Here is a 143,136-nt window from a genome sequence, read left to right as displayed (position 1 = left end):
AACAAGAAAGTGGCATTATTACCTAAAAAAGCCTTCTGAAGGTGTCTCAGTGATGGAAAGAAGACTTGAAGACTAACTGGGAGCAGCTTGCAGGAAATGTCACTCCGTACGAGCCGATGCAAAGCGCACTCAAACCATCGCTGTTTTCGTGGATGCGGCTTCCCTGATGGCTTAGCAGGAGGAGTTTTTCTTCGCTGACACCAGACTGATCATCAGCTTTTAGATTCTGGATGTGATTTTGTTAGGTGCATTGATCTTGATTCGGAGATACACTTCAAATGAGCCTTTCTAATGGAAGTTGAAGAGCTCAGAACGCTGCTGCCTTTTATTTATTTATTATTAGCGACATTATACACTTCTTGGCTCAGATGTAAATGCTTATTCCAGGCAAATAGGATAACCACTGAGAATCATGGTGATGATACCGTATATACTAACTCTGTGCACTGTGCAACTCTGGTTTACTTCAGATGTTTCTATATCATCTTTTCTGAGATTATCACAAAATGAATTGCCTTGGTCTCCCAGCCAAAGGTGAGTTAACGTTGCTCTCATTATCCAGCTGAAACTGGGCTGCAGGATTATAGAGGAAACAGCCTGGGTGCAGACCTTGGATCAGCTCTGAGAGCTCTCAGTTCCCCAGGAGATGGTGAGAGGTTCTGCCTCGCAGCACGGAGATAAATGAAAAATGAGCACCAAGATAGTGGGAAAGATAAAATTGCACAAAGCTTCTCCCTCATCCTCTCAACAAGCTTTAACAACCACTGACCTTGAACTAGTCAGGCATGCAAGCCTTTCACACATTCAGAAGGGAATTATAGACCACACGATCAGTTGTTTTGAGGAAGTTGTCCTAGATAAACTATTATTTCAGCTGTTTTCACGAGGAAGAGCTGTCACAGAAATTGCCGCTCTGGCAGGTAGCTAGACTGGACAATCCCTTCACGTTCATTGTCATTTGGCCCCAGTCTTAAATTACCATTGGTAATTTTCATAAAGGACAAGTCCAGTATTTTTTTAAGCACATCATTTTTAAAAGTAGATTTTCCTAACACAGAAAATATTCTAGATGTTCTGACTGTTGCCAGCACCGTAATGAAAGTATGTGTGTCCTCCCAGGCAAAGCATGACACAGGGAAAGCAAATTTGACTCTAAAACACTGCCAAGGCAGGGGATTGACTTGCCTTGCCACAAAAATGATCCAAGGGCTGGAACACCTCTCCTGTGAGGAAAGGCTGTGAGAGTTGGGGCTGTTCAGCCTGGAGAAGAGAAGTCTCCGGGATGACCTTAGCAGTACCCAAAGGGCCTAAAAGAAAGCTGGAGAGGGACTTTTGACAAGGGCATGGAGTGATAGGACAAGGGGGAATGGCTTCAAGCTGAAAGAGAGGAGATTTATATTCGATATAAGCAAGAAATTCTTCACCATGAGGGTGAAGGCCTAGGTTGTCCAGAGAAGCTGTGGCTGCCCCCCTCCATGGCAGTGTTCAAGGCCAGGCTGGATGGGGTTTTGAGCAGCCTGGTCTGGTGGAAGGGGTCCCTGCCCATGGCAGGGGAGTTAGACTAGATGATCTTTAAGGTCCCTTCCAACCCAAACCAGTCTATGATTCTGTGAAGCTTGTTCTCTCTCCCTGAGGCAACTCCAAACTGGAGCAAGTAACCCCTGATTACTGCAGGGGCATAGCATGAGCACCAGCAGCTCCTGAAGAGCAGCCAGGACATTGCTGTCATTGAGATAACCTGCCCTCACTCCTCTGAGACCAGAGAGAGCAGGTTCAAGGAAAATAATTTTCCCAACTTCTTTTTTTCTTTGCGTTTTCCTGAGAAGCAGATCAACCAAGCTTGGGGTGGGCTGGGGCTGGCAGGGACCCCTCCTCCACGCATCAGGCACAGAGCTCCCTGCCCCCTGCTCCCACGGCTGCGAAGCAGGAGCTGTGGTGAGCACCATGCTCCGTGAAAAAAGGCCTTCATATCCACGCACCTGAACAGCAGCAGCAGAACAGTGAACTCTTTGGCCATTTTAACATTTCTTACTTCGATATGAGATGAGATTTTTCAAGAAAATAACTGCTGAACAAGTATAGAGGCTGATGAGAAATCACAGAAATACCTTCAACAACATCTGAGAGCTGGACAATACACTTGGTAGAAGAAATGTTGTTGGTGGTACAGAAGCATCTCCAAAGGACCCTTTAAAGGTGTCAGTTCAGAAGAAGATAAAAGCCTAATTTTATCAAGGCAGATGAGAAAGGAGGAACTGTAGAGAAGGGATCACTTGTGGGGGTCACGAGGTGAGGGCAAAATCCAGCCCAACAGAGACGAATGAATTTGCAATGAATGGAAACGGGAAACCACTACGTTTTTGTCCTCTCTCACATACAAAACAGAAGAGGAAAGAAAGAAAGAAAAAAATAGTCCCAATCAGTTTTAAAAGACAATAATTTCATTTGAAACCTCAGTATAACATGAATTTAAATTAAGCTGCATCTGGTGGTGGGGGTGGGGGGGTTTCCCCAGTGGATTGAAGAAATAATTGTTGATTTGACAGACAGCAACAATGGTGACTTTCAGAAAATGAGAAAAACCTATACCACTCACCAACCTAGCACTTGCTAATGGGGAGGAGTAGGAAAAGTGTCTGTGAGAAAGCTGGTCTAAAGCCACCAGGAAAATGCATGCGATCCTATGAAATGGTTCTTAGCAACACCCCGGTTAACATGTTCCTGCCCGATAATCGAGTTCCTTATTGCCTCCTCATTCTGCGCAGAGCCAGCAAAGAGCTTCATGGTTCTTTGGGATGCATCCCTGATTTATCTGCCTTCTTCACAGAAAATGCACGTGTGTAACAAATATGAAATTTTAGCAACCTCATAATACAGAGGTGGATCTCTTTCGAACCTAGTGAGTAGAAGAGAGTGACATATCAGGTCACACCTGAAGAAGTGCCTCACTTGAATATTATCTGGGAATGCAAAAGACAGCTGAGAATGAAACTTTCCTTACCTAGCTCCTCCTAAAACAAGATGGGATGGTAGCAGAGGTAGGACGGGTCGTTTCATTTCACATGTTCACAGCACAAAGCCTCTGCCTCTGTTAACCGTGCCTCAGAATTAGAGTGTTTAAGCCATAGCATGGCGTTGGGTGGGAGAAGACAAGATAAGCAGGAGCCTTTCCTCCACTGGACGCATCCATCATGGATCTGGGAAAATGAAGAGTCTGTAGGATATAATTCAGTGTCCTTTTTGGCTCACTGTGATAATCCAAGGTGGATGGTGAACATCGGCTTTCCAGGGTTAGGAATTCAAGTTCTCTGCTTGCACCCTTATTTACCAAGTAATTCTGCAGAGACCCATGACTCAAACTTTGTGTTTACCCGGCAGAGATATAGACTTTTATCTTGGAAAGTGCAGAGGAAACAGGCTCTTCTCACATGGTTTTGCTCTGTCTTCAACCCCAGCCAGCGGCTGGTCCCAAAGCTCAAGTGCCACAGCACAACATGGAATGAACTTTATTCAGGGATTATTTTTTCTTTTTGTGTAGTTTCCTCATGTTCCCTAACCAATTTCCACAGGGACAATACTTCCCACTGAATAGGGAATTTATCTTCAAAAATACCTAATGGCGTGTCTGGCTCAGGGAGAACGCTCATGTGCCTGAAGTCTGACCAGCTACACTCTGCAGCTCATTAAATGAAGACCTTATGCCATCTTTTCTTCAGGGAACAATTTACTGACATAGCTGGCTGGCTCAATACACGCCACAGAGCTCAAAAATATCCCATATTTTTTGTTTCATGGCCACTAGGTGTCAAGGTACCAGAGCATGGCAATGTGGGGGTATCCCATGAGGACCACAGAACCCACCACAGCAGCTGAGGCTAAGCCAGACTTCTCAGCTCAGCACAGGGATGAGAAACATTAAGCTTTAGATAGTTCTACATGATGAATAACAAAAACAAACACACACAAAAAAAGAGGATAGTTAAAAAATAGGGCATAAGGAGAACTCCTGTCTCCTGCTCCACATGCTGGCTGCTGCCTCATGAGGCTTCATGGAGAGGGAGTTTGCCTGCCAGCATTTTTCAGCTTACTGCCTATGGTGGAAAACATACTCCCCACTCCAACATACAGTTTGGTGTCAAGTCCTTGTTCAGAAATGCCTGATTTTTTTCTACCCAGGTGTTTACACTGGCAACCATCAAGGCTGCTGTAAAGTGCCATTGGCTGCTTAACAATGCAGTTTCATCTCTGTGTCATACTCATTTTCGATTCAAAACTGGCAATGTATTCTCAAGAAAATGCTCCCATCTCCATTGGGATTTCTGCTCTTTTGCATTTTATGTAAACTGCACTTATGCCGGGATCTGATGATGGGAAGCGTACAGGATCCTTCTCTCTGAAAACAAGATTAATTTAAGTCCAGCAGGATGAGCTTAACTATGGAAGAATCTATATTTAGATATTTTCCTTTTGTGTACAGTCGAGTGTATTTCCAGATCCCTTGAGTATCTGTCATGCTGTGGACAAATACAAAACACATCCCACCTTGAAAGTCATTCCGAAGGCAGAAGGAAGGCAAGAAAAGAATAATTGCCTCCAACAATCACAAAACTTAGGCAGAAGTCTCTTCTTTCCTCCGAATGCAAATATACCTTTTTTGACAGCACAGCTGCTGATCTGCTTTCAATATTTTGTTGTGAGTGTTAAACTAGCCCACAGAAACACAGAAACATTGAATAATTTAAGTCAGAAGGGTCCTCCGGACATCATCTAGTCCCCCGCTCAAAGCAGGGTCAGGTCGGAGTTAGAACTAACACAAAGGTTAGATCAGGTTGCTCAGGGCCTTGTCTAGTCCAGTTTTTAATATCTTTGAGGACAGAGATTCCATGGCCTTTCTGGCCAACTTGTTCAAGTGCCTGGTTAGCCATGTAGTGAAAAGTTGGAAAGCTGCCTCAACTGAGTGTAACAAAGAAGGACTGATTTAGATATAAATAAACCATTTCGTGCCATATGAAAAATAAGAAGTTTTTACCTCCTCAGGAATGTCTCAATGCCAAAGGCCTCAGATGGGAAATTCAGCATTGTCAGCAGAGCTATAACTTTTATAATTAAGAAAAAAAAAAAGGTTAGTTCAGCACATACTCATGTTTCTGTTCTTCTTGACTGCTCTTTCTTTTGATCCAGTCAAATACTTGTAGAGAATGAAATTTACAGTCTCAGTGGTAATATTTGAAAGAGCAAAAGCACATTAACAAATCTTCCTCTCCTCTTTAACAGAAATGAGCTTTAGAATGTGATATTCCTTCTGGAACCAAACAGTTCAATTTTTGCTTAACTGAAACCAGTTCAATTTTAACTTCAAGTTCTTATTCTAGTCTTTGTGGTTATAGTTTCCCAGATGGATTTTCCCTGTATTTATTGTACATTATTTCTCAGTGCTCTGATGAATAAAAAAAACTGTACTTGCTTGTGCACCAAACAGTAAGACACAGCAGAATAAGTGCAGTCTTTAGACTTACTTATTTCAGACTTCTGTGAGCCCTTCAAAATCAGTCAATCGGTAAGACGGTTGAACAGCATCAAAGTTATGAACACATGAAATTTGGAAGTAAAAGCATAATCACACACTGATCTTTAGATGGGTCATAAATGGTCACACAGAATCACACAGAATCACAGAATGGTCGGGGTTGGAAGGGACCTCTGTGGGTCATGCAGTCCAACCCCCTGCCCAAGCAGGGTCACCCAGAGCAGGCTGCACAGCACCGCATCCAGGCGGGTCTTGAATATCTCCAGAGAAGGAGACTCCACAGCCTCCCTGGGTAGCCTGGGCCAGGGCTCCGTCACCCTCAGAGGGAAGAAGTTCTTCCTCGTGTTCAGCTGGAACTTCCTCTGCTTCAGTTTGTGCCCGTTGCCCCTTGTCCTGTCGCTGAGCACCACTGAAAAGAGTCTGGCCCCATCCTCTTGACACTCACCCTTGAGATATTTATAAACATTTATTAGGTCCCCTTTCAGCCTTCTCTTCTTCAGGCTGAGCGCTACCCTGTAGCACCACAAACCCCTCCAGCTAACACAAAGCCCCAGAGGTCCACCAAGCAGAGGATCTGCCTCGCAGCTTCGGCGTTTAGGCTGCGTCTGCGGGGAGACAATGCGGGGACGGTCGCGTTACAGAAGAACACCAAGTGTCACAAGGGGTCTGGAGAGTGGTTTTGACACTCCTCAGCTCGGCGACAAGCAAAAGGCCATTAGATGCACTCTAAAAGTTCCTCGCCGCTCTCTGCGGGTCCCTGCAGCGTGCCATCGACACGCGCCGAAGGCACGCCGCGCCGCGAAACCCTGCCGCTCTCCGAAGGTGGAATCAATTAGCGCGTAAGATGTGCGCTTGGGGAGGAAAAAAAGCCTCGCTGCGGACACCCGACAAGAGAGGTATCAGCTGGGCTGTTTGCTCACATGGAGCCCGTTAGTTACACAAACACAGGGAGAGAAGATAGTATTACAGGTGAAATCCTGCAGCTCTCCTAATGAAAGTGAATTTGTTTCCCTTCCTGTTTTTCCTGCTTGCCCCTACGATTTGACCGCTGTTCGACTGTGGCATGTACACTGGTTGAGTGCCAGTTTTATCCCTCCCATTCAGCATTTTCTGTCCTCTCTCTAACCGATTTTAACTTCAAAAAATCACAACAGGAATATTTTTACTTGTCTTGGGAACGACACCCGAGGAAAGCTGTCTTTGATGCAGATGGGGGCTGTTTCGAGAAACAGCTGGGGAAAAGAAACCCTGAGAAAAATGGCAATTTGGGAAGGAAAACCATGCTTTTTCAGTTTGTGTTTTCCTATGCTCTTTGACCTTCCCATTTACATTTATCTTCTTGAGTTTAAGAAAGAAGCGGTGTTACCAACACTGAAAAAGTAAAGCCCCAAGAGGACTGACCTCTGGGGAGAGAAGACTTGCTTCAGTCAGAAACCGCATAACCTGTACGGTGACCACTCACCCTAATGCAAAGCCCAGGAACGAAATTCTCTTCTCTACCAGAGCATTTTGTGATAAACAAATATTAAATCCCTCCATCTGATTTGGTGACACCCCTAAGCACTACTCAGTCTCTGTGTGTAGTGAGACATGAAGTCAGCGCTAAATCACAGAATCACAGAATGAATCACAGAATGGTCAGGGTTGGCAGGGACCTCTGTGGGTCATCTAGTCCAACCCTCCTGCCCAAGCAGGGTCACCTACAGCAGGCTGTAGAGGACCTTGTCCAGGCGGGTCTTGAATATCTCCAGAGAAGGAGACTCCACAACCCCCCTGGGCAGCCTGGGCCAGAGCTCCATCACCCTCAGAGGGAAGAAGTTCTTCCTCATGTTCAGCTGGAACTTCCTCTGCTTCAGTTTGTAAATTCCTTTTCTTTGTCGGAAGAATGGAGTCCATGGGCAAGGAGAGACAATCTTGGCCTTAACGAGGTTTGCCACTTCTTCAGACCTCTCTCTTGCTTTCTAAAACCCGGGAGCTGACCGTCAACATGCCGGGTGCAACCTCTGCCCTGGCATCCTGCTGTCCAGGGACACAGGTGCCGAGCCGAGGTGGCGTGTGGCAAGAGCCGGAACAGGGAGCGTGCAGCCAGGAGAGACTCCTCTGAGCTCTTGGCAGTAAATCCTAGATCGACTTTTCAGATCACGACTCCTCTTCAAAAAGATTTGTAATTTGAAAAAAAGGGTGCAGATTTATCAGGATCAACATGAACTGCAATTTTAATTATTTATTAAGTTTTCCAGACATAGAATCATAGAATAGAATCATAGAATGCTTTGGGTGGGAAGGGACCTTCAGAGGTCCTCTAACCCAGCCCCCTGCAGTGAGCAGGGACATCTCCACCCAGACCAGGTTGCTCAGAGCCCTGTCCAGCCTGGCCTTGAATGCTTCCAGGGATGGGGCATCTCCTACCTCTCTGGGAAACCTGTGCCAGTGCCTCACCACCCTCATGGTAAAAAATTTCTTCTCCATATCCAGTCTAAATCTCCCCTCCCTTAGTTTAAAGCCGTTACTCCTTGCCCTGTCACAACAAGCCTTGCTAAAAATATTTTCCCCATCTTTCCTATACGCCCCCTTTAGGTACTGAAAGGAAACAAAAGCCACCACTTTCAGACTGAAAAGCAGAACATTCTGATTTCGTAGCCTTGAAAACAACTAAACTGTCTCTAGCCGTGCCATTTTTTTAAAAGTACCCTGAAGCAGACAACCACCACGAGCAATATCAGTTCAAGGGGCTGACATCTGCACAAGGAACAGCGAGTAACTTCAGTAACAGCTTGTAGTACCAGGCAAAAAAAACTGCGTTGCTCTAACTTGTAAAAGTCTGGGAGCGAGTATGGTGGAGAATCCTGACATGCTTCCCTCACCGCAGAAACGCAAAGACTAGTAGGTTACTCGCCTTTTTTTCTGTAAAGCTACACAAAGCCTGCTGTCATTTGAAAACTCCACGGGACTTTTTTCTCTGACTTCTCAGCATAAGCGACATCGACCTTAATAGCAGCGCATTTAAGCTTCAGTCTTTCAGCAAGGGGGAAGAGCAGAATCTCTTGAACAGAAACCAAGAACTGAAAATTTCAATGCAAAAGATGAATACATTCAAGAATACATTAAACAGGGAATTTATAACACAAGCTCTGTTTATCCCTTCAGCTCCGTAATGCACAGATACGCCAAGACTTGGGAGAAATCAAACTGAAGAGAGAGGTGTAAGATCCACTCTCCTTCATGCAGGGTAAATGCACAAAATATTTAGGCTCATGAAGGAACAGGATGGGTAAAAATAGAAACTATCTCACAGAATCACACAATCACAACCACAGAATCACAGCATGGTAGGGGTTGGAAGTGACCTCTGTGGGTCACCCAGTCCAATCCCCTGCCCAAGCAGGGTCACCCAGAGCAGGCTGCACAGGACCTTGTCCAGATGGGATTCGGATATCTCCAGAGAAGGAGACTCCACAGCCTCCCTGGGCAGCCTGTTCCAGTGCTCTGTTACCCTCGGAGGGAAGAAGTTCTTCCTCGTGTTCAGCTGGAACTTCCTCTGCTTCAGTTTGTGCCCGTTGCCCCTTGTCCTGTCGCTGGGCACCACTGGAAAGAGTCTGGCCCCATCCTCCTGACACCCACCCTGCAGATATTTAGAGGTATTTCTAAGGTCCCCTCGCAGCCTTCTCTTCTCCAGGCTAAACAAGTCCAGCTCCCTCAGCCTTTCCTCGTAGGACAGATGCTCCAGTCTCATCATCCTCGTAACCCTCCTACAATATGAGATACCTGCAAGGACTGGGATTGAGCTGCACGGTTGCAGGGTCTGACTGAGAGCTGAAAATGGAGAAGAAAAACGCTGAGATTTTTTTTGCTCTGTTTTGGTTTGTTTGGGGCAGTGGGGATGGGCTGCTTGTGTCTAACTGGTTGTCCTGTCCTGATAGATGGGAGGGACCGACCAAAAGCCACCACGACATAGACAAAGAGTTTGGGTCAGAAGACGTATCGCTTATTGTACACATTGTTTTTCCCCAAAATGAGGAACATGCTCGGCCAATCTGAGAGCTCCTGTTGCTCCGCAGGCTGCGGACTTCAGGGTAGGAATTACCTGCAAGCAACCAAAGCACAAGTCTCTGCGGTAAACAAAATTTCAACTAATTACTCCACTATAAACATATTTGCTTTTACTGACAGATCATAGGTTTTGAAAAGTTTGGAAGAAAGACTTCCCCTTCCTCCCAGAGCTTTGAAGCTGTATGTATTGTCCACATGATGAAAATACGAAAATATGAGCCATGTTCTTCATACGACAATGCACGAGGGAAAAAAGGGAAATGAAAAAAATAATATCAACTCAGCATCATCATTTCAGAAAATTTTGGCATATTTTATTATTTCCTCTGAACCACCCCCCCCTTCTTATGTCATGTACGAGCTCATCCACAGTAATGTTTTAAATGAAAAGCTTTTCTGTGAGCCAACTGCACCTTTCTCTAGGGAGTTCCCACTGAAATTCCTGATAACACCAAACAATGGAATTTTTTTCAAAGAGTGACAAAGCGCAATGAAAATGACATAAATTATCACTTAGAAATTTCATCCCTTTGAATACATTCTTCCTTCACTACTCATAGCATTATTTCTAGAAAAACAAGTCATGACAGACCTTTCCACAGAGTAACATAATGAAGCCAAAATGTTAGCAGTAGAAGTGGGCTCCCTCAATTACTACCTTTCTGTATTTCTATTCTGAATTGTTTTTTATAAAACAAGCAGTCAGGCAGCTGAGTGACTCAGGAGCCAAAGCTTTCCACTTCTGTACAGCAACCAATTAAAACTGTAGCAGCGAGGACACGGATTAAGTCGGTGCAGGCCTGACTTGGTTGTCCATAAACTGCATTTAGTACCTCTGGAGATGCCCTGGGGTGTCTCACTAGTCTTCTCCAGGAAGAGCTGAGTCTTTTGAAGACCGTCTGTCATAGCTGTCCACCCATGGGGATGCCCTGGGTACCCCAGGGCATTTCAAGTGGCACCTTATACCCGAGCATAGGAAATTCAGTCAAGCCCTTAGCAGCCACTTTAGAAGCATTATATTAAGAAGGCAAAGCCATAGAAGAGGGATATGTTTTAATCTGAAGCCTGATTCTTAAGACCTGAAGAACATCTCTGCTACGAGGAGAGGCTGAAGGAGCTGGGCTTGTTCAGCCTGAAGAAGAGAAGGCTGAGAGGGGACCTAATAAATGCTTATAAATATCTGCAGGGTGGCTGTCAGGAGGATGAGGCCAAGCTCTTTTCAGTGGTGCCCAGTGACAGGACAAGGGGCAATGGGCACAAACTGAGGCACAGGAAGTTCCAGCTGAACATGAGGAAGAACTTCTTCCCTCTGAGGGTGACGGAGCCCTGGCCCAGGCTGCCCAGGGAGGCTGTGGAGTCTCCTTCTCTGGAGATATTCAAGACCCGCCTGGACGCGGTCCTGTGCAGCCTGCTCTGGGTGACCCTGCTTCAGCAGGAGGGTTGGACTAGATGACCCACAGAGGTCCCTTCCAACCCCTACCATTCTGTGATTCTGTGATTCTGTGAATACAGAAGATCAATCTGATGTGGAAACTGGTGCCAAAGTACAATGGTAATCTTCCTCCTACACATAAATGTGGATTTATGGATACTTGGAAACTCATGCCAATGACAAATTGACCTCCAAAAACATAAATCCTGAGCCCCATCCATGCAGGTAAATCAATGTGTGGAACAAACTCATGTTAAGTCTCTTTGTTTAGGTAGATGGGAGATGGAGGGGTGTAGTTGATCCAACCCGTTCCCAGTCTTCCCCCAAAGCCATGCCGTGTGTCGGGGATGGGAAGACCTACCGAGATCAAAGGACTCTGTGTGACACATCTTCACCTGGTGGAAAAGATGGAGTTGTTGCCATGTTTTAGCTTATTCATTGACTAATTTAGGCTAACTAACATTGACTAACTTAGCTACGCTGAGGTAAAATCCAGTTCTCCAAATGAGGCAGGCGGACGGATGGCTGCGCGTCCCAGTTGGACGCAGGCAGAGGGGGTCCTTCAGGCTGGGGCAGGCATGGCCCCCATTTTTGGAGGGCTTTCTAGCAATCTGGTTATTGCAGAAAGGGGAAACAGGCCTAAAAGCGTGAGTGTGGGTTGCTAACACTATGTTTATAATTTCTGGCTTCAGTAGAGAGATTATCCAGTCCGAGAAAGCAGGATCAGTGTACCAGTGTGGGATTTAGGCAAATCAAATCCTATCTCAGGTTTTATGTTATTTTGATTTCTTTAGTCTCCTGCCAGGCCAACACACAGATCTGCAGGAATCCCTCTTCTTCCAGCTTCACACACACTCACGAATGCCAAAATTAACAAATTGAGATTGCATTTAATTCCAGATGAGCACATCTGAATTGCTCCATCTTATGATAATATTTTGCATCTTATTCAGAAGAAATGCTTGCATACTTAAACAACTAAGCAAAACATTTCAAAATCAGTTTCTAGCTCCCATTTCTATTGCTGAATCCAAGACTAGGCATGAATCCTGCCCCTCTCTCCCCGGTCAGTGCTGCCTGGTGCAAGGGGGAATTAAGGAATTGGGTTCCAACAGTGTCAGGCAATGGAAGAAAGCTACTGCAGGTCACCCATGGGCGAGACGTGGGCATCATGGCGCTGCCTGGGCTGGGACCCTTCCAGCCACTCCCAGCCGTGAGCACCAGTGGAGGTGCAGTGGTGAAAGCTGGGGTGCCAGGGGATGGTGAGCACCACACTCCTGGGCGTTGGGGTGATGATCGCATCAAGCCAAGGCCAGGTTGGATGGGGCTTTGAGCAACCTGATCTAGTGGAAGGTGTCCTTGCCCATGGCGGGGGGTTGGAATGAGACAATCTGTAACGCCCCTTCCAACCCAGACCAGTCTGTGATTCCGTGATGAGCCGTAGGGTCCCCCGGCATTGACGGATTGCAGTCCCGGGGGCTCGGCTGCATCTGCACAGGAAGACTGCAGCAGAGAAGGTTACCGCACACGCGGAGCCTCTGCTCAAGGACAATTTCCTAACCACTGCACCCTCGTTTATTATTTTTAGTGCTCCTTCACAATGCAGATCTCCCATTTTTCAAAGGCAGGTGCAGCATGGCTGGGCCTCCCTAGGGGTGGCACAGTTTGGCTCTTGCTGGAGCTCGGACCTGACCTGCAGCAGCTCTAAGTCATTTCAGACGGATCTGAGAGGAAGACTTGGCAGTAACTCAAGAGGTGTGAGTTCCTGGTTGTGGAGCCCAGCGAGTCTGTAAAATCACCCTTGAACATTCTGTTTGAACGCCTTCCCTCTCCAACCATTGTAAAGGAACAGCAAAGCCGAAACTGCAGAGTTTCTTAAAAATAGTCCCCTTGTATAGGGGATGAGGAGAAATACCAGGCAAATCACCAAGCAATGAAGCCCTAAATCCCTAAGAGCTTATACATATGCATGAAAAAGAGTGGTTTGAATGTCAAAATAAATAAATATAAAGCTGATTTGACACTGCAGGATTATACTTGGGAGGGAAGGTTTCCCTCCTGTCTTACACAACCAAGCTTCAAAAGAAAACTCCCTGTGAAACGCTACTGGGTCTCTGCAGTCATGCGGACGACTCGGCTGGGCAGGACAAAGCTTTTTTCTGTTCCGAGGGAAAAGCTCCGTTTGGAAGCAATTTCTGCTCTCAGTTTGCAAAGTGCAAATCAGGACAGTTTGTAACAACACAGAGCTATTGAGATGCGAGGAACTATTTACATAAGTAAGGTAAGCAGGATCTGACCCGCCCGTGAGCCCTGCAGATAGCATTGTCCTGTCAATTTTCACTCCCCACAGCCATGAAGACAGATAAATGGCTTCCTGCCATATGGCATCACCTTTTTACAAGAGATCACGAGGACACTGCCACTGGCCTCTAGATGCTTTGGAGGGAAGATCCCACTTTGCATCGCAACGTAATGTCCAAGATGTTTTCCAAGCCTGCCATGTACCACGAGTTCTCTGCTGAAATACCTAAAGATGCTCTGTGTAAGGGTACCAGGAAAAAGAAGACTCGTGTGTGCTAGCTGTGAGGTTCGGTATCTTCAGCTCGGCAGGACGGAGCTCTGCATCTGAGCTGTGCGATTGCTCGGGTTCGTTATTGCCTCTTTTTGCTGGGCAAGGTTCTGGGCGTCGTATTTTGAACCATTTGTGATTACGGCAGCGAGAGCAGGTACCAGCCTGAGTCTGGAACAGCACCTTTCATCACAGGGCTTAGACCATGAAATGAACAAAGTTTAATAGCAGAGTTTAGCCCGTTTGTCAGAAAATACCTTCCTCGGCATTTCCCAGCCTCTGCTTTATCCGCAGATGCTTCCTCCCATCCTCTGCTGCCTCTCAACGACAGACTAGCTAGCTGTGATGTGTTTCACGATCACGCTACACCGAAGAAGGTCAGAGAAAATAAACGGTATTATTCAAACTTGACTCAAGAAAAAAGCAAATCTCTAAGGAAAGCACTCCTCCCCTTTTATTTATGGAATAAAACTCTAGAGCCTCACCCCTCAGGGAGGGATCGCTTTATGTTCTCACTGTATGTAAAATTTACCCTGCCAAGAAGCAGCTGATAAACTCAAATCCCTCCTCGCAGCGTGAGCTTCTTAATGCCTCCGCCTCGTTTCTTCATCAGCACTTTATGAGAAAATAAACAAAAAACACTGTCTGTTTGCCCGTTGTCATCGAGGGCATCCGAACGCTTCCTGCCGGGAGAGGTGGTTGTACCACCCTCGGAGCAGCGGCGATCGCATCTTTCTTCTGCCTCGGCGTTTACAATGGCCCGTCTACAAAGCCAGAATCCCAGGGAGCTTAATCAAAAGCCAGCAGACGCCCCGGGCTCCGTGTTATTGTCTAGTAAGGGTGAGCGGTGCACGTTGTTAGCACCAGCATCAGGCTAGCCTCGGCGTTTCTGCGTACTCGGGGCATCCCTCGGAGGAGTCCTGCTGCTCTGACGGGGCAGGAACTGCCGCAGATCTAAAAAGCAGGTTGTCGCAACCGTAAAATGATTTTTAACAAGGTAAAAATGAAAAATAGATCCTCGGTGTTCCCCTCTGGTAACTGTTTTCTGTCTCACATCAGATTGGAAAGAGCATTTCTGCTTTTTTCTGTTCAGCCTGTCAGCTGCTACAGTGAACCAGTGCAAAACTGCCCCAGAATATCCCCGGCGTGGAAGAGGAGGAGGATCACAGCGATATTTAGGTTAAAACCCACGGGTTTCATCACAAGTCCACTGGCCAACGTCTTTGTGTATTTTCAAAGCGCAGTTCTGTGGGAGGCTCAACGCAGCTCCTACCGTTCATCTCCCAAACTAGGCAGAAATCTCTGTACAATCCCTTTTCTTTCCTGCTTTTTTGGAGGTCTCTGGCAATTTTTTATTTGCCATTGGTCCCCTTCAAATCCCTATTTTTATCCTCCATGCTCAGCCCGTTCTAACAGTGCTGTTTTTTCCTTGTTTGTAGCTGCTTAAGTGGGTGGATGTGGGTTATTGGACCCCACTTCTGAGCCCACGTGTGCGAGCGCCTGAGAAGCACGGGGCAGCTCATCCAGCATCTCTCCGAAGAGACGGAGGGAACTGGTTTGTACGAAAGCTGGGTAACAGCACTCCCCTGCCTCCGTCCTTCGTGTGAGGGGCAGCGCTGGGGAGGGGATTCACAGCCCAAGGGGAGCTCCTGTGCCCAGAGACAGAGACGAAAGAAGGACCCGTGTCCACCCCTGCCCAGCGTAACCTCAAAGTGAGAAAGAGAACGTACACATGCAACTACAAGTGCTATAATGAGGTGAAATACTCAGCTAAATCTTATTTATATCATTCTTGGGCAAGAGGGAGACCTAAAGCTCTCTGCATCTCCCCTTTGCATCAATTAACTGGTTAACCAGGAGGAAGCAGAAGCGTCCTGGGCAGACCTATAACAACGTCCTTGTCCTCCTCCTTGGAGTGCCGAGACGTGCGGTCAGTAAACGCGTTGTCCAGTACGCTGACACCACAGGGAAGGACCATCTGAAGATGGTTCTGCAGCCCATGCATTGGCCTACCCCGTATAGAGCACCTATATAGCATATACACACGCAGCGAGCAGGCTAAGGTGCTGCAGCCTCTCTGCACTGGTGGGAAAGCTGATGTGGAGAGCACTCTTCCTGGCAGAAGCAGCTCCTCCAGAGAAGGTCTTTTTATTTGAAGCCATCTCTAAAATGATTTTTTTATAAGGATTTTACAGTCTGCTTCAGGGGGGAACTGGGACTCCTAGGCAGGTTTCAAATCTCCCTCTTTTAAAGTGTTGATAGGCCGGCACCAAGTGTATTTTGCACGAGATTTTTGCATTTTAACATTACAAAAAAGTCCTTGAACTTTAAAATCCCTCCTGCTATCACCTACTAGTAGCCAAATTTGCATAAATAAACCTAGAGACACAGATACACACAAACATACAGTTATAAAAAGAAAAGAGCACTAAGAAAACTAACGAAAGCCAGGCGCAGCTCAGCAGTTGACTTGGGTTTCTTGTACCGCCAGAGACCATTTTAAAAGGCGAATTCTCATCAGATATTGGGGAGGGAGGGAAGGGAAGGAAATTCATGACAGATTGTGCTGCGAATTCCTAAGCCTGGAGTTTTGTTTGTGATTTATCATTGCTAAGCCTTATCAACCACTGATTGAGTCTTTCCTCTCTCAGCCCTCGAGGGTGGCAGCCTCTGGTCTCCTGCGGTTCCCTCCCGGCCCACCAGCTTCTCTAAATGCTAATCAGATGATACGGACCCTTCTGTGATCTTGTGAAGGGCTCTATCAGCAGTTTGGTAGAAACACCGTCATGTAAAAATGATACTCCCTTGTCATCTCCGAGAGGTGTCTGCCAGGAAGCAGGGTAGGAACACAACATCAAATGGCTTGTATATCGTCAGCTCCTGCAGTTCTCCCTGTGATGTGTCGAAGCGTGGACAAATACTTACCTGACACGGCTTGTTACAGAACTGGGGCTTTTGCGAAGAAAAGAGATGTTTTATAACTCGTGAATTTTGTTGCCTTGTTTGCTAAACTGAACTAAATTCAGCCAAAACCTATGCTGTTTCCAGGTAGGATCAACTTGGGGCCAAGGTCCTAGCGACTTTATTTTTCTCATGGAAGACATCGTAAGCACATCGTAAGCTACAGACAACAGGGCCAGCAATTTCCCAACACATAAGCAAGCAAGGAAGCAGCGCTCCTACCAACGCAGCTATGCAGCCAAACAGCTGTTCCCAAGTGCAAACTGCCAAGCTGAGGGCAGAGGAGGAATTTTACTTCCTCCTCTGAGGGGCAAAGCTCCTTGAGATCGGGATCTGGCCGGTACAAGAGGTATAAGCATGATCCTTCCATCACCGGCTGCTGTCCTTGGAACAGAGGGTGGCCAGTGGCTGCCTCGGGAGCTCTGTGCCTGCCCAGTGCATCCGCCATGTTGTATCCGCCGAGGCTGCCCCTGTGCCTTGCTATGGGTAGACTTGTTCCACGCACTGCCTGGGACATGGGTTCTCCAAGGACTTCTTGGAGAGAGCTTGTGGGGCACTTTTCAAGCACTCCTCCAAGCTCAGAGGGTTGCAGCTCCCAGTCATGGGCAAGTGCTCTGAACGTACCAACATAGCTCCCACTGAACCAATATCCAAAACAGCAATAAATAAGACAACCCAAACGCTGGGTGCTGCCTGCCCTTCCCTTTCAGATGTTCTTCCCTGCTTCTCAGGGTGCCCAGCCTCAGCAGGAGAGTGAGTGGTCTGCTCCTCTCCAGCCTCAGAGGGGGTCTAGATTGCACTCTAGGGTTCCTGGGATAGTCCAGGGAGAGAGGAAGGCACCTTTTCAGGGCTGGATCTCCTTCCAGAAACCTGCAGAGGCCCCCGCTCACAATTCTCCCAAGGGGCTACAAGGCAAATGCCCCTCCAGCTGTGCGACGCCATTCTACTGTCCACATACAAAAATGATGTAAAATGTAATTAATTCCTTTTTGCTATTACCACTCAGGTTAAAGCTAACTTAGCCTATCTCATTGCATATGCCAAAAAGTTTCAACCTGGGATCAGCCGAAAATCATTTATTGATTTCAGTTTGTTCAGGTCGCAAAACAAAAAACATCCCACCCTGCACCCAAAAGCACCGTGACAGCTTTTGAGGAAGAAGCCACCCACCTGGGCGACAATATGCCAGCAACACCCACCAACCATGTGCGCTGATTTTAAACTACCCAGAGAGAGATTGTCTTCTAAAATGGCTAATAAAATAGGAACGCAGAGGCAGCCTCTAACCCCAGGCCGTGAGGAACCCATTCCCCACCCCAGGTATCGCTCGTGCAGCAATTTTGGGAGCTCTCAGCACGCCCTGAGCACCTACAGACCCCTTGCAGATTCACAGCTCGCTTCTCCTCCTTCAGCCGTCTGCCCCTGAAGCAGCTCACCGGCAGATTGACGGTAGCTGCAGTCTCCAGGGGAGAAAAACCTCCGGGGGCTTCAGGGGCAGTGCAGTGGCACCAAGCTACCCACGGTCACCACGCGTTACCGGTGTGGGGTGGTTTTAAACTCGCTGCAGGGCTGCCTCGACTCGTTAGCGGCAAAGCAGTTTCAGATATTAATTACCGCCGGCACCGCAGGGCCAAGTTCAGCTCCCCAAGCTTTATCCAGAAGTGGAGGAGACTACGGAGATACAACCTGATATGTTTATCTTCGCGAAGCACGCTCTCCGCCTCAGTCGTGTGCCAGATGTAGCCACAGCTGCAGGAAGTTGTTTATCTGCCCTCCTGACCTCGCAGAAGTGTCGGGCGATGGTAAAATCATGTTTTCATTGAGCATCTCCCCTCTTCAACTGGAAACTCTTCACCACCAGTTCAAATGCATTTTAAATTCTATAGGGAAGCCAAGCGCTGATATTGCAGAGCTCTGTAATCCAGTTACATCCTTTACTGTGTGCTCGCTGCAAGAATTTATTTTGGGGAGCTAGCTTGAAAATGTTCACCTCGGTGAAAAAACTTGACTGTTTGAACACCTGTGGTAGCTGCTGTTACTGGTGCCCTTTCTAAATCTCCTAAGTCTGTATATTTATTGCTCTTCCCACCTCCACATTTTATAGAAAATCATCTATCACGTTGGATGTACTGTGACATGGTTCTGGAGCAGAAGGGAGATCCTAACGAGCCTAATGAGGTTTTCCAAGACTCCTGGGGCACGCGGGCACAGGGTGCCCCTGGGATTTCACTAAGGAGTGGACACTGAATTCTCCTAGGTCTCTCTGAAAATGTTTGTCTTCACAGTTATCCAAAGGAAAAAGGATACTGGGTGTCAGATAATTCTGTCGAAATAAATTCACAGCTGTAAATGAGAGAGCAAGAGCGTTTGTCAGTAGAGCTAAATACTAATATGCACTGATTGATCAACACCACAGCGTAAGTGATAGTCCCGAGCATGGGAGAAAAAGGATTAAGCAAAATACAAGTGGTATGTATCCATCAACCTTATCACTCAGGAGAAAAAATAACAGTGTCATTAGCTAAGTTTCCAAAATAGCCCAGTTTCCTGCCTGAAAGTCAATCCCTCAGAAACAGGTTAAGCCTTCATTTTGTTATGACATGCTGGTAAAGTCACAAGGGTGCCTTTGGTCTTTTTCTGTCAACATTAACGTGCTAAGTGAAAATAATTGTTCCAATGGAAAATACCTGCTTGGCTCACAAAACCTTATAATTACCAATGTCTCTTTTTAGTTGAACAGCAGTTGTATCACAGACAGATCTTGTTTACCAAAAAAAAAGTGAGTAAAAGACTTTGGTAATGCTTTGTTTTCATTTCTTCCTTCTACTTTTAATCACTTCATTTGAGACGAATTAACATACAAATCTCAGTAATTGTTTGTGTTTTGCATTTTTAGAATAAGCTATGCAATTAATAGCAATCCAGTCACTGGAATATTAAATCTTCCACATAACATTAAAATCAATGCATATTTATGACGCCTGCTGGTGCTGTATTCAATTAGCTGCTTCTGTCTTGGCTGGCAACTTCCAGACAGTCACAGTAGCTGTGTTTAGACACATTTACTACGTGCTCACGACAAAACCACAGAGCCATGGATGCTTTAAAGCCTGGAGTAGATCCCCATAAAGATGAGGTTGCTCTTGAAGGTTTGCACTGACTGGAGGTCAAATTTGAGAATTACATAATTCTGCATGGCAAATCTCATTCATTAGGGCCCAGAGATCATCTGTGTACATTTGGGTACAGACTTGATTCTCTTTTAAGTTAATTTAGCATTCTTGAAAGGATCGGGAGCAAATATCCTGTTTAGCCCCAGAGGAAATGACAGCTTGGGTAGGAGCAGCAAAATTCCCCACCTGCTCCTACTGAGGTGCCTCATTTCTTTTTCCAAGAGGCAGCCTGGTGGGGCTGAATGGGTCGGTCTGTCTCTAAGGTCGTTTTGGCCTTGGAACATCTACCTAGCCTTCGGGAAAGGTGCTGGCTAAGAATAGCTGTGGTGGCAGTACCGTGCTGTGGCCACTTGTGGTTCTGAGACTCAAATATTCCTTTCACAGGGGACACCGTAGCCGTTAAAGGTCAGTAACTCCCCCTTACCAGTGACATGGGGACAGACTAAACCTGCAGTTAAGTTCCTCATCCAAGATGAAGAACTTTCCGTCTGAACACGAGGAAGAACTTCTTCCCTCTGAGGGTGACGGAGCACTGGAACAGGCTGCCCAGGGAGGTCGTGGAGTCTCCTTCTCTGGAGATATTCCAGACCCATCTGGACAAGGTCCTGTGCAGCCTGCTCTGGGTGACCCTGCTTCAGCAGGGGGTTGGGCTGGGTGATCCACAGAGGTCCCTGCCAACCCCGACCATTCTGTGATTCTGTGAAGATCTTCTAGTTCCCCAGTAGAAAGTAAATCCTTATTTATTTATCTGGGCAATTACATGACTGAATTACATAGACTTAGAGCACACATCTTTCAAAAAATATTAGGTTGAGCCTATGCCTTGTATGAATTTTTACTTCCTAAAATCCCCTTTTTCAAAGGCAAAATTGCTCCCCTCTAGGCAAAAACACCCTTGATAAAAATCTAAAAGTGGACCTAGGACATAATCTGAGTATTTGTGAACACAGTACAAACACGCTGACTTCACAAAATTATCCTCATATACTTTTAGTGCCATATGACAGTGACATGCAAAATTTTTGAGGTCTAAATTCAACTATCAGACAATTAGGTGGACCAAATGAGCACCCTGTGTTATGCAAACTCACCTGTATTCAGGTATTAATGGGGTACTGGTTGACAATCATTTAAACACGAATTCCTATTGCAATAGGATGGTTTGTGCAATTCTTGGTCATGTAATCTAAAGTGAGTAGGAAGGTTAGACTTCTTCTTTACCTGGCATGGATATAATTTCTCACAGAACGATGGGATTCATCCCAGTGCTTGCAATCAAAGAGTGAATCTGCTTGTCTGAAAGAGATTCAGCAACCACTGTACAGGCAGTATGCCTGGCATGGACGGATGGAAGTGGTGGTTCTCATCTAACTTAACAAATAAGTACAGGGAAGATTTGATCGCAGGTGCATGCACTTGTGTTGAGTCTACAAGCTGGATTTTTAAATCTGTAGGAGACCAAGATATAAATCTGTAGGAGACCAAGATATAGCATGTAAATAGAGTGACAAGCTGAAGCCACACAAATTCAGATCAGAAATAAAGGGCAAGCTCTTTGACTGATCACTGGAACAACTTAGCAAAGGCTGTGGGAATTCTCCATCACCGAAAATCTGTAAGTAAGTAAGTCAAGAATAAATATTTTTTTTTTTTCCTAAAAGATGTTCTAGGTCAAACTTTCACAGAAGTCTCACATCTTTGCTGGGGAAGCAGGGGGTCTCTATGCTCACAGCGTCTTCAGCGTCCATGGCACTGTCAAAACTGAAGTCACAAAGACTCATTTTGATTAGAAGTATTTAAAATGCCATATAAGGAGAAAGTAAAAGCAGAAATTACTCATTTATTCTTTTCTCAATTAAGTATCATGGAATTGTACACATTCTCACAAAACTTTCCACCTGAATTGAATCCCCAAAAGTGCTCCTAAATGCACCACTGGGAAACTTTGGGCAGCTCCAGTTTCAAAATGTAGCCTGAGCGCTCTGTGCTTGCTGTTCCTTTTTCTGGACAAACCTCCAGTTGAGAGCAACGCAAACTGTGATGCTACGAGAACCTCAGGACTGGTCTCGATTGGCAATTTCAACTCAGGCATAAAACAATAGGGGTGATATTTTCTACGCGGCATCACTAGTGTTCAACAGCTTCTTTAAACACAAACATTTTAAAAAATGAGTGTTCTGATCTTTTTTGTTATTCTGTTTCGTTAAGAAACAGTTTAAAAGTTGAGCCAACCCTTTTATGTCTCCTCTTGAGATTTATCTTTTTATGTCTCCATGGTCTATATTTCTTTTGTTCACGCCATAAATCTCGGTTCCAAGCCAGATATTTGTAATAAGTCTATAAAGAAAACAGAAAGAGGTGTGGTAAGTTTATCAGCTTGAGCCACACATTTAAGTTTCTGGTGTACATAAAAATTCCAGACTTAAGACTCTCGACTCTCCCTTCCAAAACATTTCCTGCATGGTTTAACAAATAAAAAAAAAAAAAAAGAGAGACAGGGAGAGAAAAAGAGAGAGAGGGAGATTGTTGCAGAGGAAAGACATGAAATATAGTTCAGTATTTTTTAAAAAAAAAAGCTATAATAGTATTATTTCTTGGCTCCTCAGCAGTGGCATGCTCAGACTAGCCCCACTGGCCTCCCATGCAGGCCAGGCTGGCTGCAGGACCCACCAACCATGGTTGATTTCCAAAGTGGAAAGAATAGAGGTAAGTAAGAAGCAGCGGTGTTTCTTGCTAAGATTTATCCCTGTTTTTTATTTCCAACAAGAAATGAAGAAAGAATCCCCTTCTGCTTCTCTGGGAGCATACAGGGGTTTTGGTACGGAGGGGACTGGAGCTCCGTAGAGTGATTTTAATTTCCTCCTAAGCAGCTTCTTCTAATTCATCAGCTCACTTCCCAAGCAGCTCTAGATGTAAGTGGAAGCAAATGCCGTGCGCAGACAAAAGGAAGGAACTGAGCAGAGAGAAACACCCACTGGCATTACATTTCTAGGTGTGACGAACACCGAAGCTGCCTCTCCAGCACGGACATCACTCCAGCACGGGTCGCTGGGAATTAAACTGCGCTTTTCCTGAAGTCCTCAAACAAGTTGGAAGATGTTGAATCCATTAGGAGGTGAATTAGGCAGGGCAGTGGGCTCAAACTGTCTGTGTCGGGGTGAAATGAAAAACTCAATGTCAGACGTGGGTTTCCTCAGCCAGAATGGATTTTCAGAGGAGCTCATTGAGCAGGTCAGGAGTTGAATTGAACCAAAAGGGTGGCCCTGGTAGGAAATGCCGAATCTAAAGGTTTCCACCAGACCCCCTGATCACTGGGAACCGGCAGGCAGAGGAGATGCTGTTAAAGCGGATTTTTGCAGGGAGGAATCAAGTGCTGGGTCAGGCAGGGACAAGCGGAGGGACTCGGCGCGAGCGGTGCATGGATGGTCCCAGCAGAACGCAGGAGCGCCGAGCAGCAGGCTGGCCATTCCGTGGGTCTTCACAGGTCTTACGGACACCGCTCCGGACAGCCAGACCTCCGACTATCGTGCTAATAAATATAAGGAGGGTCCTGAGCTTAACTCTATCCCCTTTCAGCAAAGCCACTTAAGCTTGGGTTTAATCCTTTGCTGAACAGGGAGAGGCTCCTGAAATAAGACCGAAGTGAGCCGCCAGATAACTGAACTTGAAGGATCGGGGCGAGTCGCTCTCGCCCAGTTAGAGCTGTGATGTGCCACGGTCTGTCCCCTCGGCCAGCAGCATCCGCGCACCTCGCCAGGGAGCCCACCAGGCACAGACCCACCACGCAGGATGCCCGTGCTTCCGTCCCCACGTCCCCGTCAGTGAGGGCAGGAGATGGGGCCGCTTACGCCCCTCCGAAATGGTGTAAACGCCTGCCAGTGCGTGAGAGGTCTTTATCACTTCTTGCTCTGTGCCTGCCTACTCCACGTGCTGGCTCAGACAAGCCAGCCTAGAAGGTTCAGTGATGCTACCTCAGCTGCGTTTCTTCTCGCACTTATTGTGGTTGGAAAGAGAAACCTAAATTGCTTGCACACTGGTCCAAATTGCTGCTGTTTTCATCTTCCTTTTTTTTCTTCCTTTAACTACTCCAGGACTGGGAGTGATTTCAGCAGGAGTAGTATTCTGGACATAGAGCACAGCAGAGCTATGTGTAGAGCATTGCTCTACGCTCCGGGCACGAAGGGCAGAGGCACGTGCAAGCAATGCACCCCTATCGCTCTGACAGTCATCTTGTTGCTCTCATTCCAGGGGGTCTGAAGCCCTTTGGGGTAAGATTTCACTAAAACAGCCCAGAAAGGAGCAGTCCGGAGAGCGCAGCTTGCGTCTCCTCCGAGGTAACAGTGCCAGCCCTGTGCGACCTCAGCTTTGCTTGGGGTCTGGATAAGGAGAATATTTATTAACGGCTGTCTCGATCGCTGAGCGGCACACGATGAATCTGGCAAGTCAGTCGTGACGTTCGCCCAGGCTGCCTGCGGTACCCGAGCACCAGGGCTGAGATTATTTATCGTCGGAGACCCCACACGCCTCAATCATATCCACCCGCTCATAACCGTTTATTTTTCTAGCCTCCGGTTCAGAGAGCAGCCTATGTCAGTGCAAATCCGTAGGTAAGGAACTACAAGTAATTAACTTGCGGGTGACCTTTTATTTGCTTTTACCAATTCCAGCCCTCTTTATTGTTTTTTTTTTTATTATTATTTTGCCCAACCTTGCGCACAGATGCAAACGAAGTGGGGACCGGCGTGCTTGCCTAGCTGTACCACAAAAACCCCTTCTGGCTTCTCATCCGTCTCTCAAACCAAGAAGACTATTTCCACCAAAAGAATGGTGGAAACAAACCGGTGTCAGCCCCCAGCTCTCCTGGTTTGGCTGCTGCCATTTGAAGAGATTTGCCTCTTAATTCCGTGCCCCCGACTCAGGAGCTAATCCTGCGCTATGACAGATCTGGCAGGTAAGGGAAGCTCAGCTCTCCTACCCCAAAATCACCGGGTATTTATCCCTGCTTAGCTGCTTGCAGCATGCAGCGCTCTTCAGGCACTGTTTCTCTCTCCGCTGTAGTCAATATTTATCACAGTTCTACTGGGGTTTGTAATGTTAAGCCTCTAATAAATATTTATTGAGAAAACTACTAATATAACACTTTCCTGATAAATATTTACTAGAGATTTTCTGTCACGAAGTGCACCGGGGAAAAAAATTTCCTTTAAAAAGCTGTTACTACAAAAAAAACAGTTAGAAAAGCAAGCCAAGAGAAAAATTAATCAAGCAACTGGCAAAAAGGAGTATACAAAATTAAACATATGCCAGCAAGGGAAGAAGTAGACAGCAAAGTAAGGGTTTGCCAGAATAAAAGGAGATGTGTGAGCTGAAGTGGAGCTGCCTCCCTTCCTACTCCTGGTTTCGTTCAGAACTAGACTGGGAATTGCAACCAAAAGCTACCGATAAAATTAATTTCCTTTGAATAAAATCCCTCTCCCTTGCACCTTCGTTTGGAAATACTGCAAAGCTTGTCTAATTTCCAACACCAGACTGAGAGCTTGAGCTCAGACGTATTCAGGATCAAGTCCTGCTAAGGTAACTTAGCAGTCTGAAGCACAAACCACGGAATATTATCACAGGCTTTACATGCTATCTGTGTTACCACCTTTTTCGTCCTTTACAGCAACGTGTGAATACTTGTATTAATAAGAAAACAAAGATGTTAAATTATCTTTCTGATACAGCACCGAGTTAACCAGGAAGAGTTAATTTGCCCGAATGATATTTATACAATACGGATAAATGGGAAAAAAAGTGACTAATCATAAACAGCTTTCATTCCCCCGGTGACATGTTTAAGTTTAGCAACACAAATGATTTTCTACAGCTGTTTTTACAGCTGTTAACTGTACTTAGTAGTTCAAAACCTGAATTTCTTTCTAGTCACAGGTCATGGACAGTGAGGGTTCACTGAGCCGCTGTATCTTTCCCAAGGCAGGATCGCTGGTAAGTACAAGTATGAATTAAGCCTATGTCTTCGTGTGACGGCACAGCTCAGCAGAACACTGATAACACACAGAAAAAAATACACGTCTGCGTTCTGGAACAGGGCAGTAGCCCGGTACTTTCAAACCTAGCGTTCGCCGTATTGAAGCGAGCAGGATCTCCAGAACGCAGGGGCTTTTCTTTAGCCTCCCACGCCGAGGGAGAGGTACCCGCTCTGGATGATGCCCAGTCAAGAAGGTGCTTCTGCTACTCACAGAATCACAGACTGGTCAGGGTTGGAAGGGACCTCTGTGGGTCACCCAGTCCAGCCCCCTCCCGAAGCAGGGTCACCCAGAGCAGGCTGCACAGGACCGCGTCCAGGCGGGTCTTGAATATCTCCAGAGAAGGAGACTCCACAGCCTCCCTGGGCAGCCTGGGCCAGGGCTCTGTCATCCTCAGAGGGAAGAAGTTCTTCCTCCTGTTCAGCTGGAACTTCCTGTGCTTCAGTTTGTGCCCGTTGCCCCTTGTCCTGTCGCTGGGCACCACTGAAAAGAGTCTGGCCCCGTCCTCCTGACACCCACCCTGCAGATATTTATAAGCATTTCTAAGGTCCCCTCTCAGCCTTCTCTTCTCCAGGCTGAACAAGCCCAGCTCCCTCAGCCTCTCCTCGTAGGAGAGATGCTCCAGTCCCTTCACCATCCTCGTAGCCCTCCGCTGGACTTTCTCCAGTAGCTCCTCATCTTTCTTCAACTGGGGAGCCCAGAACTGGACACAGCACTCCAGATGGGGCCTCACCAGGGCAGAGCAGAGGGGAAGGAAACCTCCCTCGACCTGCTGGCCACACTCTTCTTGATGCACTGCAGGATTCCATTGGCCTTCTTGGCAGCCAGGGCACACTGCTGGCTCATGGTTAACCTGTCGTCCACCAGCACACTCAGGTCCCTCTCCGCAGACCTGCTCTCCAGCAGGTCCGCCCCAACCTGTACTGGTGCATTGGGTTGTTCCTCCCCAGGAGCACGACCCTGCACTTGCCCTTGTTGAACCTCATCAGGTTCCTCTGTGTCCAACTTTCCAGCCTGTCCAGGTCATGCTGAATGGCAGCACAGCCTGCTGGTGTATCCTCGACTCTTCCCAGTTTGGTGTCATCAGCAAACTCACTGAGGGTACATTCTAACTCTTCATTCACAGTCATTCATCATCAAAAACAGCATTCTCATAGCCCACGATAAATGTGGGTGATGACACTCTTCAAATCCCCTGGTACAGATTTTCATGTATAGACTAGGTACCTAAAACGAATTTAGTTGCATTCACAATATTGCAGTACAAAATGGGGAGCCTCTTCATGCCAATGGGGCCATACGGATATTTCAGATGTGACCAGATCCACGGTCACATCTTGAACCTGTCTCTATCTAGCAACACCAAAGCATGAGGACACTTTTTTCGTTTTTTATCCTTGGCAGATGAAATCTCGGAGTTAGAACCAAGTTCTACATAATAAAGAGCAAATTCATAGCCAAGATTACTCCATAACACATTTTAGGAAAAAAACCACTAGTTTTCAGTCCTTGCTGCTTTGAATAACTCCCTGAACTAATGAGTGCTAGAAGAGCAACTGCCCAAACCGTGCTCTCCATGACCTCTGTGGACCATCTGTGGGCTCTTTATGACAGCCACTGCAGAGCTGCTCCAGGGTGCAACAGTCAAAAAAGCTGCTGGCTCTGCTCAAGCGCCTTACAGCTTGGCTGCTCTGGAGTTTGGCCACACGTAGGCCATGCTTTCAGGCTGTCCCTCTGAATGAAAAGCAACCTCAGAACCGAAAGGAGCCACGGAGTGGTCCACAAGATGCCGTGTCAATGCCATGTAGACAAAGCAATGCTCTTCAGACAGTTTTGAAGCAACTTCTGTCCTCCTGGAACAACTTCTGCAGCCCCAGAGAACAGCAGTTATGTCCCAGACTGCCTCCTGTTTCCCAGCTGATTCCTATGAAACAGGCACCAGCATTAAAATACTTTCCATTCACCGTCCCACAGGGCGTAGGAAAGGGCCACTAATGCCACCCACTTCCATGGTGTGCATAAAGCAGCGTACAAAGGGGCTTTGTTTCCTCGAGGAAATTTTGACCCTTCCCAATTGTGAGCTGTAAATGTTGCTATTACCTTTCTCATTGCCTGCCAACTTTACTTAGAGCTTTCCCCCTTCAGCTGATAGCCCTGTTCAAACTAACTGCCCTCCGTGGTGGCTCTTATCAGCACTGCTCTTTCCCCTCCGGCAGGCAGCGAGTGCCCCTGAACTCTCAGCTCTTGTATTTGAGTCTGAAAGTTTCAGCGGGAATCTCAGGGAGAAACCTTGACTTCTGAACCCGTGCCTGACTGCAGTCTGTCTATTCCAGGAAAACCCCGATAATTTTTTAAGCAAATGTATTCCGGCGTATTTCTAAAATAACATAAAACACTACACAGAAGACAGAGACAGGTGAGTATGTCCTCTGAGGATTCTGATACAGAATCAGACAATTATTTGCTACTATTAAGGGTCTGAATTCTGCTCCTGCCAAGCCCTGGGGTTGTATCACGGAACGGTGCCCTTTGACAAAGAAAGTATTAACAATTCATCCCTGAGAACTTTGGGTCATCTTCCCTGCTCTCATTTTAACCATCACTTACCTACAATCTCAAGTAAAGGCCTGTTTATTTTTCATTAAGCTATTCTGCAAATCAAAATGATTCCAGCGATAATTATGAGCTTTAGGTAGTTTTCTCTCTTACAAACTTCTTTAGATAATGATAGCTTTTTAAAAATTCAAGTGCAGGTTCATATAGCAAACAACAGCTTGCGCAGACTTCGCCTCCAGAGCACGCGCCCGGCCCACGATCGATACCGTACCACACAAGCTGGAATAAAGCTGCTTTTATCCCCAGGGTGAAACTCCAAACTGTCTCAGGTTCCAAGTCGACTATGTCGGCAAGATGCTTGCCAGCTGTGAGCAGTCAAAACTTAGCAAATAATACAGGTGAATAGTGAATAAATCGTGTATCTTAGTATCGCGGCTCTAAGAGATGTAGAAGTCACACCTCGAAGTCTATGGATTCATGAGTATGAATTATGTATTAAGAGCTACACAAACATCACAGCGCTTATCCCAGGAGCACAGCCCCAATCCTACACGGGAGCTCTCGTCTTATCAGAGAGTAATTCCTGCTTTCCGTCAGCTGGTGGAAACACATTTTCTAATTTGAAAGCCAAGGGCATGGAGTAATCCTTGAATGGTGGGAAGTGCATTTCAGTGCGAGTTTTTCACGTCCCTAAGCGCTCTCTTTTTGTGCTCTGTGATTTATGCTTTCTTGGCCCCAGTATCTCAGCATTATCTTCCAATGATTAAAGCCAGTAGAGCACAGGCTAGTACTTTAACTTTCAAAATGTAGCAGTCTGTTGGCTTTCTTGGTTTATTTTCCCACAAATCACAGAAGTGTGTGACTTCCCATTATGCTAATTAGCTGAATCGAGGAACATTTTAATAATTAAAAGTTTCTAGACCCGCTGGTACTGACCAACTTAATTAACGTAGATTATCACGTCCCACAGCCGAGTATCCAGATTTTAGGGTCCTCACCCATCTTGGCTTTAAGTGCGTTCATAAAGGTCTGAAGGACCGTGGCCTCTCTTTGTACTTTCAAGGCTGCCCGTGTGCTAAATTCACGTCGAATGCCACCTCACACAGATTACCAACAACTCCATCTGTATCTATTTTATTCACAAAGCCTTTTGGGCTTTGTTAGCAAATTAAAATCTTTGTTGGAAAAAAAATGTGAAGAAAGCAACCAGCAGAATGTATCTGAGCAACTTAATAATTTCCCTGTTCTGCCTCATAAATGAAAAAAAAATTAAATAAATCACTACATAAAATCAGTGGGTAAGTCTATTAATTCTGGAGCTGCAGTGAAATCTGCTGTGGGCTGGCCAGTAAATAATGCTGATTTTTGCCCCTCGCGCAGACACGTTCCTTTGCATAACGTGACGGTCCGAGCTGGCAGTCCCCGAAGCGGACTCCCACCCCTACAGGCATTTCACACAGCGCTGTCAGACCTGACGGCCCACAGCGGCCCACGCAAGTCCAGCTTTGCGAGACATAAACCTGAGCTCTCGTCTGTTCTCTCCAGCATTTTCTACATGGTCCAGCCAAGCCTTGACCCTCCTTCCCCACCTTTTGCACAGCAGCTTTTCAAGCTCTCTCTCCATTCTCCTCGGTGAACAAGCTTTGTTACAAGCGATGTCTGGCAGCAGCCTATAAACCTTCCGGGCAGGTCTTCTTTAACGGGCAGCAAACACGAAGCAGCTACATTTACAGACAACTCTCTTGTGTGGCCCAGGCCCTTGTGAAACAGTGCTTTTTTTTAATCACAGTGGAAGCTTCTTTATACCACACTCATGGAACCAACTCTAGATTCAGAAACATACATCATTCACACTCCTTTTTACTCTGGATCCTCTTTCCATCAGGAGAATCTTCACCAGGGAGGATAATTCAGCTCAACAGCTGAGACATCTGTGTTTTGGACCTGGCTGTCCTGGTGGACAACAGGTTGACCGTGAGCCAGCAGTGTGCCCTGGCTGCCAAGAAGGCCAATGGCATCCTGGGGTGCATCAAGAGGAGTGTGGGCAGCAGGTCGAGGGAGGTTCTCCTCCCCCTCTGCTCTGCCCTGATGTGGCCCCATCTGGAGTCCTGTGTCCAGTTCTGGGCTCCCCAGTTCAAGAAAGATGAGGAACTACTGGAGAGTGTCCAGCGGAGGGCTACGAGGATGATGAGGGGACTGGAGCATCTCTCCTACAAGGAGAGGCTGAGGGAGCTGGGCTTGTTCAGCCTGGAGAAGAGAAGGCTGAGAGGGGACCTTAGAAATGCTTATAAATATCTGCAGGGTGGGTGTCAGGAGGACAGGGCCAAACTCTTTTCAGTGGTGCCCAGAGACAGGACAAGGAGCAATGGGCACAAACTGAAGCAGAGGAAGCTCCAGCTGAACACGAGGAAGAACTTCTTCCCTCTGAGGGTGACGGAGCCCTGGCCCAGGCTGCCCAGAGGGGCTGTGGAGTCTCCTTCTCTGGAGATATTCCAGACCCGCCTGGACGCGGTCCTGTGCAGCCTGCTCTGGGTGACCCTGCTTGGGCAGGGGGTTGGGCTGGGTGACCCACAGAGGTCCCTGCCAACCCCGAACATTCTGTGATTCTGTGATTCTGTTTAGGAAGAAAAAACCTGGCACTCTGGAGGTACCTGTCGGCATCAGTTCTACTAGGAACCCACCTAACTAATTTCAGCTAGGTACTCGATTTTCAGATGGGTAAAGTTAGGTAAGTTGAACGCCACCCGTCAAGATGGAATAAGTGTCCCAGAGCTGGGAACAAATATTTGCCACAAAAAGCAAACATGCAACCACAAACGTTTGCAACTGTCAGATTACAAAGCCTACAAATGCTTTCAGTGCACCAACTGTTACAAACAGCTAAGGCTAAGGAGGGCCTGCGAGGTGAGAGCCCCGCTGCACTGCTGGTGGAAGGATGCCCGAGGATGCCCAAAGGATGCCCAGGGATGCCCGAGGGATGCCTGAGGGATGCCTGAGGGATGCCCAAAGGATACTCGAAGAATGCCTGAGGGATGCCTGAGGGATGCCTAAAGGACACCTGAAGGATGCCCAAAGGATGCCCAGGGATGCCCAAAGGATGCCCAAGGGATGCCCAAGGGATGCCTGAGGGATGCCCGAGGGATGCCCAAAGGACACCCGAGGGATGCCTGAGGGATGCCCAAAGGATGTCCAGTGATGCCCAAGGGATACCCAAAGGATACCCGAGGGATGCCTGAGGGATGCCCAAAGGATGTCCAGTGATGCCCAAGGGATACCCAAAGGATACCCGAGGGATGCCCAAGGATGCCCAACGGATACCTGAGGGATGCCCAAGGGATGCCTGAGGGATGCCCAAGGGATGGCCAAAGGAAATCTGAAGGATGCCTAATGATGCCCGAAGGATGCCCATTGGTGCCTGAGGATGCCCAACGGGATACCCAAGGGATGCCTGAGGGATGCCCGAGGGATGCCTGAGGGATAATCAGGGATGCCCGAGGGATGCCCAGGGGTGCCCGAGGGATGCCCAGGGACGCCCGGGGACCTGCCCGAGGGATGCCTGAGGGATGCCGGGGACCGCCCGGTCCCTCCCGGGCAGCAGTAACCGGAGCCCAGCGCAGGATGGGCGGGCTTGGGGGACCCGCAGAGCGCTGATGCCACCTAGAGGGAACAAATCGCCTCAAAAGTGGGAAAAATCATTACCGCACGTGGCTGATACAACGTCCCACAGATCTACAGCACTGGCAAAAACATTCCTGGAGAGAAGGGCTCCTACCGCTGCGCAAAAAATACACACAGTTATGAGAAGTAGCAGAGTACATCTTTCTCCTCACCATAACTCATAAATCTGAATGGAGAAGGTATATTTAAGACGACCAACTGCTGATTCCTCTCCCCTTCGAGCCACAGCACGAACGCCGTGCCCCAGAGCAACCCATGGAGTCACAGAATCATGAAGGTTGGAGAAGACCCCTAAGATCATCAAGTCCAAAGGAACCGGCATCCACAAGCAAAGGAAGGATCGGTGCATAAATATAAATCATCGCCTCCCACCATTAAATCTGCCAGCTGCAACCCACGGCTCGCTGTGACAGCCACAGCAGTGATGACAACTCGCAGGGACACCACGGAGCTCGCAGGGCTGTTGGACTCTGCAGCTCTTCCACAGCAGCCTGAAGCAATTTTTGACCAAGTGTCAAGGGACCTCTGTGGGTCATCCAGTCCAACCCCTCTGACAAGGCAGGGTCACCCAGAGCAGGCTGCACAGGACCTTGTCCAGGCGGGGCTGGAATATCTCCAGAGAAGGAGACTCCACAGCCCCTCTGGGCAGCCTGGGCCAGGGCTCCGTCACCCTCAGAGAAAAGAATCACAGAATCATAGAATCATTAAGGTTGGAAAAGACCTCCAAGACCATCAAGTCCAACCGTCCACCCAACGCCCCCATGCCTGCTAAACCATGTCCCGAAGTGCAACATCTAGATGTTTTCTCATCCCCTCCAGGGATGGGGACTCCACCACCTCCCTGGGCAGCCTGTTCCAATGCCTGACCACTCTTTCAGGAAAGAAATTTTTCCTAATATCCAGTCTAAACCTCCCGTGATGCAGCTTGAGGCCGTTGCCTTTCGTCCTGTCGCTGGTTACCTGGGAGAAGAGACCAACCCCCGCCTCACTACACCCTCCTGTCAGGGAGCTGTAGAGAGCAATAAGGTCCCCCCTCAGCCTCCTCTTCTCCAGACTGAACAGCCCCAGCTCCCTCAGCTGCTACTCATCAGACTTGTTCTCCAGACCCTTCAACAGCCTCGTTGGTCTTCTAAAGTTCTTCCTCATGTTCAGCTGGAACTTCCTCTGCTTCAGTTTGTGCCCATTGCCCCTTGTCCTGTCACTGGTCTATGCCAGAAGAGTGCAGAGCAAGCCTTGGCTCGTGCCTACTAAATCCCTCTTCACCTGGCTTTGCTGCTAGCAACACATCATGGGTGCTGACACAGGGTGATGTGTAGAATTTGTGTCTCGATCCTACTGTGCACTACGGACCCATGCATAGAGGATTCCTGTTCTCTATTCCTTAAATAAAGGTTAATTGGCAGAAGAGTATTTGATACTAAACACTTGCTTGTTCACTGACCTCCACGAGAGCCGTACCTCTGACCTTCTGGGTTAGTTAAATTTAGGAGACGACTGAAGTGCCAAAAAATGGGTACCTGTCACCCCAAAGGGGAACACGTCACAGCGTCTCTGGGTGCGTCTGGCTGTCCTGCTGGGGTCCTGCCGGCGTTCATCAGATCCATCCCCAGCACCATGCCCGTAGGCCCTCTGGTCCCCGCTGTCTCATGGGCACTGTAACGGCCACAGTCCTTATTCTCCGCTTTACAAACATCCCCAAAGCTCAAACTGCACAGAAGAACATAACTTGGGTGCCATGGAAGCCAAGGACCTGCTCAGCATGCTGCTGGGCCACACCATACACCCAGCCAGGAGCCTTCAGACCGTGGTTTCATGAAAATGGCAGCTGCGCTGGCCACTGAGGACCTTTTAAGTTTTAAAAGTTTGCTGTTCAAAGGAAGGACCCTCTTTCTGGGACAGACCGCTGCTCCTCCTCGCCTTATCTGCCTTGTGGAAGCTGCAAAAGGACCTGACTGAGAATCAGACTCAGCTCCAAAACTTGACATAAATTATATTGACTTCAAAATATTTATTATAACCCACTATGCAGATATAAGTGGAGTGCATCGACCCAGGTCTTAGCAGGAAATGTGAACTTCGATTTTTTTCCCAAAGCAGTGTTACTGATGTCATGAGTGCTTCAGCCCAGCGTGTGCTGCTTCGCAGGATTCTCTGATAGGACGGATTAACGCAGTCATACATGTCATAATAATTCAGGGAGGGTTTATATCTCTGTTTGGGAATGTACATTGATAAAACTTAGAGATTTTCTTTTGATCAAGCTTGGTCTCCACCAAAAAAAAATGATACTATGTGGGTTTGGAGGGGACTAGAGCATCTCTCCTACAAGGAGAGGCTGAGGGAGCTGGGCTTGTTCAGCCTGGAGAAGAGAAGGCTGAGAGGGGACCTTATCAATGCCTACAAATATCTGCAGGGTGGGTGTCAGGAGGACGGGGCCAGACTCTTTTCAGTGGTGCCCAGCGACAGGACAAGGGGCAACGGGCACAGACTGAAGCAGAGGAAGTTCCAGCTGAACATGAGGAAGAACTTCTTCCCTCTGAGGGTGATGGAGCCCTGGCCCAGGCTGCCCAGGGAGGTTGTGGATTCTCCTTCTCTGGAGATATTCCAGACCCGCCTGGACGCGGTGCTGTGCAGCCTGCTCTGGGTGACCCTGCTTGGGCAGGGGGTTGGACTGGGTGACCCACAGAGGTCCCTGCCAACCCCGACCAGTCTGTGATTCTGTGATTCTGTTGGATGCGACTGAAGTGCTTACGACATAATCCAATCCCACAGGGAAAAAAAAGTCATCAATCCCTTTAAAGCCACCTCGGGACGCACCGCTGTAATGGCAGCCATGGCGGCGGCGTGGAAGCACATCGGTGTCAACAGGAATTCCTCCCGGAGGCAGAAACCTGTGCGTGCCTCGGGCTGCAACCTGGGCGAGCTGCAAGGTGCGGCCGTTGCTTTGTCCTCTTCACCCGTTGATTTCACGAGGGTTTGAAGTAGCACCAAAGACTAATAAAATTAGGTTGTTCTGCATTTAAAGTCAAGGAAATGTAGCCCAACTATTTTTTTCCTGAGAATCTTGGTTAAAAATCTCATTTTATGCTAGAGCATTAATACGTACTAGTGTAACTATGCCCGTGTATATATATATAGCAGCCTTGAGGACAGGCTGAGGGAGTTGGGGCTGTTCAGCCCGGAGAAGAGAAGGCTCTGGGGTGACCTTAGAGCAGCTGCCAGTACCTGAACGGGCCGACAGGAAGGATGGTGATGCCGTGAAAAGCCGGAGTTGAAGACTCAGTAGTCATAGGGCTATTAAGTAGGGATTCCTTATTATGGCACCAGGCACACGGGGGATCTCTCCTCCAAACGTGTGCGCCAAACACCCTGTCATTTCAGGTTAAATACACTCGCAGTATACATATTCATTATATTTCCGAGAAATGCTTAGCAGATTCGTGACTTTTCCAAGAACTAATTAGCACATGTTAATATCTTTCACACGTCTGTTAGTGTCCTCGAGTGGTCTTTGGGGTCTCAAGATGAAGGCTTATACTCCTCATCACAGTGTCCGCTGGCTGACCTTCGTTTCTGCGCAGGCTCAGTTCTAAGATTACATATACCGTGTCCTTCCAGGTTGTTTTGCTCTGGTCTTGTTGCCCTCTTGGTGCCTCTTTGTCTCTGTAGCTTGGTGCGTCTGCCCTCCCTAGGCTGAGCTGTCGGGGGTAGAATTATTTAGGAGCCTCTCTATCTTAGAGCTTTCCTGTCTTCTCAAAACAGCGAGTCAAGTTTGTCTAAGTAGTGTTATTGAGGAGCCTCCTTATCTTAAAGCTTTCCTGTCTTCTCAAAACAGCAAGGATCTAGTTTAGTTTAACTACAATCGCTCTGGTAAGTGGAAATTTTACATTTACAGGTATCAATGGAGAGGGGCTTTTCACAAGGGGGTGTAGTGATAGGACAAGGGGGAACGGCTCTAAGCTAAAAGAGGGCAGATTTAGATCAGATATTAGGAAGAAATTCTTCCCCATGAGGGTGGTGAAACCCTGGCCCAGGTTGCCCAGAGAAGCTGTGGCTGCCCCCTCCCTGGCAGTGCTCAAGGCCAGGTTGGATGGAGCTCTGAGCACCCTGGGCTGGTGGAAGATGTCCCTGCTCATGGCAGGGGGGCTGGAACCAGGTGATCTTTAAGGTCCCTTCCAACCCAAACCATTCTGTGATTCTATGATATCCCACTTCATATATACTCGGAAAAGTCTGAGGTATCTTTCGGTGTCTCCTCGCAGCCGGGTGACCGATTTGGTGATGTTTGGTGAGACAAACGCAGACCTGGAGGCCTGCCAAGGAACGCCGGGGTGTCTCTGGCGACGAGGCCCGACCTGCACCCCAGCACGCGTGCGAGCGGGACGCTTTTCCGCGGGGGTCGGTGGGCAGCATCTCCCTCGGGCGCCATGCTGGATTTCTCTGGGCAGAAGGAAAGCCAAGAAAGGCGCTTTTTTTTCCTTTTTTCCTTGCCGTGACCAAACCTGTTACACTATTAGGATAAAGTGGTGAACATGGGAGCCTGCGTGACGTGAGGGAGCTGGCTGACAGCAACCGAGAGGAGCCCCAAAGGGGGAACTCGGTGCGAGCGGCGGCTGCAGGGAGCTGCTCCCCGTTACCGCAGCGGACCCCGGCCCCACCTCCCCGGCGCTGCCGAGCCCTCGGCCCCTTCCCCGCCGCCCCAACCCCGTGAGGGAAGAAGCGATAGCGGCGCAGCCCGAGCTAACGCTACACGCTCAGACTCCCCACCCCTGCGCCGGCCGCCTCAGCGGGCGGGAAGCGGAAGCGAGGCCGCCGGGCCCTGTGGGCGGGGCCGGGGCGGGCTCCGGGGGCGGGGCCGTGGCGATGCCGGCGCTGGCGGCCGCCGAGCCCTGTGGGCGGGGCCGGGGCGGGCTCCGGGGGCGGGGCCGTGGCGATGCCGGCGCTGGCCGCCGCCGGGCCCTGTGGGCGGGGCCGGGGCCGTGGCCGGGCAGGGGGCGGGGTCGGGGGCGATGCCGGCGCTGGCCGCCGCCTGGGCGCTGCTGGCCGCCGCCTTCCTGGTGCCGCTGCTGCCGCCGGCGCGGCGGGGCCCGGCGCGGCCGCCCGGCGGGGTCTGCTCCGCCCTCCTCCAGGATCTCATCCGCTACGGGAAGACGAAGCGCGGCGGCGGGGGGCGGCCGGCCTGGCTGCGGCTGCTCCAGGTGCCCAAGAGGTGAGGGGAGGCGGGGGGGGGGTGCCCGCCGCCATCTCGGCGCCTCGGGCCGCAGTGCGGTGTGCGCAGGGCGGCTGGGTCAGCTGGAGGTGCGGGGGGAGGTTCGGTGGGGCCGGGCGCGGCTGGTTCTGGAGGTTTTGTTCTGCTTTTAAAGGTGGGAAGCCGAGGAGGTCAACAAGTTCAACAAGGGCAAGGGCAGGGTCCTGCACCTGGGGAGGAACAACCCCAGGCACCAGTACAGGCTGGGGCGGACCTGCTGGAGAGCAGCTCTGTGGAGAGGGACCTGGGTGTGCTGGTGGACGACAGGTTGACCATGAGCCAGCAGTGTGCCCTGGCTGCCAAGAAGGCCAATGGGATCCTGGGGTGCATCAAGAGGAGTGTGGGCAGCAGGGCGAGGGAGGTTCTCCTTCCCCTCTGCTCTGCCCTGGTGAGGCCCCATCTGCGGTGCTGTGTCCAGTGCTGGGCTCCACAGTTCAAGAAAGATGAAGAGCTACTGGAAAGAGTCCAGCGGAGGGCTGCGAGGATGGTGAGGGGACTGGAGCATCTCTCCTATGAGGAGAGGCTGAGGGAGCTGGGCTTGTTCAGCCTGGAGAAGAGAAGGCTGCAAGGGGACCTTATCAATGCCTCCAACTATCTGCAGGGTGGGTGTCAGGAGGATGGGGCTAGACTCTTTTCAGTGGTGCCCAGCGACAGGACAAGGGACAACGGGCACAAACTGAAGCAGAGGAAGCTCCAGCTGAACATGAGGAAGAACTTCTTCCCTCTGAGGGTGACGGAGCCCTAGCACAGGCTGCCCAGGGAGGCTGTGGAGTCTCCTCCTCTGGAGATATTCAAGCCCCGCCTGGACGCGGTGCTGTGCAGCCTGCTCTGGGTGACCCTGCTTCGGCAGGGGGTTGGGCTGGGTGACCCACAGAGGTCCCTTCCAACCCCAACCATTCTGTGATTCTGTGGGTGGGGGGGAGACTTCGCAGGGATTAAGCAGAAAGCAAAGGACTGACTGTCAGAGGCCCAAGGCAAGAACACACCCAAGGACATGTAACCAGCACATCCTAAAGCAGTGCAGATAAACCAGCAGACACCAAGAGAAGGAACCTGAGCAATCCACAGACTTCTCAGTGAGCCAACTCATGAGCACATACGGAAGGAAAGACTCAGAATTCATGGAAAGGACACTAAGAACTCCCACCTCTACAGGCACCAGGGACCACCAGAGACCATCGCGAACCCCAGGGAACCCCAGTCCCCTCCTCATCCTCGTAGCCCTCCGCTGGACTCTCTCCAGTAGCTCAGCAGGGATTCTTTATTGCGGCGCCGGGCACACGGGAGATCTCTCCTCCAAACGTGCGCCCCAGACACCCTGTTGCTTCAGGTGAAATACAATCACATATGTAAATATTCATTATATTTCTAAGAGCTAATTAGCATATGTAAATAGCTTTCACACATGTCTGTTAGCATCTTTGGGTCGTCTTCGGGGGTCCCAAGATGAAGGCCCATCCTCTTCATCACGCTGTTCACGGATTGACATTTCTTTCTGTGCAAACTCAGTTCCAGGATCATGTCCATCATGTCCTTCAGGGTGTTTGGCTCCGGTCTTGTTGCTGTCTTGGTGCCTCCTGATCTCTAGCTTGGCGCATTTGCCCTCCCAAGGCCGAGCTGTCTGGAGAATTATTTAGGAGTCTCTTTTATCCCACAATTATCCCAATTATTTGCTGACAACCAAGACCACTTCTGTTTCACTTAATTATTTTGTCTAACGACTAAGTGATAGCTTGTGCCCATGTCCTTCCACTACATTCCTTAATGAGAAAACAGGGATTGGTGTAACAGTTACATCGTTAGATCATTATGCATGCAGGAATACAAGTTACAGGACTAAAGACTACTGAAAACTAGAAAATATTAAGGCTTTTTTGTTATAGTTTCACGTTTCTTACAATCCCCTCTATCAGGACGGGACTGGAAGGCTGCTCAACCCCAAGATCTGATTGCCCCCAACGTAGGCCAAGCTCTTTTCAGTGGTGCCCAGTGACAGGACAAGGGGCAACGGGCACAAACTGAAGCAGAGGAAGTTCCAGCTGCACGTGAGGAGGAACTTCTTCCCTCTGAGGGTGACGGAGCCCTGGCCCAGGCTGCCCAGGGAGGCTGTGGAGTCTCCTTCTCTGGAGATATTCAAGAGCCGCCTGGACAAGGTCCTCTACAGCCTACTGTAGGTGACCCTGCTTTGGCAGGAGGATTGGACTAGATGACCCACAGAGGTCCCTTCCAACCCCGACCATTCTGTGATTCTGTAGCAATCTTGTTATCACTGACGGAGTTTATATACATAGCTTTCAAACCAAATGTTGAAAAAAAAGTTTTGTGACACAGCGTGTTATTGATGGAAACGTTGCAATCCAGTATCTTGGTGATCAGGCTTCTGGTTACAGAAAATACCCAGGGATGTGTTTAAGCCTTGCGGTACCCCCAGTGGAAATAAGGGCTCGTAAAGGCTTCGCCTTAATTGCAGTGCACTGCAAAGTGCCACATTCTTAAGGTAGGTTCTCCTTTGAGCTGGCCTTTCTCCAGCAGAAGTTTCCCGCCGCTCCTCCTTAGGGAAGATGGCATCTGGAGAACGTGGCTTTGTCAGGGAGTTGGTCCTGAGCTCTCAACAGCTACAGAGCGATTCTGTTACTCAGGTCGTGAACCTGTAACCCTGCCAGCTGAAAGAACAGAGAAGATCCTGACAGTAGCCATCGAGGCATTTTCTGTTCCCATTCATCTGCGTCTTGTCTCCAAGCAAGCATTGCATTTTCACTAGCCTGGGCTTGTTTTTAAGTTTGCCATTCCATCTTGTCAAATGTTACATGATTCATTTTGGGTTGGTTTGGTGAGTGGTGAACGTTCCTTTCCTTGAGGGATGGCACGCGTACTTACTGCAGTGCTGGATCGCTCTGCAGGTCAGATCCATCCCCGGTGTAACTGGGATTGCTGGAAGCTCCCAGGGCATGTCTCTGCTAAGCTGGCAGGGCTGGTCTGTGTGCTGGCAGCAAAAAGCAACGCGCGTGGAGAAAGTTCTCTGGTGAGTAAGGAGACAGAAGTCTACTGAGTGACAGGACAGCAGGGAAAGAGCTTGAACCTTGGAGGTGGCGATGGGTTTTCATCAATGTACAAGTTCTGGTTGTCTTCTAAGCAGAAAGTGAGGGAGAGGGGCTAAATTTTACTTCTGCCGTTGCGAATCAGCAGGGCAAATGTTGCTATCTCTGTCTGGTAGGAGAAGGAACTGAGGAGGAGAAGTGATCGTCCGAAGGGGCTACCAGCCACGCGTGGGCAAGGTGCTCTGGGGTGTTTAAGCACCGAGGAATACCTTTGCAATGTCTGGTTGATGCTTTCTTCTCTTTAGTGCAGCTGTGGTTAGTAAGGTAAGCTAAGTTAGAGGTTGTTCCAGGCAGCGTTTCGCTGGGGGAGGAAGGCGTTAGGGTCATTCCTGCTTGGTACCACTGGACTTCAAGAAAGATGAGGAGCTTTGTACCACTGGACTTCAAGAAAGATGAGGAGCTACTGGAGAGAGTCCAGCGGAGGGCTACGAGGATGATGAGGGGACTGGAGCATCTCTCCTACGAGGAGAGGCTGAGGGAGCTGGGCTTGTTCAGCCTGAAGAAGAGAAGGCTGAGAGGGGACCTAATAAATGGTTATAAACATCTGCAGGGTGGGTGTCAGGAGGATGGGGCCAGACTCTTTCCAGTGACAGGACAAGGGGCAGCGGCACAAACTGAAGCAGAGGAAGTTCCATCTGAACATGAGGAAGGACTTCTTCCCTCTGAGGGTGACGGAGCCCTGGCACAAGCTGCCCAGGGAGGCTGTGGAGTCTCCTTCTCTGGAGATATTCCAGCCCCACCTGGACGCGGTGCTGTGCAGCCTGCTCTGGGTGACCCTGCTTGGGCAGGGGGTTGGGCTGGGTGACCCACAGAGGTCCGTTCCAACCTCGACCATTCTGTGATTCTGTGAGACTCCTGAGTTCTCTACTCATTGACCTGGGGACCAAAAAGGAATGTACTCCCCATCAGGCACGCATATCCTGCAGACCATTTCCAACTAAGGAGCGATGAGAACGTTAACGAAGACCCTTTTTGTTCCCACAGGTGGTTTGCTCACTTTTATGTGGTTTCTGTGCTCTGGAACGGCTTTCTGCTGATCTTGCTTTTCCGAGCCGAGTTCCTCGGAGGGTCGCTCCCATCATGGATCCAGCACGTGCACCGTGCGCTTGGCAGAGAGTCTCAGAGCGAGGACACTGGCAAGTATTCGGTTATTACGATGCAGCCATGTCAATATTAGAAAGCTGCACTACCGTCCTGTGCTGAATTTGTATTCTTCAAGTTCTACTTCATCAGCTGCTTTTAAACTAGGCTCTGGGTGACTTTCCTGGAATACCAAGTCCCTTTGTCATCATTCAAGGCATAAATCATTCGAATTTAGGGATAAGATGGCTTTCAGCAGTCCTTTTAGCAGAAGGGGCCATTCACACCTCCTGGAAGTGATCTTTAGCAGAGCCTCGCACATACAAATATTTTCCCCAGTGCTCAGTTAATTTAAAATGAGGGTCAAATTTTGCTGTGAGGAGGGGAAAAAGTAGCCTTTTTGAAGTGCTGTCGAGGTTTGCTTGTTCATATCTGTCTCAAAGTTGTTGTTTTTTATCTGCAAGCAGATAGCGAGCGCTTCTCTGCGCTCCTGGTTCTCCTGCTGCTTTGGCTGCATAGCTGTCGAAGACTTGCAGAATGCCTCTGGACCAGCGTGTTTTCCAACGGCGTCATTCATATCGTGCAGTATGGCTTTGGCCTTGCTTACTACGTTGCCGTTGGCTCAACCGTGCTATGTCAAGTGCCTACTAACGTCAGGAGAGGTAAGTGCCTGCTCAGTTTTCAAAGGTGGTTTTGCTCCCGTTTGTTTCCACCGTGGCAAATGGTTTCGTAGAGGGCTGCTTGTGTGAGAAATGTGTTGACCGGTGAGAGATGAAAATACTGGCATAGTTCAAAGTCACTACATATCAGTGTATCATAGAATCACAGAATGGTTTGGGTTGGAAGGGACCTTAAAGAGCATCTGGTTCCAACCCCCTTGCCATAAGCAGGGACACCTTCCACCAGACCAGGGTGCTCAGAGCTCCATCCAACCTGGCCTTGAACACTGCCAGGGAGGGGGCAGCCACAACTTCTCTGGGCAACCTGGGCCAGGGCCTCACCACCCTCATGGGGAAGAATTTCTTCCTAATCTCTAATCTAAATCTGACCTCTTTTAGTTTAGAGCCGTTCCCCCTTGTCCTATCACTACACACCCTTGTGAAAAACCCCTCTCCATCCTTCCTGTCAGCCCCTTCAGGCACTGGCAGCTGCTCTAAGGTCACCCTGGAGCCTTCTCTTCTCCAGGCTGAACAGCCCCAACTCCCTCAGCCTGTCCTCGTAGGAGAGGTGCTCCAGCCCTCAGATCATCTTCGTGGCCTCCTCTGGACCCACTCCAACACATCCATGTCCTTCCTATGCTGGGGGCTCCAGAGCTGGACGCAGGACTCCAGGTGGGGTCTGACGAGAGCGGAGTAAAGGGGCAGAATCCCCTCCCTCGCCCTGCTGGCCACGCTGCTCTGGATGCAGCCCGGGATACGGTTGGCTTTCTGGGCTGCAAGCATATCGTATGATCAACCAGCATTACACACAAACACAGACACTGACACACACTTCCACGTTAACCATCGCTGTTCTTGCCTGAAAGACATCTCACGTAGATACTTTCAAGATCATGACCGATCAGTTTTGCGTTGAGATACGTATGCTTTGTGAAGGACAGTAGTAGGTACCAGTTCTCGAATGCCACTACGCACCTTCAGTTCTCAAACTGGAGGTTGGGTTTTTGCTGGAAGCTTTCCCGTGAGATGGGTCTGCAACGCTGCCTTGGCCTGCTCCTTTGTTTTCCATTGAGAACTCGCCACTGCTCTGCCTGGCACCAGTCAGTCTCTTCTTTCCCTCAGTGCTGTAATGTCTCCATTAACACAGCAGAAATTTGAATTATATGACTTGTTTCTGCCATCACATTCCACTGAGTCTCACAGCTGAGCTGCTGTGCCCCTGCACAGGTGAACCGTGAGCTGGTTCTAGCACTTCTCCCGTGACTGATTTTTCGAAGGTGGCCATTCCCAAGTATGTGACTTCAGTGAGGTTTTTAACCATTTCCAGCCACGTCAGCTGTAGTTCAGTCCAGTGACTTTTTTAAAAGAACCTTCAGCTCTCCTATGTGTAGATAAAGCCTTTTTCTTTCTGGACCTGTCTTCTACTTTTCGCATCTTGTAGATTCTTAGAGATGGCGTATTGGCTTGTACGTTGGAAATCGTCCTTAATACAGGCAACAGTTTTCTGAAGGCCTAAGTGGCTCACGCTGTGCACGTGTGTGTGGATGTGCGTACGTATTTCACTCACTGTGAACCAGCCAAAAAACTGTGTACTTCTGTGTCAACCTGAGCCATGACAACGACTTCAGTTAGGATGATAAGAATTCACAGAATCACAGAATAGTAGGGGTTGGAAGGGGCCTCTGTGGGTCACCCAGTCCAAACCCCCTGCTGAAGCAGGGTCACCTACAGTAGGCTGCACAGGACCTTGTCCAGGCGGGTCTGGAATATCTCCAGAGAAGGAGACTCCACAGCCTCCCTGGGCAGCCTGTTCCAGGGCTCCGTCACCCTCAGAGGGAAGAAGTCCTTCCTCATGTTCAGACGGAACTTCCTGTGCCTCAGTTTGTGCCCATTGCCCCTTGTCCTGTCACTGGGCACCACTGAAAAGAGCTTGGCCCCATCCTCCTGACACCCACCCTGCAGATATTTGTAGGCATTTATAAGGTCCCCTCTCAGCCTTCTCTTCTTCAGGCTGAACAAGCCCAGTTCCCTCAACCTCTCCTCGTAGGGGAGATGCTCCAGTCCCCTCACCATCCTTGTAGCCCTCCGCTGGACTCTCTCCAGTAGCTCTTCATCTTTCTTGAACTGGGGAGCCCAGAACTGGACACAGTACTCCAGATGAGGCCTCACCAGGGCAGTGTAGAGGGGAAGGAGAACCTCCCTCGTCCTGCTGGCCACACTCTTCTTGATGCACCACAGTGTTGAATATTGTGGTCTTAGACTACGTATCTGCTGTACCTCATGCTGTACCTCAAGCTACTGGATTAAAGACTAGATATTTTTAGTATAGAACGGTTAAGGGAAATGAACTACCAGCTGAGCACTGTGATGATGCAGGATTTAAAAGCATCTTTCAAGGGATTAGAGGCTCGCTGCTAGAATTTTGTAAGCCAGTAACATTTGAAAAGGTGTACAGTGTTTTGGGATGGTGCTTGGGAAGGCATTTCCTGGCCGTATATTAATAGAACGTATTTCACTCAGGAAAAGAGCTTTCCGTGCAGATCTCCTGGTATCACATTATCGGAGTTGTGATGTACATTTGGGCCTCTCATCACCAGCACAGGTGTCTCGTGATTCTAGCTAACCTTAGAAAAAGTAAATCAGGTAAGAGTCTTCATTTCTGCCAACACTTCACTTAGATAAATTGTTCCTGGTTGTTTCGGTAGGCTTCTGTAGCTTCTAAAACCTTAAAACATGAGTATTTTTCAGTGTGGTGCTCTCTGTAAGACTTCCAGTAGATTAAGCGAGGCTGTTTGGAAGAGAGGTCAGATGGCCGAGTCGGTGGGGCGTGTGTGTCTGTGTCTCAGTATACGTAGTTTTACAGAACTTAAAATCACAGAATCACGGAATCACAGACTGGTCGGGGTTGGCAGGGACCTCTGTGGGTCATCCAGCCCAACCCTCTGCTGAAGCAGGGTCACCCAGAGCAGGCTGCAGAGGACCTTGTCCAGGCGGGTCTTGAATATGTCCAGAGAAGGAGACTCCACAGCCTCCCTGGGCAGCCTGGGCCAGGGCTCCGTCACCCTCAGAGGGAAGAATTTCTTCCTTCTAGGAACTAGGAAGGTCTGGCTTCTAGTATCCTAAGGACAGGCAAGTGCTAATGCTTAGGACTTGTGCCACTGCTCAGGGACCTCACTTCTGTCTCCGTGAGAGCTAAAAATAGGTGCTACTCTTTGTTTGCACAAACAGCCAGAGGTGGCATCTTCTTTCGTTACAAAGTGCAAAGGTGCCAGATCAGGTGGAGGTGGATGATGATGATGATGATAACTTCAGTGAGCACGTTGTTCTGTAACTGTGAGTAGAAAAGTTTGTTTAATGCATGTTGTTCTCAACTAATTTCTTTCTGTTTGCTTGCAGGAAAGGTCGTAAGTCTGAGCCACAGCGTACCTTTCGGAGACTGGTTTGAGGGAGTTTCTTGCCCTCATTATTTTGCAGAGCTCCTCATATACGTGTCTTTGGCCGTCACGCTTGGATTTCACAACGTGACGTGGTGGTGTGTAGTGATGTATGTTCTTTTTAACCAGGCACTGGCTGCGGTTTTGTGTCACGAGTTCTATCAGAAAAACTTCAGCTCCTACCCAAAGCATCGAAAAGCATTTATACCATTCGTTTTTTAGAATATTTCTTCTGAAGTATCTTTGATGCAAACTGGGAAACGTTTTCTATAAGGGAATAAGAGGTTTACTGTTTACTAAAGCCAAGGTAAAATCACACATTTTCTCCAATACTAGCTTTTAAAAGCTCGTCATTTTAATGATAATCTCATCTGTGTCACCAGTTTGTGTGGGGAAATGTAAGGTCTCTGCATGTTGTACAAGCTAAAAAAAAGGTTTACTGAAGACCGTAATTCAAATTGAGGAGATTCTAATCGTCTCTTTTCTGTTTTATAATTATATCTTATGCATAAAACACTTGCTGCTGTGCAGCATACACATAAAAACTGTGTAGTGAAAGGAGGGTGCAGGGAATCATTTGAACTGCTGTATTTCATGCCTTGTCTAAGCCTGTTTTTTCCCTAGTCTCTTTTCTCTGAATCACTTCAGAGGGAGGCAAATTGTATATTGTCTTTCTGTGCTTCCCTGTTGATAATTAAAACCAGCCACTGCTTTATAAGTGCAAGCACAAGAACTGGTGGAGAAGGCTGCGGTGGAGGAATGACTCATGCTCAGCAGTGGAGATAAACAGACCTGTTCTCTGCATCGTCTCTTCTGCACCAAAGTCAGTATTCATTGACGAAAATGCCTTTTTATCCCCAAACTGGGAAAATCATGGAGGGTTCCATGTTCAGAGAGGCAGTAGAAGAGAATTTGCAGAAAATGAATGGCCTTGGTTGCGGTTCTGTCATCCTTATTGGAGGTTACTGGAATCCCTCGTGGGTTAGAGGGGGCAGAGATGCAGGGTGACCGTAACCATGGCTACACCAGTTTTTAACGAACTGCCCAGGCAGAGGACACACAGAAAGCAGCACCTGACAAGCTCTGCAAAGAAATTTCTGTGCTGGGGAGGTGATGTCACTCACTACAGGACTTTTTTGCACTTCACCGTGGAGCATTTTGCTCCTTTTCGTGACAGCGAAGTGAGTGATCCGTTTGCGTGATGTAGCACACGGACGCTGGTGTTCCAGCGTGTTTTCTACTTGCGTGCGTGTATTATTTTGTACATGAGAAGAATTTTTACATACAGAACCACAGAATGTTCAGGGTTGGAAGGGCCCTCTGGGGATCATCCAGCCCAACCCCCTGCCCAAGCAGGGTCACCCAGAGCAGGCTGCACAGCACCGCGTCCAGGCAGGGCTGGAATATCTCCAGAGAAGGAGACTCCACAGCCTCCCTGGGCAGCCTGGGCCAGGGCTCCGTCACCCTCAGAGGGAAGAAGTTCTTCCTCGGGTTCAGCTGGAGCTTCCTCTTCTTCAGTTTGTGCCCGTTGCCCCTCGTCCTGTCACTGGGCACCACTGAAAAGAGTTTGGGCCCATCCTCCTGTATATCTGATGGATTATCTTAATTAAAACGCTTTGTTACAAACCTTCCCTTTCCACATTGTGTGGAAAATCGAGCTGTGCATTTCCAAAACACTTCTTCGTTGCGCCTCTCCACTCTTCCGTACCTCCGGTTCGCGCGGAACGTAACCCTCTCTTGGGACAGCGTCTTTCCTTATTATTTTTAAGTGATTCTCAGGGCCTGCCCCTGAGTTATTCCCTGTTTCACCGGCCTTCTCGGCCCCGTTGATCAGACTGTTAATTGCTTCTCGGGGAGAAGCACTGGGGCGCACGGCCCTCGCAGCGCCGCTTCATCCTTGGGCTTTGAGGAACCGGCATGGGCCCAGGCCGTTCCCCTGCCATTTTCTTCGCCTTCTTAGGCCGCTGGTTTCCTTCCCGTCCCTCAATGCCCTTTCCCTGCCCTGAGGTAACGCGGGGCGGAGGCGGGACGCGCCCCGCCTCGCCCGGGGAAGCCGCGCAGCCGCCCCGCCCTCGGCGCCGGGAGCCGGGGAAAGGGGTTAAGCCATGGCCCGGGCGTCCCGAGCGCCTCGGGGTTCGCCGCGACCCGTCGCGATATCGCCGGGCGCCGTCGCGATATCACCGGGCGTCGCCGCGATGTCGCCGGGCAGCCGTTTCGAGGGCGGTGGGCGGGGCGTTCCCCCCCTCAGAGGCGCCGGCAGCCAATCGGCGCGGGGCGGCCCCGCCCCCCGCCAGGGCCCGGCCGCCGCAGGAAGCCGCGGAGGGGGAGGCTGGCGGGGGCCGCGCGGCTGAGGCGCTCGGCCGACATGGGTTCGCCGCCGCCGTCCCCGCCGCTCCCCCGGGCCGCCGCGCTGCTGCTGGCGGCTTCGCTGCTGCTGCTGGCGGCCCCGGCGGGTTTGCGGGCCGCTCCGGAGGAGGAGACCGGCAGGAAGAAGGAGCCGCCGCCGCCGCCGGCCGCGCAGGGAGCCGAAGCGCGGGCTGAGGTGAGGCGAGGCGGGGCCGGGCCGCGCCGGCTGCCTGCGCGGTTTCCCGCCGATTCCCTCAGGCGAGGCGGCTCCCGGGCGGCGGGAGGGGCCCGGCGGGCAGGGCTCCTCGCTTCGTAGAGGCCACCGGGCCGCTGAGTTCCCTTTCTGAGAGGGCAGAGCGTAGGTCCGACGTGAAAAACAGGCGAAGGCTTAAAATAAATATCTGTATACCCCGCTTTCTTGTATACAGAGGGGCTGAGCGGACCTCTGCAGCTCTCCCTCACAGAAGGAGATGAAGGCAGGCTCTGCTGCCGCTCAGAAACCTCACTTCCCCCCCCCCCGCCTTCCGATATTTAAGATTTAATACTTTTTAAATGGCGTTCGTGGTTATGGTATCCTAGCGCCGGGTGATCACGCAGAGGGATGGAAAAAATTACCAAGCGTATGGCTTGATGTAGCGCGGGAGGCGTGCCACGTCTTAAATCCCGAACCCCCAAATTTACGGCGTTGCTCAAGGTGAAGGAGCTCTGGGAGGTCGCCGTCTGTCACACAGAGCACAGAAGCTTTAAAATATCAAAACTCGAAACTTGCAGCGCTGCTGGGAGTGGAATTCTGGGAAGCTGTCGCTGAAACACGTCGCCGTCTGTCTCTGCGGGTAGGTGTGCTCAGACAAGCCTTGGCCGTCTTGGGTCAAGCACGTGAACCTCGACTTCCTCATTTTATGTCTGGCTTTTGCCTGTCGATACCTTAATCTACGTGAAAGTAAACACGCCGGTGAGTAAGCGAGGTCTGGAGTGTGCTGCTCCGGTTTGACCGCTGGAAAGTCTTGAGGCGAGGTTTCAGCCAACGCAGAGCGCGTACAAAAAAAAAAAAAAGCTGATAAAAACTTGTGCAAAATCTCAACGTGGCAGAGATGAAAGGGTTCCGCAAGGGAAGAAAGCGATTCTGACCATTTTTGAAAGGACTTTGTATTTCTCCGAAGCTATCCTAGTCGCCCAGGATAGTTCTTCTTTTAGTTTGAAGAGCTTAATTCTTAATATTTATATCAGAAAATTGCTTGTTTGGTCAAGGTCATAAAGTAAATAGCCAAGGATTGTAAAGGTAGTGATATTAGAGCTGAACTAAAGCAGCTTTCCCCATGTTTTGTTGTACTAGTGGTTCTTACCTGCTGGTAATGGCGTGCACGGTGAAGCGCTGCTTTAGTAATCGGTGCACGACCTGAGCTTCTTGCTAAGTGCCTAACTAGCAATTTGAGGTAGGTGGCAGCCAGCAACTGGTTAATGATCGTTAATGCTGCGTGAGAGGCGCGTACTTAAAATGTCATGCTACGCAGTGGGATGTGACAGGAGAAAGACCAGGCGCGGTGCTTCTGCGAACGGACTGTTCAAGCCTAATTAACTGGTGGGTTTTTTGTTGTTGTTTTGTCCCCTTCTTACAGAAGGGCTCCTCGCCGGCTGCTCCAGTTCACCTCGTCAATGATGAGTCGGCTGACAAGACTAATTTGGGCTTTATTCATGCGTTTGTGGCTGCTATATCGGTCATCATCGTGTCAGAACTGGGGGACAAGACCTTCTTCATTGCAGCCATCATGGCAATGCGGTACAACCGTTTGACTGTACTGGCTGGTGCTATGCTTGCCTTGGGACTGATGACGTGTTTATCAGGTTAGTGCTCTTTTCGTTTCGTCTCTTGGAATGTGCTGGGTCTGTGTTTATCAATTTCTTAACTGAAATTAAAACAGAGGTAGTGGGTATGTGCAGTTTTCTGTCCTGAGGAGAGTGGGAAGGTTTTCCTGGGGACCATGGCTCAGATTGAGTCTCTAGGCTCTTACCTCTAACGAGGTGCTTGCGCTCCCAAGACCTCGATATCAATTTAAGGAAGAGGAATGGGATTGGGAACCGAAGCGTTTTGCTTTTTTGGGTCACTGGCTTCCTTTTTATTTTTAGCTCCTGGTAAATTAGTGTGCCTAAAGGGAAAGTAGGAGTGACTTCTGTTTCTCCTCCTAAGGCGAAGGATTCTTAATATGATAACAAATTTCCCTCGTCTGACTTGTGTCCCTGTATGTGGAGCTGTTTGGATTGTGCTGGGAGCTGCGCAAGCGGGAGCCGGCGTTCTGCCGTCGTCCTTTGGGATGGGTGGTCCTGGCAGAGCCAAGAGCTGGGGTGGGGAGTGAGGTGGCACTTGAGGAACCTGTAGCTGTGGGCGCTTACGCAGCCATCATCGTCAGATGGAGCAGCCTTCAGGTAGATCACACGCAGCATAAATTTGGTTGAATGTGCGCTAATTTCTAACCATGCCCATTCCGGAAATAATTGTTCATCGGTTTATGTGCGCTGGAGGCGGCCAGTTAACTGGCCTCAGGCTTCTCGGCAAGTGTTTCTGTGAATGGTTTTTGAACTTGTAGGTATTGCTATACATCTTGCTGCAATTATTACTGCAGTCTTGGAGCAGTTTCCCTTTGCGCTGTGTGTAATGATAGCCTTGTATGAGTTTCTTCTGTTACTCACCTAATACAGGGCTTTGACGCTGCTTCCACTTCGGCGCTGCTTGCTTGGTTTCACGTTACTTAGTTCTGCAGGTGATGCACTAGTATGTGTATCTTGCAGGCTCTTTGCTGCTGCCCCTTACAGCTCTCCCGTTTTCTATTTGGAGTCTTTCTTCAGATCTTTCTTGATGCTTTTTTGTAAAAGCTTCCTTTTCTGCTTTATCCCCAGTTTAGAGGTTCCCAGCTATTTCTTTCTTTTCATAAAGGAGCCTTTTTTCTTTTCGTTTTTTTCTTGTCTCCTTCTTCCCTCTCTCCGCTTCTCTTATTTTATACAAGGTGTGTCTGGAAACTCCTGGGGTTTTTGCCCACCTTGATTTCATGCAAATGTGCTTGCCTAAGCTCACTGGCTTGAAGTAAATACTACTTAAGGTGTTTTTACTAACAGTACAGCCTCGTCAATTTTGATCTCATAGTCTTGCTTTTGGTAGTGGCAGTGCTTATTGATTTCCATATCATGTAGTAACTTCTGAGTGCATTTTTCCACTAAGAAAGTGTGTTCATGAAAACACATATACTTCCTTTTAGCTAACTGCACATGGAGTGAAACAAGAGACAGTTGTGAGTGCAGGGTCCAAGCAGCCTTGAACGTTAGGTGTGGAGCTTTAACTTCCTCTCATTTAGAAAGGCCTATAAGCACGTACTTTGTCATGAATAAATATTTCTTGTTCTTTGAGAACTAGTTTTGGCTTAGTTTGATGGCCTTCGATACCCATAGAAGTAGATGCACTGTGGAGGTAGCTTTTTGGTCTTTGAGTGGCATCCGTGCTTTTAAATTAAAGGAAGATCAAAGTTGGTCATGTTGTGTGTTTGTGGGGAGTGTGGGAGAGAAGGGAGTACTAATGTGCAGGTGTTTGCACTTGGCAAAAGAAGGCAGATGTGTATTCATGCAGCTGGATGATTTTTGGGTATGTCTAGGAGATTGAACTTGAACAAAATCATCTTCTAATTTTATCTGATAAATGAAATCATTGGAAAGAGATGTTACCCAATATGTAGTCTGACAGAAGAATTCACTTAACTGGTATACACCGTGACTAATCCAACGTGGTTACAGATGATAATTTTGTGGCGTGCTCGGAGAAAGCCAGGACTTGCATAGTCCTTGATGGGAAAGATAATGTTGCTTGGCCTGGCTCTTGGGAACAGCAGCACATCAGCTTTGCCCGGTGTGCCTTGTCTGTGTGTTAATGCACTTCAGTCTCTGGTATGGCCAGTAATGGTCGGAGTTTCTAGAGCACTGTTATCTTGGGGGGGGGGGAAGAGAAAAAAAAGAAAATTATATAAAAATAACAAAAGATGCAACATTTATTTATCAGTGGATATTTGAATCGCAGACTTTGCTAGTGAGCATTTCTTAGCTATGGGAAAAACAATTATGATCCTCCTCGTGCTTATTTTTTCAAATGACACATTTGTTTTGTTTTCTTTTCAGTTTTGTTTGGCTATGCCACCACAGTTATTCCTCGTGTATACACATACTATGTGTCAACAGCACTGTTTGCAATTTTTGGCATCCGAATGCTTCGGGAAGGTTTGAAAATGAGTCCAGATGAGGGTCAGGAAGAGCTGGAGGAAGTTCAAGCAGAAATTAAAAAAAAAGATGAGGAAGTAAGTCATAAAGTTTCTGTGAATTACGGCTGACGAAATAGTTACAGCCATGAAGCTGCGGAACGGCACTGTCATGTTTGGGGTGTTCAGCTGTGTCTGTAATCTGACCCAGAAAACGTGCGGTAAATGGGACAGAAGTGGCCCCTGGAGGCCATTTCAACAGGCCATTCCAGTTCTGTGGCAAGCCTGGCTTCTCAGGAGGGAAGGGACTTTCTCCATAGAGTTCCTTTCTTTTTATTTTTTTTTTTTAATGCATTACTACCAGAGAGACCATCAGCAGTTTAGTCTTGCCTCTGCTTTTTATTTCTCTTTATGGACAGGCAGAATGCTGAGGTTTGTAGTGTTGCAGCAAAGGTCTCTGTTACAACAACTTTCTAAATATACTGTTATCCTTCTAAGGAATAGTATGTATTAATATTCTTTGTTTTAAGATTTTTTTTCTTTTCCATTAATTTTCTCAAATCCTAATTTGAGAGCCACCACGTGGGCAGAGGGGGATCCCTGCTTTAAAAATAGGAAGAAATCTGTTGTTAGAAACCAGGCGTCATTCGTGCTGGAACTGCTGCGTGAGTGCGAGCAGTGCAAGGTGGACAATAACTGGAGGTTGGAGGTGGTTACAGATATATGTGTGTGTGTGTATATGTAGCTAGTTTTTTTAAATGGTGTCTAATATAAATAATACATGGATAATGCAGCAGTCAGTGGCTGATAACATTCCAGATACCAAGTGGCTAGCTTTACAGTTTAAGTATTTCATTTGGGTTGTTTGCATGACATTTCTAATCTTATGGTTGGTTGTGTTTTTTCCCTTGTCCTCCACAGCTTCAGAGAACTAAACTGTTAAATGGGCCAGGAGACGTGGAGTCAGGGCCAGGCACCACTATACCTCAGAAGAAATGGCTGCATTTTATTTCTCCGATCTTCATTCAAGCTTTTACTTTAACGTTTTTAGCAGAATGGGGTGATCGTTCCCAATTAACAACCATAGTCTTGGCCGCCAGAGAGGTGAGTGTTGCAAAACGTCGACTGTTCTTTTGCCCTCTTTGGGTTGTCACAGGGACGCCTGAGAGACAGAACGCTCTCGCAGGGGGTATCAGGTTCTCACCTGCTGCCTTGCTGTGCCTTCGTTGGCGTTACAGCTGTGCCGGGATCTCAAAATAAATGCACTGAAGCTTTAGTATTAAAACTATTGTTACGTGATTGGGACTGCACAGGCATTTCTGGAAATAGTTGGTTTATATCATGCAGCTGAATACAATTGCTGTTTGTTACAGCGTTGAGAGATGCTACAGAATGGAAGTTTCTTTGATCTGTGTGGTCATACAGTTATAACACAGTAGCTTTAAAAAGAGACCTTCATCTCAGCAAACTTAAATCTGTTAAAAAGATACCTCTTTTTAAAAATCTGAGCGAATAGGGTGCCATATATAGCACTAAACCAAACTCTAAACTGCTATGCAGTAAGTAATCACAGAATCACAGAATAGTAGGGGTTGGAAGGGACCTCTGTGGGTCATCTAGTCCAACCCTGCTGCTGAAGCAGGGTCACCTACAGCAGGCTGCACAGGACCTTGTCCAGGCGGGTCTTGAATATCTCCAGAGAAGGAGACTCCACAGCCTCCCTGGGCAGCCTGGGCCAGGGCTCTGTCATCCTCAGAGGGAAGAAGTTCTTCCTCGTGTTCAGCTGGAGCTTCCTGTGCTTCAGTTTGTGCCCGTTGCCCTTTGTCCTGTCGCTGGGTACCACTGAAAAGAGCTTGGCCCCATCCTCCTGACACCCACCCTGCAGATATTTATAAGCATTTATTAGGTCCCCTCTCAGCCTTCTCTTCTCCAGGCTGAACAAGCCCAGCTCCCTCAGCCTCTCCTCGTAGGGGAGATGTTCCAGTCCCCTCATCATCCTCGTAGCCCTCTGCTGCACTCTCTCCAGTAGCTCTTCATCTTTCTTGAACTGGGGAGCCCAGAACTGGACACAGCACTCCAGATGAGGCCTCACCAGGGCAGTGTAGAGGGGAAGGAGAACCTCCCTCGTCCTGCTGGCCACACTCTTCTTGATGCACCCGAGGATTCTATTGGCCTTCTTGGCAGCCAGGGCACACTGCTGGCTCATGGTCACCCTGTCATCCACCAGGACACCCAGGTCCCTCTCCGCAGAGCTGCTCTCCAGCAGGTCCGTCCCAAGCCTGTACTGGTGCATGGGGTTGTTCCTCCCCAGGTGCAGGACCCTGCACTTGCCCTTGTCGAACCTCATCAGGTTCCTCTCTGCCCAGCTTTCCAGCCTGTCCAGGTCACGCTGAATGGCAGCACAGCCTTCCGGTGTGTCTCAGCGTGATGATTGGAATGCATATAGCTATTATATTTAAAGGAAAATTAAGGCTTATAGTCAGCCTTTTAATAAACCTAAGTGGCTTGCCTGTGCTCTTTCATGCATTGAGATAATTTACGTTTTTGCCCCAGGGCTCGTGCTTCTTCCTGTGCACTTCCAGACCTTCCGCAGGGATAAATCGGGGCTGTGTCACGAAGGAGGCCGTAACCTGTCGGAACCTCCTGTCTCCGTCAGAGCGTGGGGAAGGTGCTTGGAGCTAGCGAGGCAGGGACAGCGGGACGAGAGGGCGATCTCGCTGTTCGGGCATTACATGCCGCCTTGGGAAATGAGGAATCATTACTGCCTCTGACCGAGCTTTTGTACGGTGCTGGGCAAGTTGCTCAGGTCTTCTCACGGGTGGTGCTGACTTCTGGTGTTCATTTTCTGAGCGTCCCATTAGGTCTGGTTTGCGAAGCGCTGAGCATTGCAGCTAAAGACCATGGGGTGCTGCGCCTTTCACGTACGAAGTGTTGGTATACGCGCTACAGAAACAACTGCTACAGAAAATGAGTCGAAGAGATCCTGATTGTGGCTTTCAAAATCAGTGAATGATTATGATCTGGATCTTTTTTCATTTTCTCTGTAGGATTGTTTCATACCCCTTTGTTTCATAGTATGTTCAGATAAATCCTTGTCTGTGAAGTACTAAGATACGTAGCAGGAGCATTACAGAAATGCTCATGAGCAGAGCAATTACATGGAGATTTGAGCAGTGTGGTAAGCCAGCTGTGGCCATACATTTTTCAGTGAAAAGCAAACCGAATACTGTGTGACTGCTCATTAAGTGAGCAGCATCCGTCCTGTCACTGCAAACAAACAGGGCTCCTCTGGAGGGAAAAAAAAAAGGGTGATAATTTGGCTGTCTCGGTGCCTGCCCCAGGGGAATGAGTTCGGTCTGTCTTTGTGGACCCAGTGCCGACCACAGTCCTTAAGAACTTGACTTCACACCTTAGTAGTTTACTGTGTGTAAGAGTTGTTCATCTGTTCAGGCAACAAAAGGAAGCTCTGTGGTGTCCTGCTAGACTGGCTTTGCCTCAGCCGCTGTGTCCGAGCACTTCTGCTCCTGGAGAGGCCGCGCTGAGGGAAGCCGTTGCAGCTTGTCACCTTCCAGGGACAGCCGTAGGGAATGGCCTGGGGGGCGAGACCCACCCTCTGCCAGCGAGAGCTGCGCCGGTAGCTGCTCACGGCAGGGAGACGAGGATTTCCAGGAATCTTGATCCTGGAGGTTGAGTTGTGTTCCACTGGCACAGCCCTGCTTCCGACCTGCCCTGCTTGGTGGCTGCCTACCTGTGCTCTGCTTCGTTGTCGCCACGCTGTCTCGCTGGCTTGTGGTTTTTGTTCTTTTGGCCAGTCAGCGTTCTCTTTTCTTCATACCCTATCATTTCTGAGGCAGTTTTGCTGTGTGCCTGTTAGAGATTTCATGCATTCCTCGTGTGACAGCAACACCTTTTTTCGCTCTTGGAGCTTAAAGTCTCACTTAGAGATGTGCAGGGGACTCAGCTCCACTTTCCCTCATTCATCTTTGTGCAGCAGAAAGCCACGCTCCTACCTTGCCTTCTTTATCGGTCACCAAAAGATGGTTTTCAGTTCCTAGTGCTGAAGCCTTTGGTTTTATGTGGCGTGCAGTACCTGTGCTGCCCTTAGCAGTGTAATTTGTAAGCAGATCTGAGAAACCTCTTTACATAGTGGATTTGTTCACATATTGAGTAGCTGCTTGTTATGCAGTGGTGTGAAAGCTGTCGTTGACAATAAACTTTGAAAACAGTTTATTATCACCTGGACTTAAATTCTTTCATACTTCCCACCTTGGGTGGTTGGGGGGAGAGCGTCGAGCACAAGCTTGTGAAGCTGGACAAAGGAGTTGGAGTGCTGTAGCTGCTGAAAGCTCTCTCATTTGCAGTTCATGGATTTACTTTTTCTTTATAATGAGGCTGGTGTTCTTCCAGCTGATGCATACTGTGTTTCTCAACAGCTGCCACCTTCCCTCTAGAGGTTGCTTAATTGTTTAAGTACAGCAGAGCAGTTTCTGGATCTGTATTTAACAACTTGAAGATGCTTCTTGGCTGAAGCACGCCGTCTGCTCCCGTATTAGTCAGGTTTAGCTTCGAGCCTGTCTCGCTAGCTGACGTACGCTGGTGCTGGCCTGTAAGGGCAGCGGAGCAAACGCCGGCGAGTCTCCTCCGCGCTTGGCAGCGTGCACCCAGGGAATGGCGGCACTGCTCCGCGGCAGGGCGTTGCTCGGTCTCCGGCTGTGCTGATGTTTCCCTCCTGTGTTTTGTTTTTTTTTCCTCAGGACCCCTATGGTGTGGCAGTGGGAGGGACGGTGGGACACTGCCTGTGCACTGGCTTAGCAGTCATTGGAGGGCGAATGATAGCACAAAAAATTTCTGTTAGGACTGGTAAGTGAAAACTCCCTCCAACCAAAACATGTGTTAATGCTGGTGATGTTTGGTGTGTGAATGACTGCGTGCTTGGCAACAGTGTTTCTCAGAACTTCTGGAAAACCCCAGAACTTTAATTTTTTGGGGGTCTGTGCTTCCCATCCCACCTCCTGCCCTGTCCTACGGTCAGCTCCCCTCGGAGAGCGGCCCTGCAGGATGCTTAATTGCACTTAAAGGCTCACCGACCCTGATTTAGGGAATGGGTGGTGCAGCTCTAGCGATGGGCGCAGGTGAAGCACCTTTAGTTTCCCTGTTAGCTGGCTCGTAGGAGCGCGGAGGAAGGAAACGCAGTACTTTGAACAGTCGGTATGTGTTGTTTGACAGTGGATAATAGAAATTCTGTCGCAGTTCTGGGCGCAGACCTTCAGGTGAGCAAGAGAACAGCACGCATACAAGTTACGCCAGCCATGTAAAAGCTTTAACAGCTGCTCTGTGTGTGGCAGAATTGTTTTTCGATTGTACCTCCTGTCTGTAACAGGAAGGACCGGTACAGTTACATTGGGTTGGTTTTTTCCCTTCAGTTCGGTTGCAGCTTGCTTCAGCTGTCAGTCCTGTGACGCGGTGAGATTTTTTGCTCCCAGGAAGGATCCTGTGAAGCTGCTGCCTGGAAATGTTCGTTCAGAGTTGTTTTTTTATTTTTTTCCTGGAGTTGCAGAGGTTGTAAAAAAGCAACTTCACCGCAAAAAGCGAAACATGCGTTCGGTTGTGCGTGTTTGCCAAGGAACTTGACGATGAGGTGCTGATCTAACTATGATTTAATATGCTCCTCATAAGCCCGGCGTGGATATTTGGCCACAGGAGTAGCCTTACCAGCTCAGACTAAAGATCCGTCTGTCCCGTTAGCGGTGCTTTCCTGAGCGCTCTCCCCGCCTCTAGCAGACTGTGGCTGTTGCAAGCAGCTAACACTTCTGGTAGTGCCTCTTTCAATATAGTTACCTAAACTCTGCAAAAAATGCCAATTAGCGTGTCGCTCTTACCTGATGGTTTGCTCCAGCGTGAGAATATTGTATCTTATTTTCCCCACGCAGCCAAATATTCAACAGCAGGCGTCGACCTCGGTTTTACGCTAGCTAAAGTAATCAAACGAAGCTTCCTCCCGAGGACCGGGATATATTCCTGTGGATGCAGTTAGATGAGGGGCGTGGGCATCCTGACACTGGGCTAGAAACAGAGTCCCCTGTTGGCAGCATGAGTCTTAAATGTCTGATTCCCAAATAACCTGACTTGAAAAACAATAAAATCTGTAATGTGTCATGGAAGATATTTAACTTTCGGTATCTAATTTCTTTTTGGTTTGTTCTTTCTTTTCAGTGACAATCATAGGAGGCATTGTCTTCTTAGCATTTGCATTTTCTGCACTATTTATAAGTCCAGACTCTGGTTTTTAAAATTCTTCAGCATTGCAAAAGAACAAGGATCGGAAGCATCCAGCAGCTGTCCTTGTGCCTTTTTGTATATAATGTACAGAATTATAGCTAAACAAGCACTGAAGATGAGACACTGAACTTTTTATAGCAAATGACTCACGGGACTGATGTGTTCGTGGACAGCTTCTGCAGCGGAGAGCTGCGTCTTGGCTGCTCGGTTTGCCCTCTGATGCCTGCGCCCACGGTGGGGTCGCGTGGTTTTCGTGCTCGCTGGACCTGGCTCAGCTGAGTTTGGAGCATCCACTCTCGTAAAATACCGAGACGTCCTCTTCTCTTCCTCTTACACACGGCCACCTTTCCTGTTTCTTCACGAGCTGATTCTTGAGGCTTCCGGAAGCAGACGGCGTCTTGTTCCGTGCTGCTCGACACAAGGCGTTAAGGAGAAAACCGCCGGCTCCCGCCTCAAGGACTGGCGGTTCCGGGGCGTGCCCGGGGCGGCGGGAGCCGAGCAGCCAGAAACCGGGGAGCAGTTCCCATGCCACTGAGTGGCTGAGCCACCGACAGAGAGTTTTATAAACTTAATTTAGAGGGAAAACTTCTTAATCAGGGATTTTTATCAGGAAATTGATGTGTGGTGATTAACAGCCTACCGTGTTCAGTATGCAATCTGCCTGGAGCTAGGACTATTTGGCTTTTTTTTTTTTTATTATTTTGAAACATTAAAGTATAAGGAAAGTAATAAAATGGTCCAGCTTAACAGAGTTCCAGGCCCAGGATTGAACAGTAATGGAATTCTTTAGATTTAGATGTGTTCCTATTTTTGTTTCTAGGAATAGAAATGTAATCTGGAAGAGTAATAATAAAATATACCGTCTCCATTGGCGTTGTTTTTGGTATTGTTTGTGATGGTTCCCCTAATTCCTGCTGCGAAAGTTTACCTAGAGATTATGTCCTTAAGGTGGGGGAAATTACTAAATTTGTTTCGGGTTCTGATAAATGCCGGTGTTACACTGACTTGGAAGATGTTGGCCGTGGGTTGCAGAAATATGTGCTTTATTTTGCTCTTTAGTGATGATTTATATTCTGAGCTAATGGCTTAAATAATCCACTACGCTCTGCTCGTGTGAAACAGAAGATATGGTTCCTAAAAGTATGAATCTGCCTTTTACTGAAGCTCACAGAGCGGTCCCTCGTCCTCCCCTTGGGTTCCTCTCCCTTCACGCCTCTTTTCTCCCAGCCCGAGACCGCCGCGGGGCCGGGCGGTGCCTTTCCCGCGCAGTGGCACAAGAGCAGGCTCCGATTTCGGGCTCCAGGGCTGGAGGTCCGTGCCCCGGCCTGAAGGCAGGCTGCTGCTGGGCGAGGCACCGCCTGGGTTTGCTGGTGGGGGTTCGGGGTTGGGGTTTGGTTTTTTTTTTTCTTCCTTTTGAAGGCTGTGTTTTGGCGCCTGTGTGGAGGGTTTTGTAGCAGAGGACATGTTAGAACAGGGCAGGACCAGGGAAGAGCCTGAACTCGTACCCGTTTACTGGACGGCTGCTCGTTGCGTTCATCAAAAGCGGTGCTGCGGGGCTGCAGCACGCTCGGACGGATGCGAGCTTGTTCAGCCTGGAGAAGGCTGCAAGGGGACCTTATAAATGCCTACAAATATCTGCAGGGTGGGTGTCAGGAGGATGGGGCCAAGCTCTTTTCAGTGGTGCCCAGTGACAGGACAAGGGGCAACGGGCACAAACTGAGGCACAGGAAGTTCCGTCTGAACATGAGGAAGAACTTCTTCCCTCTGAGGGTGACGGAGCCCTGGCCCAGGCTGCCCAGGGAGGTTGTGGAGTCTCCTTCTCTGGAGATATTCCAGACCCGCCTGGACAAGGTCCTGTGCAGCCTGCTCTGGGTGACCCTGCTTCGGCAGGGGGGTTGGACTGGGTGATCCACAGAGGTCCCTTCCAACCCCTACTATTCTGTGATTCTGTGATTCTGACTGCGGTGCTGCGGGCCGTACCGCTGGAAATTCTTGCTCAGAATCCAAAAAGCCAAACCCCTTGGCCATATTCTGCAGAAGCTTTCCGAACTTTATACGCGCTGCTTAAAGCTGGTTTGATATGAAAACCACTGGGGTCAGCAGCAAAACAAACAGTGGCCTTGCCTTTTTTTCTTTTAAAACACAAACATTGACTTCTCCTCGGAAATGTACCGTAAAACCAGGCAGCTGGTGAAACTGTAGCGCAAGCTTTGCACGGTGCCGCTGCTGCTGACTGCAGTGCTGTAAGGCTGCCGAGTGCCCGCTGGAATTTTTCACCACGTAAAGAATCCCGTCGGGGTGCAACCGAAGCCTGCCGAAGGTGACGAGGACTCCGCTGACGCGTGTGTCTTCTGCTGCGCCGGCTCCTGCTGCTGCGTCTCACAGTGCTCGTCCCCAGGCCGCGGCGCTCGGGATCTGAGCAGCTCTCATCGTGCTTGGATGCAGCCGGATGCCAGCAGGAATTAATTCCCTGCCCCAAGGGGAAGCCGCTGATCTCTTCCTGAAAGCAGCTCTGTCTCTCCACTTCTCCTTGTGCTGGGAGGTAGAACAGGAGCTGTGGGGTGAGCTGGGCAGCACCGAGCTGAGCTGAACCGTGCGCAACGGCGGAGCCGGGCACATGGGAACGGATTATTCTGCCTTTTCTGCTTTCCTCTCCTCCATGACACCGTCCTGACCCGATACCTCCCGACTTGCAGGAGCTGCGCGCGGTCAGCTCGGCGGCGATGAGGCGTTTCTGGAGACGCTCGAGCTGTGCACCGGCAGCCAAGCGCTTGGGGAGGGCGGCTCAGCACTCGCGGCCGCGTCGGCTCGCTGGTGTGGCAGACACACAGGTGCCTGCGCAGCTCAGTCCGGCCACGCTGGAGCTGCTCCGTGCTCGGGCGGGCTGGGGAGGCCAGGGACAGTGGACACCGGGCTCGCTGTTTTGGGGTTTATTGGTCTGGAAATGGGGAAGTTGATGGGGAAGGGGTCCGTGGCGGCGTGCTGCCACCGTCCTCACGTGAGTTTTGCGTTTCTGCCAAGGGGTTGGTGGGGGAGACCGGCTGCGTGTTGATCTGGGACTAAGGGGATCGGGTTGTTTCATCCCAATATAACCTGAGTTACCCTTAATTTCCAGAGACGTGGAAATAACGATCACAGAAGCACAGACTGGTCGGGGTTGGCAGGCACCTCTGTGGGTCACCCAGTCCAACCCCCTGCCAAAGCAGGGTCACCCAGAGCAGGCTGCACAGCACCACGTCCAGGCGGGTCTGGAATATCTCCAGAGGAGACTCCACAGCCTCCCTGGGCAGCCTGGGCCAGGGCTCCGTCACCCTCAGAGGGAAGAAGTTCTTCCTCGTGTTCAGCTGGAGCTTCATCTGCTTCAGTTTGTGCCCATTGCCCCTTGTCCTGTCGCTGGGCACCACTGAAAAGAGTCTGGCCCTGTCCTCCTGACCCCCACCCTGCAGATATTTATAAGCATTGATAAGGTCCCCTCTCAGCCTTCTCTTCTCCAGGCTGAACAAGCCCAGCTCCCTCAGCCTCTCCTTGTACGAGAGATGCTCCAGTCCCCTCCTCATCCTTGTAGCCCTCCGCTGGACTCTTTCCAGTAGCTCCTCATCTTTCTTGAACTGTGGAGCCCAGCACTGGACACAACACTCCAGATGGGGCCTAAATGTAATTGTATGTGATGCAACGGCGCTTGCCGTAGCGACGTGGCCTTTTCCCACAGCCCCTGCAGTCAGCACCCTCGGCAAGCCGCAGCTTTCTCATGCGGATACAGGTCACACTGAACCCCTAACCTTTTCCCTCTATACCTGGCACGCGCTAGCACTGTGTAGTTCTTTAAATTCGTTCTTTAAATTCGTTTAAATTTACTTCCCCAGTGAAAACAGGGTTGCCAAAGGGTCTGGCAGTGACAGAGACCACGCGCTACCAAGAATGATGGTGAGACTCTGGCCATCTTTGTTCCTGTTGTACGTTACCCTCAAACAGCTGAAATCTTTGGGGTTTATACCGCTGATGCCCCAGACTTGGAGGTGCAGCTGACCTTTGCATTGCTGATCTTCACGAGTACGCAGCAGCTGCGTTCTCCTAGAAGCACGGGTTTTGCTTCTAAGTTTGCACGACGGCGTTGCTTCAGGCGCGGCAGCCGTTACACTGACAGCTCGTCTTCCTGAGGAGTTCAAGGAAAAACCTATGGATATTTCCAGTTTCAAGAAAGCCGATAACCTCGCTTGCGCCGTGCTCTCGGTCTTGTCTCTGGTGGGTGCTGACAGGGTGCAGCTCAGCCGGGTTTGTCTGGGGCAGGGGGGCTCAGGGCTTACAGAAGGAACACCCAGCCGGCGCAAGCCTTATTTAATTCCCAGCAGCAGAAGATCGGTGTCCTCACATGGGGCGTGGAAGAACAGCAGGCTGTAAAAAGGGTCATTTATCACTTTCTCCAGGCATTCAGCTTCACTTCTGGGATTTCCTTCCCTCCTGCCTTCCCTTGAATGCTTAATTAATTTTAAATTATTACTGTGTACACTGTGCCCGGTGCGAAGGGAGGGGAGGGAAAGGGTCAGGTCAGCCGTTAGCACGAACGGAGTAAATGCCGAGGCAGCGACTTCAAGACACAAATCAAGGGTCTGTGGCCTTTAGAGTGGGGCATCCGTTTATGAAGAGATACAGAGAGAAGACAAGGAAAAAGAAAAATAAAGTACAGTATGCATTTTTTACTGAAATCTCACGAGTCGTTTGGGTGGGGGAGGGAAAAGCGACATCAAGCAACGTCTCGCGCGTCGGGTCTGGGGGGGCAGTGCCGTCGCTGCAGTCGTGGGAAGGGGAAGGGAGCGCTTTTCCAGGGAACTTGGGTACAGCTGACACCGAGCAACTCGGGGAAAAAAAAAACAAAGACTTCTAGAACCTCAGAAGCTACAGAAAGCAGAATTTTAAATGAGTTACATTTATTCAGTTAAAAAATTGACAGTAATGGTCACATGAACACCAGGGAACTGTATCTACATTTCCTGACGTCGACACGAGCGGCACTAGGGTTTGTCTGGTTGTTTTCTTCGACGCGTACAAAGCTAACGCTGGTTTAAAAAAAAAAAACAAAACAAAACCGAAACCCGAGACACTGTGAAATCAACACTGCTTAAAAAACCTCACAACTCAAGCTGATATATTCCCAAATAAATAATTTTTAACTCTTCTTGTTAAAAAAAAAAAAAAGACAACTCGCCAACTGCTTTCAAAGCAGTAACAACTTTGAGACCGTTCCCCGAAGCGTTTCATAAATAATTACCCACTGATTGTCTGTTAATGCAGCACCTCGCGCTGGCAGCTGGGGTCTCTAGGTTAGGCCGTACGGTATTTTGTTCAGACACAGTGTTTTGTGCTCCCCTCCCCCCCCTTCTTTTTACTTAGGTATAATTTCTTTGAATATAGCATATCATGCTGGCAGAATTCATGCAGATGACGTAGCATGAAGCATACCAGAGCTTAAAATCATCTGTTTTTAAAAAAAAAAATAATAAAAAGACAAGGAATGTAGTGTTAAAAAAAAAAAAAAAATCACGATCATGAAAAAGCAACTATCCAGTCTCAGGGACAACCAGGGCAATCCCAGACGTTCTCCGACAGTTGTCGCACCTACGATGATGTGGTTAAATATGTCTTTTTTTTTTAACCCAAATTCACTTCATTCTCTTCAACTTTTTCCACCAGGGATAAGTAAAAAAATAAAAGGTTAATTATTAAAACTAGTCTCTTTCCCCCCTTTAATCAAAATAACCATTTTCCAGCCCTCCGACTGTACATCTAATCTGAATAGCGATTTCAAACAAACTCCCGAATCCGACAGGCTCGACACCCCCCGCCGCCGCCGCGCTCGGAGCGCTCGCCACAAACACCTCCGAGAGCACAAACCGGTTCCCGGGTCGACCTCCGGCGTCTGACAAAGGCCACGTCGCTCAACCTCCCGACCGCCGCCGCGCAGGTCCCGGCCCTACGGGACGCCCAACGCGCCACCGGCGCCGGTCCCTGCCCCGGCCCGACCACGCGCACGGCCGGGGGTTTCAGATTTTCTAACCGTGCCCTCGGAGCCTCCAAGGATCACCGGAGGGAAGAAACGTTTTCCAGAAACGTCTCTCTCAACAGTTTTAGGCATGGCCTAAGGAAGGCCTCAGTGCCCCCCCTCCTTTTAACAGTTTCACTGACTAAAGAAATAAACTGGTTTTCAAATAGTCTTTTCAGTAAAGTGCTTGTTATTACTCAAAAATAAAATTAAAATAAAAAGAGAAAGTGCTATTCGAGTCTTAACAGAATTTCTTTTTTCTGTGAAAAACTGCCTGATATAGCTTTATTTCATTCATTTTCACATAAAGCTGCAGAGAAACCTCTCTCTTGTAAGGACAGCGGGCTGCTAGGTTTGGTGTTTGGCAGCAGGCACGGTGCCCGCAGAAGGTGGGGACACGCCGGGACCGCAGTGCAGAAGGCAAACCTTCTCCGTGACGTGGAAGGCATACGGAGAGCTCCTACTAGAATCCTTTCGTATCTATATACAAATATAATATATATTAAATATAATATAAAAATAGCTATCTTTTTCTCTGAAGTTATCCTAGAAGCTTTTCCTCAACTCCTCGCCCGCCGCAGGCAAGAACTCCACACGCAGCTACGCTCCTCCTCCGCCGGCGCAACCCCCTGCTGCTGAACCCGCCGCGTCGCGGCATTCAGAGCATCACCAAGCTTGGAAATGACCTCGAAGATCATCACGTCCAACCGCCCGCTCATCACCCTGCGACTGATTCACAGAATCACAGACTGGTCGGGGTTGGAAGGGACCTCTGGGGTCACCCAGCCCAACCCCCTGCCCAAGCAGGGTCACCCAGAGCAGGCTGCACAGCACCGCGTCCAGGCGGGGCTTGAACATCTCCAGAGAAGGAGACTCCACAGCCTCCCTGGGCAGCCTGGGCCAGGGCTCTGTCACCCTCAGAGGGAAGAAGTTCTTCCTCACTCGGGTGCTGTGAGTCGGTGACGGCAGTGAACGACTCGGGCGGAAGCAAAAGGCCGACGAAGGAAGAAGCAACGGCCCGGGCCTCTTCCCGCTACAGAAATCAGATGGTTCAGCAACAGGGGAAGCTGCAGGCCCGTGAAAAATACACTTTTTTGCTCGGTACCCGAACGCCCTCGGCTCAAGGGTTACAGAGAGCTGCTGACCCAGGCGTACGTCGCTACAGTTCCCTTCCGGCAGCCCCGCCATGGTCCCTGCCTGGTCTCTCCCTCGCCCGGTCCGACAGCCCTACGGCAGCGCACCCGAGCAGCTGGGGACGGGGACACGGGAAGTTTCAGTGAAGCTTCGTAGAAAAAGCTGCGTCGTGAACTGGCTGGCTGGCATCTCTATTTTCTGTCATTCTCAGGATAACAGCTTCATAAACCTCTTTTACCACTATTTGAACAGCACTATTAAAGCTCTCCCAGTTTTCTTTTTTAGTGCTATATTATTGTAATTGGTTAAAAATCTTTTTTGATCTAACCTGCTTCGCGTTAAGTGAAAGTGCTGACAGCGCAGACCTCGCTAGCCAACGCAGCTTCATTCAGGAACGGCACGGTGGGGACAGCAGAGCAAGGCAGGGTTTCCTGACACAGAACTTCGCAGAAACCGCTTTCTGACAGCCCTTCCAGCGCCGAGGAGGCCAGAAATCCCTTTTGAGAATCACACAGAATGGTAGGGGTTGGAAGGGACCTCTGTGGGTCACCCAGTCCAACCCTCCTGCCCAAGCAGGGTCACCCAGAGCAGGCTGCACAGGACGTTGTCCAGGCGGGTCTGGAATATCTCCAGAGGGGAAGCGTTTCTTGCCAAGCCCAGCGTTGCCATCTGTCCCTTGCTCCGGGTCGCAAGAGGCCTCTCGGAGCAGAAAGCCATCCCGTTCTCTTTGGTACTGGTTCTCTCTCCCCCTCTCTTTCCTTGTTCCCTGCTGTGCTTTTTGGGGCCAAGCTCTTGCTGGGCCAAACCGCTGTCACCACCCCGCGGGTCTGGGTCAGCCACCGATACGATCGGGCTGTGCCGGAGCAGCCCGTCACCACTTGGTTACATTCATCCAACTCCTCCTCCTCACCCTGCAAGATGAATCCAGCTTTCTCTCCCTAGAACTCCTTTCAACTCTTTCACCATGTTTGCTTCGAATTACCAGATCTATCAGCATTTACTCCTCTTCCTCTGAAGCTCTGGTTTCCACAAGCTAGTACCATCAACACCTACCCAACGCTTACTTCAACTAGCACATCCTATCTGTTGGAACTTTTTTATTTTCTTTAGAAAGTGAAGTTGCCTTCTGAAGTCTTAGTTCAGTGATATCTCTTAAATCAATAGCCTGGTAGTGTTAAATGCAACCGTGATCTCCCCCAACACACACTTTTAACGCTATGAAAATGATTAAAAAACCCCAAATAAACAACAACAAAAAATCAGCTTACTCTTCCTCCTCCTGCAAAAGGAGCAATCTATACTTTTAGATTATTTTGATCTTTTGAGAGTGTTACCATCAAGGTCTGAGCTTTGAGAGACTCCTCGGCTCCTGGCTCGCGTCTGAGGGGGAGCCCCACTCAAAACCCGCCAAGCCCCACTCAAACCCCACCAAGCCCCACTCAAAACCCACCCCTGTTCGAGACTCAGACCGCTACCAAAGTGAGCACAAGACAGAAGGAGCTAGGAAGCAGACCCACGAGTTCAGCTGACGATGTACCAAGACTTCAAAACCGAAAATGGTTACAGATTCAAGACGTCGCGATGCGAGATGTTCAACGTTATCAACCTGAAGTAAAATCAAGGCACTATGGGTTTTGTCGTCGTTGGTAGAATGACCCTGAATTAGTTCTGACTGATTTTTTTGAAGGAGAATAAAAAGATTCCAACATATTTTCACAAGTTACAATTCTCACCACAGAGAAAGTGGTTAAAAAGTGCCCAAAAGGTTATTAAAAGTAAATATATTTTTGTGCAAATTACTCCTAGAACTGAAACATTCTGGAAAATTACCGTCTTTTTTTCTTTTTAAACCTTTTACATAAATATTTCCAACTATGAACTATATCAAAAGATAGCTCTGGGGAATAAAACTCCAAACCATCCGCAAGAAAGCAGTGCAAATTCCTAGTTTTTCAAAGAAAACGACGAACGGATTCGGAAACGACGGATGACATTCGTGAGCGTCCTGAACCCTGACGCACGATCACCAGTTCAAAACAGCTTCACCGACAGCTTCACCTCGAGCAGCCGACCGACCAACACACGCCGTACCTCACCGAGCCCCGACGTCGCGGACGAAGCCTCGTGGCCCAACATGAAGGGTGACAGGAACGGTGCGTCACGGTGTAAACCAAAGGGCAGGACAGAGGGGAACATCAGCCTGAGTACGGCGTGAGAATTTAGGGCAACATATTCCAACCTACAAAGAACAGCTGACGTTTTCATGCATCATATAAAATATTTTGCTCTTTCTCCTTTTATGCAGACATATACACAATATTTTACAGCATCTGTACAACAGAGAACTGGATTTCACACATTTTTAAAAATATTTACTGTCCCATAATCATCTGAAAAAAATTAGATGGTTTTTGGACTATATTCCTGGCATTTGCTTTTTTTTTTTTTTCCTGCTAATTCAAACAATTGCTCCGGGTCCGTTTTAATACTTCAAAAATGTACGGGATTGATAAAAATACCAATATTTTCAGCATCCCTCTCACTTCAGTCGTGTTTTGAGATTTCACCCGGACAAGTTCACACGTGGCAGCAAATCCTTCAGAACACGGAAACCGGGGCGACTTATCGGCGTCGGCCCCGTCCCCGTCATCGTCTCGCGGCTTTTCCTAACAGATTCCAGAAGTTACGGTCTCGACCCCGCGGCGTCAGAAAGCCTTCGGACCGCTACCTCGGCAGCCTCGGCGCAACTGCTGGGGGAGCAGCCCCGTCCCGGCAGTTTGCTTTAAAAAACAAACGAAAAAAAAGAAAGAGGCAGAGCCCCACGCTATTGCGGCTGAACCTTGGAAGGATCAGACATCTTCTCAGTTCTGTGCCGAGCAAGTTGCTGCGACGGCTGCGACGGCGACTGGTGCTGCTGGTGGTGGGACTGAGTGAAAGTGCTGTGTTGCAGTGGGAAAGCAGCGGAGAGGATCAGCTGAGCTGACTGGTTTCCGTGAAGTAACCTGGATGTCTAAAACATGGAAAGAGAAGGAGGTTATTTGTCCTGCTGCGCCGAGAAACGCAGGCCTGGCTGCTTTTTAACTTTTCACAGGGGTTCAATCAAAAGAAACTTCCCATTTGGTCATTCCAGCTCAGCAAACAAGGCAAAGATTAGTAAGATTAGTGCATACTCGTACAGTTAATTAGAGCATCTGACCAACTGTAACTGGGCTTCGGGGGTTCCCGTGACACGGAGAGGAACACATGGCAATTTCATAGCATCCCAGAATCATTAAGGCTGGAAAGGACCTCTAAGATCAAGTCCAACCATCAACTCAACACCCCCATGCCTGCTAAACCATGTCCTGAAGTGTCACATCTACATGGTTTTTGAACACCTCCAGGGATGGGGAATCCACCACCTCCCTCGGCAGCCTGGTCCAATGCCTGACCACTCTTTCAATACAGAAATTTTTCCTAATACCCGATCTAAACCTCTCCTGATGCAACTTGAGGCTGTTTCCCCTTGTCACAGAATCACAGAACGGTCGGGGTTGGCAGGGACTTCTGTGGGTCACCCAGTCCAACCCCCTGCCCAAGCAGGGTCACCCAGAGCAGGCTGCACAGCACCGCGTCCAGGCGGGGTGTGAATATCTCCAGAGGAGGAGACTCCACAGCCTCCCTGGGCAGCCTGGGCCAGGGCTCCGTCACCCTCAGAGGGAAGAAGTTCTTCCTCATGTTCAGCTGGAGCTTCCTCTGCTTCAGTTTGTGCCCGTTGCCCCTTGTCCTGTCGCTGGGCACCACTGAGAAGAGTCTGGCCCCGTCCTCCTGACACCCACCCTTCAGGTATTTGTAGGCATTGATACGGTCCCCTCTCAGCCTTCTCTTCTCCAGGCTGAACAAGCCCAGCTCCCTCAGCCTTTCCTCATAGGAGAGATGCTCCAGTCCCCTCATCACCCTCGTAGCCCTCTGCTGGACTCTCTCCAGTGTCCTATCACTGGTTACTTGGGAGAAGAGACCAACCCCCACCTCACTACACCCTCCTGTCAGGTAGTTGTAGAGAGCGATAAGGTCCCCCCTCAGCCTCCTCTTCTCCAGACTGAACAGCCCCAGCTCCTCATTTCAGAGCACAAGAGCGCACCGGGGCTGACGGAGCCCGGGTGAGCGCGTGCAGGTGGCTGTCACTGCAGCCGAGTGACACAACAAGCGCGTCACTCGGCGCAGACCACATTCACCCCCCAGCCAGGACGAACGGTCAGAGAAGCTGCCGCGTTCGCAGACCCACACGTCCCCTTCCAAGGGGAGTCACTGCTACTGGAAACAGTGCTTAGTTTTACTGTTAATCTCCTCGGAGGCAGAAGGTGACGGTCACTGCAGCAAAGCAATGAAGGGTGGGCACCGACGCACTGCGACGGCTCCATTCAGAAACTCCTTCTGCAGCAGTGAGGTACACGGACGGCTGCACCTACGGCAGCACGCTGCGAGAGGCCCCTGGGAGCAGAGGCAGGAAAAGCTCTCCTCTCCCTGTTTAAAGGGCATTTGCTTCACTTCAATATTCTAGCACTTTTAATAGGTTGTATTAAAAATACGGAACTTTTGCTTAGGAAGAAGTTCCAGGACAGCGACAGACCTTTGGAGAGCTTCGTCTTTCACAAATCTTCTGTTTCACCAGAATTAAATCACAATTATACAAGCTTTTTAATTTAGGAACAGAGACACGGACGCTACCAACCTAACCAGCACTGTCGCTGCAGTATTTATCTGACTTCCCAGAGAAGACCTTGAGGTCCGTATGCGGGTTTGATTCAGCTCAAGAGTCTCGCACTGCACAAACGAGCGCGGAAATTCCAGTCGCTAGGAATTCTCCAGCGCTCTTTTGGAGACTCAGCGTGCAGCTGCAAAGCCTTTGCCTGATGCACATCTGAAACTGGTATGCTCCAATGACAGATTTTTTTTTCAACAAGTCAGTATTCCCTGCCAAGGACCCAGTGACAGAGAATTCTACTTAGCCCTAAACAGAGCTGCAACCGTTCCTTGTGAACGTAAATGCAGGCTAAGCCTCCAGTTCCTTACTGCATTTGTATATATGCAGCCCAAATTAGTCAAATGGGAGACCACAGATAGTAAGAAATACTTGCACAATAAGGATTTTTAATTATGTATACCCTTAAAAAGTGGAAAAAAAAAATTACATTCCTGGAGTAGTTAAAGAATCTTAAGAATCTGCACAAACTACATGGCGACAGTTACATGGACTTTATCCTTCTCTGGAGAAGGCAACACCAGAGGCCAAATTCAGATTATTTTTTTTAAACCCACGCCTTCTTGGAGGCATTTCCTCTCCAGTGTCGCAGCTACCACTACCCCTCCCTCACCAGCATCGCCCGCTGGGTGAGCTACGTGCCAGCGATTAACTGCAATCAACAAGTGGCCAGAGATCTCCCCCATCAATCCTTGCTACTTTCTGGTTCTTTTCAAGATGTCCCATCTCTGAACTCCTTGGGTTTTGCCTTCCTTCTCTTTTGATCCAAGCTCTCTTCTTTCTCCACTAAAACAAGGTGGTTCTGCGCTTCCCAGGTCGCTTGCAGCTCAGCCTGCCCAGTAGCCTAGACAGATGCTGACCCCTCACGTTAGGGGGAAAAGTTCAGCCTGGAGAAGAGAAGGCTGAGAGGGGACCTTATCAATGCCTACAAATATCTGCAGGGTGGGGGTCAGGAGGACGGGGCCAGACTCTTTCCAGTGGTGCCCAGCGACAGGACAAGGGGCAATGGGCACAAACTGAAGCAGAGGAAGCTCCAGCTGAACATGAGGAAGAACTTCTTCCCTCTGAGGGTGACGGAGCCCTGGCCCAGGCTGCCCAGGGAGGTTGTGGAGTCTCCTTCTCTGGAGATATTCAAGACCCGCCTGGACGTGGTGCTGTGCAGCCTGCTCTGGGTGACCCTGCTTTGGCAGGGGGTTGGACTGGGTGACCCACAGAGGTCCCTGCCAACCCCCACCATGCTGTGATTCTGTGAGATGTCTTGCTTTGGGCCGCTCGCCAGAGCAACCAATTCTGTTCGAGATCGCCTCTCGTACCTCCTCGCAGTAATTTGTGAACGCAACGAAAATGCAAGCTGCCTGCCTTAAAGGCAAACATCTGTTTCTTCACCCCACGCTCAATCAAGAGCAGCAATTCAAGGGGAAGAAGGTATAAAACAGGACAAAGCACAGAACTGCAGGAAAGACTGCTTCTCCTTGAAGCAGTAAGATTTTAGAGAGCAGCTACAGAATAAACTGACCTCACGCATCAGGCTTGTCCATAGGCTCCTATTTTAAGCGCTCTGTTTTCAGACAAAGCGCCCGCAGGACAAGCTAGCGCTGCTGAAAGCATCAGGGCTTTGAAAACAAAAAAAAAAAATCAGTAGAGCGTGCAGCGTTACCTGTAGGAAGGGCTGGGGGTGCTGGGTCAGCTGCGGCTGAGCTGGCTGCTGAACGGCGGCGAGCGGCTGCGGGGGCTCCGGCTGACTTGGCTGCTGCGGCTGCGTTATCGACACGGTCTGCGGCTGCTGCTGCTGGGCAGCAAAGGTGGGGTAAGCTGTCACCACCTGGCCCATGAACATCGTGCTGGGCACCATTACTGCTCCACACGCCACCGGGGCCGTGACAAGTTTTGTTACAAGCTGCTGACCTTGAGAAAATCTGTTAACAGAAAAAGGCATTTGGAGTCCCTTTGGGAAGAAAAATACCCAAGCATCACGCGCGCTCGACAGACGCACGTTTCTCAGGTTCGCACTTTGCTGTAAGAAGATGGGTTTTGATAAGCCTGCAAACGCGTTCTTTTGGGCAAAGTTAAGTTTAACAGTTGTATCCATATATAGTTAAAATAATAAATCACGTGATTTTTTAACGCTACTTTAGTTCCTTTTGTATCTTGATGCCGCTACGTAAGCATATGGAGAGGGGCTTTTCACAGGGTGTGCAGTGACAGGACAAGGGGGAACGGCTCTAAACTAAAAGAGGGCAGATTTAGGTTAGATATTAGGAAGAAATTCTTCCCCATGAGGGTGGTGAAACACTGGCCCAGGTTGCCCAGAGAAGCTGGGGCTGCCCCCTCCCTGGCAGTGTTCAAGGCCAGGTTGGATGGAGCTCTGAGCAACCTGGGCTGGTGGAAGGGGTCCCTGCTGATGGCAGGGGGGTTGGAACCAGATGATCTTTCAGGTCCCTTCCAACCCAAACCACTCTATATCGTTACAGCAAATCACCTGAATATTGGTCCTGAGGATTTACCTGATTTGTCTCTCCTGTGTGAAAGTGGTTACTGCAGCAGTGCTCTGGTTGCTGTTCTGTGGCAAGCTAGAGGGAACCTGGACCACATTCCCTGGTGCTGGCTGAGAAATCACCATAGTGTTATACACCGGTGCCGAGACCGCGTTCTGTGACTGACTGGCAAGAGAAGACTGTGGATTGTGCCCACTGAGTACGTTTTGTTGGTTATGCTGAAAAGAAAAAAGTATTTTATGAGAGAGTAGTTTGAAAATAGCCAGGTGCTACAGCTGTCCTCACTACCCCTGCCCATACTTCACAACTGCCAGCGTTCTTCTATTACCAATGAATTCTTCATTCATAGGACTCGGGTATTTCTAGTGACTGAGGATCTGGAGGTGGGACTGGCCTCCAGAAACCTGAACATCTCCTACATTACCCTTGTCTCCTGTTCAGGTTGTTTTTTTTTTTTAAAACAGGTTTTTAGACAGCTTTTAAAAGCTTGGTGGGACTTTAATTGCCAGAATGAAAGTTAATTTCCCAAACTTTGATCCTTAATCTATATACAGTTTGGTTTGGGTTGCACTTCTAAGGCACCTCACTTTGCAGCTACACTCCCAGGGAGGTGGTGGAGTCCCCATCCCTGGAGGGGTTCAGAAACCATGCAGGCATGGCACTTTGGGACATGGTTTAGCAGGTGTGGTGGTGCTGGTGTGATGGCTGGACTTGATGATCTCAGAGGTCATTTCTAACCTTAATGATTCTACAATTCTGTGATTTTTTTTCCCCGAATTTTTCAGCTACTTGCACACTGTTTGTTCAAGATCCTCTCTTCCACTCCTTTAGCATCTCTGTGCCAGACTTAGACCAAAACGTGCACATCATGTCAAGCAATTCCTTATTTGAAAGTCTGGAGCTAGCTTACTGCAGAGATGGTAACGCTGTCCACCACAGCCTGCCTCTTCACAAGTCTCAACAATAAAATAAGGGATTTGGTTAAAGAGACTGCTTCCAGTCTCTGTGAAGCATAAAGAGCCTCCAAATGCAAAAGGGTCAAATCCATTAGAAGTGTTCACCTTGAACAGGCTCCGACAGAGGACTCTGCAAATCAGATATGACTGAGAAGATGACAAGTGAAAAGCTGCTCAATGTGTTTCGCAGTATAAGAGCTGGGTGGCAGGTTTAAAAAAGAAACATAAGCGTAGTTCACAGAAAGGAAAGCTGCAGAACTTGCTACGAGATACTCAGGATTTCAAAAGGTTACGTGGCATGGAAACAAACTGAATAAACTCATAGAAGAAAAAGGTTATTACGTTACAGATGTACGTGCACCTATGGCATCTGGCTGAAATTGCTGGAGAGCAGGAAAGTCAGCTGCAGAAACACCACGACATGCTTGTCCTCTTCCTATGCTTTTCTACTCGTTTGCTGTCTGGACAGTGGGTTTCAAGCTCCCCTAGCACAAATCTTGTGTGTTTTGTCAAGGGAAAAATTCATAGACACTCAAAAAAAAAAAAAGTAAGCTAAAAGTTTTCTTGATACTGGTCTTCCCCAAAAGGTACTTGCTATTAACTATTTACATACCTAGGTCTTCAAGTAAAAACAAGATCTGAAATTGCATTATCAAGAATATAAATGCATTTCAGCTGTACAACTTGGAACATGAAGCAATTCATCCAACCCACGGGACATTGTTCAAAAATCAGTTTGGGGGTGGGGGGCTGTCAGGGAAGCTCCTGTTGTGCCTCAGCTGTGCTTTTGAGCGTACATTCTGCCCAGCAAACCCACTCATGAGAACTGTACCTGTGTTGTAGTACTCTGCAGAGGCTGTTGCTGTATCATGTGAGGAGTACTGATATGGCCCGTGCTCATCCCACTGTGAGTCTGGTTAGGCTGAACAACCTGACCTTGCATGTTTACTGGGGTAAGCTGCTGAACATTTGAAGAATTTCCAGAAGCAAGCTGCACAGAACCAAAGTTGAGGCCAGAAGTTGACTGCTGCAAGAACATCTTAAAAAAAAAATTAAAAAAAAATCCACAAGTCAGCTATTAAAAAAAAAAATCTGTTAATTGTTCAAGATGTTTTAGTGAAAGTAAACTTAATTATTTTAAATCAATGTAAGATAAAGTTTCATCTTATTATTAGAAGTGTTGAAACAGCATTGCCACCACCAAGAGCAAAAGGCCCAGCTCCTGCAGAGGGTTGGCATTCCGAGACTCTGCTGTCACTGGTAAGAATCGGAATCCTGATTTCCAGAGCCCTGAACATTCAGTTTTAATATTTGTTCTTACAGAAGTACTAGTTGAGTCCAACTTGTAATGTAGTCTACAACTATCTAAAGACAAAACGTACTTCAGATGCAGTAAAACTAATCCAAATGCAGAAGAGCTCAGAATCAACAGATCCATTGCACCAAGAAGGAAACCTTCCCTGGCAATCAAGGAATCGTAGTGATTACACTGAACTTTCCAACATCGCTGTAATAAACTGAATTCAGCACCGGAATATTTCAGTCTTCCCAGAAGGTCAGGCCCGAGACTACAATCAGGCAGGGCAGTAAGGTCGGACGTGCAGCACTGAGATACTTTCCCTGGTTTCCACAGTCCTGAGTAAGGTCCCTCCACCGCGCGGGAGGGCATCTGGAAGGTGGTCTGCTGCTGGCGGCCTTACGCTAGGCACAATGAAGCAAGGGCACCTGCCAGGAACTCCTACTCCTCAACGGAATTTCAGCAACAGACTCAATCCTTCCAGGAAGTATTTTTTTCTACTCTTTAAGCACAATCGCCACTGAAAATGTTGAGATTATTTCTTTAAGGTGAGTTTTAGTTTTGGGTGGGGTGTTTTATGTTTGGTTTTGGTTTTTTAACTGACCGATAGAGTCATTCTTTTTTTCCAAAGACAGCTGCTGCAAAGAGAACGACACTATTAGAAAAAACCAGGCTGGTTAAAATACAGAAAACAGGTAGTTGACCTCCAGACTGAGTAATGCATCCTCCAGACTTCTCAGGAACTACTTCAGTAGACCACACAAAGCAGAACCACCTCACCAGGCGGGCGTGTAGGAGGACCACAGCCTGACAGTTAGGACAGTTTAGGAAACAAAGTTTGTCACCTGCGACCTACCAAAGGAAATAAATGCTTACCTTGCACATTTTGGATTAATGCTCTAACAGCTGCAAAACTCTGCAAGAAGTAACAACCACCGCATCCTTTCACAGTTAGGTTTAGGCATAAGCTAGGCTTGAGGTGCTCAACACTGAGAAGATTCACTGGGGCACTCCCAGCTGCCTTCAGAAGCAAAACACAGCAGGTACCTCAGGAACAGCAGCTCCAGACGCGACGGACCTCAGGCACGTTAGGTCCAGGTGCCCGCTGGCAGAGGGCAGCGAGGATCGCCTTGTGGAATTGAGTGCCCAACTCTCCTTTTAGACACATAAATTCTCTACAGCTCAAACCTGTGAGAGTTGCCCTAACTCACCTGGAGTCCTTGACCGTGGACAATTTGAAGCTGCTCTTGAATCTTGCGCAACTCTTCCTGCTGCCGATGAATATTTGCCTCTATCATGCGCGTTCTTTGCTCGAGCTGGTCCTTTAGATGCTGCATAGCTCCTAACTGAGCTGAAAACTGAAACACAGGCTGTAGTGCAATGAATAAATTAAAAGCTGAGAAAAAATAATGACATTTTATTTATAAGCAGTAACTACACTCCTCCACAGCAGCAAAGAAATCAAGCGCTGCTTTTTAAACCGCTAATAACCGTAACCTGGGGACAAATTCATTAGCATGAAAATGTCACAGAAGTCACATCTAATTGATGTCAAATTTAATTGATACATCAGAATTGGTGAACTAAAATGAAAATCCACAGCAAAATAAACTGACTGGTGTCCAAATCACCATGACTCCATAAAAAGCCTTAGTAATTTACACGGTACTGCAGATATTAAAGCTCTCTCAGGCTAAAAATTAAAATTGTATCAGTTTACAAAAAAAAAATTCACCCAGAGCTAAAACATATGCAAATAACTTGGGCATACCCTCAGCCCCGGAGCCCACAGAGAAGCTGTTTGCCACTCCCACCCTTCCCGAGACACTGCGAGGGGCCACAACTCGCTGTAACCTTTTGACACTTCTACCCTGCCTACAGGACCTAGGGCTGGACCCAGTACCACTGCTCTTATTTGACAGAAGTGTTTCAGAAGCTAAGCTGCCCTGCGTCACAAGCATACGAGTAGAAAGTTACCAGCACAGCTGATAAATGTTTTAAATCCATGCCCTAAAATATTTTATCTTAAATCGAGTTTATGTCTATGTTTCTAATGGCCAAGCCTGAAAACTATTTCCACACAAATAATGGGAAGAAAAAATTAAAGGAAAAATGTCAAATTGAGAAATTTCCTCATTTCCAGACAATAATGTTCAAGGTGACTTTGGCACCAAAGAACTCCATTTTCCGAAAGAGAAATTACCTATATATTCAGAACAAGACTGTGTGAAAAATAACAAACAATAAACCAACTTAATCCCTACCTGGGACATGCCAGACTGGAGCTGTAACGTTGCAGGCTGGGACATCGTCGGCTGTGCTGCTGGTTGGCCAAGAGACTGGGAGCTTAAAGACTAGGATTTAAAAAATCGTTCTGTAACTGGAAGAGAACGAACTTCATACCTGACATGAAATATTTCTTCATGTAAAGTGTCAATCCCAAAACAGCATTGTAAGAACATATGATAAAAACAAGTACATGTTTCCTGAAATATCCAACCTTAAATATTAGAGAATTAAGAACACAAGAGCGATTGATTATATACATAATACATGTATCATACATAATATTATATACATAATACATGTATCATTTTTCCACTGCCAAAAATACATAAAAGCAGTAGGTATCAAACAGGAAAAACAGAAATTGCAACTACAACTGGTTTAAAAGTCTTCTTGGTAGTAAGGGAAAAACTTTTTCAACAAGTTTGGAAGTTGACACCTTTGATTTATTCTGAAAATTACTAGTTTAAAAAATGCGTATTTTAATAAGCATTCTATTTTTGAAGTGAATGCATTAGTTCAACTGCAACACAAGCACCAAGTATGCGAAGCATGACATTTTCTCATGTCACCAAGATTTCAGAAACTGTATGACAGGATTCACTAATATTCTTTGGAGTCGTACATAAATATGAATTCTCTATAGGGACACACACAGCGATACATTGGCAATTTTATATATATACATATGTATACAATTGCTTATATAGATATTAAAAATGTAGAATCATAGAAGCTATGGGTGCGTGAAAGCAGATACAGCATCTTGCAAACCTTAAAGCCAAAATATACTTATATGTGTAATTATTGTATTCCCTGAAAATGTATCATACCCAAGTTGCTCACTGATAGCCACGTACTCCACGTGAAACCGTTACAGTTTAAATTTTGTGTTTTCAGAAATATAAAACAAACATTACATGGAGTTAATAATACCTTTAAAAAGTGAATTACACTGATTAAGTACAAAATTTTTTTCCAAAGAGTTACCTGACTACTCAGAGATGATCTTCTTTGTGCAGTCTTTTCATGACCAGCTAAGCTTTGCCTCGGAGGAGTGCTGGTGTCCACCGTCATTTTAGTTGGTGTTGCTGACAACGTTCAGAGTTACAACAGAAAGAGACACGTTAACAGTAACCTCAACCCTGCAACGCAATCATCGAATCATGGGAAGCTTTTAATGAATGAAAAAAAGCTTAAGGCTTGGACTCTCTTTCTTACCCTGACTATACAACAATAATGCAATCTGACGGACTGAAACGGGGTGTTCTAGGGTCTGCTACTGAACTTTCAGAAGGACAAGTCACTATCTTCCCTCTGAAAATCTGAGCGCTCAGCAGATCTCTGAACCATCAAAAACGACATTTCCATTTGCACACTTTTCGTACCATGATGATTAACTGCTAGTTACGCATTTACTGGCAGTAAGCAGAGAAAGCCTTCCTTAGGAAGGCATTTACATGTTCAGCAGTTGGTGCTTACATGAATGATCTGATACTGCGGTATGCGAAGATTTTCTGGAACTCCTGGAGGAAGCCGAAGGCGTGGGGCTGGTATCAAACCTCTCCAGTGCTTCTTTGAGACTCACGGTGTTTATGTGGTTGTCAGACCCAGAGTCCTGACTCTGCAGAGACACACGCAAACAACAATTCTTTTAGCTGATTCAGCACACAACGCACATTTCTCTTAGCAAATCTCTAAGACCAGGTTGTGGCTAATCAACCCCCTTACACAGGTGACTCTGCAGAAGTAGCGGCCTGCTTGATATCTGTAAGATCAGTTTCAGTTTGTGGCTTTTATCCTTGGCAAAGAAACCAAAACAAAGCCATACAAGCCTAGAAACCAAAATGCATGCAGACACAGGCCACAAACTGGCTGCTGAGCTGAGCTCCGTCTCTAGCCACAAAATTCACTCCGAACACCAGTGTAATGAGTGAACTGCTCATTCTTCTGAGAAAGGACGAGTTAATTCCACTAGAAGGAGCACGGTCAGATGAAACTTGCTGAACTGCCTCGGGAAACATTTCTGAACTGCCAGGGGAAAACACGACAGAGCATCTGCACAAGCAGGCTTATCTAAGACTCACTGAGCTTCCAAGGACACGAATTCAAAATGTATTTTGTATACTTCTAAGAAGTAGGACATAATGGAACAGCTCCCGCTTTCCTCCTGTGAAGTCCTTTAAGCCATCTCTGTGTGCTGACCTTGGTTTCTCAGATTATGGGTGCTTGCAGTAAGGAAAAACATTTATTTATGAATCAACTTCTGCAGGAATCAGATCTCAGTAAGGACTTACGGATGTCGCCACGTTATAACTACATGCACGTGAACTCTTGAAAAGAGGAGGGTAAGTGTTCAGGGCAGAATACAGTCAAACAAAAATCCTTCCTAGAATTCTTTGATCATTTTAAATAGTCATATTATTTAGAGATCAAAATAATTTCTTTATCCATAAGAGGGTAAAAGTCTTCTTGCTGCTCTCTATTTGCTTATGTATTATTTTTAGTATGAAAGAAGAGGTAAAATAAAATTATATGAGACACTTACTTTATCTGCTGTTATCTCTGGGAGAGACTCCTCAATACCAAGTTCTCGTCGCCTTTCTGCTCTAACTTCTGCGTAACTAGAAGAACAAACCAAATATGACTACTACATTCCTGGATGATTCAAAAAACACACCTCAAAAAAACCCAAACTCCTCAGCGCTACCTTGCTTACAAAGTACCTCAGGAAGTTTTCCAATGACTCTTTAAACTACTGGGACCTCTCTACCTCCAAAAACACCAGCAATACAGGTCCCACGCCATTCGAATTTCTCTACTGCAGTTATTTAAAAAACAAGTTACCTGACAACAGTGTGTGTACAGACAATAAACTCTGGCCTGGAATTCCACTGGTGGTACGTGATATAGTAATGTGTTTGCAGCCAAATCCATTGCTGTCCCTTTGTAAGGAATCTGTAGTAACACGACTTCCCTTTTCCATATTGCATCACTACAGAATCGAAGAACAGAAGTTTACTGTCTTTCCAGTCTGTACAGATTGCAATTATATAAGAAAACTTATTTCCCAGCTTCATACAGCCCCAAACCATGTCTAAATCTAGTATTATGACAATGACTACTAAGAACAGGTTCAAAACTGTAGCTTTCTACCAAAACAACCTGACACTGCATTTTTCAGAGAACTGTAGAACTCGAACTTCCATTCTTGTGGGGTTTTTTTACATATTGTGACAAGTTTACGCGCAAAAAATTCAAATACAGCTTTATAAAGAAAAGCATAGCTAAACAGAAAGCTTATTCCATTACATGTTTAAACAGTTTTTGCATTTATGAAACATCACAGAGCCTTTTAAATGCTCTTGGGAGAACTGGAGAAGTACCAGCCATAGTGCTGGGCACTCCAATTTACCCCAAGGAAAACTCTAAATTATAAGGTAACGTTAAATCTATTTTGTAGTTCTGTATCAAAAGAAAAAAGATCAAGAACAGCAGTGCAATAATGTCAAATGAACGGGAGCAAAGATGCTTCACTCCAATACATTGCAAAACCTCACTGCAACAGTTGTATGGTTAAACGAACTTTAAATCAAACATCTATAAGCTAAACTTGCTCGTTTTAGCACCTTCGTGGTACTCACAATGCTCGTGACATTTTGCCAGATTATCCAGATCATCCACATGATAATAATCGTAGCCTGATGTTCCCAAAACTTCAAATGGAAGATAACCTATTATCGGAGGTGCCCTAATTGATACAAAAAGTCATGTCATTTTATTTTCATGCAAAAAGACCCAAACAAAATTATATTTAATTATATAACTTTTCTCGTTTACAGTACGTGCTCTGAAAAAAATTAAACCCAAAGCAAGCGATGAGTAGTTAATGCTGATTAGTGAACTCTAAATATTATAGCCACCCCTGTGACTCAGCTACTATTGCTGCTATACATAGAAGGAATTGCACCTGTGATCCAAGAATAGGAACTTCCATTCTAAGCTATGTCTAGATGTGAACTCTTCATTGGGTTCTTCAACAGTGCACATTTCCTAAAAAGTAAAAAAATAAAAATCTCTCTCAAAACTGCTCTATTCTAATTCATCAGCTCTTTCGAAATTCAGACTTACCTCAAGTTAGCAGGTAACTCCACAACAGTTATAACGTTATTTTTAGACAGTTTCATTGGTTTTGCTTGTTTAGATACGTAGTACTGAGGCAGAATCTAATCTCAGCTGCGCCAGGCTGACACTCAGTTGATTTAAATGGGACAAGCCCAGCATGAGATTAAACTCAAGATCAGTATCAGTGAACACCAGAGCACAAGCAGCAATCAATAGCTCCTCCAGTTATGTTTTTAACTCGTACAAGCAAAAGCAGAGATGAAACACTCCCACCACACACTCGGATTGCAGTATATGCTTATAATGGGTGAAAACCAACACCAGCAAGATGGTCACACCATTTTGAGTTTAGGAACAGGATTCTTCCTTTGAGTGAATACAGTGATATAAATCACTTTGGCTTGAGGGCCCAGCCACGTACGACAAATAACACGCTACTCTTTTGTTTAGAACTCACAAAAAGTCAGCGAATCAGTGTATTTCCACTACTACAACAAATCCTCAAGGTATGCTGTACATCGGTTTCAACCTGCTCCGCTCAGACATCTGTGCACGGCAGTCAGGTTCCACCGACCCTTCCCGAGAGGCACCCATGCCCCACCAACGCCGTGCCCCGCGCTGAGACACTAACAGAGCCAAGCACCCCAGGCCAGCCGGGGTGCACACTCCTCTTGCACTGCCTTCCAAGCAGCAAGATGGATGATGGAATACACACGCACACACAAATACAACCCTCCAAGTATTACACCAAAACTGGAGATCAGGAAATCTTTCTGTTTTGGATGCCTGCACGCATTTGCCACGCTTGCAGGAGCTTGCAGCAGTTGTCTCCATTGCCAGGAGCACAGCAGTATCTCCTGATGATCAGATACCACAACAGTTTCCTGCCGATGACAGGATGGAAGCCGCTGCTGCCCTGACACAATATTCGAGAGAGATGTGGACAGCCGAGCACACCGCTGCTCTGCAAACATCTACAGCTAAAATAGCCCTGCGGAAAAACACGGGAGAGGACAACCTGCTGTTCCTACAAATGGACCGCCTTCCTTTTCTACAGACACAAAGAGTCTAAATGGGTATTTTGCAGTACTTTTTCACAGAAAGAAAACTTAGAAATGTCTGTTTAAAGTGCACAAGGCAATGTTTTTTCCTCACCTTCACTGGCGTAAAATCTAAAGACCATGACTAGAAAGTGAGTTACACGATGAAGGTAATGAGCAAACTCACTCTGGGCACAAGTTTGTGACTCTTGGTGTAACTTCCAGTCAGCAAGACTTCACCTTCAAAACTAAGATTACCCCTAAAACCCAAAGCTCACCTACTTTCCTAAGGCTGCAGCATTTCACAAAGCACCGCTCACGGCACGGTAAAAGCAATGACAGAGCAAGCACATATCCTTGAGAAATACTTCTGATTTGTTGTTTCTTTTCATCTAATAATTTTGGCACAAGTCAAAACAAAAGCAAAAATAACTTAAGTGCAGGCAGGCAGTATAATTACAGTGAAAACATCATCGTTAGAGAGGAGCTGGCAGCAGGTTAGTATCTGATTACTTAGCGCATTTATAGTAATGATTTACAGATAATTCCACTGTAAAATACCCCTGGGCAGAAGCTATCTTGTTCAACAAGGCTCCTTGTTGAAGTTGCCAACAAGGCATCTAGGAAAGAAAGCACTTTCATTTGTAATGAAAAGTATTCTGGTAGAATCCCTGTGGCTGGATTAATGCTGCCTTCTTGATTGGATTCAATCATTCACCAGCCAAAACGCAAGACAAATTTTTTTGAAGAATGTGTAGAGCCAAATCGCTTCACTGGGGAGCAAAATCTGTGGCACTTCTTGTTACTAAAAGGTCAGTGGTGGGGTCATATGTGGAAGATAAAAATGTCAACTTTTAGAGATTGTTCTCATGAATACTATAGCTTTCTGCAAAAGCAATGTATATCCTTGAGAAATTACTTTCTAGGTAAAAAAAAGAAAAAAAAAAAAAAACAAAACAGAACCATATACCATCTGAAACAAAGAGAAAAAGTGGCAGGTGAGCTTGCAGGGTCTACCTTAAATAAGGCAATCCAGTACTAAAACACACCTCCCATCACTGCCTGGATCACACCTCTGTGAGCAAAGCTGCCGGGACGGTGAAGTTCCTGACATCTTTGCTAGAGTCCAGTCAACCCTCGCCTCAATAAAAACAGCAGGTATCAAAAGAGTGTAAGCAAGCATTGTCGGATTAAAAGTCTTCACTCGAATGTTAGTCTTCTTCACCAGAAGATTTCTCAGATGAACAGCACTAGTGGAAACCCTCGAGAGGATCTGAAAACCTCAGTAACACGAAAGCTTCCTTAGGCACGAAGGGCTTGGAAGTTCAGGTGAAGAGGAACAGAACCCTGCCCAGAGTACCACCTGTGAGGCTTTCTCCCTCAGGAGACTGGGAGACCTGAAAGATCGTAAGCGGACACTCCTCAACTTCCAAGTGTCCTGTTCCAGAAGTGGGAAACACGGAAGTTTTACTATCATATATTCTAAACTGTATTTAAAAGGTAAAAATATTTGCAAATACTGCCAGGTTGGTCTTTTTCCCCAAGTATTTCATGAAGCAAAAATCCCACATCTGACATCTCTACCAACAGTAGGAATAACAGGAAGAACATCATTTAGACCCGTGCATGGGAAGGGAAGTGCCAAATGAAAGACCTCTGTGGCTTCAGAAAAAAATAAACCAGCTCTCTCTGGCATGCAGTCTGGAGAGCTCCAATTCCTCTTCAGCCTGACAGAGCTGATACGATTTCTCCACAGGCTCCCTACTACGCTTTCGAAGTGCTGAGTATATAGACCATGCCTTCAGAGGCTGCCACCAGTGTCTGCAGCTTAAGGCACCAGCGTGTTCAGCTTTTACAGGCAGAATATTGAAATGTTCAGAGTTCTGCATGACAGGCAGCAGCTTAACCACGTGCCATACTCATTTAATGGAATTTCTTTACACCTGAATTGCAAGAACAAACGTTAGATAGTAGATTATCCTGTACCTTAATATATTTGTATAAAACAGATAATCTGAATCACAATCACAGACTATCCTGTACTGTATCCTGAGTATTCATTTTGACTGATTTTGGTGAGGAACAGGATAATACTTAGGAAACTTCATATTTCATACACATCCATTTCTAAACCTGGAAAGACACCTTCCTTGTACATTAGCGGTTCAGCAAAATGTTCCCTTTAAACAACCGAGTTACTGAATAACAAACACTACTGAAAGAAAACAAAAGAGTTCTATTAGCTCAAACCCAACTCTTTCAACTTTCATTAAGCTCTACCAGATTTGCTCCTGTGCCCATCTACAGCAAGACCATCAGCAACACAAAATTCACAACCAAGTTCAAATTGAAACTATCATTTTCTCCAGTGAAAGTGGAATCTCAGTGTTAGCTTTCATTTTGTTTAAGTTAAACTTGCTAAATTATTTTCCCACGGACTTCTAAATTTATTTCTGGCATATTACTATTTTATATAACTATTTAGAAATGGCATTCACCATAACAACTTCATTTGATACTCTGCATAACATTTAACCTATCTGCGTGCGAAAAACACACTTTTAGTTTCACCTAGTAAAATTGTTATGGTTTTCATTAATAATATTTGAAATGTTGCCTGCATTCTCTCTGAGGTTTTCCTGTTCAGAGCAAACTTTAAAAAGGCTATAAAAGTGATTTCACTTGTCCATACCTTGATAAATTGAGGTGTAGCTAATCTAACTGTGGCTACAAAGCAGACTTTGTCTTCATACGAAGGCCGGTGCGACCGCTGAATAGTCCCTTCAAAACCGTTGTGCGCCGAGTTGGGAACTGAGGGAAGATAGAGAAGAGGTCACCACAGATTACACTACAAACTTGGAGGAGAATGGCAGTCATACCACAAGACAAATGGCCCAGTATTTATCTAATGTGGTTTGCTTATAACTTCACATGCATCAAGAAAAATGCTACATACAGTATCTACACATATATGCCCAGGAACAGTAGCTGTACAGTAGTAATGGAAACGTGACCATCAAGTAACTTTGTCAAAGAACTAAAATTACATGATAAAAACATGATAAAAACCACGATATTATCTGACAAAGCAGTTTTAAGAAACTAACAACAATTCTACTCCTTCTTGGTAATTGCTAAAGATGACGGGAGGACACCTTCTTCAAGAACACCTTTAAAATCTCTCTTTTGTATCAGCTTTCGCTAACTTTTTCTTCTGAACTCTGAGGTAAGCATTTCTTTTCTAGACTTCCATTGCATTCAAACGACCCAAGCTGAAGACATAGTGAGTAACAGAACAATCAAAGGCACAACAGTTCTGTGTATGAAAGAATCCGGACAGCCAGCTGAAAACCAACAAATTCCACTCGCTGACTCTGAGAGATGGAGAGGATCACAAGTGGGCAAAGGATGGACTATATCTCAAAACAGACGAACCTCCTCTTTCATTCCCAGCAGAGAACCATTTAATTTATCCTTACCAAACTCTAACGACAGTGACTCCAAAACAGGCTCTTCCAAGTCTAACTGGTTCTAGTTCAACTCTAGATTAGAACTTCTCCTGAAGTTTCTTCATGCAATTTAAGCTTACATCTCCCTGCTCTTTCCATCAGCAAGAAAACCGCTCATTTCCTTCCTCTTTATCTTTTCCCCTCGCCTTTGTTCTTCAGTGTTTGTCTTGCCTTGTAAGTTAGATTTTTAAATTTCTGATTGCTTTATTGCTCTACTCTGAACTACTTCCAACTGCTTTACTTACTCCTGACAAATAGTGTCAAAAACTGGATGAGGACACATGGGTGCTATTAAGCGCAGAGGGATTATTTCATGTGGTGTAGACAATATTTTAGAAAGACTTTTGCATTTTCACAATTCGGTGACTGGCCATGGTGATTTGGTCACGTTCAGTTTACCTTCCACAGTAACTCCTTTTTCTAAAGGATTGCTATCTAGCTGACTGTAACCTTTTCCCTGTTCAAATGGTTTGTTATTCCTAAATGTAGTAACTTACACTTGGTCTTAAGTCAATTTGCCTGCTACGCTCCATTGCTCACAACATTAATGAAAATACTGATCAAATTCAGACGAAGTCCATTAAAACTTGACAGTGAACATGAGTAACCTTTCCAAGCAGTTTCTGCAGCTGCTCTCCAACAATTTCAGTTACCATGTGCTTCCCTTACATGTTTGTGGGAACAGGATATGATAATTGTCAAAAGCATATTAAAAAAGTCCATCATTTATTTGTGCTTTGTCCTCTTCTCCACACAGTGTGTTACTCTTTGATAGAGGAAACCTAACTGATTTGATGCTGCTCCTACCTGAAAAATCCACAATGGTTGCTATTCAGTTCCTTGCTAGCTTCCTGAAGCTTACATACAATTTAATTATTTGTTCTGGAATATTTCCCAATATCGAATCGCAACCGATAGGTCTGCAGTTTCCTAGCTCCTCCTCTTCCCAAGACCAGCACCATGTTTGGCCTTTTCAGGCCCATTTCTTGTCTTTCCTATAATATCACATGCCTGCATTTGGCACTAGGACTCAACCTCTCCCCAGTTTGTGAGAAAAATACTGGTATCACTTAAAAAAACCCATAGGTTTATTTACAAGATACCGGGTTTGATAACGTTTTTGGGGGTGATCTTTATGAAGCTCTACTACTGACCACACTGCACAACTTATCTATCCGGCTGACCCAACAAACATGTGTCTCAAGTTAAAAGTCAGCACGAGCTGGCCAAACAGATTAGAAATCACAGAATCACGGAATGTTTGGGGTTGGAAGGGACCTCTGTGGGTCACCCAGTCCAACCCCCTGCCCAAGCAGGGTCACCCAGAGCAGGCTGCACAGCACCACGTCCAGGCGGGTCTTGAATATCTCCAGAGAAGGAGACTCCACAGCCTCCCTGGGCAGCCTGGGCCAGGGCTCCGTCACCCTCAGAGGGAAGTTCTTCCTCATGTTCAGCTGGAACTTCCTCTGCTTCAGTTTGTGCCCGTTGCCCCTTGTCCTGTTGCTGGGCACCACTGAGAAGAGTCTGGCCCCATCCTCCTGACACTCACCCTTGAGATATTGATAAGCATTGATAAGGTCCCCTCGCAGCCTTCTCTTTTCCAGGCTGAACAAGCCCAGCTCCCTTAGCCTCTCCTCGTAGGAGAGATGCTCCAGTCCCCTCCTCATCCTCGTAGCCCTCCACTGGACTCTCTCCCGTAGCTCCTCATCTTTTTGAACTGGGGAGCCCAGAACTGGACACAGTACTCCAGGTAGGGCCTCACAGAGGAACACTAGTACAGGAATATGAGTACATAACTAATACAAATAACTTCAGCGGAAAGAAGGAACTTGGTACGGAAAACTGTAGTGGCCCATCCACTCACCTGAGTGGTAACTCTCGTCAGTGAAAGCACCGAACTGAAATGGGGGAGAAACCTACGTTTGACTTCCCACCTCACTGCACAATGAGCACTGCAGGTACTCAGTATCACTGATCTTCACGTTACTTCATCACCTGCTTAAGTATGGACCATGCGATTCAGCTTATTATTTTGAAACTCTTGCTTCAATACCTCTTACATTCTTTTAAAAAAATGTTTCGCAAGATACTAGTTTTTTTTCATAGAAAGCATTAAGCACCCTCCTGGAAACATTCCAGGCCAGGTTGGATGGGGCTCTGAGCAACCTGATCTCCTGGTAGGTGTCCCTGCTCACTGCAGGGGGCCTGGACTAGATGGCCTTTAAAGGTCCCTTCCAGCTCAAACCATTGTACGATTACTACATTTTGCAGTCAAACGTACAGACACGGAGCATCTGATAGGCAGTTTTTCCTCTCTTTCATTAAAACAATACAAAAGTGATCTACCTCTGCTTCCAGCTCTTCTTTTGAAAGACTGATTTTAGTTTATCATTAAGTTGTGCACGACGGTCCCAAGGCTGTTCAGCTGTGAAGCTGCCCAAGCATCCCACTCATAACATCGCTGAAATCACTTACCGTTATTCAAACACTTGAAATTTCCTATAAATTTTACATATTCATATGTAGGTTGCTCTTTTGGATCTATTGTTCCTCGCAGCATATGGCAGCAGAATTCTAGTTGATTTTTTGCTGAGAAAAGAATAAACAAATTAAAAGGCTACATGCTTGACGAAGTGCAAGGCAACATGAAATGGAAAGCAGGAGTAATTAAGCTGCGTACTTATTGAGATACTGTAAATGCTGTGATTACAAATGGCTACAGCCTCTGCTTTTAACCAGCGTGATATTAAGTAACCTAAAGAAAAGGAGCACTCCTTCAGAATTTGTGCATCGAGGGCCTGAATGCTAAAGACATAGAAAACCTCTTAAAAACAGAGCTGCTTTAGAGCAGCAGCCACCCTAAACTGAAGTTTCCTAAAGCATGCACTTCCCCAACCCATCAGGCTGCTACGTTTTCATTCCCTCCAACTGCTACAACTGTCTGAACAGAAGCTGCAAAAACAAGACGAACATTTCTAATACATGGGAAAGTCCGAGTGAAATGCAATGCAAGACTGAGAATTTTACTCTTCCGGGGACTAAAGAAAAACCCCACAAAAAAAGTGCTTCTGTTCTTCCAGGCTCACCCATATGTTTCTGCTTAAGTAACACTGGGAGAGAAGAACTGACCACACGTGATACAAAGCAGATTAACACAACTACTGTACTGGTTTTGCCTGGGATAATGTTAATTTTCTTCACAGCAGCCGATATGGTGCCGTGCTTTGGATGTGTCCCCTGCCCATGGGAAGCAGCGAATTAATTCCTTATTTCGTTTTGCTTGTGCAGGTGGCTGTTGCTTTACCTACTAACTGTCTTTATCTCAACCCACGAGTTCTCTCACTGTCACCCTTCCGATTCTCTCCCCGGACCCACTGCGGGGAGTGGGCGAGCGGCTGTGTGGGGCTGAGCTGCCTGCTGGGGTTGACCCGCAGTAAGTACTCACATTTTAAGTATTCTGGAGTCAATGAATCACTTTCCAGCAGATGAGAAGACAATATTTTATAAATTTCTGAATGTTCCCCCTCTGGGATAAAGTTAAATACACTCTGATCCACAAGATCAGACTGAAAGAAAAAGATTTAATAAGCATTAAAATAATGCAAGACGTACAGTGTCCCAACGCCCACTATTTTAATGAGAAACAATTCCAGAGATCAGAAAAATATTACTGAATCAACAAAGCCACCTGCTGGCATACACAAGAATGTTTTGCAAGGAAAAAAACCAACAAAACTCATTTTGATCTGTCTTAATTTTAATACTGCAAACTGTTTAATGAAAACCACCAGGAAGACGGCAGATAGACATCCACAATAAACTACAACGGAGCTTGTATTCACCTCTCTGGGGTGCAACAATTCCAACTACAGGAGCATTTTAATTAGAAATTATAGGGTGTTGTTCTAGGGCACTGTAGCCTGTCAGTGGCATCCAACACACTGAAATGGTATCTTGGAACAAAAGACAGTCCCTCCCTACATCATACAGGTTATTAAGTTAGCGATAATTATATACAATTGCAGTTGATTTTATGAATAAATTTTATAATCAGTTCCACAACTATGTACACGAAATTGGGAACAACAGAGATGAATGCAATAAAATTGAACAACTGATTATATGCATAAATGCATTTGATTAAGTACTCAGAACTGAGGGATCATAGAAGGTATGTTTAGAATACATAAGGCACACTGAAAAGCAAAGGTGCCTCTAAGAACTTGGTAAATTCTACTTTTTTAAAAAAAAAAAAATCACAACTACCTGCCCATTTTTCAAAATTCTCAAGCCGGTATCATGCATACCTTAGTAGAATTTGTGTTTTGTTTTTTTTTAAATAAGCTACTCCAAATTTTATAAAATTCTCTCACTGCAGTAAGACAACTAGCCTGTAACAGTAACTTCTTCTGAAGTACAATAAAGTAACAATAACTCTCTTCAAAAAATAACTCCTTGTTTCACTTGTCAGTCATTTGTATTTTTGAGTACTACTTTGCCTCATTTCAGAAAAACATTATTCAGAAATGACTTTAAAAAACTAGAAACTGCATTTGCCAGTGACCACCGCCACCCAGATTCAAGATGTGCGAATGTGGTAAAACCCCGAGCATATACCTAGCTTAAAAAGCAGACCCAGCAGCAATGTCTTGTAAGACTTCTTTGCCAAGTACAGAATAAAAAAGTAGTTTAAAAAAATTCCAGGGACACAGCTTTTTAGCAGTACTCTGCTGACTCGTGTCGAGGCGGTGATAGGTGCGAACGCTAACGGGTCTCCTGCGGTCAGCTCTGTTGTTTCAGCTGTGTTGAAGAGAAACTGATGCTAGTCTGGCACTTCAGGGTCCTGCCTAACAGAGTGCCAGCTGCATTCTGTATTTCCAAAGGAAATGTTAAATACAGGACGCAGATCAGTAGCAAGGAGTTGTGCTGAAGAAAAAGCAGAATCTTTATAACAAAGTACACCCCTGTTCTCTAACGCCAAAAAGGCTAACGATTAATTAGTGCTCATAGCGGAACACCATCCACAGACAAACCGACACGTTACTGAAAGCAACTGGTACTTACTGGCAAATGTTCAAGCAAGGGAGTTATACTTTCAGACACATATATTATATTTCCATCTGTCATAATTGCTAAAAAAAAACCATCAAGAGCCTGAAATTAAACATAATGGGCAGTTAAATAAAAAGAAACACAGGATATTAAAAATGTTAAGCTATATTCAACATTTATACCAATTTTAGTTTAGTTTCTTATAAAAATGAGAATACTTTTCACTACTAAAATTTCTTGGTCTTGCTTTTACGCTACTAGCAATTCAATTCCCATAATTACAGTTCCCATAATGTTCTGTTCTTATATAATCTGTGGTTTCAGAAGCAAGAGTTCAGTTCATGTACAGCTAGCCACCACTTCCCCCATCTCCCGCTCTGTCTGATTGTGATTTCTAATTCCATCATAATTTTAAACATCAGAAAACTCAGAAAACTGAGCCAGAGAAAAAAAGCAATAAGAGGTGGAAAACTAAGAGAAGAGGTGATGAAGTCTATGAATTTCAGTATTTGAAATCTCAATATTCCCTATCTCAAAAAAAAAAACAACCCGTAGTAAGAGTTTACTGAGACTTTAAGACTGTGAGATACAGTTCTGACTGCCTTATTTCTAAATAGGAAATTTTAAAGCTCACATCTTTGAAACACAGTCATATATCCTATCATTCTAGCTTTACAGTCACCAGTTGCGGACAAGTATTTTGTAAGAGGACTTGAGAAACACCAGAAACAGCTACAAAAATCTTGAAAACCTGAAGCAACTGCTCACTAACTTGTTGGAAAAGATATGCAAATTCACCACAGAGATGTTTTTGAAAATTTTTTAAGTACAGAAAATCAGAATTTTTTATTTTTTAAATCTGTGCCTCAAAGGAAAGGTTTAACTATGGAATGAAAATAAACAGTGCTTGTTCGTTTACCTTAATGTTTTTCATTTAACTATTGGAAATTGTTTCACTAACAAGATATAAATGACTTATTCTCATTTTCAAGGAAATATGTATATTATACTGAAAGTTTATTTCTAGTAGTAATCCAAATATTCATGTAACCTTCCTTAGCAAAGTAATGCTCACACACCATTTCTGCAAAGCGTAACAAACAAGTTAAGCACTTTATTGCTCAGAAGTTACATGGATGCATTGAGTCTTTTTTATAATTAAGTTTTTAATTTATGCATAACAGTTCTTTATTTGACTAGGACCTTCCTTATGTTCCTTTAAATTATTATGTTTCCTTTAAATTATCCACTTCACTTTGAGAGTAAATACGTTTATTTGTGGACTTCTTCTGTTATAATGTTATATGTAATTGAAAACTGTTTTGCATGTCCCTGCTCATGGCAGAGGGGTTGGAATTAGATGATCTTTAAGGTCCCTTCCAACCCAAACCATTCAATGATTCTATTCTATTACACTGCACACATAGGAATTTTGACTGTTGATCTTCATGAAAACGTATAGTTACAATTAAAATACGAAACTAAAAGTGTTACGCCATCCAAATGAAAAATTTCATCCTGGAACGACTCCCTGTGAGAAAATATTCTACTCCCAGAAAAACAGAAATAATATACCTCTAACATTAACTGTGTGAACTCTTCATTACTAAGGAATGTCGGTTTCCAGTCCTGTCGAATCTCACTGGCATCTGATTGTGCAGTAATTTCTACAATCAAACACATACACAAGGTAAGGATTCACACTTCCAAAAGCCATTATTTTCCCACTACGTTACATATACACAGTAGGAAACTGCAGAAGGTTCTCCAGTCTCCCCTGTTGTTTATTTATTACATGTAGATGTTGTTCCTTAAAAATAAAATACATGGCTTCTCCTCTGTGTCATAATGAGATTTGTCTTCTTTTTCCTTCTCCCAGTTTGTGCTCCAGTCCTGCCAGACATCGTGGCAATGCTGAAGTTAACGACAGTAAGTAATGGATTTTGACAACAGAAAAACAGTCTTTCCTCTGAGACTACAATAAAATGTTTTATTGAAAGTGTTGTTTTCAAAGATGCAGAAGGCCAAAATTCCTGATCAGTCTAGGTCACTGAAACATCTAACCCTCCAGTATCTTGGCCAATCCTGGTCATTCTAACCTTTGCACTAAAAATTGGCACTGGCTTTTCTCTTCATCCCACCCTTTACTGTAAAGAAATAAGGTTATGTTAAAAAATGTGTAGGTTTGCAACAAAGCCTGTTAAGAGCTGTATGACAGACTCCACTGCAGAATTACCATCCGATTCACACACAGAAACGAATTTTGAACAGAGATTCCTGTAGGACTTAAGAGAAAGACAGATTAAATTAATGGCTGCTAAGCAAAACCAGACCCCAGGTTCTGAGAGCTGATGCTTCTTTATCAACTGCTAACGGAAAACAAGCAGCCAGACCGCGCAGCACTTCAGTTCTGATGAGTAACAAGGGTACTACAGGAGCGCTGGTTGCAAGGCCAACCTTGAACAAGTAACTGTGACTCCAGCATTTACACAAAGCGAAAGAACCAAGCCGTGTCTCGGAGGCTTTCCCATTTCTGAAGGCCAAGTCCGTACAAAGGCCGTGAGCTGGTTCGTCCGTTCAGATGGCTGATGGAGAACAGAAAACCTGGAACCGAGTTCAATATGGAAAAAGGGCTGGAACAGTTCACGACTTTGTTTCCCAGACTGAAGGGGGAAAACTTTACGAACGAGCTTTAGACTTCACTAAAAGAACAGCGAACGACAGCAATGTCATGCAAGAAGCAGCCAAGAAGTGGAGAGCTGCAAGGAGAGGGGAAAAATATACCAACAAAGAAGACGGGCCAGAATTTCCGATGATCGGACCTCACAGAAGACATAAATTGAGCAGGCTTTTGCTATCTGTTTTGAAATGGTATCACAAAGCGGTGAGAGAGGGCTGAAGAATTAGGATAACCTAAGCATGACCCCAAGCCTAACTTTTAAATCAGAATAAATATATTGAGCACTGAGGGGGAAGTCAAAGGACATGGAAATGAAAAGCTCTGCCACCAAAGCAGAGGCAAAATTCAATGTACTTAATGTATACAGCCTATAGGACACAGATAGTCTCCATTTTAGGACTGGAAAAGTCCAATTCATTGGCTCATTCTGGTCCGTATAATCATCCTACTTCAGAATTTTAAAAAGGCAGTCTGGCTTCTACAGTAGAAGGGATTTATACTGAAGAAAAGCAGAAATTTATGCCTTTAACGAACCATTCTGAAGTATCTTACCACAAGTACAGTGTTCTTCTACATTCCCCGTAATCAGAATAACAAGTACGATATTTGAAAACAGAGCCAAAGTAACATGGTAAAAACTTTTTTTCACTTCAACTTTAGAGAAACGCTTAAAAATCATGGCAGAAGGTTGCTGTCAAAGATAAACGACACTGAGGTCACGCTCCTGAGCTAGGTACCAGACAAAGAAGCATAACCAAGCTTGCACATTAAACTCCTCCAGCCTTCAAATCCTGGATCTGAAGCAACTCTGCATCAGTACTGAGCATCCTCAAAAGAAACTGCCAGCTGGGCCAAGAACTGCAGCATTTCTCTGTGGGTTGTATGAGCATCAGTCTACTCCTTGTCATTATAAGTGGCAAAACTCTTCAGTATTTCATAATTTTCAAAAATTTCTTGTTTACAAATTCAAAGGGAGATGACAGGCAGCATTAGCCAAGGAGAAGCTCTTGGTGATATAATTTCAGCGTGCTTACCCTGCTGGTTTTTCCCAATGAGGAACAGAATCCACACTGGCCAAAAACCATCTGGAGCTGCCACCTGAGTATCAAGTCTGGCCAACGTGAAAATGGTCCAGAAAGAACCAGAAGCGACGCAGTTAATCAGAACCTGGTGGCTGAACACAGCTGGATTTTCAACAAGAAAGCAGCTAATCATTGCTGAACAATTCATTTATTGCTGGGGTCACTCTGCTTTGTTGCAACAAACTGATCCAAGCACCTCAGGAGGCAAAGCACGCTCCTGAGCACTGCCAACATTTTGTCCAAAACATTTTAATGTCAACCAGTGCAGAGCAAGGCTGGTGAGCACTGGCAGCCAGAGCTTTAGGGAGCTGAATATGCCACGTGCGCTCACACAAAGCTGCACTCTGTCCCATCAGGTGGAGGACAAAAGCACCATGCCCTAACAGGCACTCATCTCCAGAGCTGCTTTTTTCCCCTTTATCCTAGAAAAATCAAAATAATTTAAAAACATAATCTCAGGAAGAAAGAAGTATGACTGGTGCTGCTGGCTGGCTGGCACACGCGTTCATCCTCCACTCTGTATTTTATGATAGGAATCATCAATACAAGATAAAGTGATTTTGAAACAGAACCAATTTTCACAAAGGCCTTACACTATTCTCCCTGCCTTTCCACTTTAATTGTTCTGTTTACCTTTTAACAGCACTATTCAGTACACATGTGGTGCTACTGGAACCGTAACACTAATGGAAGAGATGTGCTAGGACATGGAAAAAAATTATTCAGACCTTAATATACCTTAAATTGACACACATGCTGTTAATGAATACATACCTATCCATCCACTTAACAGCTTTACTTATTTTATTCCATAACCTAATAGCTCTTTCTTTTTCCCTACTGCTTTCTAGTTAGGATGCTTGGTCAGAAATTACTCAAAGAAATAGGTTAACTATGGAAAGGGCTCATTTTCTTGGATTTTTAATCTTGCTTTTGGCAGTGTCAACCACAAGGTGCCATATTAAGAACAAGCGTAGGAGCAGGAACAGGGATTTTTTTTTTATATACGTAAGTATCAAACAGCCATAAATAAGTGTACACTTGGTGGAAGAATTTTTTCATGACAGAAATAATGATCCGTCATGAACTTCTGTACAACATATCTGGGTATATCCCACCAGCAGCTGATGCAAACAACCAGAGATTCACAACACAGCAAGGTTGTTCAAAGACATTCATCGTTTTGACATCTCCCATGAGGGTTTACAAAACAACACAGGCACACTCAGTGGCTTACACATAAGCAGACAGGTCTTGAAAATTAAAAAGTTCAGCTACAAGTATTTCTGTATTATTCTGGAGGGTTTTTCCAGCTAAAAGGAAAGAAGATGCCCACACTCCTGGTCTGAGACCATCATCACCCTCGTTAAAGCAGCCACTTGCGTAGATACCTGATGTGGAGAGAGGGAGCATTAAGTTCCCTCAGCCTAGCTGCTGCTTCTTGCTTTATGTGGAAATTGGAAAGACAAACCAACTGTTCAAACTAGCCTTATCTAAATATCAGAGTGAGTACTTCCAGCAAGTACTGCCCCTGAAACGGATCAGTAGTAGCAAAGCTTTGACAATTTCCATTTCCATCTTCTGAAGCGACTACATTCTAAGGGTCTCCACCTGTCCACAACAAAGAACGTCAAGGTTATTCCAAAAGTAAATGCTTATCTTCAAGAACTTCCTTGACAACTATGGGACAAAAAAAATATTAGTGCTGGCTTCTGCAAAATATTAGCAAAAATAGTTCTATCTCTGCTACATAAATTATGATCTTAAGAATATCTTTCTCTGGGAACTCTTGACATTTTTTGACAATTTCCTTAAAGGAGCTGCAAAATTGTTAATGTTTTATGTACTAATTGAATATCATTAAAATAATTCAGAATTTACGATTTTTTTTGATCTATTTTTGCAAAGAATTACCTTTGTGCTTCCGTAAAAAGTCAATGCTCTTCTGCAGTACAGTGGATTTATCCATCTTCCGAGCATTACCTGGAAGCATAGAACCCAGCTCTTTGATAAGTACGTTAAACTGATCTCGGCGCTTCTTTTCAGACTTGTTTCTAGACACTCTGAAAAACAAAACAGAAAACGTTTTATAACAGCTGTGACACCTTCCTATAATAAGCTGCAGACTACTGCCAGGCTCCCGGTGCAATCGGCCCCTTACGAATCCCCGCTGTGAGAACTGTCAAAAACACCTACTCCAAATCTCAGACACCAGTTCTGAGGAACGGCTTCCTCCTCCTCATGGAAGGGTGCAGCAAAGCCTTTGGAATAAACCCTCCATTGACAAAAATACAAAATAATTGAACCACCATTACAAATACACAACATATCTGAACAACGACAGTAAAAGAAATGCTGTTGAATAATACAGTTATTTATAAAAGAATCACATTGTTGCTGTTTAGAAATCACCCTGTTAAGCCCAAATGTACAAGTACAGAATATTTCTCAGCTTTAAATAACTTAAAAACTTACCTTTTTGCTTTATCTTTGTCATCTTCTTCCACCAGCCCATCAAAAATGCTTCCATCATTTCTGAAAGAAACAAATGTTAGAGTGCAAAACTTCTCCTGTGGAGTCTGACCACCGCAAATCTCCGTCGTATCAAGAAACCAAAGCGCTGTTTTACTGTGATGTCTCGCAAAGACCATCACCAACTACTTGAAGCCAAGCCTGCTCTAAGTTCTTCTTGCAGGACATTTACTAAACAGAAAGCAAAAACCCTTACACTTCTGACGCGACTCAAAGGATTTTCAGACTATTTCTAATGAGAACTTACAACCCTGTGCAAACACTTAATTGAACACAGCTTGATTTTATTTTTCTGTCTTCTTGATTATTCGGATTACCTCACCCTTTTGAAAACATGAGAGGACAAATATAATTTTAATTTTACTTATTGGCAACTTCTGCTACAATTTCTGGAAATATTTATAGTAAGAAAGCACAATGGTCTTAAAAACTTAAGTATCATTAATGGAAGAGGGCTGAGGAATATGCTATACTTCATCCATATAAGTAATTTTATAAATAGATAATTAATATCAACATTAAACACAGTAATAGCAATTATTCATTAGATTTGCTTTCTAACCAAGTATCACATAAATATTCCTCAACTAACAACTGTCCATGTACTGCTCAAGAGGTATTAAAAAATCAAAATGAGAACATGTTTCTCTTGAAGATGCCTCAGTATACTTCACACAACACCTTCGTTTCATTTCCTCTGATTTTAAAAGCAAAGTCAAAACTGTTCTTCTACCTCCCAAAACTGCCATATCACGGATTTTCACGCTTTATTTCTCTAACTTCTTCTGTCTGCTTTCAGTCTATTCAGTGCTGTCGACACTGATCTCTGTGTCCACCCTTCCTTATTTGACCCTAATCTTTCCTTCCCTTAACCCAAGTAACTGTCACCAAGCAATCGTACATAACACTAAGCACTGATGGCAGGAAGGAATTATTTTGTACGCTACTACATAAACATAAAGCAACTAAAAAAAATTTGTATATTCAAAGGGCTGAAATTTCAGTGAAATGCCACAGAGCTTCACTAAAAGAACTAAAAGTGCCAAACAGGCACTTTTTACCCTTTGCTTTTATTGTTATTTATTCAGAACAGGTTTAACTTTCCATAAATTTGATGGAAGTTTTGTTTCCTGAAGCCTCACAAATGGTAACACACAGAATATTACAGACAGGTGTTCACCTAAGCTGCTAAGAAAGTCCAGCGCAAGGAATCAAGTAGAAACCACGTCTCAGCTATTGCTTTTCCCTTGAAATAGGTTAGCAGGTCACTTTACTATCATCTGCAGCATCACTAATTGTCTAAGTGTGTGTATTTTCCTTAATCAAATACTGAAGTACTCAAAAAAAAAATTTGAAGTAAACATTAAAAATCAACTTAAATTGCACAGATGCTGTTCCATGGCTGAAAACAAGTAATAGTTTCAGACTCATCTCCAACAATAAAAATCACTATTTCCAATGACTACAAAACAACACATCTAACAACTACCAAAATAACTTTGTAAAAAAAAAAAAAAGCCAAAACCTCACTCCTCTTATTTTTTGCATAAATTATTATTCTCTATATATTAACTGTAAGAAAAGTTTATTAACGAAAGCATTGAACAGTAATTCCTCCAAAAGTCTTAGTGGCTGTTAACATACCTGTCAGCAATGGAGCTCATTTTATGGGTGCTTATGGTAAAAAACATAACACAGCACACTTTAGTCTTGTGGTAGACATTTGTACGTTTGCCTGTAAGAGAAGAATAAACACGAAAATGTGACTCTGGAGGAACAAACGTGCTTCATCTGAGCACACCGAAGTTTTCCTTTGCTCTATAAGCTGCTCTTCATCTTCCCCTCTCTTCCAGCCTCCTGCTCTGCCCTCCTACCTTCTCTCCTTCAGTCTCCACCACCAGCATAACTTGGACTTTAACATCTCATTTTACATGACAAAGTTCAAGAGAACACTGTTTTAATAAGTGTCACGATAAATAAGTCTGGACTAAACCAACACAAATCTTTTTCTGATTCTGCATTTAGATATAGCTTTCTATTTTTATTTTAACTTGTACCTAAATTGCTCTCATAATTCTGAAGGTTAAACAGATGTAAAAGACACTCCTCAGTAGTAATACATTCTATTTAAAAATTGTGCAAACGGAAAGCATTTGGGTTGCCGTATTTTACAGCTGTTATTTATTTCTTACTATACTTTTTTCTTGAGCACATTGTTACAACAGACCTATGAAATGATGACAATCAGATACCTATTCGAGTGTGATCTCCACACTGTGAGAAAGCTACAGTTAACCCGGCCATTTCTGAAAGCAGTCAGTTCTTCATTACAAAAGTTCAGTACGAAGTTTTTTGTTTCTTCAGGTGTACATATGATTTTGAATACGGAATGTGAATGAAATATTAACAGTGAGAGAAGGAATGTAAAATTAAAGTAAGTATTAATTCAACAAATAACCTACTTTTAGGCACCTCAAAATTACATGACTGTATGGAAAGGCTGAAATGTTTATGAAAACATAAAACAATGCAATTAAACCTTTCTCCTTGACACAGAAAAGTCAGATGTCAGAGGCTGCTCAAAGGGAGCAGCAGGACTGGAGCAGCGTCAGTGGTTAAGGAACAGCTGCATGCAGGAAGGAGTTTTATACAAGCCGAACTTGCAGATCTTTGGGAATTTTTCTATGTTATAAACTTCATAGGAAAAGGCATTGCATTTATTTCAAAGGAGCTGGGTTTAGTCACTTTAGTGACTCATAGTTTCTGAGAAGGAAGGATTTTTTTTTGCTTCTGAAAGTGCCAGATCTAGTGCAACTTGCGGTGTTAATACCGCAAGAAATATGGCAGCTGCAGCTCCATGACCCACACAATCTGCAAAACGTTCCAGGAAAATTGTATCTCAGTTTTTTAATATATGGGGAAACGGAGATAGACAGCTTATGTCTCCACCAGATCTACAACAGCCACATACTATACAGCTTTGCTTCACAAGCCTAGGATTCTTCCCCGCCAATCTTCGTAAGTGGAGGGCAGCAGGAAGGCAGCTGGGAGAGCTCTGCTGCAGCACAACCTCTTCCAGGGTGCCCAAGGGCCCCACTGGCCCTCTCACCCACTTCTTCAGTTAATAAGGCCCAACCTGCTCCTGCCTTTATTCTTCAAAATCTAGTGCCCCGAGGAGATGCTGGAAGCAACCATCCCTTCACTCCAATTCTTCAAAATAACCACTGCACTGGCCACACCGACAAATTAAATTCCCCAGCTCAGTTGGCCAGGTTTTATAAAGTAACAGATTCACACTATCTGAAATCCAGCCAGAAATGGCAGGAGGAAGGTAAACTAAAAAGAAGTGTTTGATCGAATTTTGGTCAAAAGCAAACAGCAACAGACAGATTGCTCAGCAGTAAAAAACAGCTACCACCACCGGCATGGAATTAGGTTTAAACTCCAGACACCAGTTAGAAACTTGTTTTTGTTTAGCTGACATAGCATGCACTAATATAGGTATGTACTATTTACTTTTTTTTAGCCCTTTGTTAATTTTTAAATTAATTTGGTACCTAACGCTATAGGGATCAAGAGTAACACTAAATTCTGTAGGAATAGTGATACACTGTCCCATTCATCTGCAAAATAAAAAACACAGGTACAGCTAAACACAAAAAACTTTCACCTGTGACACAAATGACATCATTACACAGAATCAGAATTTAAGAGTCAATATTTTCATTTTAACAAAGAACCCAGTTGTTACAATTCAACAAAATCATTCCTCTGTCACAGTATACAGGTCCTACGTCAGAATAACAGAATGGTAGGGGTTGGAAGGGACCTCTGTGGGTCATCTAGTCCAACCCCCCCACCGAAGCAGGGTCACCCAGAGCAGGTTGCACAGGACCTTGTCCAGGTGGGTCTTGAATATCTCCAGAGAAGGAGACTCCACAACCTCCCTGGGCAGCCTGGGCCAGGGCTCCGTCACCCTCAGAGGGAAGAAGTTCTTCCTCATGTTCAGACGGAATTTCCTGTGCTTTAAAAGAAGTCGAAGACTACAGGCAGTGCCCCTGTAGTGCATCTGCTTCTCTCTCTCTGAGGTCTGACCCTTCTGTCTCTGCATCCAAACGCGCACTGCACGAAGCACTTTCAGCACCTGCGCATGCCAACGGGCGAGACCGCAGAGAGAACGCCAACGAAACCAGTCGAGTTGAAAGCAAACACTACAGAAATCAAGGACTGGGCCTACTGCTAAGAACCAAATTCTGTCATGTTCCGGAGAACAAAACACCCTGCTCAACACTGCTGATCAGCCCTGCAGTGCTGATGGTTGAAAGTCACAGGAACCTCATTAATTATAAGCACAATTTTACCTTTTACACTTTGGGACTTGTTAAAGTGTCAGGTTTAGTTATGAAACCTAGTTCCTTTGAAGAACAACGTGGAGCTCAATGTATCCTCTTCTGCTGAAAAGCATTAAATTCTGAACTGTAAAAAAATAAAAGAGAACTTTATAATCAAGGAGTTTTACAATGATCACTTGTTTATTTTTTTTCCTACTAAAGAAGAAGTAATCATTCCATGAAGACTAATTTATATGTGCAATATTACAGAATCACAGAATGTTCGGGGTTGGAAGGTGCCTCTGTGGGTCACCCAGTCCAACCCCCTGCCAAAGCAGGTTCACCCAGAGCAGGCTGCACAGCACCGCGTCCAGGCAGGTCTGGAATATCTCCAGAGAAGGAGACTCCACAGTCTCCCTGGGCAGCCTGGGCCAGGGCTTCATCACCCTCAGAGGGAAGAAGTCCTTCCTCGTGTTCAGCTGGAACTTCCTGTGCTTCAGTTTGTGCCCGTTGCCCCTTGTCCTGTCGCTGGGCACCACTGGAAAGAGTCTGGCCCCATCCTCCTGACACCCACCCTGCAGATATTTATAAGCATTTATTAGGTCCTCTCTCAGCCTTCTCCAGGCTGAACAAGCCCAGCTCCCTCAGCCTTTCCTCGTAGGAGAGATGCTCCAGGCCCCTCATCATCCTCATAGCCCTCCGCTGGACTCTCTCCAGTTGCTCCTCATCTTTCTTGCACTTGGGAGCCCAGCACTGGACACAGCACTCCAGATGAGGCCTCACTGGGGCAGAGTAGAGGGGAAGGAGAACCTCCCTCGACCTGCTGGCCACACTCCTCTTGATGCACCCCAGGATGCCATTGGCCTTCTTGGCAGCCAGGGCACACTGCTGGCTCATGGTCACCCTGTCGTCCACCAGCACACCCAGGTCCCTCTCCACAGAGTTGCTCTCCAGCAGGTCCGCCCCAGCCTGTACTGGTGCCTGGGGTTGTTCCTGCCCAGGTGCAGGACCCTGCCCTTGCCCTTGTTGATCTTCATCAGGCTCCTCTGCGCCCAACTCTCCAGCCTGTCCAGGTCTCGCTGAATGGCAATATTCTGCATACTAAAATATCCCCGGTATTTCACTGTCTGAATTCATCTTGCTTTAAAGCTCTTCTTGATAAAATGGATATTCTGAAACAATTTCATCTCTGCCTTAAGCTATCACTTTATGCCAATCTTTCATTTTGAAGTAATTTTTACTTTTGAATTCGGTATCTCTCACACCACCTACATCTTCACTTCCACTTGCTACCTCCGAAGTGTATCTTCACACCATTATTTCAACACCTTTTCTCCTGAAACTCTCACCTGGGCCTTCACTGCCTTTTTCAGTTACGTCTTGTCCTCTCCCAGTCTCCAAAGTCGTCACTCTGAGAACTCCACAATGTGCAGAACGCTGCTGCTTGCAACTGGCAAAGCTGCCGTGCTGCATTCCTGTTACTCCCTCCAACACAGCCTACTTTCAAATTCCACTTCAGAAACATTTCCAGGAACTTATCCCAAACCTACCTCAAAAACGCACTTTTTCCTTAAAAAAACTCGGCGCCAGTGTAAGTGACCACCAACTTCCAGCCTCTTTATACCATTACTTTTCATTTATACAGTTTCTTCCCTTGCACCATGCTATTTTCTACATATTAAAGTTACACAGAATCAGTTTTTTCTCCTGGCTTTATCCCGTTTCTCTCTGCCTTGCTTAATGTTCATAAAATAAAATGCATTTACTATACTACATACGTGTACCACTGCCGAAAAATTCTGTTTTAAAGCATATTAAATTCTGAAAAGTAGGCTGGGATCTAAAAACTAAGCTTACGTTACTCCTAAATTCATTAACAGATTTTATGGCAAACACCAGACTTTTCTGCATGCAGCTAACGGAGGCTCTTAGGCAGTTAAAATACAGATGCGAACCTGAACGTAGGAAGTTAAAGCACAGCAGAAAAACCTGCCAACAGGAGAAAAACAACTACAGCATGATTGAGTGAAGCCACTTGTTCTTTTCTGGCCAAACAACCTGCTGGCCCATTGACCTACTTTTTTAAGTGCTTGCAGCCTCCTCTCCTGTTCTGTTTTGTTCCGTTTGACAAGCGCAAACATTAATAGTGACAGAGAGTCCCGTGGAAGCCCAGGTGACAGAGACTGCACGGCGGAACCTGCGGTTTTAAACTGCTTGGAGTCGAGCAGCTCTGCCCACCCAGCTCTAACCGAGTTCTAACGAGGAAAATTTCAGGCCCCAGCTCTGCAATATGCAGAGGCCCGTTTGGACTTGATGATCTTAGAGGTCTTTTCCAACCTATGATCCAACGATCAGGAAGTTCCGTCTGAACGTGAGGAAGAACTTCTTCCCTCTGAGGGTGACGGAGCCCTGGCCAAGGCTGCCCAGGGAGGCTGTGGAGTCTCCTTCTCTGGAGATATTCAAGACCCGCCTGGACGCGGTGCTGTGCAGCCTGCTCTGGGTAACCCTGCTTCAGCAGGAGGGTTGGACTAGATGACCCACAGAGGTCCCTTCCAACCCCTACGATTCTGTGATTCTGTGATTTCTAAAGAAATCATGACCAAACACTTAAGACAAACAGCACAGGACTTAAGCACAGAACCATATCTGATAATGTCTAAAACAGAATCAAAAAAAAGGGACCTTTTAAAGCATATTACAAAAAGGGATTTTAAGAGGAGGAGGAAAGGAATATGCTTAAACCAGACCAAAAGGAAAGCTAATCACAGTGGAAAAGCTTTGTAACCAAAGCCACACAGATCTCCAGCTCAGCAGAAACAGCACGCGTGTGAAAGCCAGCAGAAAGGTTAAGGCGCCTACGCGCCAGCATTGCCCGCCGCGAGCGTCCAAAGGTCATGGGTCCGTCTCCACAGTTCACCAGGGCTTTTTTAAATGCAATAACTTCTGCGTATTTGTCTCTAGATACTACGTCAGTGCATGTTTTTCAAACTTTTCTGTAACCAAGGCGGCTAGGAACTTACTGTCTTCGAGAAAGCTGAGGTCCTCAATCAAAAAACCTCAGCTGCCGCCGTGGATATACAAATTATTGATACACACCGTTGCTCAATCCGCAGCAAAATCGCAACAGCTTGCAACGCTGCAGCTTCTGCACTATGCTGACTTATCATTCACAGAGAGGCAGTAAGTTCTTGGGTGCCAAGTTATTGCTCGGCCAAAGAAACAAGGTTCTGAAAAAGTCACCGGGTCAAAAGTCACAACCCAACCTCAGGTAACAGCAACAAGTTCACGCCGTCTGGTAAAACACCCCATGAAATTATTTCAATCACTTCAGGCCAATCCTCAATACCAGTACGTGCGTTGGCGATGCTAAATCTGAGAAACAACTGAACAAACTGTGAAAGGACACTACAGGCTCGCTCACGGCAGATGTGCTCTCAGGACTGGACTGAAAAATGGATGGGCCGACAGTCCAGGCATGGCCTGTACTTCATTTTGTACACAGTCAGTGACCGAAATCCTTACGTCTCCAGCACTCCACCTTCACGGTAACCTTGCTACGTATTTTTGGGGAAGAATCAGTATTGCCCTTAGATTGTAAAAAAGATTTATATACATGTATCTTGATTTTATAAGTTCTATTTTCGTGACTTTACAGATGACAGCCCTCAGACAGAATTAACGTGAGATGATGTGTATTAAGACAAATAACTCACCCAGGAACTATCATAGGAGAAATATAGGAAACAATACAGCTTTCCAACACCACCGTTTCTTCAGACAGAAACAGATTAACTTCTTTAATACAACCTGATCTCTGTGCCATAATCCCATTTTGCCAGGGGAGCAAACTAGTTATTATAACCACCAAGGATTAGCTTTAGAGAAGATCTTGTTTAAAGAATCAAAAACCACAGCAGAGCACCCGATGCCCCAGCCCAGCCCTAACGCCAGCGACACACCGGGGTCAGCAAGCCAGGGAGCAGAACCACCACACTGTGAGCAGACGGCCGAGGCAGAACCTGACTCCCAACGTGAGCACAGCACCAAAGGCCCCACTCGTTACGCAGATTCTGAGGATAACGATAAACCTTCTCGATACTCCTCACCAGGAGCAAAGCAGCATTTGCTTCTGATAATTCACATGGTGAACTTCTGGGGTTTTACTCTACCGGAACACCCCACCATCGTGGGCGAGCAGAGGTCCATCCATCATCTCACGCCTAGAAGAGCGCATCAGTACCACTCGGGTTCTCCATTTCGCTCTCTCCTTCACAGGTTTACCTCCAGCCCAACAGCAAGCAAATTAGGGTAACGACTGATTGATCCCTTCTCGCCAATCAAAGGCTATCTGTCAAAACACTATGTTTTTAAAACTGACACATCTCTTTCATTTTCTACCTCCAAATAAAAAAAAAAGGAAAAACAAACACAAATACCAGAAGATTAGGCTGAAAGGAATTTCAAGAAACATTGTCCAAACTTCACAGCTGAAAATGTTGTTCTAGCACCTGGGAATAGTCATATATTGCAACCTTTTCTTTACCGTGTCACCAACCCAACTGTAATCTTGGTCTGTGCTTATGCAGAAGAGCCGACACAGCCCAGAAACGTCATTTTCTGTAGATAAGCACAGTAATACAGCAGGTATACATCTCCATCTGCTTCACCAGAAAACAGAGTAGGAGAGGGCTGCTTCTAGCAGACAGCCACACAACTGGATCCCAGATGGCCTTTTAACAGGAAAATGGGTGAGTGGACACGAGTGGACAGAGCAGTGGTGGGCAGGGGTGCTCCCTCTAACCATGAGCTAGAGAGATGGAACTTGCAAACCGCGGTCAGTCTCTGAGCAGCTTCCTTGGGTCCACTGTCATTGCAGGGAGCAGACACGGACACATCTGTGTGCAATAGAATGAGGAAAGGGCGGCAGGACAGATGACTGGTGGTGTAGGCTGCCATTATCAGCGTACCTCAGCCAGTCTCAAGTCTGTTCCTGAGGGACTACGGGGAAAGAGGGTAAGTCCAAGCACTCTACAGGAGAGATGAACTGCTTGGTAGGAGGCCTATTGTAGTAGTGGTCAGAGACACCACAGATGTAGTGGAGGTATAATGGCATTTGAAAGTGTGCACACTATTTGCCCACACATCTATCTGTACATAGTCCAAACCAACAGCAGCAGTTGGAAGAGCCTACAGATCACCATGAGTGGGAGACAATGCAGCAACCACAGAGCTAAAAAGAGGTTAAGTTCTTAGAAATGGTTTGTCACGCAGAATCACAGAATGGCAGGGGTTGGAGGGACCCTCTGTGGATCACCCAGTCCAACCCCCTGCCACAGCAGGGTCACCCAGAGCAGGCTGCACAGCACCGCGTCCAGGCGGGGTTTGAATATCTCCAGAGAAGGAGACTCCACAGCCTCCCTGGGCAGCCTGTGCCAGGGCTCCGTCACCCTCAGAGTGAAGAAGTCCTTCCCTGTGTTCAGCTGGGGGAAGAACTACTCAGCCTTCTCTTCTCCAGGCTGAACAAGCCCAGCTCCCTCAGCCTCTCCTCGTAGCAGAGATGCTCCAAGTCCCCTCCTCATCCTCGCAGCCCTCCGCTGGACTCTCTCCAGCAGCTCCTCATCTTTCTTGAACTGGGGAGCCCAGAACTGGACACAGTACTCCAGGTGCAGCCTCACCTTGTCTGCTCCCTGCAAAGGTAATAGACCTAAGCAAGCTGCTCTGACAAGCCAGGCTGAAAGTCATGGTAAATAACATCCTCACAGAAACACGGATGGTGAGGATTAGAGGAAAAAGCAATTCTCTGCTGCATTGTTCACATATTAAGACTGCCCCACCATCAGGAGGGAACTTTGCTCTGTAACTTGGGACTGAATGCCGTTGGCAGTTTCCATCTATCTCGCTCACGCCTGAAGAAAACTCCCGTGGCCACCACTGTTCTGTTCCAGACCATCCGAGCTGATCTCCGCTCGCCAGCTGTTCTGCTGCTGCTCTTCCACTTTCCTCAGGAGTCTCCATCTCCTTCCTCACGAGAGATGGGCCCACAGCTCCCTCCCCAGTACAGTGCAGCTCTCTAATGCTGGTTCAGCCCTGTCTCAGAAAGCATAAAGGATAACCAAAAAACCAGTACAAACCTAACCAAGTTTATAAGAAAAATTTAAAAGGCAGTGTTTCATGACCTGGCCATCAGAAATAATGGCTATTCTTCTGTATTCTCTTTTAAAATATTTTCTCAGTCCTTTGTATTCACAGTTCCTTACTGGAGATCCCCTTCCTTCAACAACAAAGCCATAAGTGTGTTAGAAATAATGCCTGTAAATCCTGTGCAACTGGTCTGTACAAGACAGAGACTGCAGCTACACATCACGATTCCATTTTGTACCCGTTTTTATTTATAAGGCTCCACCCTGCTTCTTGCTACCCTTCTGTGGCTTTCAGTGGAGGAGCGTACCCCCTTCAGCTCTGGCCACACACTGAAACAGATTCGTGAAATGATGTGTTTAAAAGCACCCACATATCACACATTTTAGATATACAACCTTTATTATTAAAAAGTGTGGCTTCATGTACCTTTGAAAACTGGCACAGCTGAGGAACAGTAACCCTCCACAGAGACGAGCAGGGTTAGACTGACGAGTATGGACTGTGTTTGCACATCTTTAATACAATTTATCTCTTAATCAAGTCTGGCTGAAAAATACACCTACTGCCTTCTTAAATGGTGCTTCACAAACAAAACAGGACTTCGCAACATTAATTTATTACCATGAGAATCTAACCTGTTAGTGTTAGAATTCAAAACTGAAAATCTGCACATCTCTAAATCTCCAGTTCCTGTAACGGGATTCTGGGCCGAAACAACTTGAAGCCAGCCAGGTCAAGAACAGATTCTAAATCATGTCCACTGTGCTGCAGAAAAAGTGCTGGAGATTGTGTAAAACCTGGAGATTCTGCTAAATGATCCCACAAGAGCCATCTAAACTTGGTATATTTTACAACAAACAAGTAAAATCCCAGCTTTCTTCTTCCAGCCTCTTATATGGAACTGAGAATGCAGGCAACTGACGGGGGTTTTTCACAAGTTCAAATGGGGAAAAAAATACCACATACACGCTCAAAAGTTAAAATTCCCACTGAATATCATTCATTATCCCAGAAAACTGCTACATACAAAATAATGATTTTATACAGAATAAATTTACCAGACAAAAAAAAATTATTCACTTGATGATTTAATATCAACAGAAATTTAAGAAACAAAACTTTAAAATATGGCACCAAGATATCTACACTTTGAAATTATTCATGCCATTACAATTGTGCATATTTATGAAACGGAGCATTAGCAATTTAAAATGTTTTGTATCAGATACAGATGTTAGTTTAAACAACAGTGTGTATAAAATGGTTTGTCACTTTTTCCTCAGAGCAGAATACCGAGAATACTAATAAATCTAACCAAAGAAGAAAAATTGAACACTTCATTCCAACGCTGAAAAATCTACAGGAAAATTCACTGAGAAACGAGACAAAGAGTTACACATTATTTTTCCTCTAGCCCAATAACCAGAGGGAAGAATGTCTAGATATAGACAGTAAACTGATTTTTGAGAACTGTCCTAGAGAAAATTCATTACCAAATTCAACACACACAATCATTACAGTCCAAGCAAGACAACACCAAGCAAATTCTTCTTCCATTCCATACAATATTTATGCTTGGTGTTGATATAAACTCATGTTTAAATTTAGAAAATGAGACTTTACAGTTATTATGAGACAAAAACAAACACTCAGCTATCCACTACAATTAATCTTGCAGCAAAACATGAACTTACATGTTAGGTGAGCACCTGAACTGCCAGACTTTTAGTACATGCGTGTGTGTTGCGAGGTGGGAAAAGCAGCTAAAGAGAAAGTTTTGAAACTCACACAAATGAATCTTTCCAAAAGTCTATCCTAGACCAGAAAAAATCTACTCAGTGAAGATTTATTAGTTTTTATATACAAATGAACTCTTAGTACTTTTTACTACTGTATTCTAAAATCTCCAGAAATCCAAGAAGTCAACTTCTTACAGAGCCGCTTCGCCATCTGTTAAGTTATGCAAGTTCTTTCTGCACCCAACGCCTTTACAGTCTATTTAGGAGAAATTTTAAGGATGTAGCTATGAGTCTTCAATCAGTTTTGCTTGATCTATAATCCACCTTACCTTTTAAGGGACAACCGGCTAGTCCATACCAACAACTTAATCCTTTAAGATACCATTATCTAGCACATCCAGAAATATCTTACTGCTTCTCGGTCATGCACACTTTAAAAAGGGGTGGAGGGGGCAGAGGGAAAGCGTCACGCCATGCCAGACAACTCAGTTAAACGAGCTCAAGTATTATTATTTCTTTTTTTTAATAGGAGATAAAGACTTGTTCCTAACTCACGGACAGGGCACTCACCTAGGATGTGGGATAAACAGACTAAGTACTTCCTCTGACTCAGCCGGCAGGTGAAGAACTACCACACGTACGCCAGCAAGACCAACACACGCAGACCATGCAGGTGGCTACATGGCTGCAGGTACGGGGCACTTCCCACCCTAACAGTTCTTTTACTGGTAAGCGCTTTTACCAAACTCCTTGGTCAAGATGAAGCTTTTCATAATGTTAGCCTCTGAGCAGGACTTTGACCACTCATTTCCACACCCATATTAAACTTCCTCTCTTCTGCTAGCATTAGTATCTGTGATCACACAGTCAACACAGCCTAAAACTGGTCCAGCCTAAAACTAACCCAAATAGTGTTTCGTTCAGCTAAATCAACTACATTTGTTTCACCATATGGCTGCTCAAAAGCTGCGCTGGCACAGGGGAAGGGGAAGCAATGAATCACCAGGTTAGACAGCTTTTGGCAACGATGCCACTTCATGCTGACCTACACCATGTGTTAAATTACAACCAGAGAACAAAATTAGGAAAAATGAGATTCAGATTTGTGCTCAAAGAAACAAGTGTTGTAGCTACTACTTCAGAAGTCTGCTTCATATTTAAATGAAACATCTGTACTCTCCCATGCATTGCTGCACCTCACGTGGCAACCTGTGACAAATGGAATTTATGGACAGAATTAAGTTTGTTTAGATGCACTGATCCCGACTTCTGGATATAAAGCAAATCCAGAACCCTGCCTTAGAGTCAATGGGAAACTGTAGCAAAATGTAAAGCACGGGAGTATATATACCTGACGTGTTGCTAAGTAGTTATCAACCTATCTATCAAAGATGTTAATTAGCATGGACTGCGAATGTTTAAAGCTTATCCTCAGTACAGGTACTTATACAAGGGTATTCACCTAAATGACTAATATGAAACTAAGAATATTTAATGAAAGAATGATTTATACCAACAGCAGCTATTTGTAACTCTTAGAGTTGTACAGGTGTACCAAATGGACATATACAAAAGAAAAGGTTAGGACAGCTGCTAACAGCAACACCCAAGAACAAGCAACAGGGGTTTCAGAAAGCTAATATTAAATCTGAAACTTAGTTATCCATCTCATGCAGAAATGCAAACATGTAAATACACTTTAAAAATATTTAGTGATGGGCATTTTTTTTTTTTTCCAAGCTGATTGCACAATCCTTGATTTGTGCAGCTGTGGAAGTGCTTCTGACACTTAGATTTCCCAGCATGGCTGACTCATGCACAGCTAAATGACTCTGTAAAGCTTTTGTGCAGAGTGGACTGTTCGACTGCCTGAAGAACAGAGTAGGCAGTGCACTTCACTGGATAGCATCTTCAAAAAGAAAGAAGTGAGGCCTCACATACACGTTTCCATAAAATGAGAGAATAGGAACTTACAAAGCTCCAACACTGAAGCACAGTCCAAATCAAAAATTACCAAACATGCAGCTCCTCCTCCCTGCCTCCCCCCACCTCTTTCTCCTACAAGTCCTGCACATCATCCCAGAGACCAGAAAGTGGTAATAAAAGAAAAAAGAATGAGTTAGTAGAAAAACAGGACAAAACAATGTAAGGGAATCACTAGGGGATGCTAACTTCAGTGTATTCAAAAAAGATGTGGCAAAATACACCTCTGTATTAGCATGCTCACTGTTATGTTCATAAGATTAACAAGATTTAATAAAAGACTTACTTTTCTAAAATTCTGGTGTCCAACAGTGGATCCTTCAGTTTTTCCCCCAATACGGCTACCTGTTACAGAAAGAGCAAGTTAAGAAATTAAATAAAAACTCAATACTATAGTTACAGAATTCCAAACCCCTGCATCGCACTACTCCTTCATTCCCTTAAACAAAACACTAGACTTGCTCTTTCGTCAGAACTTTCAATATAACAATCCAGGCTCAACTGGAATTACAGAGATTGCAAAACTTGAGATACGAGACAAGTCCTTCATACAACATAAGCAAGAAGTGCCTGAACAGGAAAGGGAAAAGACAAAACAAAACAAAAAAATTCTGCCGTTGGTGCAGAGACGAAATGTCATAACTGTTGGCTTAGCTAAAGAATGGACAAAACCAAGGCAGAAAATTTTCTTGACCCTGGAAACTGGTCACAAAACACTTTGTAACCACTTTGTGGATGGATGTCAGGTAAACTTTTCCCACCCTGCTATAAGCAAGGATCAAAAGGAAAGGGAACAGCAGCCAACATCTAGTCAATACCTGGACTTGCTCAGGCAGGAAGCATTATTTTAACACGAGGGATGGTGCTGCACGAACTCAGCAGAAACAGCAATGTGGCAACAGACAAAAGCATACCGAGGCAACTCTAATGTAATTTTACTGTAATCATTCTGTAATCAATCACCATCTGGATCTAATCATATATTCTTACACATGCGGAAATAAAAAAGGAAGGACATCTTTACCTAAATATTCACATAATAGAACACTGAACACAACCAAATATCTGAAATGTGCAGTAAATACTGTTCAAAGGAAAAATATAGTTTGAAGTAGCACTGTAACATTTAACCAACTGGCTTTTTTAGCATTCTGTGTTTCTAAACCACTGTCAACTCATGTAGATATCAAATTTGCTCAAATTCTTCTTACTTTCTCCTAAGCAGCAGCACGCAGCCCTCTGTGGCTTGCTACTGGCGATGAGCAGAAACTTTCCGAGCTTGTGCTGACTCAGTGGGTCCAGAAAACCTACTGAATTCACCTTCTGAGGGTCACCAGAGAAAGCAGACCAACAAATTCTGTGTTCCCACAGATCAGTATGATCTTCAACATGTTGGCCCCAGTCAATGTAATTGCAAATTAAGTTGATTAATTATGATGACAATACTACTCTCCATGTAAAAAATTCCCAATGCTTGAAGGCTTGCTGACTGCGTGGACTAATTCAACCATCATAGAAAAATTCTGTCAAGTATTTCCCACTCCCCCAGCTCTTTCCAAAACATATTAAATCACAATATTGACTGAAAGACATAAGGCATAACTGAGGAATTTCTAAGCCAAGCTTTTTTAAGCTTTGCTTCTACCATATTTGAGATAAGAATTCTCAAGGTTAGGTATGGGAAGAAAACAGGTCACAAATTCAGCTCCTTTTTTGCTTTTTAGAAATTCAGATTCTGTCCTGATACTCCCATATAAACTGTAAAAAGTTTCAAAGGAGTCCTCAAAGTTCTTTATATGAGAACTATTAGTCCCTTTTACCATCTACAATACTCAACACAAAATCATATCCACTACTCAGGACCATACTCACTACGTTTGCATGACTTTAAATTCTTTTCCTCAGCTTTTTTCTTTTCCTCTTTTACCACCTCTCAAGCTTTTCTTTCACAAAATGATCAGACCACACTATTTCTATCTACCAAAACACGTCTCGGTACGCTTAATTCTGGCCCCTCAAAGCCTTCTCTGCACTCTCAAGTTCTCAACACCTCCCAAATTAGTATCACCATATTTTATTTGCAAACATTTAGAACCTTCCCTTCCAGATTATTACAGAAGATGCTAAAATTAGCACTGCTTAAAAGACTGCCATCTCAACTAGCAAGCAGGACCTAGTTCAAAACTGAGTTGCACTAGATGTATTCTACACTTAATGTTTTAAATGAAAGCAAATGTGGTAATCCACCCCTTATAGGCTCTTTTACTACTTTACTAACGGAACCAGACTTAGACTGTCCAGCACTTAAATCCTGAAAAGTAACATTAAGAAAGTATTTATAAAGGCATTATAGGTATGCCAATTTTCAATTAACATATCAGTTATCATAAAGTAAAACTATAACCAGATTTTACTTTAAATGGCAGTTCTCTTCTGCTCAGAACACTGAATATGGTTTCAGTGGCCTAGGATCTTGCTAGGACGCTGTTTAACACTGGTGTGGAGGAATGGGATTCCAAAAGATATCAATATTTACAGGAAATCCTGAAACTAACATAAATTATAGGTTGAGGCCACATGCTAATAGGCTAATGAAAACAGTTGTATTTAAGCATACATTAAGGCTTGAAACAAGCTTAGTTATGCATAACACATTAATAGCGTGAGAATGAAATATACACTTCAAAATAACAAAGCAATATTCATAAAACAAGATTAATTAAAATAACGAGGACTCTTCGTAACCTGCTAGTATCAATTCTCACATTTTGACTCTCAATATTTTTCTTCATTTTAACATTTTAACCTGCCCCAGTGAGACCTCCTCCCAAAGCTGCTATACCAAGCAGCCACAAACCAAATCCTCATTTTTACTTAATGTTTTCTGCTAGCTAAAGTGCTACATACACACATGGCAGCAATAATCACTCCGTTAGAAAGGATTATACAAATTGTCCAAATAGCCTAGAAGAATAAGATATACTAACTTTAATACCTAGTTACAACATGAGGGAACAGACTGAATAAAAACAATTTAAATAACACCACAAATAATTTGGTTTGAAAAAATTACTGGCTTTAATATAAAAAATGAAGTTCTCTAAAATGATGATGATATTTGTGCTGGTAACCTTAGATTTTTTTTTTAATGATTATGTTAAAGGGCTGTTGTCCCTATCAATAGAAATCTTACTTGAATCTTGGCAATTTTCTGGCAACAACGCTGAAAGCTAAGGCCTAGATTCTGCAAAGACCTAATAGAACAAGAAACATAACTGAGTTTAGTCCTGCTCATTGGCTTGGACATGTGGGATATTACACTAGCAGTAAGAGAGCAAAATTCTTGGGAATCTCTGAACTTACGGGGCAGATGGGAAGAATTCTTACACCTGTTACTTCAGGATAAAATGATTTAACATTAGCAACTAAGTACTGCTTCAGTTTTCAAAACTTTAACAACTGCCATCTACAACCTCAAACTGAGGAATTCAGTCCAGAGGGGAAAAAAAACCTTGATTCATGCCAACTCAACACACAAAAGTCGGTGCTGACTGCAAACACCCATGAAGATAATTTCTTCTGGTTTTTTGTCTTGCTCCTACTCAATGACTGCAACAAAACACTGGACTTGGTTTTTCCAATGCAGATGAGCAGCTCAAGCAAAACATCTGAGGTGGGAAGTATACAAATCTTAGAATTCTACATAAAAATTATGAAAGAAATCACAAAACTCCTATTTTTAACAATTTCAGAATATAAGCAAGGAAGAAAAACAGACTAAATTATCAATATTTCAAAAGGCAGTTATGATTTAGTCATTTCATTCACTGTCACTTGTAGTATTTATCCGTCTCCTTGACAATTTGCATTAACAAAAGTTACAAAGAATGTTCGTGGCACTTCAAAAGCAGTAAATATTAGCACCAGGACTTGTAGCTGGATTTGCAGAACGGGTACATGTCACAGATGTTCACTGGCCTCATCTACTGACCTATAACCAAAGAGAACAATTTTGGCTATGCCTCCATCAGCAAGTAATGTGGAACAGCAGAAATGGATCAGTAGATCAAGACAGCTGGTGCTGACGCTCCTCTGCTAGCTGTTCCAGAGGGTTTATTTGGGATTAGGTTTCAACCAGTCTCCAGAAGCAAACATCACTACCACACAGGCCATTCAAAGTTTTCCAGGAATTTAACAATTGTTTCAGACCTGTAGTAGAGACAGCAGAGCACTTCACACCTGCAGCAGAACACTTCACACCTGCAGCAGAACTTACAACATCGGTTTTCCGGGAAAGCAACATAGTTCGAACGCACTGAGCACATATGTGGTAAGGAGAGGTAACTGAGAGATTTTCTCCAAAACAGTACTAATGACCCAAATCAAAATGGTAATGCGTCCACCAGAATTGTGTCCTACCTTTCCAAACCAGACTAACCAAAGCACAGAACAGAATACTCAAGGGCAGTGCAAGATGCTGGAAAAATTCTGTAAGCTTTTCTTTGTAAGTCCTCACCACAATAAAAAAAATTGGTACTTGGCAATCCACTGGTTACCACAAAAAGAATTTATTTCCTCTATTCCAGAATTCAACAGAAGACATAAAACCAGATATCTCTATCACTTTGGCTTCATTTCTTTTCATTTCTTCACTCCATTTTTTCTGTCTTTGTTTTTCTTTTAAATATTTTACTTTTCTCTTGTTTCCCCCGTATTTCTTTCAGATTTTCCTCTCATCTATTTATGTATTTTCTCCTATTACCCGTGCTACGAAATACAACAAAAGAAAACTGAAAATTCTGGCGTCTCTGAACTTTCAGACAGAGCTGTCAGCGTTGTTTTGCATTTGGAAGTTCAGACGGTGTAGTCCGAGACAGGCATGTAGGTGCTACCACTGTGATATCGCTTGCCTGAACTCACACAAAATTTAAAAGGGCTAAAGATGAACATGTATTTGCTTCAATCACTGAAAATGATCTCTAAACCCAGCGCTAAGCAACTACATGAACTGAGAAAAATCAGATTAATGACACAGGAATATCAGTCTACCGTGAGACTGAAATAACCTGGTTCTAAACATCACCTTGGAGAACAGCCCCAGGAACACCAGGACAGAAATGCTAGGGGAAACCAATCAAGCAACTTCTGTTATGGAAGAACTTCCTTGTAGAAACACTAGAAAAAAAAAATATATTTGGCATGCATACAGCTTTTTACCTTAGGAGTAAAGCCAGGAATATATTGCTTCATCTTTCCTCCCCCCCCCTTCTGAGCTATGTCATTTGTTTATATAATAATTTAGCCTTCTAGATTTTAGGTTAAATGCCAGCGTTTCTCTTAACATTGTAAGTTATAAACAGGATTTTGTCACACACGATTAACTCCTGAATTGCTTGGAATAATCAAAATATTCAGAGACTTACCTAGCTTCACTGACATTCAATATACAGCATCCAAGCAATTTTCCAGAAGATTTTTGCAAATCAAAGAACGGGCTTCACTCTGCATTTGCTACAATTTACATGAAAAGAAAATCAGATCTCTTTAAAGCAATTTCTAAAGAAAAGTAATCTTTTAAGAAAAACAAAAAACAAACCACAAAACAAAACTATACAAACATTCACACGTACATACATTGAAAATGTTAAGCATAACGACAATCCTTTTCATTTCAGAAGCTTCCTTCTGTGTGGACCTGGGCTTTAAAGTAAAACCCAGAGTTTGTATGTAATTCTGATTTTAATAACATAAAAATCAGTTGGCAACAATTTTCATCACTATTAAACACAATTTATTCCATTGACTTTTTTAAAACCTATTAAGCAATTACAAACTTTTAATATGAATTCAATACTACTTTTTTAATCCATAAAAATCTAAGAAGCAATAAGTCACTCCATTTACTCCTATACCGAACACAAATTCCACCTTCCTGTAACTCATGAAGACCACATGCTTTTGGGTCACTTCAACACAAAAAAAACCAAAATAGGTGAAAATAAGGTTCAGTGCAGTCCTATAATAAGCAAAAGGGAGGGGTGGCAACACTAAGCTCATCCTCCACACTATACATTCTAGTTTCAGCAAAAGAAAGTGGAACTAGAAGTCTTCAGCCTGTCCTGCAAGTCTGCCTTCATTTGTTCTGTAATTTGAATCTTTAGAGAAACAAGGTGGTGATTTCCCCCACAGAGCAGCTCTCCCTCCTCTCGGCCTGGCCCAGGGCACACCTTTGCTTTGGTCAGCAACTCCACTACTTCATTTCATTAATTTAAGTCAACTCCTCTGATCCAAATGTAAAACCTAAGATATTCTCTTAGCTTGCTCAGAAACAAACTCTTTTTTCCCTTAAATCTCAGTTAGGAACCAAGATACCATTTTCAGGTCACTATCTCTCTATACCCTACTAAATAAATGTTGATTTAATGAGCTGTAATTTTTCTTCACTGTGATAAGCAGAGCAGCCCTAATAATTACGACGAAGATAACCAACCACCCTACAATACTACATTCCCCATACCTCACAGATGGGCTCCACTTGTGCTGCTGCCACCCCTTATTCATTACACTTCTACAGCAGGTGTGTAAGAACAAATCCAAATAAGAGAGCGGTTTGACTTCACTGTTCTCCTGAATAAATGGTCATCAACGAACGGTCGAGTGCAGAGAGGGGTGGTGAATGGAGTTAAACCCAGCTGGTGGCCGGTCACGAGTGGTGTTCCACAGGGCTCAGTTTTGGGTCCCGTCTTGTTGAACATCTTTATCAACCATCTGGATGAGGGGATTCAGTGCTCCTCAGTAAGTTTGCAGATGACACCAAGCTGGCCAGGAGTGTTGATCTGCTCGAAGGTAGGAAGGCTCTGCAGAGGGATCTGGACAGGCTGCATCAATGGGCCCAGGCCCACTGTATGAGGCTCAACAAGGCCAAGTGCCAGGTCCTGGATTTCGGTCACACAAACCCCATGCAGCGCTCCAGGCTTGGGGAGGAGCGGCTGGAGAGCTGCCTGGTGGAGAAGGACCTGGGGGTGCTGGTCGACAACCGGCTGAACATGAGCCAGCAGTGTGCCCAGGTGGCCAAGAAGGCCAACGGCATCCTGGCTGGGATCAGGAATGGTGTGGCCAGCAGGAGCAGGGAGGGGATCGTGCCCCTGTACTCGGCACTGGTGAGGCTGCACCTTGAGTGCCGTGTGCAGTGTTGGGCCCCTCACTCCAAGAAGGACACTGAGGGGCCGGAGCGTGTCCAGAGAAGGGTAATGAGGCTGGGGAGGGGCCTAGAGAACAAGTCTGATGAGGAGCAGCTGAAGCAACTGGGGCTGATTAGTCAGGAGAAGAGGAGACTGAGGGGGGACCTTACTGCACTCCACAACTACCTGAAAGGAGGTTCTAGTGAGGTGGGTGTTGGTCTCTTCTCCCAAGCAAGAAGTGATAGGACAAGAGGCAATGGCCTCAAGTTGCATCAGGGGAGGTTTAGATTAGGTATTAGGAAAAATTTCTTTACTGAAAGAGTGGTCAGGCACTGGACCAGGCTGCCCAGGGAGGTGGTGGAGTCCCCATCCCTGGAGGCGTTAAAAAAAATGTGTAGATGTGGCACTTCAGGACGTGGTTTAGCAGGCATGATGGTGTTGGGTAGACGGTTGGACTTGATGATCTTAGAGGTCTTTTCCAGCCTATGATTCTATGATTCTAAATGTGTTTGTGCACAAGGAGTGACATGGGCATGTTTCCAGAGAAGCACAGAGGTACTAAATGCACTCACGCATGCACACAAGTCAGTGAGAAAGAGTACAACAACTTTCAAATCTCCCTTCTATTTCTACAAGTCAGAGTCAAAAATACTTTCTCTCCATTTAGTTATTTGCTTTTCAAGCTTCTATGAAAAACATTACGAAAAAATGTACAAAAAGATGTTTCCATATAAGTAAATACAAACTCAAGAACAGTTTAAAGCAGAGGATTTTCAGCACAAGTTAAAAAAAGCTCTCAGGAGGAAACACAAGGACTAATAAAAATGTAAAGTTGAAAGAAAACAGCCCACAGAGAGAGAGAAGCAGTAAATGAAGCTGAAGTATGCCCTGGAAAACACAAATTCTTATTGAAAGAAAACAGGTCCTCTTGGTCTAAAAAGTTTAGTTGAAGAGCAACACCAATGATGCACAGCATGCATAAATTTTCAGAGTGCTCAAAAAAGTCTTTTGTAACTTTTAACCACACACAGTATGCATTGTTCAAAGAATGTTTTATTATGACCTGTTCCAAACACAAGTGCAGCGACAAAGAACAAAAAACAATATAGAAAAGCTGAATCAAAAATGCACAACAGTTATGGAAATGTACTACTGCAGCAGCATGTGAAGGACAGCTTCAACAGTAGACGAGAGGTGGGGGGTTAATGTCTCCTTACTCAGTGTTTGTACCTGACCTTACAATGGAGCGGAAGAGATTGGGCCTGTTCATAGAAACCCTGCATGGCAGGGTTGGAAGGGACCTCTGTGGGTCACCCAGTCCAACCCCCCGCCAAAGCAGGGTCACCCAGAGCAGGCTGCACAGGACCTTGTCCAGGTGGGTCTTGAAGATCTCCAGAGAAGGAGACTCCACAGCCTCCCTGGGCAGCCTGGGCCAGGGCTCCGTCACCCTCAGAGGGAAGAAGTTCTTCCTCGTGTTCAGCTGGAACTTCCTCTGCTTCAGTTTGTGCCCGTTGCCCCTTGTCCTGTCGCTGGGCACTACTGGAAAGAGTCTGGCCCCATCCTCCTGACACCCACCCTGCAGATATTTATAGGCATTTCTAAGGTCCCCTCACCCTTCTCTTCTCCAGGCTGAACAAGCCCAGCTCCCTCAGCCTTTCCTCATAGGAGAGATGCTCCAGTTCCCTCACCACCCTTGTAGCCCTCCGCTGTGCTAACCTCTCACAGTCCAGCTAGAACATGCTCAGTAGCTCTGTCTGGTTATGACTAAAAGAATTTGGAATATACCTACCTCATCTGATTTGGACAGATGAAATGGATTTAGGCAAATCATTGAACTGGTACAAACCGTATTTTCAGAAGTCTATCACACTGCCTAATGCAAGTTTGGGGTAGCTCATGCACAAAAAGATCAGCCTGATACCGCAGCACAGCAGTTTAACTTTTCTCCACAGTACACTCCTCCCTCTCATCTCATCCTCAGACACAGGCTGACTTGCTGTAAAGTTTTAGCTGAAGCAGATATATAAGACAAAGAATTACCGCTCAGTCTTGCTAAATTATGAGCAACTAAAACCGGGGTCTTGGAATAGAAAGTGTCAAGCATGGTTACCTACAAGCACTGCTCCCTGTAACTCCATTCACCTTCCTGCACGCGCTACCAAACATCTCCAGTGCGTGACAAGCTATTAGGAATACGGGAAGGCTTTCTGCCAGCAAGACAAAGAAATCCAGTTTCAGCAAGATCGGCAAGATGTCTGCTCTACCTAAACAGATCAGTTCCTTGGGTTTTTTGGACCCAGTCAGAAAACAAAACATCTGAAAAAGTTCAACAACAGTATATATGCTTTTTCTTTCGAAGTAGAAACACAAACACAAAGGCTACAGAAGGCCATGGCCGTGATGCTCATGACACACTGAATTCAAACCCCTTTGTCTCTCGTAAGACGAACCTTGAACGAACTGCCCTGTCTGTTCTGTGCTTCTCTTTGCCTGCCCATGGATGTACAAAGCAATCGGTAACCCTACTGCAAGATAAGATATGCACAAATCTTGCAAAGATGAAAATCTGCATCTCCTGGCCCATCTTCAGCGGGGCAGCACATAGTGTCCAACCAAGGAAGTGGGGAGATGCAGCCCTTTCACAAATAAGATGACACGTGAACAGAGATATTGCTATTTGAACTTATTAAGATGCATCCTTTTGCTTTATGTATTCTTACATTAATGGGATATTAAGCCCATCTCCACTTTAACCAGAACATCTGTAAAAAAAAAACAACAAAACAACACACGACCCAAAAAAGCTGTAAGCATGACAATACACACGCTCATTCACTGCCACGCATCCCTGGGACAGCTACTAATGCAGTGTCCAGAAACCACAGGGCCACATCAGCACACTTCATTGCTGGGGACAGTGCCATCATGAGGTTTTTTCTTTTTTGCATCCTACTTCTCAAGGCAGCTTAGGTACAGTTAGTTCAACCACTTCATTCCATGCTTCAGTGTACAGGATGAAAGCTTATTAAAAGCTTATTTGAAGTTTATTCTTGCCCCCACACAACATTTATTTCAATCTCAAATTGAAGCGGAACATCTACCTTGCCTAAGGTTGAAAAAAAAAGAGATGCCTCTGTTTAAAACATTACTGTTCTAATAGCAATAAAATCTACATACTTACTTAAATTACCTAGAAATGCATTGTGCCTGGTAGGGTGGGTGGATAGCATTAGTAGTCCAAATGTGATGTCATCTGAGCAAACGTCTTCTTTGGCACAGTCTTCTGAAAAACAACAACAAAAAACCCCACAGTTCTATAAAGATGAATCCATTCAGAACAGCTTTTAGAGGCGAGCCCTTGATAGGTGCTCTCTGTTTTCTCTCCTGCCACTTCAGTCACTTGCATTTCTAGACTGTCCACAATTTCACTTTCCAGTTCCTCTCTTCAACATAATGAAGCAAATACACATGAAGGAGATGTTAAAAATAGCACACCACCTTTTACATAGCTCTGGCACTGCCTGAAATCCAGATCTGTGAGACCAATGCAACAGCCTAATGCTAACATCAAAGTTACAGTTCTAACACTGACGACAAAACATTAATACTACAATTACTATATTAAAATTGCTTTGGGGTACATTATAACCTTGCAGAACACCAACAACAAACCAGGCAAACTTCTGGAGAGAAAATACATCGACACAATCTTAACTGTGTATTATGGTTCAAACAAGACATGTGATCTATCTCAGAACACAGTTTAAAACTCTCAGAGACCACGGCACACAACAAGCTTCAAACATCTTCCCCTCACTAATGCAAAACTAATTTCAGTAAGCTGTACTGGGCAGAAGCTAATGATACAATAGACATTTCTCTACACAAACACTCTGCTTACTCTACAAAGAAACAGCTCCCCGTCTACTACAGATCACAAATTCTCTATACCTACACACAGTGCTGTGTTTTAAATACGTATGCACCAATTTGGTAGTACCATCTCCCTGCTGGGAAAACTGCTCCTAGTTATCACAGAATAGTTTGGGTTGGAAGGGACCTTTAAAAGGCATCTAGTCCAACCCCCCTGCAGTGAGCCGGGACATCTTCAACATAGAATCATAGAATAGTTTGAAATTTTCTATGCAGCACTCCCATGTGGCAACGTATGTCCCTTAAGGTATACATAAATCTATTTCCTTCCATCATATCTTCCCTGCTTCGGCAGGGGGGTTGGACTAGATGCCCCACAGAGGTCCCTTCCAACCCCAACCATTCTGTGATTCTGTGATTATGCAAGGATAGACAGTTTTCCTTTGACACAAAACCAAAAAAACCCAAACTTCACAACCCCTGTTCTTTACTACCTTGTCCCTTAGTACATACAACATAGAAAGAAGAAGCTGTCGAGCTGGGGAGGAAGAATGCCAATGTTTGAAGAAAGTCTACTGGACAAGCCTAGTGGGACAAGAAAGGTACACCATGATCACCTACTTATCCACACAGTAAAATGAAATATTCTAAAACTAGAAATCAACGTTTTGAATCAAATACAAGTATACAGCTAACAAATGGCAAACTATGAGGCAGGAAAAGTGTCTAGGTGCCATTTAAAAAAAATTAAAATCTATACAAGTTTGAGAGAGATTAGTTTTCGTTTCTTACGCCAGCAATACAAACATTAACATAATTCAGTAGAAATCAACCATAAATTTAATTGTCCATATAAAGGTAGTACCAGCTTAACTAAAATAATTCTAAAAAGCAATTTCAGTTACTTTAATGAAAGAAAGCTTGTGATTCCTTTGACTTAAAGTGGTAGTACCTCAATTACCTTTGATGTTCAAGTCTTCTAAAGCCTCATCTCAATCGTGCTGAAACTCCTCAAAGTCCCCCAGCTCATCCAACAACTGGGCATAATAGGAGGTGACAGAGCAAGCTGAATGCCTGAGACAGAATTTTCAGGCACAGCTGCCTGTTGTTTTGCCATTCACCTTAAAAGCAAGTTAAACTGAGAGCTAAATTTCTCAAAGGGTTAAAAAAAAAACCAACTTGGCACTAATTTTGTGTCCTGACGTTTCTGCCAAATTGATCAAATCAGCACATTCTCAAACCCTTTTCCTGTCCCATCTTTTTCTTTTCTTCATAAAAGCCAAGCCCATCAACACAATTTATAAGTTTCTATGCATCTTTTTCCTGCCCAATTTCCTAACACCTTCTAGTTACTTCACCTTGATTCAGACTACTCTTCTGATTCTAATTACGTTTTCCAGCTCCTGCAAAGTAACTCATTTTCCCTCTTTTCTTTCAAATCCCTATACCATTTGGACTTGCTCTACGCTGCCTTTTGCTTCTCTATTCTCATCTTCCTCCTTGCTCATCTATCTTATTCTGTTCTTAGAAATGACAACTTAATTCACTCACTGTAACTCACTTATTCATTTGAATCCTTGTCCCCCTTTCTGAGGTCATATTCCTCATTTTCCACGTCAGTGAAAATCAGATCACAACCTCTTCAAGGCTGGAACTGTATCTTCTTATCTATGAAACATCACGCAAAGCTTTAGTGCAGCACAAAATGTTAAACTAATGCTTCTGAGCTGGGGGGGGGGGGGGGGAAGTTGGGAAAAACCCTGAAGTACAGTATTTTAACAACAAAAACATTTATCAGAAAACACATTTTAAGCAAAATTGCTGAGATGTTAGGGTTATCACTGAAACTACCATACTAGCTCCAAACTCTAGTTTCATCCTCAACCACGCAACTGCTAGTAGTAGCTTGATTACACATAATGAATGTTGCTGCTATGGATGGCAAAAGAAACTTTATTAAATCACATTACCACATTAAAATTGACAGCAAGGAAAGTGTGTGTGTGGAGGGGGGGAGAACCTGCATTCCTATCCTGACAGTTCTTGGAAGCTGTGATTCATGCTGCTACTTGCTTTTCTACTCACAGTCAGAGGAAAATCCGGTTTCCTCTAGAGTAGTTGTTGTTACCATGAAAACTACTTTAAAATAAGCACAAGTCAAAGTCACCTGACTATTTTGCAGTCCATTATGGTATTTTGAAACTCAAGTATTTCAATCCTGAAATCAATGAATTAGACTTGGAGAATACTATAAAACCAGTGAAAATTATATTGGTTACTGAAAGCTTGAAAAGTATCTTTGACATCATTGAGCAGGGAATTCTCTAGACACAAAAGCAGCACACTAACAAGGTCTTCTTCACTTTCCTCATTACTAAGTCTATGAGAAGTTTCTCTAAATCCATCAGCAGGACAGAATACAACTCTCCAGAGACTCAATAAAACCTTACAAGTCAAACATAACGAGGTGAATTTCAGTCTGCTCTTTATCATGATTAGTAGGTAATGCAAATATAGGCCAGACAGGAAAGAAACAGATGTCATTCTAGACAGAAGTACAGCTCCTGCTTTTCAACTAATAACTCCACGTTACGAGACAGAGCAGTGGGCTGACAGGAAATCCCATTTGGGAGGGAGGATCTTTTGTTCCAAAAGAGAGAAAAATCTTATTTTTTGGCTATTAATGGACATATTTCATACAGCAACTGGTCAGAACAGAAATCTTTAGCACCCTATCAGTTTTATCACTCCACTATTAAAAGCACCACTTCTCTGTGGCCTTCAAACAAAAAAAGTCTTACTTCTTCAGCTCAAGTTACACTTTCTTTTCCTCTCTACTAATGAAAGCAAGGTCCAAGTTCTAGCCTTTTTGAGAAATATACCAGAGTAATTTTTTCCCCAAAACAATAGGAAAATATGAACTTAATCACAGCTTAAAGCTATTCTTTTAATTTGAGAAGGATTTCTTTCACATACTAAACCAAACGAAGAGTCAGACAACCCTGCAGTCAGTGAAACACAGCATCATCTAATTCTGACCAGGACAACAATTCCCTAGTTAATGGTCAAAATATCTTTTATCAGCTTATCATTAAGCGAGTTCTTTGGCAGGCAGGAAAGCACAGTTCTGACAGCTCTACCGTTCATCAACGCTCTCCCCCATCACGAGAAGCCAGCTTCCCCTCCCGTGGTCCCTCTGACACCCCATGCCAGAATTCTCAGCCCCCATGCCCTTCTGGAACATGCCTGACTGTCTCCTCAAGCCCCCTTGGCACATACAACTGATTTGCTGTTCTACCCAACACCGACCCAGTGCACGCTGAAAAAAAAAAGAAAAAAAAACAGGTCAGGGCCAAACTCGCATCGTATTATCTCCCTCTCAAGAGAGGGCAGCGACACGCGTTTCTCTGTCCAGTTTCCAGGTTTCTATGCCTCCTATGAACACGGTGGCAACTGGTCAATGATTTCAAAAGCTATTGGCAAATATGCAAGGAAAGAATGAGAGGGAAAAAAAGGGAAAAGCATAAATCACTTTTCCTTAGGAAATCGGGCTTAAAAAAAGGCAACTCCCTACAGCTTTTAATAGAGAAAATGTCTTGGTTGTTTACTGAGCCAAGGGAAATAAACAGATTTTGGCAAAACGCTTCCTGACTTCTCTGACTTATTACAACTTCACGCTTGGGTTTCAAATACACCTTTAGGGGACTAAGGACTGGGAAAGCTACTCCATGTAACAAGACCATTTTTTCCCTAGTGTATCTTGAAGCTTTTGGATGACCGACGAAAACTCAAAATAATCCAAACCTTTGGCATTTATCTGACAAGATCCATCTGAAGAATTATGAATCGTCTACCTTATCACACCAGCAGGAGTTTACCCTCTCTGAATTCATAACAACCTTCTCGCCAGCAGCCACCAAACCGATGGAATATTAATCTGTTCAGGACGCGTGTCAGTAACAGCTAGAGCTAAAAAGGCAAAAGCCAGTCTCTGACATTACATTAAACATGCAATGAAATAGCCACCAAACACATCGAATGCTCTTCAACGCCAGAAACCAATATTTACTATGTCATTAAAAACGTTAGTCAAATGTTAAAATGGTGATGTGTTTTATTTACAACAGCAGCAGCATTCTCAGAATTTGAAATATTAAATTAGCTACATTAATACAACTTACTTTGAAGCATCCTTTTGTTATTATGCAGCTTAGGATCTCATACCCTCATTCTCCAAGATCATAATTTAACATGTAAAAAAAATAAAATATACATTTCCTCAAGATTTCTAATGCACATATTAGGAAATTCACACATTCTCCTTCCTCCCTCCTACAAGAACCACTTGTTACAGGCCTGCCTCCTCTGTGTTCACAAATACTTGCACCGATGGTATTTAAAAGAAAGTGCTGGAACTTTCTGGATACCTACCAGTTCAGCAGCTAAGGCGATGCTTATGGGATCTGAGCTCATCCTTCCACAAGCAACTGAAATATACTCACAAACCTGTGGAGCTGCAAGCTAAAATCTCTTGTAGATGATGTTGTTAGCAATACTCCACCCTACTACAAAGCACATTGTGCTGGATCATCAGCCCATTCCCAGGTACTCCTCCTCTTCTAAGGGTCCCACAGCAACACCACTGCCACATGATGAGGTAGTTATTAAGTTCTGCTGCCTGCTCTGGCTGCAATAGGCAATACTACCCTAACCTATACTCTTCACCAAAAGAGATTATCAGCAGGGCACAAAAAGGGGATTTCCTACAACAGGATCCACAATTCTGAGGTACCAAAGCCAAGAGAGAGCTGCATCACTCGGCAAGACTTTTGAAAAAGTTAGCAGAGATATGAAGCATAAAGGCATCAGTGGACACAGTATTCTGCCTTCACCTTCGCTGTTTCGGAAGGCCTAGGACACAGGTAAGGTCAGTACTAAGTCCTGGTCCCTGTCCTTGACGTACATAGCTTAGCTTTTCCCACCAAAACAGGAGTAATATATTCTTTTAACACACCAGCAGGAGGAAAAAGGCGTGCTCTCATTTCATCCAGCAGCACGAGGTTACAGCACAGTAACCTGGAACAGAGAAATCTGAAAGCCAATCTCTGCTCTGCCAGAAGAGGTTCAAACCACAATCTCTCCGCAGGCTCCACGTCGCACTGGGAGGATGGATCAACTCCTAACTTCTCATTTTAACAGCAATCTTCAGAGCGTGGAAGGAAAAATAAAACGTAAAGCTCTGCTGGACAGAGCAGAACTGGGACTGTGCACGCCTCTCTAGGGAGAGGGGCACCCAAATGAGAGCGCCGAGTCCTGGTTTCCAGTTCCTAATGGCATTTAAAATGTTAAACGGAAGAAAACACAAAATAGTTTTTGGAACACAGGCCAGAGCACAGGTACTCTCCTCCTTTTCCCCTCAAGATATCTCTCTTTGGCCCAATTAGACCTTAACCACCTTGTATGCAAGGAAAAATGGATTTTTAGGGTTTGGGTTTTTGTTGGTTTGTTGTTTGTTTTTAAATAAACCATCAACAAAACCTCTTCCTCCTCACCCCTTTGTGTTTCTGAACAAAAGGGAGAGTCACCACAGGGCTTTGGTCCCAGTCCAATCCCATAGGCGTGCCCGAGGTGTGGTTTGAACATGCCTTTGGACAAGCGAGTGCCTAATTTACAGATTGCCTAATTTATGAATAGTAAACAGATTCAGATGCAGAGATGCACAGTTTTGACAAGATTATGGAAGATCTGAGTGAGAACAAAACTTCAGGGTGTTTGGAAAACTTTGCTAGTGACAACCTAGAGACCTGTAAAATTTAGCCAACACATGGCTACAATTTTATTTGGGGCTAGACACCCAAAATTCATCTAAATCATAGTTTTGACTCCTCTACATTACTTTATGGATCTGGCCACATACCAAAATAACATCACATCAACAACCTTCTCGGATAACTGCAAATATCCTTTTTAATGGAACTCTAAAAGGACCTCTATAGAAGAAAAAGGCCACATATACTTACTTCAAAAATCCACTTTAAATGGATCTGTCTTACTCCAGGAATTGTTTTCTTCTATTTTAACTTAAGCATAATAGTCTAGCGCCATTTACTCTGTGGTACCAGGCTGTCATTATGGGCAAAAGGGTATTAGCTTCAAAACAGAAGCTTTCTCACGTACTATGAGATTATTAAACACATGGTTTTAAGGACAAGACATTTAAGTAGCCACATTTATGCCTGATTTGGCTGCATTTTTATCATGAAGATGAGGAATGCCCATAGTATCTACTAAGCTTCATAAGCTTCACTCTCTAAATATAAGGCTTTACCAGTCTTGAATCTCAAGGGTATATCCAATTTTTAAGGATCTATATTTAATAAAGTATTGATATTACTAATGATGATTTTATAATGTACTCAGCAATGCTCCTCAGAACATCAGTGCAGAATAAGCAAACTAATTCAGTGATTTTAATGACAAAATGTAACAGCTGGAAAGAGTCCAAAGTGTGCAACACTGAACTGCTGAAAGAATCTAAGAAGCCTTGTTGCTTCCACATAATACTAAATATGACAACCGCAGAGCACCAAAACTTTTTACACATATGATTATATATTCTGAAAGTGGCTCTAATTAAGAATTTATATTATACACAAAAAGTCTGGTAAGAGAATATTAAGACTACAAAATTAAACACTGAGGCATGAGGTATGCCAAAATTTAAGTGGCCTTTGCATTACAAAGGAATTTTGTGGCAGCAGTAGGGGTTGAGAATTCAATCCTTCAGGGCAGCACAAAGCTGCATTAACCATGAGTCTCCTTCCTTCCCCATCATTTTGCATTTCTCATCTTTTAACTCCTGCAATAAATGAACAGGGGAATGTCCCACACACAGCTTCAAATTATTACAGACCCCCATTAATTGCACTAACAAAATAACCAGCTGCAACAGTAAGTTGTTTTCCCCAGGTGGACCACCCACAGAAGTGAACGCAGAATCGTCCCAATGGATACAGCCAAATTTGCTTGTGGCAGAGTTACCTTGAGATATTGGAATCTTTCCTTTCAGATTCTGCTACATGACTGAAGGCATGCTTCCTACACCTCCTTTTACTCTGAAAGACCACTAAATTCAAAATAATACCACCACTATTACTAATAATAATTTAGTATTACCTTGAGATACTGGAATCTTTTCTTTCAGATTCTGCTACATGACTGAAGGCATGCTTCCTACACCTCCTTTTACTCTGAAAGACCACTAAATTCAAAATAATACCACCACTATTACTAATAATAATTCAGTATTACCTTGAGATACTGGAATCTTTTCTTTCAGATTCTGCTACATGACTGAAGGCATGCTTCCTACACCTCCTTTTACTCTGAAAGACCACTAAATTCAAAATAATACCACCAATATTACTAGCAATAATTCAGTATTAATAGATGATGAGAGAGACAGTTGAATCGTTTGGCCACTGTCTGCCTGTAGCCTCACAGATTTCTTTTTTTTTTTTTTTCCTCTCCAGAGATAAAGCTACCTTAAATCAGCTACCGCTCTCCCAGCAGCCTGGCGACTCTCTCCTGTTCTTGTGCCACCCCTTCAGCGGTGCCAGTACAGCTCTCTGCAGGGTGAACCAGCTCAGTTAACACAGAAAGGCTAAAAATACCTTGCAAAATAAATAAACAGGAGGTAAGAATGGCAGGAACAACTACTACTGCCTTTGCTACGCAACTATCTACTAATACCATCTATCCTCAGAAACATTTCTAATCTGCTTTATCACGTGACCTTTACAATTTCTAGCATTCACACGGAAACTAGTATTTTCTTTACTTCAAACATCTACCAAAGTCTTTTCCTCAAGAAAAACCTAACTCATTACAATGTGATGAAAAGGAAGGCACCTCAGCTGTAATTCCATTTCTTCCTAATACTGTTCTATGTTTTGTATTTAAAACCATATTAGGGTACCAATTTTCTATTCCAAGAGGAGAACTATCCACATTCTTCAATCTACAAAACTAGGCTGAAGCTGTGAGGCTTTAGACAGCAAACTGTACATCTCTCCTGAAAGGGTGCATAGCTAAAAAAGGAGCTGTTTTCAAATGATGAAATTACCTAGAGCAGAAAATTTCATTTTTGATTCACAACTATTTTCAGCACAAGTCTATTGTTTTTAGTGAAAAATTCACAACTTTTCAAGTCGATAAAAACAATTCATACAGAGGACACGTGGGGAGGGTGGGGGTCAATATTGCTCCTACTAATTTGTATCTTCTAATTTTTGCACAAATTTAGAATAGGGCCAAAAAATAGCAAAAGCCCAAAGTTCTTGAAAGGAGCAATTTCTTTAGCAAGACTAATCCATGAAGATTCATGACTTGGGTGGAATTCTATACTAACAAGATAATTAACCAACACTACAAAATACGTGTTAAGTCATTACCACTCAGTTTTTAAATTGCTGAGTAGGAAAAGAGTAAAATTAGCTACAACAGTTTGCAGGGTCCTTAGCGCACTAATAAAGCAAACACTCTCTGCTTTCCTCCCATCCTTTTACTTTACCTACGTGTGTTAAACTTTTCTATGTAAGAACAAGAAGCGGAAGAAATAAAAAAGACACGGCTGAATGACATCTTAAACTATTAAATATCAACCCAGAAGGCTGTTTTGTGTTTTTTTCCCCTGTCTGGACAGTTTCTTAAGAAGAGGTCACCGTTGCCTTACCAACAAAATTTGCAGATTGTAAAAACACTAGCATCCACGATCAACCAAAAAACCCTAACCCAAACATGAAATGTTTGATAATCTGAAAGCAGTGTCTGCAACACTTTGAGAAAGTATCTTAAATGGATATGTATGAAAATTAAGTTTATTAAAAAAAAAAATTGCAGTTACTTGTCCTGTCTAGCAGAATTCTTCTATTATCACATATACTGCCTAGTTTCAAGTAACAGCCTGAAAACCCACAGATGTTCATCAACAAAATCAATTTTATTCCTGTAAGCTTGAACAGCGTGAAACAACTGCAACTGCTAACCGCTGATATCAAACTTTGCCAGGACTGCCACAGCTGAGGCGCATTTCTTAAGCGCTTCTTTCACCCGAGTATTTGCTTAAACAATCCTCTTGCCTTCTGGCACACCTGTCACCCAGAGAAATGATCCAGGTTAAATATAACGACGCAAGAACAAAAAAAAAAAAAAAAAAAAAAAGGTAGTTAATTTTAACCTGGATCATTTCCCCAACCCGGTTACGGGACACAGTTCCACGAAGGGCTGTGCTGGCACAGCTTAGGGGGGTGGGAGCAAAGAGGTGAGCGCCGGGAGCAAGGGACAGACAGACCTGTTCAAGTCAACATTGCCACCAAAAGCACTGCTTGTCAAACTATGTCATCAAAACAAATGCTTACTTTAAGGATTTAGAGGATCAGGATCTATGATCAGCCACTCCGCCTCTACACGCCACTCTGCATCCCAGATAGAACTGTACCTGGCTTGCCTTGTGCCTCTTAACAGGTCAACTTTTAACTGGAAACAATGGTCTTGCACAAATCCCACTACAAATACGTTTGATTAGTTTACAAGCGCTCCTCCTCAGGAAAACAAAAAGCTACCTCGGATATATGTATATACAGGCTTAAAGCACCGGGAATTCGGAGGCGAAGCCAAACCCAAATTTACCCTGACAGAACCGCAGCGGCCGATCACCGCGGGCCGCCCGGCCCCGCCGCCCCCCTCCCACACGCACCGGGGGGCTGCCCAGAGACCCTCGCCTTGAGGAGCACGAACGGCTCGCAGATACCGATGTGAAGTTACCGGAGCCCACAAACCGCCCCCCCCCCCCCAACCCCCGGAGCCCCACGGCCCCGCGGGGCTGTCCCGCCGCAGGGAGGGCCCCGCCGCCTCCTCACGGCCCAGCCGCCGGCCTGGCACCGTGTAAACACCCTCCCCCCCTCCCAAGCTCACCGCGGAAACGCCTCACGGCGGGGCCGGAGGGGGGATGGCGGGGAAGCGGCCCCGGGCCGGGCGGGCAGGGCTCCAGGCGCGCCCGAGAGTTGTGACAGGGAGCAAAGTGGGTCACTGGGCCTAGCGGGTGCCCCGCGGCCGCCCCCGCCCGCGGCCTGCCCAAGGGCGGCCGCTGCCCTCCCCGCTTCTCCCGGGGGGGGGGGGGGGGGGGGGGGGGCGGTGCGGACCCGCCGGCGCTGTCAAACTTTAACGGCTCCGCGACGTCTCCCGCCTTCCCTCCCTCCCCAACCGGGCCCGCCCCGCGCTCCTTACCCGGCTGCCCGCCCGGCCTCTCCCGGCGAGCGCGGCCCCGAGCCCGCCGCCGGCACCGAGCCTCCTCCGGCGGCAGCGCCAGCAGCCGGGCCCGGGAGTTTTCCCCCCCCCCAACCCACCCCCCCTTCTCCTCCCGCCGCCGCCACCGCGCCTGCGCAGCGCCCCGCGCAGCGCACTGCAACCCGCAGCGCCCCGGCGCCCTCTACCGCGCATGCGCGGCGCCGGCCGGGGAGGTGATTCCCGCCTTTGCGCGCATGCGCCTGGGAGCCGGCGGGATGGGGGGGGCGCCGCGCATGCGCAGTGCGCGCCGCGCCTCGCTGACCTGGCGTCACCTCGCCTCACCTCACCCCGGGGAGGAAATGGCGGCTGCCGAGAGGCTCGGCGGTACTCACGGCAGCGCCGTGTCTCCGGCTCGGAGCGTCCCGCTCGCTGGCCTTGCAAGGTGGGGAGCCGGGGAGCGGGAGCTGCCGCCCGGGGCGGGGGGATGCTCCGGGGCTGGTGTGGCCCGGCGGGCGCGGTACCCGGCCACACGTTCATTCCCGGCGGGGGAATGAGCAGCCTCACGGGTGCTTTCCGGGGACGGACGAGTTATTTAGGGAGAGAAGCGACCCGTCCTGGCGGTTCTGCTGTCGGTGTGCGTAAACCGGTAGAACTTGGCGGAGGAGGGAACAGGCTTGACTATCTCAATCCTTCTGTCTGTGTACGATGCTTTTAATTAACGTTAAAAATAAGAAATCACCCTAGAAGTTTAAAACCCCAGCACCTAATAAAATCCTATAACTTTTAAAATACTGAACTAACCTTGCACGGTTTATACCATTTGTATTGTACAGTACCAACATTGGCTGTTGAAGTCGGAGAGATTTCTGGACCACCAAGCTGATGGAACCCTCACGGCGAGGAATTTTCCTGCTTTCTGACTGAAAAGCAGCAATTTATGTGCATTCTTCTCATTTGCCAGTTGTTACAGTTTGGGTTTGTTCCTGTGGCTGCAATATGAAAGGGTAATTATGAACCTGATAAACCAAAGTGCCCGGTATGGGACTGAAGTATTTTTGTTAGGCAGACTACACAGTGAGGAGGTGTGGATTTGTTTGGAAAATGTATTGTTTTGGCACAGGAAGACACAGCTGTAGTAGGACTTTGCAGGCTATCTCTGAGAATGAAAGCTAGCATTCTTTTGTGTGCATTGGTAAAGCTCATAAAAACTGTAAGATGTGCCTGTATTATTGACTATGCAGAGAAATTTGTGAAACAGCCCAGCTAATAAATACCAACAGCATCAGGTATCAGAGCTAATCAGAGAGACTGCTAACTGACACTGCACAGTCTTTATGTCCAACTGTTAACGGATTCCAGCCATGCTGCCTGCTGCAGGACTAGAATATGCTTAAATGTGCAGTGATTATATTAGCAAAAACCTGTTCTGCATACAGCACAACATAGCAATGAACTGTTGCCTGTGAAAGAAAACATTGCTCAGTGGTAATAGTGTGTAAATATTCCCAATTTTTTTTCTTGGTTATAAAGATGTTGATTTTTCAGTTGATCTAAACAGCAATGTGTCTAAAAGCGTAATTACAAATGTGTATCTGTAAAAGCTTAATTAGTGTTTGTGTCTGGAGTGAAGTAAGGAACTTGGCTGCAAAATCTCATGGATTTTTCTTTCTGGCTTACTTTTCAGGTAGATGGGTTTCCCCGTTTGATTCACCTTGTGACCAAAGTCTTATGCAAAGCTATTGAAGGGACAGCGGTGGGGCTGCTGAAGAGCTAACCATGAGCTCAGTTTGTCCACTGGGAGAATTTTAAAAAGCATTAGTGAAAACACTTATTTTTGTTACTTACTGATGCATAATACTCTAGCTTTTAGTTGAGGAAAATGTGAGATGAACAAAACTAACCATTTAATTACTCATGCAAAGGGTGATGTTCCTGTGATGAAAAGTGGTAAAGATAATAGGACGCAGCAGGAACTGGAAATCCATCGGAAAATGCAGGAATATTTTCAACAGAAATGCGTAATTACTAGAACTAGACTATGGCAAGAAACCAGGAGACTAAAAACAGCATCAAGATGTAAGTATCAGATTTGCCAAAAGATCTTTAGTAACCATTAGTAGTTCTTCAGAAAAATAGAGATACCATACTGTTTCCCTTCACGCCCTGCATGTATGGGCACGTAACACCTACCTACTGCAGCGCTGCAGTAGGAAATTACTCTTTGTGGCTTACACATCCTACATTTTGGGATTTGATGAGATCAAAACGGGCAACATAGCTGTGGAGATCACACACGTTTGCATTTTCTGTCAAGGTTATGGCCTAGCCAAGGTCTTTTTTTTCTTTTTAGTGCTGCTTCTCTCTTGAAAGTATTTTAAAGGCTCTTGAGGGAGCAGGGCAGAAAGCTTAGAAATGGTGTGATGGTTTTATGGAACTATTCTCCACCTAGAAATACTATTTTTATAGCTCTTCATGTGAGCTTGCTGTGATGTATAAGGATAGTTCTGGTTCGGTCACAAAACTTACATGAAAGCCAACATGATTTTCAGACATTGCCAAATTACGAGCAGCGAATCTTTTGCGAATTATTGAATGATGGCACTAGATTGGGCCAGAAATGCAGAAATTTCCACTACCCTTCCATTAACTATAGCAATGTTTCCTACAGAGCTGTCATCACCGTCTGTGGGTGAATCGCTTTGGAGCCCCAGAACAGTCGTCTGCTCAGAACGTTCCTTTTTGAACCCCCCTGGCATATTCAGGAGGGTCTGTTTGAGGAAGCTGGTTTTGAAACTAAATTTCACACCACTCCAGAAGACTAAAATCGGTGGCTTCAACAAAGGTGCAGACTTTAAAGCCTGTCGCAATCTACATAATGCTTGTAAAGCAAGGTTGACCAACATTCCTTCCTAGACCCTTTTCCCACAAAGGGTGTAAAAACTACGAGTTAGCTGTCTAGTTTGAAGTGGCAGGTAACGGAAGATAAGCCGTTCTCTCTGAAATGCGTCTACTGGCTATCTCTCTGGATCTGCAAAATGAAAGTTTCTAGGAGTGGTATCTGCCAGTGGGTATCTACTAATAGCACAGCTGTGTCCTACTAGGTGAAAAAAAAAGTGGTTAATGTTAATTTTCTTTTTACTTCTTGGGTATTTGTGTGCCGAGTGTTAAGTGAACTGTTTCTGTGTCGTTCCGCATCCTGACGCTATAAACCATGTCAGCAGTATATAACTAAGTCTTCATTAGCACATTGAGATTGTTTTTTTTTTTTATGATGAGTCACTGGAAAAATAACAATACTATACAATATGATTCACTACTCATAATAAATAAACATGCTGAATCAGGAGCGTAGTCCATTCACTCGTGTGGTTTTGCTTATCTACAGCTGTGCTGGAAGCTATTTTGTTAAGGATATACTTATTTTTGTTCGGAAGGAACAACTGATCCAACTGTCAGTATTGTAAAGCAGTGGGAAGATAATCCTTGAGACTGGAGGAAATACTTGAACACCTGTCAAAGAAATGGAACTGCTAGTCAATGGGTTCGGGGCCAAATCCTGATTTTTATATCACTGTGCACATCATTGTCTTTGGATCACCTTTTCAATGGGGGGAACCGAGTAACTTAGCAGAGCAGAGTTCCACTACAGTCATTTCACTGAGGATTAAAGGAGTATCTTGCACCCAGGCTGGATAAACGGTGGAAGAACGTATGGATTAGAGCCCACCAGCTAATATCCTCCCCTTCCCTTTCCATTTAAGCAGCGTCTGGATGAAACAGAGAACCCAGGCCCTCACTGTCAATGACAGCCATCTGTAAGGATGCAAAGGTAAGTATGGCTTTCACTTACTACATCAATTTTCTTCCAAAAATCAAACCCCAAAAAATATGCAAGTGAAACAAAAGCACTTTTATTTTTTTTTAATTGTTTAGGCTTACCAAAGGGGTAAGAACCTGCATTTGAGCTAATTAATGTCAGAACAGATGGTCTGCATTAAAATTTTCTCAAGTAATACGTGGTTTCATGACATCAGTGCTTTTTGTATCGGTGTCTTGATGAGCAGAAATATTTCGCACTGACAGTGTCATCATATTTGTAATGTCCTTTTTGGGGTTTTCTTCTAGGTCGGTTTCCATTGCTCCGACTTCTGCTAGTTTCCATTCAAGCTCTGTAAAAGCAAATTACGATTTATTCTGGTAATTGCACTAAATTGGCACTTCAGAGGCAAAAGACCAGAAATAAATTTTTTGCTTTTTATAGCATTTTTTTCTACTAAAATAATAAAAACCTTTTCCACCTTTAACCAATGATCTTTAGATCTGAGGATTACAAACCACATAAAGTTTTCTGTAATGTGACTGTTTAAAAATGTTTCTCATACCTTCCACTTTAAGATACATTCCCCCACATTCAGCTGCTCCAATGAACCTGCCTTTTATTCCACCAGTTTTGTATACCAGTATTGTGGGTAAACATCTGTCCTCGTAATTCGGAATGCAGCTGTTTACGACGGCTTTGAGAAACTTGACTTCTGGAAACTTCCTGGCTAGCAGGCTGAGATGTTCGTTAACCAGTAAACACATTGGGATGCTGGAGAAGGTTAAGAAAGTACGATGACACTTCCAGGGCAAATGATTTGCAAAATAGCTAAACTTAGGAAAAGTAAAGCCTTTGAAGAATGCATGTACCTTTTCTTTTAGTTGGATTCTACTTTAATTTGTGATAAGAATTCCACCACAAATTTTATTTAGCTTCTAAGATCATTGGGATTTAAAGAGCTGTCGAAGTAAAAATTTTCAGTGCCTACATGATAGACACAGTCTGTAGAAGATGTCAGTAAATCTACCAGATGCTTTAAGCATTGTGCCTCAATTTTGTTCTCCACTAAGATTATAAAGCTCAATTTGTCTATTTATTGTAGAGTTTAAATGAGATTTTAAAATTATAATACACATTTTCCATTAATTTATTTGAACTGGCATTCAGTTCAACATTTAATTAGTTCATGCTTTCCGTAAAATCTAAGTAACATCAGGGAAACCTTTGTGTAGTCGTGTTACCGCCATAGGCCTGTTCGTTACTCTCATAGCTGCTGTTTGCAATACAGCCACCATATAAACCTCAGTTAAAAAGCACACAACAAAAAACGTGGGTTTTTTGTTCCCTTCCAGCCGGTTAACTTTTTTGTGACTGTCTGAAGCAGCCGATTCAGCCTGTGGACCCTCGACGAGTTCCATCAGCACCCTCTCCTGGCCAAAGACAGGCGAGGCCCTTTTGGAAGAGCAGGACTGACCACCAGCCACGGGAGACTTTGAAGATCTCGTATCCATTCCTAAGGAATTACGAGTTTCCTCACAGACTTGTTTTTATGCAGAGGTAAAGTATAGAATTTGTTCTCCAGTAAGCAAAACCAGTGAAAAATCAGGAAAAGCTGGAGTAATCCTGTTAGAGCGCTTCTGCCGAGAAAGGAGTCTGCCAACGAACTTCCCTTAACGCAGACAGTGGGCACTGCTTTGTCAGTGAAATTCAGAAATCTCAGTCAGGTTCAGTAGTGGTCACAAGCACGCGTAGCAAAGTAAGTCTTTCATATAATTGAACAAAAGCGAAGTGATTATCTCTCGCAAAATGAATTAACACATCAAGCAGGTTCCGTGCTCTGTGATCCCATTGCCTCTGAAGAACTGCTATTTCATTAGTCTATTGTATTTTATTTTTCTTCGTATTGCTTTTTAATTACCATTTCAATAATCTATTATTGAAGTATTCAACATCTTAAACAAGAAAGTAATTACCTTGACCGATAAAGATGAATTATAACCCAGACATCCTCTGGAGCATCTGTAACTTCCTTTACATACTGCTCTCCACAAATTTCTCTTAGCTCCCCATACTTTTGCCTCCTCTGAAGACATTTCCATTCTTGCAAGCGTTGCTGCCTAATTAAAAAATAATAATAAAAATAAGCATCTTTGGAACATTTAAAATGCATTTTAATATCTTATTTTAAAATAATATTGCATTTCTTTCAATTCCTTTAAAAAATGCTCTGAGTAACCCTTTAGCTCAAGGTCTTCAAACATGATTTCATAGATAGAAAGGCTTCTACACTACATTTTAGTGATAAAAGAGAACATTAATATACATTTTCCTAACTTTAGTGTTCATCAGTATCAGATTTGGAAAACCTTAGTAACAAGCATGTTGCACAAGGATTTATCATTTGAGACAAAGCAAGAAAAATCAAAGCATGTGCTAATTGTTTTTATGATTCTGAAAATGAGATAAGTTTGAGGAAGAACTACCAGTACTTATATTTACGAGATATTTTTAAAATAGTTTGTGAAAATTGGAATGTAAAAGCAGTAGATGGCAGTCTTCATCTATAAAAATACTTGCAATGTAGAGGAGGAAAATGCCTCACTGAGATGTGTTGAACTAAAAGTAGCTATTAATTTTACTAACTGAAAGCCACTATTGAAGTGGCTTTTTCAAAAAAGATTAATTAATGTATGTGCAATGTTATTATACTCTAGCAACAATGCATGAAAATTTAGGTTCTTTCTTTAGGTCCTCCAACCTTCCACATAATGATGTGAATTATTACCTTCCTGTGAGCATACAGCACTAGATACATAGTGTTAGCACTAGGATTATTTTAGGCATTTTAACAATGCAGAAGCAGTGAGTGCAGGTAGAATGTAGACAGAGGAAATGTTTTGTTCTTATTTACAGTTTTGTTCTGTGTAAACTGCATGTCTCGTTTTTCTTTACCATAGTACAAAGCTCTGCAGAACTCAGCAGAGTACGTTGCCGGCAACTCGGCACTAGACAGCCGCTCGCTCACCCCTCCCCTTCCCCCCCATCCCGCTGGGGGGGAGAAATGGGCAAAAGGGAAAACTCGTGGGTTGAGGTAAAGACAGTTTAATAGGACAACAAAGTAAATACCAATACTAATACTTCTACTAATAGTAATAGTGAATATGCCAAACAAACTCTACACAGTACAGTTTTCTCACCACCCGATGACTGATTTGCAGCTAGTCCCCGAGCGGCAATCGTGGAACCCAGAAGTCGCAAGTTTCACCAATTTTGCAAGACTCCCGAAAAAGAACAAACGCATGGAAAAGTTCGAACTCACAGACCAGAGAGGATTCAAACTCAAGGAAAAGAGAAAGGAAAACAAAGATTCCTGCTCCCCAGCCAGCCATTCCTAACCCGAGCATGACGTCCACGGTATGGAATATTTCCGCTGGACAGCCGGGCTGTCTGTCTGGCCGTGCTCCCTCCCAGCTCCCGCACACCTGATCATCAGCTGAATGTGAGAAACTGGAAAAAGTGCTTGATTTCCTAGCAACATCTGCAAGCATCAGTGTTATCAACATTGTTCTCCTACTAAATCCAAACCACAGCAGCTACTGGAAGGAAAATTAACTCTATCCCAGCCGAAACCAGGACACCAGTATAGCTAAAATTACTCAGGCTCCACACAAGCTGCCAAAGTTTTCTGAACCTGCATTCATAAAGCTTATCGACTCTGCATGGTATTGTAAGTAAAATCGGTGTACTCCTGTTAAATAGTTGAATAAGGTAGTGCCACAGTTCTGCCTGAGAACAGGATATGGTGTATGACAGAGCTACACAACCACAGCGTGGCTGAGGTCGGAAGGGACCTCTAGAGCTCATCCGATTCAAAACCCCTGCTCGAGCAGGGTCAGCCTTGAGCAGGTTGCCCAGGAACATGTCCAGATGGTTTCTGAGTATCTCTGTGGGCAAGCTGTGCCAGTGCTCAGTCACCCTCACAGTCAAAAGGGTTTCATGATGTTCAGAGAGAACCTCCTGTGTTTCAGTTTATGCCTGGTGCTTCTGGTCCTGTCACTTGGTGTCACTGAGAAGAGCCTGGATCAGTCTTCTTCACACCCTTCCTTCAGGTAGTACAGTAGGTACAATGTTTAAGTTACAAAAGGCATTATTGAAAATACCTCTGCTTTTCAAATTTTGTTACACTAGTGGCATGTATTTTTAATTTTACTTGCCTTCGGCTTCTTTCTGCAAGTGTAAAACTGTTTCAATTTCATCTTTCGGTTTTTCTTTTGGGGGAAGAATTCCAAAATGTCTCAGTATGTCATTCCATTCAGTATCTTCATTTGGATCCTGTTTAGTATTATGAAACAAAACTACATCAACAAATCAGTCTTGTGTGCCCTTTTTTAAGCCAAAGCCACTCCTTTTTCACTTTGGCCTTTATTGAGGGTGTAGTGAAAGGAAACCATTGCTCAGAGGCTGCAGTACCTTCAGGGACCATTCTCTATCATGAACTTTCATTTGTCATTTTTCACTTCTGAACAGAAAACAGCGAGAAAAGAAGAGGGAAAGAAAACTCAGAATGTAAGCAGAGATAAAATAATCAATCCCTGAAATACCATCTAAAAAATTGTCTAAAAGTTACATGGAAACCTGCTTCCGAAACCCAAAACCATGTGCTGCTTACTTAAACACTGTGAATAAATGTGTAAAAGCATGCCTAGACTCAGAAGAAAGAGACCTTTTTATTTTAAACGAATGATTGATATTAATGTGTCAACATAAGCTACTTCATGCACTGTGTTTGTGACGCAGGAATTTTGTAGGTGTTAAGTCTGCATTTGTGGTAATTTTAATTAAATGGTGAAGATAAAGGAACTGTATGCTCTTTAGAAGACTTAATTTCTACGGAAATTATCATCTTAAAAGCATCTTTATTGTAACTGGACTGCTATTGGAATGATAGAATAGCAACACATTAGGAGGGCTCAAATATGAATTAGAAGTAGTAAAGCAGATTTTAAAACCGGTTGTTAATCAAAAAGTGAGGTATTTTTGGCCCTGAAACAATGATTTGTTTGAAAACCTCTGGAAAGAAATCTCTGCATAAATACGTGTGCATAAATCCCTGGTTGCCAAGAAGGCCAATGGAATCCTGGGGTGCATTAGGAGGCGTGTGGGCAGCAGATCAAGGGAGGTTCTCCTTCCCCTCTGCTGTGCCCTGGTAAGGCCCCATCTGGAGTGCTGTGTCCAGTGCTGGGCTCCCCAGTTCAAGAAAGATGAGGAGCTACTGGAGAGAGTCCAGCGGAGGGCTACGAGGATGGTGAGGGGACTGGAGCATCTCTGCTATGAGGAAAGGCTGAGGGAGCTGGGCTTGTTCAGCCTGGAGAAGAGAAGGCTGAGAGGGGACCTTATCAATGCCTATAAATATCTGCAGGGTGGGTGTCAGGAGGACGGGGTCAGACTCTTTCCAGTGGTGCCCAGTGACAGGACAAGGGGCAATGGGCACAAACTGAGGCACAGGAAGTTCCGTCTGAACACGAAGAAGAACTTCTTCCCTCTGAGGGTGACGGAGCCCTGGCCCAGGCTGCCCAGGGAGGCTGTGGAGTCTCCTTCTCTGGAGATATTCAAGACCCGCCTGGACGCAGTCCTGTGCAGCCTGCTCTGGGTGACCCTGCTTCGGCGGGGGGTTGGACTGGGTGACCCACAGAGGTCCCTTCCAACCCCTACAGCTCTGTGATTCTGTGATTCTATGTCGGTTAAACCTTAACCCTTAGAAACTCGGAGTTTCCGGATTTTTTCTCACAAGAAAAGCCACATGAACTGCCCGCCCGTCTGCCATCTGGGGCTGGGGATGCTCCACGGCCCCGGGGCAGCGACCCCGTCTCTCCATGCCCTCCAGGCCCTGCGGCAGGCCGAGGGAGCCCTTCCCCCTGACCGCCTCGCTGCCTTGCCTTGTTCTTCTCCCTGGCTGCCTCCATTGAGGCGGTTGCCTCAGAGGCAGCGCCCAGCGCCTCTCCCCACCACCCGCCTGCAGCCTCCTCCATTTCCTTGGCGTCCCCGCCCCAGCTCCCTCATGGTGCTCGGCCTCAGCTGCTGCCCCGGTGGGGCAGCTCAGGGCCGGGGTGACCCTCGGCACCTACCTGCATGGCTCCCGCCGGGACCTCCCTCACCGCGGCTGCTTGCCTGGCCGATGGTGGCAGGACGGCAGCGGCCACTGGGGCAAGGCCACCCCGTCCTCACTGGTGCCAACGACATCAGCGTGAGGCGAGCGGGCAGCGAGACGGCGAGGGGCCTCTTCGGCTACTCTGAGGAGACTGATCCTGTTTAAAACAATTTCAGAAGTAAAAAACCCCAGAAAATAAAAATCCAAACAGACAAAATGTCGGATGCTTTCGGTCTGGGCAGCTTCAGGCTTGGTGCTGGGGGTGGCTGAGGGAGGCAGCCCTGCTCCCTGCCTTGGAATCACAGAATCATGAAGGTTG

General features: G+C 45.5%; 4 protein-coding genes and 1 long non-coding RNA gene across 14 annotated transcripts; 3 read left to right on the top strand and 2 right to left on the bottom strand.

Moving 5' to 3' along the window:
- Window positions 1–36,981: 36,981 nt before the first annotated feature.
- SRD5A3 (steroid 5 alpha-reductase 3) lies at window positions 36,982–47,117 on the top strand. Its single transcript, XM_075421982.1, has 5 exons — window positions 36,982–37,181; window positions 41,303–41,454; window positions 41,866–42,060; window positions 44,578–44,700; window positions 45,454–47,117. The coding sequence occupies exons 1-5, from the start codon at window positions 36,982–36,984 to the stop codon at window positions 45,711–45,713; spliced, it is 930 nt and encodes a 309-aa protein (XP_075278097.1). The 3' UTR covers window positions 45,714–47,117.
- Window positions 47,118–47,827: 710 nt separating this feature from the next.
- TMEM165 (transmembrane protein 165) lies at window positions 47,828–59,216 on the top strand. The gene is made up of 6 exons (XM_075420150.1): window positions 47,828–48,033; window positions 49,454–49,679; window positions 51,993–52,168; window positions 52,991–53,173; window positions 56,824–56,929; window positions 58,283–59,216. The coding sequence occupies exons 1-6, from the start codon at window positions 47,857–47,859 to the stop codon at window positions 58,357–58,359; spliced, it is 945 nt and encodes a 314-aa protein (XP_075276265.1). The 5' UTR covers window positions 47,828–47,856; the 3' UTR covers window positions 58,360–59,216.
- A 3,753-nt stretch (window positions 59,217–62,969) lies between these two features.
- Window positions 62,970–132,943, bottom strand: CLOCK (clock circadian regulator). Of its 9 annotated transcripts, none has more exons than XM_075421974.1 (25): window positions 132,850–132,943; window positions 121,871–121,972; window positions 116,932–117,019; window positions 111,795–111,853; window positions 101,676–101,790; window positions 98,959–99,049; window positions 97,258–97,317; window positions 96,697–96,845; window positions 92,596–92,687; window positions 91,033–91,122; window positions 89,414–89,534; window positions 88,444–88,557; window positions 85,152–85,270; window positions 81,265–81,347; window positions 80,939–81,045; window positions 80,142–80,289; window positions 79,843–79,918; window positions 78,777–78,918; window positions 78,285–78,385; window positions 77,273–77,362; window positions 76,220–76,378; window positions 74,544–74,750; window positions 72,765–72,973; window positions 71,918–72,176; window positions 62,970–68,529 (listed from the first exon to the last, which is right to left on the bottom strand). In XM_075421974.1, the coding sequence occupies exons 6-25, from the start codon at window positions 99,003–99,005 to the stop codon at window positions 68,344–68,346; spliced, it is 2,559 nt and encodes an 852-aa protein (XP_075278089.1). In that variant the 5' UTR covers window positions 99,006–99,049; window positions 101,676–101,790; window positions 111,795–111,853; window positions 116,932–117,019; window positions 121,871–121,972; window positions 132,850–132,943; the 3' UTR covers window positions 62,970–68,343. The 9 variants fall into 9 exon arrangements, with proteins under 9 accessions (XP_075278089.1, XP_075278096.1, XP_075278094.1 ...); XM_075421981.1 differs by having other exon boundaries at window positions 76,220–76,366; XM_075421979.1 differs by having other exon boundaries at window positions 121,880–121,972.
- A 180-nt stretch (window positions 132,944–133,123) lies between these two features.
- LOC142361469 (uncharacterized) lies at window positions 133,124–136,205 on the top strand. 2 transcript variants are annotated; one of them, XR_012764108.1, is made up of 4 exons: window positions 133,124–133,291; window positions 133,683–133,853; window positions 134,534–134,925; window positions 135,518–136,205. It is a non-coding gene; the product is annotated as an uncharacterized LOC142361469 (long non-coding RNA). The 2 variants fall into 2 exon arrangements; XR_012764107.1 differs by having other exon boundaries at window positions 134,534–136,205.
- Window positions 136,206–136,854: 649 nt separating this feature from the next.
- On the bottom strand, window positions 136,855–142,800 carry PDCL2 (phosducin like 2). Its single transcript, XM_075422112.1, is given in 5 exon segments — window positions 136,855–137,018; window positions 137,232–137,440; window positions 138,643–138,882; window positions 140,880–141,001; window positions 142,795–142,800. Coding segments are annotated over 5 exon segments (741 nt in total).
- Window positions 142,801–143,136: the final 336 nt, after the last annotated feature.

This window comes from Opisthocomus hoazin, chromosome 5 (assembly GCF_030867145.1).
Source record: "Opisthocomus hoazin isolate bOpiHoa1 chromosome 5, bOpiHoa1.hap1, whole genome shotgun sequence".
NCBI classification, from domain to species: domain Eukaryota; kingdom Metazoa; phylum Chordata; class Aves; order Opisthocomiformes; family Opisthocomidae; genus Opisthocomus; species Opisthocomus hoazin.
This window is presented reverse-complemented; position numbering and strand designations above follow the sequence as displayed.

Coding starts and splice junctions, on each gene's coding strand:
- SRD5A3 (XM_075421982.1), top strand. CDS start 36,982: ATGCCGGCGCTGGCCGCCGCCTGGGCGCTGCTGGCCGCCGCCTTCCTG. Junction 37,182..41,302: donor CTGCTCCAGGTGCCCAAGAG/GTGAGGGGAGGC, acceptor TTGTTCCCACAG/GTGGTTTGCTCACTTTTATG. Junction 41,455..41,865: donor GTCTCAGAGCGAGGACACTG/GCAAGTATTCGG, acceptor ATCTGCAAGCAG/ATAGCGAGCGCTTCTCTGCG.
- TMEM165 (XM_075420150.1), top strand. CDS start 47,857: ATGGGTTCGCCGCCGCCGTCCCCGCCGCTCCCCCGGGCCGCCGCGCTG. Junction 48,034..49,453: donor GAGCCGAAGCGCGGGCTGAG/GTGAGGCGAGGC, acceptor CCCTTCTTACAG/AAGGGCTCCTCGCCGGCTGC. Junction 52,169..52,990: donor TTAAAAAAAAAGATGAGGAA/GTAAGTCATAAA, acceptor TGTCCTCCACAG/CTTCAGAGAACTAAACTGTT.
- CLOCK (XM_075421974.1), bottom strand. CDS start 99,005: ATGTTTTTTACCATAAGCACCCATAAAATGAGCTCCATTGCTGACAG. Junction 88,558..89,413: donor GACTCCAGAATACTTAAAAT/GTGAGTACTTAC, acceptor TTCTTTTCTCAG/CAAAAAATCAACTAGAATTC. Junction 81,348..85,151: donor CTACACCTCAATTTATCAAG/GTATGGACAAGT, acceptor TTTACTTTTTAG/GAAATGTGCACTGTTGAAGA.